This window comes from Eumetopias jubatus, unplaced genomic scaffold (genome assembly GCF_037043125.1).
Source record: "Eumetopias jubatus isolate StellerSeaLion01/CBP00866 unplaced genomic scaffold, mEumJub1_p1.0 scaffold_12, whole genome shotgun sequence".
Lineage (NCBI taxonomy): Eukaryota > Metazoa > Chordata > Mammalia > Carnivora > Otariidae > Eumetopias > Eumetopias jubatus.
In genome coordinates this window covers 93233029-93344255 of record NW_028274818.1, presented here as the reverse complement: position 1 = coordinate 93344255, position 111227 = coordinate 93233029, and the positions used below count along the sequence as shown (strand labels likewise).

The 111227-nt window shown below is 53.8% G+C and overlaps 4 protein-coding genes and 1 long non-coding RNA gene across 11 annotated transcripts; 4 read left to right on the top strand and 1 right to left on the bottom strand.

Moving 5' to 3' along the window:
• The first annotated feature begins 6789 nt into the window (after positions 1–6789).
• NFATC2IP (nuclear factor of activated T cells 2 interacting protein) lies at positions 6790–17050 on the top strand. Its single transcript, XM_028109963.2, has 8 exons — positions 6790–7192; positions 7839–7911; positions 10290–10407; positions 11141–11221; positions 11312–11483; positions 12567–12711; positions 12843–12952; positions 14889–17050. Exons 1-8 carry the CDS (start codon positions 6806–6808, stop codon positions 15045–15047), a joined length of 1245 nt encoding a protein of 414 aa, XP_027965764.1. The 5' UTR covers positions 6790–6805; the 3' UTR covers positions 15048–17050.
• Positions 17051–21308: 4258 nt separating this feature from the next.
• Positions 21309–29030, top strand: SPNS1 (SPNS lysolipid transporter 1, lysophospholipid). Of its 4 annotated transcripts, none has more exons than XM_028109965.2 (13): positions 21309–21390; positions 21610–21893; positions 21991–22056; positions 23677–23813; positions 24954–25105; positions 25229–25295; positions 26100–26245; positions 26562–26717; positions 27014–27203; positions 27582–27647; positions 27884–27982; positions 28321–28492; positions 28781–29030. In XM_028109965.2, the coding sequence occupies exons 2-13, from the start codon at positions 21653–21655 to the stop codon at positions 28873–28875; spliced, it is 1587 nt and encodes a 528-aa protein (XP_027965766.1). In that variant the 5' UTR covers positions 21309–21390; positions 21610–21652; the 3' UTR covers positions 28876–29030. The 4 variants fall into 4 exon arrangements, with proteins under 4 accessions (XP_027965766.1, XP_027965765.1, XP_027965769.1 ...); XM_028109964.2 differs by having other exon boundaries at positions 21311–21390; positions 21626–21893; XM_028109968.2 differs by having other exon boundaries at positions 21317–21390; positions 21689–21893.
• Positions 29031–29697: 667 nt separating this feature from the next.
• On the top strand, positions 29698–33751 carry LAT (linker for activation of T cells). 2 transcript variants are annotated; one of them, XM_028110000.2, is made up of 12 exons: positions 29699–30161; positions 30337–30364; positions 30458–30492; positions 30733–30820; positions 30967–31019; positions 31114–31143; positions 31228–31285; positions 31390–31484; positions 32878–32940; positions 33072–33134; positions 33270–33365; positions 33494–33751. In XM_028110000.2, exons 1-11 carry the CDS (start codon positions 30068–30070, stop codon positions 33344–33346), a joined length of 684 nt encoding a protein of 227 aa, XP_027965801.2. In that variant the 5' UTR covers positions 29699–30067; the 3' UTR covers positions 33347–33365; positions 33494–33751. The 2 variants fall into 2 exon arrangements, with proteins under 2 accessions (XP_027965800.2, XP_027965801.2); XM_028109999.2 differs by having other exon boundaries at positions 29698–30161; positions 31114–31285.
• A 3414-nt stretch (positions 33752–37165) lies between these two features.
• LOC114214381 (uncharacterized) lies at positions 37166–41397 on the top strand. Its single transcript, XR_015769547.1, has 4 exons — positions 37166–37886; positions 38017–38668; positions 38997–39075; positions 40765–41397. It is a non-coding gene; the product is annotated as an uncharacterized LOC114214381 (long non-coding RNA).
• A 23298-nt stretch (positions 41398–64695) lies between these two features.
• On the bottom strand, positions 64696–86381 carry SBK1 (SH3 domain binding kinase 1). Of its 3 annotated transcripts, XM_028110094.2 has the most exons (5): positions 85589–86381; positions 73120–73277; positions 67710–67942; positions 66155–66357; positions 64696–65604 (listed from the first exon to the last, which is right to left on the bottom strand). In XM_028110094.2, the coding sequence occupies exons 3-5, from the start codon at positions 67933–67935 to the stop codon at positions 64783–64785; spliced, it is 1251 nt and encodes a 416-aa protein (XP_027965895.1). In that variant the 5' UTR covers positions 67936–67942; positions 73120–73277; positions 85589–86381; the 3' UTR covers positions 64696–64782. The 3 variants fall into 3 exon arrangements, with proteins under 3 accessions (XP_027965895.1, XP_087885186.1, XP_027965894.1); XM_088029060.1 differs by lacking the exon at positions 73120–73277 and having other exon boundaries at positions 85574–86381; XM_028110093.2 differs by lacking the exon at positions 73120–73277.
• Positions 86382–111227: the final 24846 nt, after the last annotated feature.

The following is a 111227-nucleotide window of genomic DNA, read 5'->3' as shown; positions in this document are numbered from 1 at the left end:
CCCTGAGATCGTGAGCTGACCTGAAATCAAGAGTCACTTAACTGACTGAACTACCCAGGCGCCTCTCCAGAATTCCTTTTCTTAATGCACCAGTTCCTTCTTCATAATGTCCCATTTTTTAGAGCTTCTATTCCTTTTTTATCTCTGAATCTTTAGAACTTAACTTTCTCTGTATTAACACTATTATTATGTGCCAGGCATCGTTCTAATAAGTGCTTTACATTTTATCTTTGCAACAATCCTATGAAGGAGGGACGCTAAAATTATTCTCATTTTACAGCTGAGAAGACTGAGTCACAGAGAAATCAAATACTTCGATTGCTAACTGACCTTAGGTAACTTGCTTAAGCTCAATGACCCTCAGTTGCCCCAATTATAAAACAGCATTAGGGAGGGGGCGTGGTGTGGTTACTATTATCTGTACAACGGGTTGGATTTTCCTGAGGTGGTGTCATCGTGGAAGGTTTTTTGACCTCTCTTGTGTTTCTCCTGCCTACAGGAGTCCCCTGGGCCCCACTGCCATCCCTGGGGGCCAGCTTGCCACAGTCTTACAGGCAACACAGGTTTCTTACCATTTTATTCATGAGTGAGTATCTCAGAGCAGGTGTTCGTACCAGAGGTTTGGTCGGAATCCAAGCCCATACTTTGGTGAACCTTGGGGTTCTGATTTCCTGCAGTGACTTTTCCCATCCACTCCCTGTTGGGAGGCTTGCTTCCATACTGCATCCCAAGGCCTGTGGATGGATTTTTTTTCTCTGTCTCCTGCACCCAGAACAGACAGCCCATTCTCAGCTCCTAGCTTTGTGCAGGGTGTGTGGTTTCAGTTCTGTGCTGTTCCTGGGGCCTCAGTTTGACTTCTGTCCCCATGTGGGGCTTAAAACCCCAATTCTCAGGGTGGGAGTTCCTGGGTGGCTCAGTCGTTAAGCATCTGCCTTCGGCTCAGGTCCTGATCACAGGGTCCTGGGATCGAGCCCTGCGTTTGGCTCTCTGCTTGGCTGGGAGCCTGCTTCTCCCCCTCCCTGCCACTCCCCTGCTTGTGCTCTCTCGCTCTCTCTCTCTCTCTTAAGTAAATAAATAAAAATTTTTTTTCTTTTGCTTTCTTTCTTTTTTTTTAAGGGAGAAGCAGGCTCCCTGCTGAGCAGAGTCCGATGCAGAGCTAGATCCCAGGACCCTGGGATCATGACCTGAGCTGAAGGCAGACGCTTTTTTTTTTTTTTTTAAGATTTTATTTGTTTATTTGACACACAGAGAGAGAAAGCACAAGTGGGGGAGCGGCAGGCAGAGGGAGAGGGAGAAGCAGGCTCCCCACTGAGCAGGGAGCCTGATGTGGGGCTTGATTCCAGGACCCTGAGATCATGACCTGAGCCGAAGGCAGATGCTTACTGACTGAGCTACTCAGGCACCCCCAGAAGGCAGATCTTAACCAGCTGATCCACCCAGGCACCCCATAAATAAAATCTTAACAACTGAGCCACCCAGGTGCCCCCCCATAAATAAAATCTTTAAAAAAATCTTTAAAAAAAAAGAAGAAAAAGCAATACCTACTAAATATTGCGTAGAGTATGTTTGGAGTTTGGGAGGTGGGATACCAACCTTCAGCGTTATCTTGGGCTTCCATTTTGGACCCAGTCCCTGTGGCAAAGAAAAACAAATTAGTATAAATCCAGATCTAGCTCAGCATTCAAACTCCCACCTTACCCTTCGGCCAAAATAAGCTTTTCCTATTGCCACAATCCCCGCCATTCCCTATTACCCTTCAACCACCTGCTTTATTCCATTTAACTTTCCTGCCTGGGCCTGAAGCATCTGAGCATGTGACTCTGGGTGAAAACATCCTGCCTTCTTGGGGGTGAATCCATGTCGGCGTCTTCTCTGTGCCCCTGGTACCCAGCCAGGTGGTGGCAGAGATCAGGAGCTCCAGAAATGAGTGGGGAAGGAGGGAAGGACCGACTTGGAAAGCCCTGAGAGGCAGAGTGCAGAGGATGGAGCCTCTCCTGGCCGCCCCGGAGAGGTCTGGGAGGGGGGAGCTGAGAAGCAGAGGTGTGGCAGTTCCAGCCCAGTGCTCTGGGATCAGACTGTCTTGGTTTGAATCCCAGCTCCCCCCTCTCTAGGTGTGTGCCTCAAGCTTTCTGCGCTGCAGACAGACATCTGTAAAATAGGGATAATAATTGTACCTCCCTTAATAAGTCTTAAATGAGATGTAAAGCTTGGGCGCCTGGGTGGCTCAGTTGGTTGGGTGGCTGCCTTCGGCTCAGGTCGTGATCCTGGAGTTCCGGGATCGAGTCCCACGTCAGGCTCCCCGCTCAGCGGGGAGTCTCCTTCTCTCTCTGACCCTCCCCCTCTCATGTTCTCTCTCTCTCAAATAAATAAATAAAATCTTTTTTTAAAAAAAATGAGACGTAAGGCTCATGACACTGCCATGGTAAGCACTCAGACAGGAGCCAGTATTATGACTTGGCATTTACTAAGGGCCTGCTGTGTGCCAGGAGCCAGGCGGCATCAAGATCATTTGGATGATCCCTCCAGTGCAGAGACTTGTCCAGGAGGAAGTCACACTCCAAAGCTTCTCCTCATCCACATGACCTGATTTTTTGGCAAGGGCTGGACCACTTCTAGCTCTTGAGCAAAGTTCGAGAAGAAGGCTTGAGGGAAATCCCAGGTCCTCGGGGCCACCCCTGCCTCCGTAGTTGGTGGGGCCCAAGGCTGGGAGAAGGGTTTTTGGTGCAGTCTCTCTGCTCTCAGCCTGGCGACAGAGTGGCTGAAGGTTTCCTGGGACCGGGAGGTGCTTGGAGCCCCCTCTACCGGAGCCTGGGGTGCCTTTGTCCCCTGGTGAACAGCACCCCCTGCTGGAGTTCTGCACCTTCAGCTGGGCTGGGTTCCGTCTGCAAAGAGGATGTGAGGTGTGGGCTGAAGAGTCAGGGCGTGTATGTTGGGGATATCAGTCAGGAGGAGGGGGATGGGCTGGGATTGCGTGGTGGTCAGGAGGCTGCACTAGATGGATGTATGAAGTACAAGTTATGTGAACATCACGTGTGTGAGAGGCAGTGCTACTGGGTGTATGCTGTGTGCGTGTTGTGTGCGAAGTGTGGTGTGGGATGCGTGGGCTGAGGTGTCAGGGGTCATAAGTTGGAGGTGATGCGGGAGGTGTGAAGGTTGAAGAAGTGTGTCTGTGCCGCGTTGGGGTGCATGATGAGCAGGAGTTGCAAATAAGGTAGATGTGCAGAGGATATGTAGCTTCTGAGGTACACAGTGTGGTTGGTGGGTGTGTTGGGAAATGTAAAGAAAAAACAAAATCTTCCAACGCTGAAAACCTCCACCAAGGTAGCAGAGACACAAAAACAATTTTGGGGGGGAAGATTTTATTTACTTATTTGCCAGAGAGAGAGAGTGTGTGTGAGAGTACAAGCAGGGGAAGCTGCAGGCAGAGGGAGAGGGAGAAGCAGACTCCCCAGTGAGCAAGGAGCCCGAATCAGGACTTGATCCCAGCACCCTGGGATCATGACCTGAGCTGAAAGCAGACGCTTAACCGACTGAGCCACCCAGGTATCCCCACAAAAACAGTTTTTATTATTGAGAGCATTAAACCAGAATGTGATGCACATAACAGGCATTAACCTGAAGAGTAATACTGTCATGGAGCACCTGGGTGGCTTTTGGTTGAATGTCCGACTCTTGCTTTTGGCTCATGTGGTGCCAGGTCCTGAGACTGGCCCCGCTTTGGGTTCTGCACTAGGCGTGGAGCCTGCTTAAGATTCTCTCTCTCTCCCTTTCTCTGCCCCTCCCTTCCTGCTCACTTGTGCACACAGTCTCTTTCTCTCTAAAAAAAAAAAAAATAATACTGTCAGTTATTTTTCCAGCAAAAATGGGTTTAATCAGGAATAGCAGAGAAACGTTACCCAGGACGTGCAAGCTCTGACAAAATCATAGGAAAGGCTGGAGAGGAACTGCTCTTTTATAGTGGGAAAGGGGGGAGGGGATTTGGAAGGGGTTGTTATAAACAAAGAGTCCACTGGAGTGAACTGGGAGTCCCAAGCATAGTGGCTTCTCATTGGCTGAGTTGTGATGGCCTCAAATAGACTGGGCTGTTGCTGGGTGAAGGGAAAATCTCCTTCTACTGGGTAGGCTTTTTCCTCTTGCAAGTACAAGCTAAGTCTTTCTCTCTCTCTTTTTTTTGAATAAGGTGTTTCTTGTTGGTTCTGGAAAGGTCTGCAAGGAGTGATGGGAAATGAGAGCTCCCCCCTCTGGCCTCCCAACTTTTTTTTTTTTTTTTAAGTAAGCTCTGATGAGGGATAGAAGCAGAGAAATGTTCATCTTTAGCCCAGAAGGCTGATCTAAAGCCTCCGTAGTTCCAACAAGGATCAAATACATGCTGGCTGCTACGTCCTTTTTTTTTTTTTTGGCTACTACATTCTTAAAGGGTCTCATGATTGTCTGTACATGTCACCAATAGTTAATATCGAACTGAATGATAAGCACCAGAGAAATCTCGTGAAGGTAGTTTTACAAGTAGAAATTCGAAGAAGAGGGGCACCCGGGTGGCTCAGTTGGTTGAGTGCCTGACTCTTGATTACCCCTTGAGTCATGATTTCAGGGTCCTGGGATTGAGCCCTGTGTGGGTTCTGAGTGGGGCTCTGTGCTCAGTGAGGAGTCAGCTTGAGATTCTCTCCCTTACCCTGTCCCTCCCCCCCACCACCCCCGCCCTGCGTGCTCTCCTTTCCTCTCTAAAATAACTAAATAAAATCTTAAAAAAAAATTTGAAGAAGACATTGATGATTTAATATTCCCTGCATGTCCCCTCCCCCTCGAACACTAAGCATATAACCACCAGCTTCATACAGCAAAGATGCCGCTCTTTCTGCCCACAGGTCTTGTCCCTGTGCTACAATAAAAGCACCGTTTTGCACTGAAAACATCTCAAGAATTCTTCCTTGACCATCCACTCGTGGCCCCACATCAAGCTCTACGCCCAAGGTGGAGCTTGAACTCAGGACACTGAAATCAAGAATCACATGCTCTACCCACTGAGCCAGCCAGGTGTCCCCCAACCTCATTTTGAATACGATTTTTTTCCTTCAGTTTCACATAAGGAATTCTACAGGTAGCCAAGCAGGTACAACCCCTTATCCTGTTTCCAAGATAAAATTTCAAAACCCATATCTTGTTTCCAAGATAAACAATAACTAGGCCTCCTGTAAGAGGATTTAGCAACACCGTTTGTCCCGCATAGTTCACCCTAACTTTATCATGGCCATTGGCTTTTATCTAGGGGAGAAACAAGCTTCTCACTAATCTATGACCGGAGGTGGTTCAGTGTCTAGCAGCAAGACCCCCACCGAAGTTAGGCTGTTATTCTTCCCTGAACGGGGGAGATCCGGAGCTACCTTCCTAGATGTTTGCATTTCAAAAAGATGACTTCCAGCTCCAGGATTCCCTGAGTTATGAGAATTCCTAGAGGCCGACTTAACCACGGTAGAGATTTACATACATTTGAAAAGGATCAAGAAAGAAATTCTGAAACAGAAGCAGGGAGAGGGGAAGTCACACGCCTTCTTTTCAACCGGGAGAATTAAGCCTCTTAGTTTTCATCTGGATTTGCCCGTCCAGGTGTTGTTTGCGAGGCGTGTTGTGCTTAGGTGTGTGCTGTGGGCGGGTGTCGCGTGGACGCGGGTTGTGTTGATATTGCGCGTGAAGCTGGTCAGTAGGCGTTGGGTGCGAGGGAGGGTATGTGTGACGTGGGAGGTTTTTCAGAGTTGAGTGGGGTTGAAGTGCTGGGCTGGGGTGTGTTCCGTGTGGATTCTGCACATGAGGAGGGGCATGCGCTAGAGGGTGGCGATGAGTGGAATTACTAAGCCCACAACCTGGTTGCGGTGAACAACAACGAGGATACCCCAGAGGGTGTTTTTTTTTTTTTTTTAAGATTTTATTTATTTATTTGAGAGAGAGAGAGAGAATGAGAGATAGAGAGCACGAGAGGGAAGAGGGTCAGAGGGAGAAGCAGACTCCCTGCTGGGCAGAGAGCCCGATGTGGGACTCATCCAGGGACTCCAGGATCATGACCTGAGCCGAAGGCAGTCCCTTAACCAACTGAGCCACCCAGGCGCCCTGCTTGTTTGTTTTTAAGTAGCCTCCACTGTGGAGCCCACCGCCCGGGACCCACCACCCCGAGATCAAGACCCCAAGATCAAGACCTGAGCTGAGGTCTCGAGTCAGAGGCTCAAGGCACTGAGCCACCCAGGGGCTGAGAATTCCGCAGTTTCCTAAAAGCAGTTCTGACGGGAGCCTGGCTGGCTGAGTCGGAAGGGCCGGTGACTCTTGGACTCAGGGTTGCGGGTTGGAGCCCCAATTTGGGTGTAGAAATTACTTTTAAAAAATGATAGTAGATAAATGAATAAAATAAAAGCAATTCGGGAGGCCTCCCTCTTCCACCTTGTAGTTTGAGGGCTTAAGGACTACAATTCCCAGGATGCTCCGTTCCCCCACCAACCGGGAACCCAGATCTCTAATTGGAGGGCCTGGAGTGGGCTGGTCAGGAAGGAGGCAGCCGACCAATGGGTGAGCGGAGACGACTCGAAACCCAGGCTGATTGCGCCGAGGCTGGTTGGAATCTTTGGCGCTTTGGTTTCGGTGGTGGATACTTGATGGGCGGGAGAGGCGACCAATGAGAAGGTGGGGAGGAGGATCCAGAGGGTGGGGGCGGGGAGAGGTGTTGACTAGCAGACGGTTCACCCAATGACGGTCGGAAGTCGCTGGAGGGGGCCGGGCGAGGCGTCTAGAGGCGGGGGACTGCGGTCGGCGGGTGTAAGCTATGGCGGAGCCGGTGAGGAAACGGGGCCGCCGGCCTCGGGGTGGCGGTGTCGGCCGAGGGGCTCGCGGGGCCCGGGGCGGCCGGGGCCGGCGTCCTCGCGTCCCACGGTCTCCAGCCCAGCACACCCTGGACTCGGAGTTTGTGGACTTGGTCAGCGACAGCGATGAGGATATCCTGGAGGTCGCAACGGCGCGCGGCGCTGCGGACTCGGTCGAGGACCCTCTCCCGGAGCCCCCAGTGCCGGCCGCCCCCCGGGACGACAGCGACAGTGACAGCGAAGGAGCGGACGCACCGCCCGCCGGAGCCCCGCGGGCCCCGGTCAGGCGGCGGCGGCGGCTGCTGCTGGATCCGGGGGAGGCACCGGTTGTTCCGGTGTACTCCGGAAAGGTGCAGCCCGGTCCCCGGGAGGACTAGCGCGGAAGGGCTGGGTTTGGGGACTGCTGGAGGTTAGGCTTCTGGGGTTGGTCTTGGGGGACTAAATGGGAGCAGGGATTGGGGCAGAGAGATGCAGGGTTTCTGAAGATTGGAGAGGTGAAGGGGTTTGGAGTGTGTTGGGAGTTTGGGATTCCGGGGAGCTGGAGTGTCGGGAGCAGAGAGAGGCTTAGGGGCTGGGATCCCTGATGCTTCAGAGAGGGGCTGGCTGGACCTGGGACTGGGATTTGGGGCGTGTTGGGTTTTGAGGTTGGGGCCCAATGCTAAGGATCCAGGAAGCTGGGGTCGTGGAAGTTCAGAGAAGACTGGGGACTCCAGGTGGTAGGGTGAGCTAGGGATCTGGGATTTCCCAGGATTCCGAGATAGCGGGGTGGCCCAGAACCTAGTAAGAGGGTAAAAGAAGAACTAAACTTGCATCCTCAGAATGCCTTGGGGAAAGGGGGTGTAGTAGTAAGTAGACTCCACTATTGGATCTTGGGGAAGCTGGGCTTCTAACTCCCCCAGAGAGGGCTTGGACTTGGGAGTTGGAGGAAGGAGAGTCATCTTGTTTTCCCTTTCAGTAGAAGGAGGACTTGGGGCTGATTCAATTTTGTCTTTCCAGGTGAAAAGCAGCCTTCATCTCATCCCAGATCACCAGTCTCTCCTGAAACTCTGTCCCCCAGAGGCTGAGGAAGGTAGGGGCAGGCTTCCAGGGAGAGGTGCCTAGTTTGGGCCTCCCGGAGGAAGCTTCCTGGAGTTTACGTCCCTGCGGTCCATTTTTCCCTGAAAGCTCAGGGGAAGGGCATGGGAGAGGTGACGCCTGCATCCTAGCCAGAAAAACGCTCCAGTCCTGAATTGAGATGGAGCGTTAACCAGGAGGCATAGGAAATGCTGCCAAACCGCCCTTCCCCCCACCTGATAGGCACAAGAGTGTGCTAATCTACAGATTTCTAGGCCATCTCCAGAGATTCTGATTCTGTAATCCTGGGGGCCCGGGAGGAGGAACTGTTGAGAATCTGTAACATCTTGATACATCTGCAACAAGTTCCTTGGGAACATTCTGGAGCCAGCATGGTGTTCTTTGAGTCTTATCAGGGCTGTCAGCCTTGGTCCTCCCCCAGTGATGTGGTTTTCGCACACCACCCAAAGGCAGGGAGTAGGAATCAAGTTTAATAAGGAATTGCTCCAGTGGGCAAATGCAGACCTTGGACCGAGACTTCTACACCATGAGCAAGTGTGGTAGGACGATCAAGAGCTGATTTAGGAACCAGCTGGCCTGGATTTGAATCTCAGCTCTACCCTTTAGTAGCTAGCTGTGTGACCTTGGGCAGGTTCATCTCTCAATGCTTCAGTTTTGTCATCGGGAAAATGGGGATAACTGTGGACCTATGTCAAAGGATTTTGGTGAGGGTTAATTAAAGAGAATACGTAGAGAGCCTTCTCTTGGGCCACATAGATCGTTTAGGACAGTAGCTGGAGCGTACAAGTGGAAAGGTACCTCTGCCCTTGCTGCTCCAAATGTAGGCCCAGTAGTGCTGGGCATCTCCCGGGAGCTTGTCAGAAAGGCAGAATCTCGGGTCTGTAGCAACTGCCACGTTTATCGAGGACAGGGTTTCTCAGCCTCAGCACTACTGACATTTGGACTGAGCAATTCTTTGTGTGGAGATGTCCTGTGCATTGTGGGACGTTCAGCAGCATTCTGACCTGTGCCCACCAGAGGCCAGTATCACACACTCTAACCCCTTCCCGACAACAGAAATTGTCTTGAGACATTGCTGCATGTCCCTTGGGAGGCGAAATTGCCTCTGGTCAAGAACCGCTGATCTAGGATTTATTATCATTGCTTTGTTTCTGCAGTATTTATTTTTATGATTAATGATGATCCTTTGTTGGTGACAAATGGAAAAGAGCCTCTGTATTCTAGAATAAATCTTTAGTTTCCTGTCAAAAGAAATTTTAGTTACAGTGAAGGATCTAAAGAAAGATATTAAATATTACAGAGGTATGGATGGCAAGATGTGATAGTGATGCTCACATGGATGAAATTTGAGAAATACGGGCTCAGAGGGCTCATACTTATCTCTTTACTTCGTTCCCTCCCTGTGCCACGCCACCTCCTACCCCATGCTCCCTAGTCTCTCTCTGCCCATCCAGTCGAGTACAAGAAGGAAATAAGAGAAACTTTTTTTTTCTTTAAGATTTATTTATTTATTTGAGAGAGAGAGCACACAGAGGGGGAGGGAGAAGCAGACTCCTCACTGACCAGGGAGCCCAATGTAGGGCTTGATCGCAGGACCCTGGGATCATGACCTGAGCCGAAGGCAGATGCTTAACTGACTGAGCCACCCAGGCCCCCCAAGAGGAGCATTTTAAAAAAAAAATCCTTTGCCAACATCTGCTTTTGAAGTATGTTTTATCACATACGTAATGGTACATATATGTGCAATAAGGAATACACGTGTATTAGGTAAATACATATTTCCTAGGTTATGTGTATTTTTTATTTGTGGGATGCAGCTGATCAAAAAAGTGAGGAGAGGGGCGCCTGGGTGGCTCAGTCGTTAGGCGTCTGCCTTCAGCTCAGGTCATGGTCCCAGGGTCCTGGGATCGGGCCCCACATCGGGCTCCCTGCTCAGTGGGAAGTCTGCTTCTCCCTCTCCCACAACCCCCTGCTTGTGTTCCCTCTCTCGCTGTGTCTCTCTCTGTCAAATAAATAAAATCTTTTAAAAGAAAAAAAGTGAGGGGAGATTAAGTCAATCATAACTTAGTTGGAGCGGGCCACTTTGTGACTGTCCACACTCAGCATGCCGGCTCATGCCTTAGCACGGGGCTCAGACACTCCTGTTCTGGCAGACCCCAGCTCATCCTTTTCTCTGCAGCAGGCATTTCCCTATGACTTCCAGCACTTCCCCAGCATTATTGCGTGGTTGTGTGTGTTTGCACGTATGCGCATTTTGGGGCTCCTCAGTCTCCTCCTTTCTCGGGACCTTGTGAAGCCCCTGACATGCCTCAGCTTGGTCTCTTGCTGCCCTCCCTTACCTGACCTCTTTCACTTTTCTTCCTCTGTCCCCAGAGACAGAGATGGCAGATTCTAGCAGTCCCCATGCTGAGGATGCCCCGTTTCCAGATTCTCCCTGGAAGAAGAAGCTGAGGAGTAAGGATGCAGAAGAGAAGACAAAGGAGGTGTTTCTGTGAGTGAGGCCGGGGCACTGGGGCCCCCGGAGCAGAAAGGGAGCCGGAGGGGTAGGCTGAGGTGGGCAGGATCCTCGGGTGGCTCCTGAAAGGGTAAGGAGAAGGGATGGAGGGAGTGGAGGGAGTCTCCAGGCTCAGGTGAGGAATAAAGTTCTTGGGAGGAGAGGTGGGCCCTTCAGGGAGTGGAACGTTTCATCTCTGTCTGACAGGGTGTGGCTGTGGGGATGGCCCTTGTGCTTCAAATCCAGCTAGCCATCTCTTTAACTATCTCTGTGGTTCACTTCCCTTTTCTGGAAAATGGGGATAATGATGCCCACCTGTGTCAAAATTTTTGAGTAGGTTAAGAGTTAACACTTGGCATATAGTAAGTACTTGGTGTCCGTTGGATGTTATCAGATATTCACCTGGGAAGTGACTTACCTTAAGCGGTGGGCATTTAAAACAAGTGAATGAATGAATGAATGAATGAGTGAATGAATGAATGAATGAACGAACGAACGAATGTTTGGCATTGGCCTCGCTAATATTTGGGTCATGTAAGTGTAAAAATGATGACTCAGATTTTCCCTGACTTTACCTCCCCCTTTCCACAAGACAATGTCGCTGGGGGGTGCTCCCTTTTGATTGTCCAGCTCCCCGTCTTGGTCCCCAGTGGTCCATAGCTCAAGAGGCGAGGTGTGGGACTGGAGTCTCCTCCTCTTCCTCCACCGCAGCCCTGTCTTCTCTTTGCAGGGTTCAAGATGCCTCTCCTTTGCCTTCACCTTTGTCAAGGACCAAAAGCAGAAAGCATACTCGGGCCCTCCAGAAGTTAAGGTGCCAGGGGCAGGGGGCTCGCTGGGGTAGAGAAGGGCAGTTTAGCGGGTGCCCCACCCTGCCTGACGCAGAGTCCTTTCTGCACCGCAGGGAGGTGAGCAGGCGCCTCCAAGATCTCCGTTCCTGCCTGAGTCCCAAGCAGCGCCAGAGCCGAGAGGACGAGGTGGTCCTGGTGGAGGGCCCCACCCTTCCAGAGAGCCCCCGACTCTTCCCGCTGAAAATCCGGTGCCGGGCTGATGTGGTCAGACTGCCTGTCAGAATGGCAAGTGCCTGAGGGGCCTGTGGGAGAAGGGTCCCTGGAGCTGCCTGTGGAGCGAGCACGATGTGTGGGCAGAAGGCATGGTGTCCTGCTTTGCCCATCCTGCCGGTGCACCTCCAAGCCCCCCGAGCCTTGAGTTCGCGCTTCCCTCTGTGCTGGTGGTCTTTTCCTCACTCTCCCTTCTCTGGCAAACTGCCCACCCTCCGTTCAGCGCTCCACGGAAGCATCCCAAGAGGCTTGGCTTGGTAGCCCCCTCCCTCCTTCCTTCCCTCAGACCCTGTGCTTCCCATGAGTGCTTGCTTTGACGGTGTTCCACACACAGGTGTCACTCAGGCGTTCGGAGCTCCCCCAGCTTCCTGGTGAAAAGGACCGTTTTTGTAGGGATGTGCCCGATGCCAAAACAAGCGTGATAACAGAAATGACCATTTGTTGAGCTGCGTCAGGGAAGCAACTGAGCCAGACGTTGCAAACACGCAGCCCATGGCTTTAGCAAGTGCCATCTTCCTTCTTTCGCCCTTTCATTTATTTATTTTCTAAAAAGGATTTAATTTATTTATTTGTGAGAGAGAGGGAGAGAGAGCACACGCACACACACGAGCCAGGGGAGGGGCAGAGGGAGAAGCCGATTGCCTGCTGAGCTCGATCCCAGGACCCCGGGATCATGACCCGAGCCGAAGGCAGAGGCCTAACTGACTGAGCCACCCAGGCGCCCGTGTAGAATGCTTTTAAAACACAGGGGCTCGTTGCCAACCCTTGCAATGAGTGATTTCCTAAGAAGGACCAGACGCCTGGCCTCTCCTACATGGGGAGACACAGCTGCACCTGTCCTCGAGAGCCGGGGACAGCTGGCCTGTCTCAGGGGGCACAAGTCCACTTGGCTGCGGTCCCCACCATTGCCCTTTTTCCTCCTGATCCACGGCTGCTTCAGTTCTTTGTGTTACTGCCCTGAACCCCATATTGACATGACTTTATTCTGTACTTTGCCGGGGATAAATCTATGGAGCTCATGGCTGAGGAGCTCAGAAGGTGGTGGGCGGGATGGGGCACGTCAGGAGGTGGTCTCTTTGGTTCTTGTCCCCTCCCCAGTCGGAGCCCCTACAGCGTGTGGTGGACCACATGGCCACCCATCTTGGGGTGTCCCCAAGCAGGATCCTGTTGCTCTTCGGAGAGACAGAGCTGTCCCCTACCGCCACTCCCAGGACCCTAAAGCTCGGAGTGGCCGACATCATCGGTGAGGGGAAGGCAGGGAGGTGGAGCCTTGAGGAGGCCTTTGCCACAGGGAAGGGATAAAGGGAAGGGCCCAGAGGTTGGCTGGGCTTCAGGCCCTGCTTAGGCCCGGCTTCCCGATCTTCCTTCCCACAGACTGCGTGGTGCTAGCAAGTTCGCCCGAGGCCTCGGAGATGTCCCACCTGCTCCAGCTGCGGGTGCAGGGAAAGGAGAAACACCAGACGCTGGAAGTCTCGCTGTCTCCGGTGAGTTGAGTGGGATGCGTGGCCATCCACGCCCCTCACCCTTTACTCTGCCATCCTGTCTCTCCCGTCAGTTAACCGAGGGGGGCTTCCTACTGGTCCTCAGTGGTTCAGGTTCCCTCCCATCCTAGAGAGTGGCAGAAGCCCATCGTTCAACTTCCCTCCCCTTCGGGCCGGGAGCCTCTGCTCTAGTCACCTGACTCCTCCTTCTGGGTAAAATGGAAAGGCCCCTTGTTTTTTTGTTTTTAAAGATTTTATTCATTTATTTGACAGAGAGAGACACAGCGAGAGAGGGAACACAAGTAGGGGGAGTGGGAGAGGGAGAAGCAGGCTTCCCATGGAGCGGGGAGCCCGATGCGGGGCTTGATCCCAGGACCCTGGGATCACGACCTGAGCCGAGGGCAGACGCTTAACGACTGAGCCACCCAGGCGCCCCATGGAAAGGCCCCTTGTGACAGTGAAACCCGTCGGAGTAACAGCACCAAGCTTCCAAGTGACAGTGCCCGTGCTAGAGAGAATTCATAGTCAGGGGCTTGGCGAGTTTCCCAGCCAAGTTAGATGGAAACTGCTCTTGTTACCCTCATTTAACTAATAGGGATGTGGGTCTAGAGAAGGGGGGTAGTTTGCAGTCTTGGTCTCCTTGGGCTTGCTGTAACCAAATGCCACAAACCGGCTGGCTTGAAACAAATGTATTCCCTCCCAGGCCTGGAGACCTGGAGTTGGAAACCAAGGGGTCAGCAGGGCCATGCTCCCTCTGAGACCCCGGGTGGAATCCTTCCTGGCTTCTGGGGGTTGGCCACCAGTCTGCAGCGCTCTCCGTGGCCTGCCGCTGCATCACCCCGGTCTCTGCCTCTGTGCTCACATGGGGTGGTCCCTGTGTGTTTCTGCGTGTGCGTCTTCTTGCAAGGACACCAGTCATTGGGACCCACCGTCATCGAGTGTGTGCTCTCCTCTTAACCCGATTACATCTACAAAGGCCCCATTTCCAAATAAGGTCCCACTCGCACTCATCAGGATGCTCGGGACCACAAAGGATCCGTAACACTTGCCCAAGGTCGAGCATCAGTTGAGCGGGAGAGCTTGGCCTCCAGCTCAGGTCATCCTCACTCCACTCTAGGGTCTGGGCTGTCTGCATCCTGGTGACAGATGCCTGCACTGGGACGTGAGGAACTGGGGGCTTGCAGAACCTGCCTGACCCAGAGCCTACCTCCTGAGCCTTGGGCTGTGGCCCAGTCACCTAGAGAGGAGCCCGGCTGTGCTGGCTTCTTTGTCCATGCGCCTTCCCCTCGTGGGCTCTGACGTGCTTGTGCTTCCTTGTCCTCTCCGTCCCGAGTCCCCTGTCTTATCTCTACAAATTATCAGCCCTTCCTTTCAAATTCTTTTTTTTTTAAGTAACATTTTATTGTATTTAAAAAACATTTTTTTTTAAAGATTTTATTTATTTATTTGAGAAAGAGAGGGGCAGGAAGGATAGAGGGACAGAGCCAAGCCGACTTCATGCCTGAGATCATGACCTGACCCGAAACCCAAGAGTCAGACACTTAACCGACTGACCCACCCAGGCGCCCCTTAAGATTTGTTTTTAAGTGGGGCGCCTGGGTGGCTCAGTCGTTAAGCGTCTGCCTTCGGCTCAGGTCATGATCCCGGGGTCCTGGGGTCGAGCCCCGCATCGGGCTCCCTGCTCTGCAGGAAGCCTGCTTCTCCCTCTCCCTCTCCCCCTGCTTGTGTTCCCTCTCTCGCTGTGTCTCCCAATGTCAAATAAATAAGTACAAATCTTAAAAAAAAAAAAAAGGTTAGTTTTTAAGTAATCTCTACACCCAGTATGGGGCTCAAACTCCCACAACCCGAGATCAAGAGTTGCACGCTCTTCTGACTGAGCCAGCCAGGCGCCCCCGCCCCCCTTCAAATTCTTACCTTCATTTTTTTCCTCTCTGTCCAGGATTCTCCTCTCAAGACCCTCATGTCCCGCTACGAGGAGGCCATGGGGCTCTCAGGCCACAAGCTCTCCTTCTTCTTTGATGGGACAAAGCTTTCAGGCAAGGAGCTGCCTGCTGATCTGGGCATGGAGTCCGGAGACCTCATCGAGGTCTGGAGCTGAAACTCCCCCTCCCTGTTTGGAGGCCCAGTCTGGACTTGGGGAGAACAGCTGCCCCTTTTGGCCCTATATGGACTTATCCTTAAGCTGATGCAAAATCGAGCAGTGACCTTTGACCCCCCCTCGTTGACCCGTTTCAAGTTGTTAGTTTCCTGGTTAGTTGTGTGCTGGTTGTTGCCGCCCTGGGTGGACTGTGGCTCCATCCACGTGGTATGCTGCATTTGCAGCCCCCCTGGGACACAGAGAAGGTATCCCTCACCCCCCCCCCCGCCTTTCCTTCCTCGAAGTGTCTGTTATATGGAACCACTCCTATTTAGAGCAAGTGGGAGTACATGGGGGGGGGGGTGGGTGTGGATTCCAGGCCTGGGATTTCTGCCGTGCATAAGACCAGCACTGGCCCTGGGAGGGTATCGGATACAGTTTGCTCAAGGCACACACGTGGGTGTGGTTCCCCAAACGAGCCAGCTCACACACACCCTCACTTGAGCAGGGCACACGGTGGGTTACCCTTTTGTAGGACAGAGTGGATTCTCAGTCTTGCGTGTCTTCCTCACCCCAGCACCCTTTAGAGCCAACCTTCCTGATGCACATACGTTGTTTAAGGCATAATCGAACACATCCAAGCTTTTTTGTTTGGATCTCAGGATGCTAGTCCACGAAAGGCTTCTCTGGTCTTACGGCTTTCTCTTCCCTCTTTTCTTCCTGCCATTCCGAGTGCCCGTTTTACTGTGTGGATTACATGTCTCTGAACATGAATGTATCCTTGTCAGATGCACTGTTGTGTGTGGGAATATACTTTTGCGACATGTGGTATTACTGTGCTGCAGACCTTGGGCTGTTCTCTCCCTCAACAAGTGTTGCTTCTCCGTTCGATTCGAGGCTGGGACCGCTCTGCGGTGTTTCTTGGCGGGCCCCAGCTGTGTCCCACGCTTTCACTAAGTGCTGGACAGCTGGGTGCCTTCAGCTCCTGGCCCGTGAATAAGGCCACGATGGACATCTTCTGTGGCTCCCCTTCCGTGCTTGTGTGGAAGCTTCTCCGGCATAGGTACCTGGGATGGGATGACGGGTCAGACTGGTTAACTTCCTATGGTTCTACCAAATTTTTCTTTCAATTGGTCATTGAGCCTCCTGGTTGGGGGGCGGGGGGCGGCGCCCATTTCTCCTTATCCTCACCAGCACTTGTTGCTGCCCTGTTTTCTCATTTTTTTTTTGCCAGTTTGTTGGATAGAAAGTGGGGGCGGGTTTCATTGTCCATTTATCTGATCGCCAGTAATTGGGGGGATTTCTTCATACACCCACAGCCTTCTGTGCACTGCCCTGATGGTTGCAAACAGCTCTCAGGATGGCCCTTGTGTTTGGTTATTTAGTGGTGCCCTTCACCAAACAGAAATTCTCAATTTTCATGTAGATGCTTGAACTGTTTTGTCATATCATTTGTTGCTTTTTGTTTTCTTATTTAAAAGTAGTTTAGATGGCTTACATTTCCTGCTGTTAATTTGTCAGTTTGTCCTTTCACATTTAGACCACTAACTAGGGCTGAAGTCCAGCCAGCTCACGTTGTATGCACGTTGGCTGGCTTCTCTTCTGTGTGATGAAACATTGGTTCTCCTTGGTTGATTCTGGGCTGCACTGGCTGCTAAATACTGAGTAGTACTTTTAAACCATTTGAAATCACCTTTGCATATGAGATCCAAGTTTTATATTCACCCCAGAATGAGCCAGTCTTCTCAAGTACTGTCTACTAATAAAGCCATTAATTGTCCACTGTTACATGGTATAATTTTGGCAAAAGTATGTCACCTTCTAAAACCTTCTTTTGTTGGAATATGGCATTCCTTTGACCTTGTAATGTGAGAAAAACAGAAAGAAGCCTCTATAACATTTAAATAATCCACAATAGGGTATAACTCTCATTTTTTCCCCCAGATCTTTTATGTCCATTAATAAGTTTGGACACATTAAAAATGTGTATTCGGTCTCAACAAAATAAATGGGAGTACATTCAACTTGCGTCTACTTGAGGATTTCTGTCTTTGTGGCCCTTGCGGGACCCCTGCTATGGCCCCTTGCATCCATTCTTCCCCCCTCCAGGGTAACGGGACCCCTGGTTTTAGCAAAGTGCAGAGACTTGAGTGAGGACAGCACTTGGAAGCCTCTGTTGTAGCCGGGTGCCAAATGAGCCTTGTGGGTGGAAGGGGGAGAGGGATGCGCCCTGAGGGATGTTTCCAAAAGCACGCGTGAGCCCCTCTCCTTCACTTTCTTCCTGCTGCTGACACGAGATGACCTTAGGAAAGGAAGCCACATGGGACAGGACAAGGAGAGAAGGAGCCCGGGTCCCACCAACCCTGCACTGCTGACCTCCAGGCTCTCACAGGAAGGGGAGCTTCCATCGTGTTTAAAATCCCTGCTCTCTGAGGATTTCTTTCTCTTTTTTTTTTTTTTAAGATTTTATTTATTCATTTGAGACACAGAGATACAGAGAGAGAGAGAGCATGAGCAGGGGGAGAGGCAGAGGGAGAGGGAGAAGCAGGCTCCCCACTGAGTCAGGAGCCCAACGCGGGACTCGATCCCAGGACCCTGAGATCATGACCTGAGCCGAAGGCAGACACTTAACCGACTGAGCCACCCAGGCGCCCCTAGAGACTACTATTTTCAAAGAATTTGCGTGTCTTCTATGATGAGAGAATTATCCTTTTGATCAAAGGATCACTTGGCAAGTGGTCTTTTTATTTTGTTTTTTATTTTTATTTTTTGGCAATCTCTACACCCAACATGGGGCTCAAATTCATGACCTTGAGATCAAGAGTCACATGTGACTCCACTGACTGAGCCAGCCAGGCGCCCCTCCAAAGATTTTAGTTTTAAGTCATCCCTTTACATGCAATGTGGGGCTTGAACTCACAACCCCAAGATCAAGAGTCGCATGCCCCACTGACTGAGCCAGCCAGGTGCCTCATAGGGGGGTCTTTTTAAACTCTCCTTAAAAAAACCAAACACAAAACAGAGCAAACAAACAAAAACTCTCCTAATTAAAAACCTTCAAAACTAGGGGCGCCTGGGTGGTTCAGTTGGTTAAGCGACTGCCTTCGGCTCAGGTCATGATCCTGGAGTCCCGGGATCGAGGCCCGCATCGGGCTCCCTGCTCAGCAGGGAGTCTGCTTCTCTCTCTGACCCCCTTCCCTCTCGTGCTCTCTATCTCTCATTCTCTCTCTCTCAAATAAATAAATAAAATCTTTAAAAAAAAGAAAAACCTTCAAAACTAGAGTGGCTCCTTACTGGGTGCCACATACCAACCTCGGTACTTTTCATGATCTCATTCATCCTTAGAGCACCTACGAGGTAGGTGGTGGTATTATCCCCATTCCCCAGAAGAGAAACGGGAGTTTGGGGTAGTGAACTTGCCCCAGACCTCATTGCCACCGAATGCAGAGCCAGGCGGAAGACGGTGCGCCTGACTTATGACGAGACCAGCGCTTCGCACACTCGAACACACGTGAGCCCGGGAGCTCATGAAAATGCACACATGGGACCAGTGTTAAGCTGTGGGGCCCGAGATGCTGCATTTCCAACGAGCTCCTGGGTGTTGCGATGAGGGCGCTGACCACACTTGGAGGAGCAAGATGTGGTTCTTTTTCCGATAGTCTCACAGCTTCCCGTCTCCCAACCCTTGTCATCCCTTCCGTAAGGCTCCCCCATGGCACTGGCCATGTCCTCTTGTGTGCATCCCAGCTCAGCCCGGGATAGGGGCCTGGCTCAGCACACTCTTCCACCCATTGGTCTCTGTTTCCCCTACTAGACTGTAAGCTCCTTAGAAACAAATACTGTATCTTGTTCTTCTCAAGGATCCCTAGCTCGGTGTCCAATGCCTCTTAATCCCCATATCCACTCCATCACCCACCCAACTCAGATGCCCCAGATGGCTCTGAAAGGGGTTCACTTCCCTTTCTGTATCCCACCCCGGGGCAAGCCGCTGCTGCTGCCTGCAGCCTGGTCCAGGGCCACAGCCCCCTGGGGCCCCTCAACCCAAGTACAGTGCAGCCAGAGGGATCTTCTCAAACGCAAATTGGAGTTTATTTTTATTTTTTTTCAGATTTATTTATTTGAGAGAGAGAGTGCACACGCACAGGGCAGGGATGGGCAGAGGGAGAGTGGGAGTGGGAGAGAGAGAGAGAGAGAGAGACTCTCAAGCAGACTACCTGCTAGCACAGAGCCTGACATGAGGCTCGATCCCATGACCCTGAGATCACAACCTGAGCCTAAATCAAGAGTCAGACGCTTAACTGACTGAGCCACCCAGGCGCCCCGCAAGTCAGATTTTAAAATGAAGGAAGCCCCTAACGTGCTAGGCCTGGGCCCAGGCTGGCCCCTGCCTGCTGCTGGGCTGGCGTCCCTCCCCTCGCTCTTCTCCACACTGCCCTCCTTTCAGATTCTCGTGCTCATTATGTTTCCTTCTGTGGCAGGGCCTTTGCACAGGCCGTCCACTGCCTCCCGGGAAGTCAGTGGTTGCCCCTCCCCCACATCTGAGCTCAAGGACCACTTCCTCAGTGAGATTCTCAACCTCCCTGACCTAGTCCAGTGGCCCTGTTATCAGTCCTTGTCATACCCGTAAGTCAGATGTGTTTTTTTGTGGCACTGGTCATAGGTGAACTATTCTTTTCCCTAAGAAATTCCACATATCCTTTTGTGTCATAAACCACAGCAAGTAGAACAAAAGTTGGGCTCCAGTTTAAACCAACAGACCTGTACAGACATATTTATTTATCTGATCTTAAAGGAATTTTATTCAAGAGATCCATCAGACTGAAAAAAACACCTGTCCCCAGAGAAGACCTAAATATTTTTCCCATCTGGCAAAACCAATTAGCGTCAAAATATTTGCCTTTATTTCTTTTTTAAAAGATTTTATTTATTGGGTACCTGGGTGGCTTAGTTGGTTAAGCGTCTGCCTTCAGTTCAGGTCACGGTCCCAGGGTCCTGGGATCCAGCCCCGCTCAGGCTCCCTGCTCAGTGGAGAGCCTGCTTCTCCCTCTCCCTATGCCCCCGCCCCCTGCTCGTGCTCTCTCTCTTTCACTCTCGCTGTCTCTCAAACAAATGAATAACAGATGTTATTTATTTATTAGAGAGAGAGCGAGAGGGAGAGAGCACAGGCGGGGGGGGGCAGCAGAGGGAGAGGGAGAAACAGGCTCCCTGCTGGGCAGGGAGCCTGATGCGGGGCTCGATCCCAGCATTCTGGGATCATGACCCGAGCTGAAAGCAGACGCTTAACCAACTGAGCCACCCAGGTGCCCCGGAAGTATATTAATTTTATTTCGAGTGTACGGTTATTATTGTAGCTTGGAGATTGGAGCGGGGGGCACTGAAGAACCACTCCAAGCTATCCTTTGGTGCCAAGGCTCTGTGGTCTCGGAGTCCAGTCCCGCAACTAGGAGAATCCCAGAGGAGACCACTAGAGGGCGCAAGGGCTTCAGTCTCCGTCGGAGGGGAGGAAAACCAGGTCCAGACGGGGCGTGTGGGGTCTGGGACCCTCCCTGCAGTGTCCAGGGGAAAGCCCAGAAGTTGACAGGCAGCTGGCTTGGGGAATCCGAATCATAGGGACGGGGCCGTTCCAGAGGCCGCTGTTCAACATCCATTCATTCAACGCTTCCTGAGCGTGTTTGAACCCCAAACCCGACACCGAGGAAGGGTAATCGCCGAGAGCGAGAACTGATCGTTGGCATTTCTGGAGATAAACTACTTCCAGAACCTTTTACGATTCCATTATCTCGTTTGATCTCGTTTGATAAGAAGTGTGCCCAGTGGGTGGCTCAGTCGTTAAGCAACTGCCTTCGGCTCAGGTCATGATCCCTGCGTCCTGGGATCGAGCCCCACGTCGGGCTCCCTGCTCTGCGGGAAGCCTGCTTCTCCCTCTCCCACTCCCCCTGCTTGTGTTCCCTCTCTCGCTGTGTCTCTCTCTGTCAAATAAATAAAATGTTAAAAAAAAAAAAGTGTGCCCAGTGGGAGCTGCAGATAATAAAGCGGAGATTCGGAGGGCTTGGCGACTGCACCGGCTTACCGCGACTCCCTGCGGGAACGCAGGCGGAGCAGGAGCAGGTGTGGGACCTTCCCCGGTTGCCCTGGCGACCGGCCGCAGTCACGTGACGGGGGAGCGGGGCGGGGGGGGGCCCGCCGCGCCTCCGTGCCTCAGTGCCTCCGTAGTCGGGCGGCTGTCACGTGTCGAGGGCTTGCCGGAAGTGGTGTCGGCCCCCGGGGCTCCAGCGTCACATGACCGGCTCCGGGACAACATGGCGGCGGCCGTGGTGCGGCTGCGGGGCTGAGCGACCGTGGTTGCAGCGGGCTCCTACCAGGGGTGAGGGGAGGCCTCAGCCTGGGAAGGGGGGGGTCGGCCCTCCCCACCCCGCTCCTGTCCCCGGCGTCCCTCGCCGCGCGCTGTGTCTGCAGGGACGGGGAGGCATGACAGGCAGGGCCCGGGTTCCATACCAGCCGTGCTCCGTGCTTCCGGGCAAGCGCCTGCGGGTGTCTGGGCGCACCTCCCTCGCCTGGGTTCCCTCCATCCTCCTTTCTCCAGCCTCCTCCCCTCGCAGGTGGGATCGTCGGTAGGACCGGGGACCATGTCCGGGTCCGACACCGCGCCCTTCCTCAGCCAGGCGGATGACACGGACGACAGGCCATTGCCCGGCACCCCGGGGTTACCGGGGTCCCTGGGGAACTCGAAGTCCGAGGATCCCGAGGTCCCGGACGGGGAGGGGCTGCAGCGCATCACCGGCTTGTCTGCGGGCCGTTCGGCTCTCATAGTGGCGGTGCTGTGCTACATCAACCTCCTCAACTACATGGACCGCTTCACGGTGGCTGGTACTGACTGCTGGGAGGGACGTCAGACTAGGGGAAGGGAGGAGGGGTCCCGGAGGTGGGGCTGCCTCGCCGAGCCCATCCCGAGTCTTCTTCCCAGGCGTTCTTCCAGACATTGAGCAGTTCTTCGACATCGGAGACAGCAGCTCTGGCCTCATCCAGACCGGTGAGTGGAGGTCCCTTTCGGGCACAGTAACTTTTCTTCCTTTTCCGCCCCAAATGGGGTTACATGCCGGCATGCCTGGGGCCTCGTTAATAGAGGTTGGGTGGCCAGACTTAGTGGAGCGGGGAGATGGCCCTTATTCTGCTCTGGGCTGTCCTGTTCAGTTAGGATACCACATTTTAAAAGGCAGTCAGTTTAGTGTAATGGTTCAGACAGACCTGGGTTTAAATCTCAGCTTTCCACTTACTCAGTGTGATGTTAGGCGAGGCCCTCAATCTCTCTAAGCCTCACTTTCCTTGTCAGTGAGATGGAACTAGTAGTAACCCAGAGCACCTCAGAGGGCTGATGTGAGGATTATATGCAAATTAATTAATGCCTGTAAAGTGTATGGTACTGTGTCAGGAGCATGGTAGACACCCGATAAATAATGGCAGTAGGGGGTGTCTGGAATGGGGAGAGTTGAATTTTACTTGTTCGAAACCTTGGGATTTATGGGAGAGGCAAAGCCAAGACCAAATCCTCTTTTCCTTCCTTTACTTCTTGAACATTTCTGAGCACTTACTCTGTGCCAGGCCCTGGAGGAAGAGGTGATAACATGCACAGAACTTGGCCAAGACCTCTTACGCCCATCTAATCCTTCCATCAGCCAAAGAGTTGGTGGTGGTATTATTTTATAGAAAAAATAGTACTGTCTCCATTTTTATAGAGAAACTGAGGCTTAGAGAAGAGTTCAGGCTTGCCCGGAGTCACACAAGTGAGAGGAGAGGAGTTTGAGATAAGATCTCGAAGGGTTCTTTGCTCTGCCCCAGACCAGAAAAAGGACCTCAAGGTATTTAAGATAAAGTCTAGAGGAACGAGAATGGGATCGTAGATCAAGGTCTGCAAAGCTTTAAGAAGTTGTTGAGTTAGAGGAGAAGTAAGTCTTTGGCAGTGCCATTCGCTTTTTCATTCAACACATGTTTACCGAGCAACTGTTTTGTGCGATGCCGTGTGTTCAGTGATGGAAACACAGCCGTGACCAATACAGGCTAGGCCCTTGTCTTCATGGAGCTGACATTCTGCCGGGAATGACAGGGCACCAGTCCTTAAAAACCTAAACTAATAATGAGATTATTTTTTGGTGGGAGTATTTTGTAAAAGAAAACAGTAATTGTGATAAAGAGAGATTGAGTACGTGGGGGTTGGGAAGGTATCTGAGCTGGAACCTGAAGGTTCTTTGACACTCAGGCGAGAGGAGAAATGTTCCAGGCGGGAGGACAGTGGGTGCCAAAAGTCTGAAGATGGTATTGGGCTTGGCAGTGGGGCCACTGGGATGCAGAGAAGGGGGAGTGGGTGAGCACAAGATTGGAGAGGTAGGAAGGGGCTAGATCAGGTAGTGCCTCACGGGCCATGGTCCGGAGTTTGGATTTTGTTCTTGGCTGGGTGGGAGGAAGTGACGGGTCAGCCATTCATTCCACGATGGAAGGTTTGAAAGATGCCAAAGATGGGGCTGGACTTCTCTGGCTGGAAGCTCTGATAGTTTCAGGGTTGGGAGTTAATCCTGGCCCCCTTGCCCTCCTTGAGCTGGGGTCAGGGTGGGCCAGGGGTCCTGGGGCTGGACTGTGACTCTCTGCTTCCCCTCAGTGTTCATCTCCAGTTACATGGTGTTGGCACCTGTGTTTGGCTACCTGGGTGACAGGTACAATCGGAAGTATCTCATGTGCGGGGGCATTGCCTTCTGGTCCTTGGTGACACTGGGGTCGTCCTTCATCCCCAGAGAGGTGAGGCCCCATGCTGGCTCCTGCTTCCGCCCCCCCCCCCACTACCCATCAGTCTTTGCTGCTGCTCTTTGGAGTCATTGCAGACTGGGCCTGGGGAACTTCTGTACCTCCCTGGGTCCGTGCCACCCTATATCCCCTGCTTGCCTGAGTTAATCTGTCTACCCCATCCTCTCCCCTGTTCTTCTAGAACATTCTTTTGTCCCTCACCCCCCTTTCCCCCGACCATTGACTCCTTCCACAGCACACCTCAACACTCACAGTTCTGTACCACGGAAAAGACCTTACCTGGATTGTCTCTTCTCCCTCTTCTCCTTCCTCGTCAGACTTCCCACAAGACGCCCCCTGACCCAGCTCCAGTCTGGGTGAAGGAGCAGCCAGGGAGAGGCTCTCACTTTGCTTGCACTTCCTCTCCTCCCACTCACCCCGGAGCACTGCCGGCCAACCTGCCCCCACCACTCCATTGCCAAAGTCAACAGCGATCTTTTGGTTGCTAAATGTAGCTCCTACTTTCTAATCCTGCTCTTGCTAGATCTCCTAGGAGCCTCTGGCTCTATTGACCCACTTCTTCCTTCTGGAAACTCTCTTCTGACTTCAGTGATGCCGCGTATGCCACTCTTCTGGTTTTCCTCCTGCCTCCCCGGCTATTGCTTCTTTGCGCCCTCCTCTGTCTGTTCCTACTCTCTGCCCTGGAAGTCTGTCCCTAGCTGCAGGCACTACACACATACTCTCCTTGGGTGATCCTACCCTGTCCTTAGCCTCAGGCGTCTTTGGTAGCCAAATAAACCTCTGCCTAAGATCCTTATTCACCACTGGGGTGGCCTGCGTGATAGAAGTTAAGATTTATTTTGCACCTGCTGGGTGCAGCGTATTGAATAGAACTTGTAATGTCCAATCCTGGCGATAGTTATGTGAGCAAGTTATTATTTTCCCCCTTTTGCAGATGAGGAATCAGGCTCAGAGAGGTTAAGTTGCTTTCCCAAAGTCACAGCTAGTAAGTAGTGGAGCCAGGATTCAGGCTCAGGTCTGTCAAGCTCAGGCCTCCCCCACCATCCCTGCCGCCTCTCCAGAGCTGGCTGGCAAGGGAAGCTGGGAGGCTGGCTGCAGGGTGGGGTGCCACCTCCCCCATGTTTCGTTTCCCAGCGATTCTGGCTGCTCCTCCTGACCCGGGGCCTGGTGGGGGTTGGGGAGGCCAGTTACTCCACCATCGCACCCACCCTCATCGCTGACCTCTTCGTGGCAGACCAGCGGAGCCGGATGCTCAGTGTGTTCTACTTTGCTATCCCGGTGGGCAGGTGAGTGGGCCTTGGGCCTAGCGGGGGGTGGGGGGCGGAGGGCGGGGCACGGGAGGCAGAAGGACCTGGCGTGGGGCAGGACTGACCGGCTGTCCCCTCTCCTCTCCCATCCCCTCTCCCCAGTGGTCTGGGTTACATTGCAGGCTCCAAAGTCAAGGATGTGGCCGGGGACTGGCACTGGGCTCTGCGGGTGAGTGTGGACACAGCCTGGGGGAAGGTCAGCAATGTTCTCACTGATTCTCCCTTTCTTACCTTCAGACACCCCCCCTTTTTAAGGCAGTGTTCACTCTGCCAAGCCTGTGTAGGAAGCCTGGCTGCCCTCACCATGAAGCCATGTGCTAGACAGAACTCTTGGTTGTGGGAGACAGGTGCCCCGTAAAACTGTAAGCCCCCAAATGGGACTCTGATGGCTCTTGTAATGGAGTCCCAGGGTGAGCTTCAGGTAAAGCTGGATCCAGGACTCCCACTTCGTCACGGGAATTCAATCATCCTTTTTCTCAGCTCCACTTTCCTCTGTATTAATTTCATTCTCAAGCAAGTGAAATCTCCATGTGTTTACCTTCCCGTTTAGAAACTTCGGCACCCTGGATCCTTGAGCAATAGTCCTGGATGGTATCTGATTAGATGAACGTGGGTCACATGCCCGCCATTGAATCAATCACGGAGGCCAGGGAGGTTAACATGACTCGTTGGCCAAGTCTGGCCTACAAGCCCCGCCCTGTTTGAACTACATGGATTAAGAGAAGTGGGAGGAGTAGTTTCCCAAAAGGAAATTAGGGTGCTGTTACCAAAGAGGGAGCAGTTAGGCTTGCAGAAACAGGGGCCTTTGGTGGCATTTGCCCCTCCCTCGGAATGCAGGCTCAGTGCCCGTGAGCAGACAGCTGCCGGGGATTTGTGGCCTTGGGGCCCGAGTTATACACCGTCACTTTCTCCCAGCCCCAGGGGTTCAGTGTGTCACTGTCTGTGCCTGTCCTGAAGCCCACTCTTTCCCCAGGTGACTCCAGGTCTAGGGGTGGTGGCTGTTCTACTGCTGTTCCTGGTAGTACGGGAGCCACCAAGGGGAGCGGTGGAGCGCCACTTGGACTCCCCACCCCTCAGCCCCACCTCCTGGTGGGCAGATCTGAGGGCTCTGGCAAGAAAGTGAGTTTAGTTCCATTCTAGCCCAACATCTGAGGTCCCCTGGGGGGAGGCCCTGCTTTTGGGTTTGAGGTTTACAGGAGAGTGGTTGGTCTCTGTTTTCTGTCTGCTGATGGGCCCCCCAAGGCCAGGCATTCAGTCACCACTGCCCCCTTGTGGCAGCTGCTTGAATTACAGGCCCAGATCCGGGGGAGCCAAGATGGCTTCCATACCCAGGGTCCTGACCTTACTAAAATAAGCCAGGGAGGGAGAAGAGAGGTCCCCTACCCTGACACCTCAGGAGTGTCAGTCTGACTTCCTCTCTCCCAACTGTCTGCAGTCCTAGTTTCATCCTCTCTTCCCTTGGCTTCACGGCTGTGGCCTTTGTCACGGGCTCGCTGGCTCTTTGGGCTCCTGCGTTCTTGCTGCGTTCTCGTGTGGTCTTGGGGGAGACCCCACCCTGCCTTCCTGGAGACTCCTGCTCTTCCTCTGACAGGTACCAGATGGGGGTGAGGCTAGGTGGCCTGCAGGTGGCAGGGGATGGAGTGGAGAGAGTCGTTGATTCAGACTCAGGCTACTTCCTCTCCCAATGTCAGTTTCCTGGGCTGGGAAATAGGTGATGGATGGGCTGATTTCTTCTCCTCGGAGCTCTATGACCCATGGGATCCTTGAATAGACCTGAGTTGTGCGGGTGGCTGGGATGGACCATCTTCTTCTCCAGGCTGTGGGGGTGAGGCGAGGGGGCTTTGCAGGCAGAGGGACTGGCCCCCATGCCCCTCCCCCTGCCCCCAGCCTCATCTTTGGGCTCATCACCTGCCTGACCGGGGTCCTGGGTGTGGGCCTGGGCGTGGAGATCAGTCGCCGCCTCCGCCGTTCCAACCCCCGGGCTGACCCACTGGTCTGTGCTGCTGGCCTCTTGGGCTCCGCGCCCTTCCTCTTCCTGTCCCTTGCCTGTGCCCGTGGTAGCATCGTGGCCACCTATGTGAGTAGCCAGCAGCTGTCAAAGGGGGTGTTCTGGGTCTGGCGTGCACTGGGGTAGGACTGGGGTGCACTGGGGCAAGACTGGGGGTCAACCAGGGTAGTGGTTTGGAGACAACTTGAACCAGAATGCCTGGTTTTGAATCTTAGCTCTGGCTCTTCCCAGCTGTGTGACATTGGGCAGCAAGTTAACCTCTCTGTGCGCAGTTTCATCATCGGTCAAATAGGAATAATAGCTTTGTCTCACAGGGGTGTTCTGAGAATTAAATTAAATGAGTGAATAGTTGGGCCTAGTACACAGTATACCCTCCATGTGTTCGCTCTTCTTGTGATGAGACAACCCCCCTCCCCCCCACCCCGGTCTTCTCCTCCAACCCCCCAGATTTTCATCTTTATTGGAGAGACACTGCTGTCCATGAACTGGGCCATTGTAGCTGACATCCTGTTGGTGAGTACGTGGGTCACTGCAGGGTTAGCCCAAAGGCTGACGGGAGCAAGAAGTGGGGGCAGGAGGCCTCGCTTGCCTTCATTGTAGCCTTTACCCCTTTTTCCAAAACCCAAACCCAGACTGACTTCAGAGTCAGCCCCAGATGGGCCTGTAGTCTGGGCCTTCACCCCATTCACACCCCTGAGCTGGGGTTCCCTCTGGCCCCGTCCTTGCGCTCTGCCCCCTCCTCTCCCCAGTACGTGGTGATCCCCACACGACGTTCCACTGCCGAGGCCTTCCAGATCGTGCTGTCCCACCTGTTGGGCGATGCTGGGAGCCCCTACCTCATTGGCCTGGTGAGCACTACCCCTCGGGTGGGCCTGGGGTGGGGATCGGGGGACCCTGCATTCCTGGCACCGGCCCCCGGCCTGAGCTGGGGCTGCCTTAGCAGGAAGGACTGACCCCAGTGAGGTGTCTGTGCTTTGTGCCAGGCCCCACTCCCCCCTCACCTTGGGCCGTCAGCCAGGCAGGCCGCGTTTTGTCTTTGCATGTTCCACAGTGAGGCCGTGGGGCTTTCCCTGGTCCTCCAGACCACCCCTCTCTGTTGGTCCCTGACTTCTTTGTTCTTCTGGAGCTCGGGGGCTCCCTCGCCGTGACTCATGCTCCTGACTTTCCTTTTCTCGTCTCCCTGCAGATCTCCGACCGCCTCCGCCGGAGCTGGCCGCCCTCCTTCTTGTCCGAGTTCCGGGCCCTGCAGTTCTCACTCATGCTCTGCGCCTTCATCGGGGCTCTGGGCGGGGCCGCCTTCCTGGGCACCGCCATCTTCATCGAGGGGGACCGCCGGCGGGCCCAGCTGCATGTGCAGGGTCAGTGGGGCTTTCCCTTTGTCCACCCGTGGCTCCCCACCCGACTTCACGATACAACTGGCTTGTCCGTCTGTCTGTCTGTCCCGGCCTGTGTCCCCGGCCTCTCTCAGCCCACAGCCCTTATTCCAGTCAGCTTTGGGTCTGCCTGTCCACCGAGCTGACGTCCCACCATGCCCCCAATTCTGGTGGCTCTGCTGCCCCATCCACTTTCCACTGCCTCTCGGTCCCCTCCCTGGCTTTGTGTCTCTCTGTCCATCCAGCCCTGGCTCTGACCTCTCCCCTGGGCAGGTCTGCTGCGTGAGGCAGGGCCCACAGACGACCGAATCGTGGTGCCCCAGCGAGGCCGCTCCACCCGGGTCCCCGTGTCCAGTGTGCTCATCTGAGGGGCCGTCGCTTGCCAGCCTGCATACCTACCACGGCTGGCCCTGGGCCCACCTGGAAGGAGCCCAGGCCCAAACCCTTGGCCTGGCCCAGCTTCTAGGAGTGGCCTTGGGCCACGTTCCAGCTCCCACACTACACAGACAGCAGCCAAGGGCGGGGGGGGCGGGGGGGGGCGGTGGGTCCGGGAGAGGGGTTCCCCTCCCCTGGAGCAGCCCCAGGGGCTTGGTGCTATTTGTAACTGAATAAAATTTGTAGCCAGAGTCTGAGTGCCTGCCTGAGTCTCTCTGGGTGTTACTGACCTCTGACTGGTAGACTGCTGGGGATGCCCCCTCCCTAGCCCCAGGACTCCCGGGGCTGTGAGGTTGCTCCTGTGGGACCTTGGGCAAATCCCTGTCCTCCTGGGCCGGGCGAACAAGAGTGTGGAGGGAGCTGGCTCAGTATGACTGTGAGTCACGCCCGTGTTCCCCTGGAGCCCGCCCCTCTTGGCAGGCCAGCTAGGGTAAGGTGGGGTGGGCACTGCCCTGCATCGCACCCCCCCCCCCCCCCCGCCGCCAAGGATTCCCAGAGGCAGGGCCTCCCTCCTGGCTGCCGCCTGGAGCTGTGGCTGTGGAGGCTGTGGCTGTTGGCTGGCCTCTAAGTGTCTTGCCCTCCTTCTCCTGGTGGGAGTTGCTCCTTGTCCTGGAGGGCAGCAGACCCCTCATGAGGGCCTTGGGGGTGGCTCCTCAGGCCTCTTCCTCCCCCTCCCCACTGGCTGGGTGGGGGTGGGAAGGGGGCGGGCGCAGCCGGCGAGCCCGATGATTTCCTGCCCTCGCCCGGGCTCACCACAGTTTCCTGCCGCAGGCGGGCAGGCGCTGGGGAACAGCAGGCGCCTAGCCGAGGGGCAGGTAGGGCTGGGGCGCAGGGGCTGCGCAGGGGCTGCGCAGGGGTGACCGGTGGCCCAGAGCCTGGCCGGACTGCCCTGGGATCCCCGGTCTTCCCCAGCCAGCGCTGACCACCCTCCCCCCGCCCCCGGTGCCGTCCAGCAAGGGGAGGGGGCCCAGGGAGGGCCCAAGGAGGGCGTAGCTGCCCCCCATCGCCGACTTCCAGGCTGGTGCCCACTGGGCTTCTGCGCCCCTGCTGGCCCAGCCCTCTCCGTGCGCGTGCGGCGGCTCGGCCCTTGAGGGCAGGCGGCGTGGCCGAGCTCTCCCCCCGCAGATGGAGGCCGTCGTCCTCATCCCCTGCGTGCTGGGCCTCCTGCTGCTGCCTCTGCTGGCCGGAGCGCTGTGTGTCCGCTGCCGGGAGCTGCCCGGTGAGTGGGGGGGGCTGCCCGCGGTGCACCTGCAGGGGTCTCCGGCCCTCCTCAACCCCTCGCTCCCTCTTAGCCGTCCCTAACTCTACCCTGCGCGTCTGGGACCCGAGGGCCCTGCACTCCCGCCCTCTCCCCTGTCACCTCTCGTCCTGCCTCACCGGCTTCTCTTCCCCAGGCTCTTATGACACGGCGGCCTCTGATAGGTGAGTGGCCCGTGGGCCCTGTGTGGCCCCGGGGATGGGGACGGGAGCGGGGGGCATCTCTGGGCTCTGACCAAGCTGTGTCTCTCCTTCCAGCCTGACCCCAAGCAGCATCGTGCTCAAACGGCCTCGTGAGTACCTGGAGGGTCCCCTGGTGTGTGAGAGAACGTGTGCCTTTGTTCAGGGTCCCCCCGCCCCAGTGGCTGCCCACATGGCCTCGACCTGAGCTGGGGACGGGGAGGGAGATGGGTGTCCTCGGGCCTGTCCAGGGCATGGGACGGTTCATGGGGTTAGTCTGTCCATCGAGGCCTCCGTGAGGACAGGCGCGACATGTCTGGACCCATTCCTTGAGCCTGGTCCTGTGTCCTCAGCCACAGTCGTGCCCTGGCCATCAGCCACCTCCTACGCTCCTGTCACCTCCTACCCATCCCTGAGCCAGCCGGACCTGCTCCCTATCCCGTAAGTAGCATCCCCCCTTCCAAATCCCCCCCTCCTTCCCCCCTCACCTCTGTAGATTGGCCGGGCGGGGGTGTCTTTTTTCCCGGTTGCCACCCCTCTTGCCCCAGAGCCCCACCCGGGCATGACCTCTGACCTTTGACTGCCAGGAGGTCCCCCCAGCCCCACCACATGCCGTCTTCCCGGCAGGACTCAGAGGGTGGTAAGTGCGGAGCCAGGGCTCAGGGGGCTGGGGCTGGGCAGAGGATGGATCCCACCCGAGCTGACTCAGCTTCCCTCTCGCTCGCTCTCCGAAGCCAACAGTGTGGCAAGCTATGAGAACGAGGGTACGTCGGGGGCCCCGGGGGCCCTGCTTGCGGGGAGGCTGGGGCCTGGCCCGGGCCCTGTTGATCACCGTGTCGCTACCCCAGAGCCCGTCTGTGAGGACGAGGAGGAGGAAGAGGAGGACTATCACAACGAGGGCTACCTGTGAGTGGCCAGGCCCCAGGAGGTGGGGGAGGGGGTCGGGGGGGGCTGGAGGCCGTGGCCCAGGGCCCTCGCTGACCCGCCCCCCCCCCCCGGCTGCCCCTCAGGGAGGTGCTTCCCGATAGCACGCCAGCCCCCAGCAGCGCTGTCCCACCGGCTTCTGTGCCCAGCAACCCCGGCCTCCGAGACAGCGCCTTCTCCAGTGAGCTGGCCGTTCCCGAGTCTGGGCGCGACCCCTCTGTGCTTCCCTGCCCCGTGGTTCCCCTGACACCTGCCGCCCCCCCACCGTCTCTCCTCTCTCTCTCTCTCTCTCTCTCTCCAACACCTATCCCTCAGGGTTGACTTCTGCTCAACTCCTCTGAGTTCCTCCCTTTTTCCGTCCCCTTTCCATGTCTTTCCCTTTCACTGCCTGCGCGCTTTCTTGGACTTCACTCTTCTCTTGGACTCTCTTGTCTTGTCTCTCCCACCGGAAGCTCTTTCTCGGTCTCTGGGGTTCCTTTCTCAGAGCCTCCTGTCTGGTTTCACGGACGCCGCTGCAGCTTGTCGCTCTCCGAGGATATTGATTATAGCCGGTCTTCTGCGCGCGGCGGGGTCGGGCTGGGGGGTTGGGAAGTTTTCTTCTGCTTCCGGCATCATTTCGGTTTCCTTTGAGCGGCTTTTCTCCCTTCGTGTTGGTCTCACGCTGCCCGTTAGAGGCTGCCTTCCATGTCTGGTTTTCCGTCCCTCTCCTCGTTCCCCGTACCCTCTGCCCGCTCGGGCACCCACTGCCATCTGTGCTAGTGCTTCTTTCCATTCATGGATTCATCGTCCCTCCCTCCAGCTCAGGAGGCGGCATCAGGGTAAGAGCTAATGTTGTCGGGGGCCGACCACCTGCCCTCCTGAGAGCGCTTCGTGTGTTAACTTATTAAGCCCCGCGACGCCCGGGTGCTGTTGAGCCCATCCCTCCCCCTCCTGCGCCTTGGTTGTCCCGACTGTACGACAGGAGGGATTATTTATTTAACAGACACTCAGCGGCACTTACCGTAGGACAGGCCCCGTTTCGATACTCTCTGCGTTAGTTCTCACAACAGCCCTGGGAGGCGGGGGCCGTCGCCCACCCTCTCTTCCTGATGAGAACACCGAGGCCCAGAGGCGTTAGGTATCTCGTGTAAGGTTACACGACTGCGAGCGCCGGAGCTGGACTTGAACCTGGGCCCTCTGGCTCCAAAGCCTGCCTCGTCCACAGCCTCCCTCGTGGAGAAACAAGTGCGCATTAAAGGCCAAGATGGCGCCCGCGGCGACAGGTGCTGACAGGGCCAGGGGGCAACAGCACCTGGGACTCGCGGTGCCACCCCGAGCCTCGGCACCGAGCCGCTCTCCTGGGGGACACGCCGGGGCCTGCCATCCGCCCCCTCCCACGGTCTCACTCCCTCTCATCAGCTCTGGCCAGGTTGCCCTACTTCGCGCTGTCACCAAGGCCTCTGTGGGCCCCCCTGGGGCTGGCTGTGGGGCGGCCTCTGGGATCTGGGGGGGGGGGTCTGGGGCTGGGACGCCGTGGGGGTCTGTGCTTAGGCGGGCCCTGGGTGACGGTGCTGGGGGCCCTGCTTCTCCTGCAGTGGAGTCGGGAGAGGATTATGTGAACGTCCTAGAGAGCGAGGAGAGTGCAGACGTGTCTCTGGGTGAGTGGCTGGTGCCCGCTGGGGTCCCCCCCTACCCTCCCTCACCCTGCCGTGGCCCTCTTCCTGAGCGTCCTGCTCTCTCACCCTCCACGTGGCTGCCCCCCCCCCCCTTTCTGCTCTGCCCCCTGCAGATGGGAGCCGGGAGTATGTGAACGTGTCCCAGGAGCTGCCGCCCATGGCTAAGACCGAGCCTGGTGTGTGCTGGGCTGGGAGAGGGGATGGGGGGGCGGGGGCGGCGGAATCTCTGGGAGCCTGCGGGGTGAGGGCCGTCGGGGAAGGGGGGACAGGGACGGTCTGTGAGCTGAAGACCTCCCTCCCTCCCCTCCCAGCCATCCTGAGCTCCCAGAAGGTGGAGGATGAAGACGACGAAGAGGAAGAGGGAGCTCCAGATTATGAGAATCTGTAGAGGCTTAACTGAGGGTCCGGTGAGAGGCCCTGCCCGCCCCACCCTGCCCCCCCTCAGCCCTATCCTCCAACTCCTTCGGGGAGCCCTCTGAGCCCCGCTGACCTCCTGACTTCACAACCCCTCCCTTCCCCTGCCCTCTCATTTCAGCGCGAAGCCATGCCTGTCCTGGAACCAACCTCGCCTGGGAGCCCCGAGTTGGGTAGCCGGCAGGACTCTGGGGGGGTCCCAGTGGCCCCCGCCCTGACTCCAGCCTGACATCCGTCTGAGACTCTCCCCCCTAACTTATTGTCACTTTGGGGTCCAGCCTGTGTGCCCCCAACACTGCACCTTCTGACGCAGCTGAGAATGAACTACCCCGGCCCCAGCCCTATTCTGCAGTAGAATAAAGGCTGACGTGGTCTGTAACGCTCTTGCTTTTGCGGGGCCTGGTGGGTGGGAGTCCGTGTGAGGGGGGGGCTGTGCCCGAGCGCCCGTGTGGGAGTGTGTGTGTGTGTGTGTGTGTGCGCACGAGCCTGTGTGTGTGTCTAGGGGTCTCCATCCCCCACCCCGGGGCCGCTGCGCTCTGGAAGGTCCTGACCAGGTACTGGGAGTGGCCTAACGGTGGCAGGGACACAGCTCTGGCACTCCGGCGTGAGGCAAGTCCGACCTAAGCTGCCACTTCTGGGCTTCGGTGCATCCCCCCATGAGACAGTCCATGGACACGGCTGGGATGATGGGAGGGCAGGGCCGGGGGGAGCCCCGGGTGCCAGGTGGATGCCTAGAACAAGACTGCTTCCCCCTGCCCCGCCCTGCCCTCAGTTTTTCCATCTTTAAAACAAGGGGATGGACTGGACCCCAGGCAACTGAAAGGTAATGTGCAGTGCAGCCTTTCCTGACCCTGGTGTGCAGATGATTCCCTTGGAGGTCTGGCTAAAATGCAGATTCCGAATGAGTAGGTCTGGGATGGGGCCTGAGAGCCTGCGTTTCAAAAGAGCTACAGAGGCTTCTGACAGCTCTGTTACGAGAACCACACTTTGAGCAGCTTCTGGTGGATGCCTCGGTCACTGTGACTGGCTCTGCTCTGGGCATGTAACCTAACCCGGGCCCCTGAGGACCGGCCCTGGGATTTGGGCAGGAAATGTCTGGAAGGCGAAGCTCTTCTTGTTCATGGCAGTTGGTAAGCTGGAAGAATATATTCCTAGAGCCCCTACTTGGAGAGCCTGCCCGAGAATGAAGGCGATGTGGAGGAAAGAATGGTCCAGAGGTGGACAGGGCCAGCTTCCTGTTGGAGTCCAAATTCCTGGATCCAGGCACACCTGAAGCGAGACACCCCCTCCAGCTTCCCAGTTACGTGGGCCAATAAATTCCCAGTTGTCTTCAACCGGCTTGACTTGGGGTTCTGTTGCATACAACAAAGTAGCCCAGAGTAATGCACAGAGTTGTCGGCGTCCTCTGTGGGCTTCAAAGGCAATAGTAACAACTTATCTTCAAGCATCCGCCATGTTTCCATGCTTATCTCATTTAATCACTGCCATTCCCCTCTGAGCAGTTTACTGGGGGTATCCCCATTCACAGGTGGGGAAACGGGCCCAGAGAGAAGCGATTTGCTCAAAGGTACACAGCCAGAGTGGTAAATCCGGGATTCCATCCGCAGCTGTTGGCCTCTGGAGTCCCTGCTGCCTACGTCCTTGCTCTGGCTGGTCGTCCAAAGTGCCGGCTGCTCTCCAAGGGAGGCTTGCAAAGGCCCAATTGGAGAAGTAGGGGAGGGAGGCCTGGGGAGAGGGCTGGACAGGCTGGACGTCAGCAGGCAGAGATTATTTGGAAGAAACAGACAAGGGAAGAGGCACCTTTGTGCTTGGGCACAGAAGGAACAGAAAGTTTATCAAAAGGTATGTTCGTACAAGCACCTTGGAGAACAATCTAGCAGCATCAGTAAGGCTGGAGATGGTGGGTCCCTTTACCTAGCAAATTCCTGGGTATAAACCCTGAGTGAATAGCCCACGGGCTGAGGGGGCGGGTCCCAGAGGCTGGGGCGGCCTTGGCCTTGGCGATGGCGATGGGCAAGGGCGGACAGAGGCCATCACTGGGAGACTGGGTGGAGCACTTATAGCCCAGTCACACTGTGGGTGGAGGCGCCCCAGCAAGTAAAAGTGAGCGCGCCGGGGGAGCACCTGTCAGCGCAGATAAACATCACCAAGGGAATATGGAGTGAGAAAAGGAAAACAACTTGTTTTATTTATATGAAGTTGAAAGCCTGAAAACGGGTATTATCTGGTTCAAGGATACACACGTACGCGAGATAGGCAAAGCGACGAGGAATACCAAGTCCAGGGGAGAGGCAACCATGCGGCAGAGTATGCGGAATGGCTGGGGAGGCATTCAGGAAGGCCTCGGCGCTATGTGTACTGTCTTAATCTTAAGCAGGGTTGGGTTTGCAAGTGTCTGAAATATTATTCTCTTAAGTGTTTGCATATCTGAGCGATTTCATAATAGAGGCCAAGGCTCAAGGAGGGCATGGGTGGGGGCAGGGGTTAGGGTCGTTTTAAGAGACTGTAAGCAGGCTGAGAGTCACGGATCTGTCTGGGCCAAGTGGGTGAGTTGCATATGATGTTCCAGCCTCAGGAGCAGCATGTGCGAAGGCCCTGAGGTGGGAGCAGAGAGAAGGCTGTTGGGAATATGTACAGGAAAGGTGGTGGTAGGCTGGCTAAAGAAGGAGGGACAATGGAGAGAGGTGGTAGAATGAGATGCTCGAGAGGCCGAAGCAAGAGGCGTGGTGACAGCCCTGCATTGTGAGGCAAGGGGAAGTCCAAGGTGACTCCGGTCCATTTCTTGGTGGACTGGGGATAGGGGCATTCCCTGAGGCACGAAGCACCTTCCCATTTTTGCTTCTTGGACCAGCAAGAACATGTGGCTTTCCTTCCACCAGTCGATGAGCCAGGCAGGACAGACAGTCAATGCAATGTCTATGGGGCCGGGGCTGGGGTATCTGGGCCCACCGGGGTGGCCAGTGGAAAGAATCTCCTGGAAGCTGGGGAGCAGAAATAAATTTTTTTTTCTTGAAGTCTGTTGTCGGAGGAAAGATCGATGTAGTGATAAGAGAGAGTGTTCTCTGGAATCGCTGGGGGAGACATCTGGGTGCTTCTAGAAGCCATCGCTAGGCAACAGCTCTCCTGATTTGGGTTCTCTCGGAGGCAGTCCTTGAGGTGAGAGTCCTAGTGCAAGTGGTTTATTTGGGAGGTGATCCCAAAACACTAGCAGAGGCGTAGGGGAGTGAGACAGGAAGAAGAAGGCGTCCAACAAGGGTGCATTATAAAGCCAGTTACTATTGGGCCCTGGGGCACGGTCCTGTGACAGCACGGTGGGAGCCAGCCAGAGCATGTGGGTGATACCAGAGCACGTGGGTGTAGGCCAGGCCGTCCTGGGGAGGGAGAGGGGGTACTTCCACATCTCTGCCCAGGAGTCCCCACACCTAATTCTCCAGAACTTTTGCCTTCCGGTGGCCAAAGCAATCCTTGAGCCAACGAAGGTAGGTGTCGGCAGCAGCCGCTCAGGCCAGGACTCACTGACAGTGACGGCTTGGGCTCTTTGTGCTGTTCGGTGTTGTTTTTCCCCAAACGCATCTTGTGGCCTCTGAATCCTGGGGGAAGCTTCTCAAGAAAGAATTCCGTGGTCGGGAGCGCCGGGGAAAAGCAGCGTTCTCTCATTCTCCCTTGCAGAGACGAAACGCACGGTAGGAAGTTCATGGCTGGGGAGAGATCCTGGGATAAAATAATCTGTTTCTCTTCGCCTAATCTGGTATTTCCCAAACTTCTTTGACTTCGGGGGGGGGGGGGAGTTATTATTAGCAATCTGCAGACCATCTTATAACCTCCAAAGAGGGAATTTTTTGTTTTCGCCTTCCTAGCAACCATTCCTTCTTCCAATGCCGCGCCGCCATCGGATTTGTTCCCACGGCTTCGCTTGGATGCTTGGGATTGGATGCGCACGAGACCCAAGATGGCCAACCGTTATCTCCCACCCCCTGGCCCAGTAATTGGTTGATATTGGAACACGTGGCCCAATTCAGGCCAATGAGACACGTTCCTAAGACTTTGGGTGGAACTCCTGGCAAAGGGAAGCTCTTCAGGCCCTGGGCGTGCGGCCGGGGGTGGGGCAGGTCTCTGCTTGCAGGGTTTGCAGGCTTCCGTTGTGCAAACCTGTGCGTCAAGGCACCACAGAGGCAAGCAGAGGACAGAAATGGAAATAGAAAAGTGGAATTCTGGTCGCCCCCCTAAACACCCAGATCAGTGTTCCTGAAGCCATTACTTCTTGAAGAGCCAATCGACTTTTTTATGTGTGTGCTTAGGCTAATTTGAGCCAGGCTGTCTGTCACTTGCAGAAGAAAGAGTTCTAACATCACCATGGCTGCTGTCATGTCCACCAAATCGTGACCACCATTAGGCCACCCTGGTCTAATGATGAGCACCTAGTAACCCATGTGAGAAAACTCCAGACTCACCTGTTCCCTCACCCTCCACCTCTTCTAACTGCTTCTCAGAGACACCCCGGAGGAGACTCTAAGGCAGGTGGCCCATCTGTCCCAGGCACCCCTCCCTCTTGCGTGCCCCGCAACCCATTCCCCCGCTTTGATCCCTTCAGGAAAATCTCTCCAGGTTTTCCTTACTTCTGCTTCGTTTACTTGGTATTCTTAGTCTCGGAGCTGATAAGCAATGATTCCAGAAAGAGGACCACGTTTGGTGATAAGCGCACAGGAATACAAGTGAGGAGACTTCGTTTTAGTCCCGACTCCGCCACTAGATTTCTGAACTTTGGGAACCTTTGAGGATGTTGGACCTCAGTTGTAAAACCTTCTCATTCTGAGGTCCATAGCCCCAAAAGGCGTCCCCAGAAATAGAAGGAGGGGATCCCTGGTTGCTGAGAAGGTAGGAAACGATCAGGGGTGGCTGGAGTCAGAGGCCTGAATATTATCACCACCTTCTAGCTTCTCTTCAGCCCTCCTTTCTCTAACGCCTCCATTTGTAGGCTCCCGTTGTGTGGTCACATGACAGCTCTAGCAGCTCCAGAGACCAGGTGCTTCTGGGTTCCCAGCCTGGGGAGCGTGCTGTCTGAGCATCTCCAGCAAAAGCCCTACACTACTCTAACTGCCCTAGCTTGGGGCACGTGACTCCCTGAACCAGGTGCTGGCCGGGACAATGCCGTGTGCTGGCTGACTTCGGCCTGTGTCATATGCTGCACCCCCAATTCTGAGGCACTGGAGGTGGGAAGGCTCCCAAACTTCGGGGCTGTTGCTGATAGAAAGGAGGACGGCTGTTGAGACGCACTTGTGTCACACTCATCATTTCAGTGAGTCTCACTACACTCCTGTCTGTGTAAGGTATGAGGAGCCCTCCTTGCAGAAAAGAAAACAGGTTCAGGGAGGTTAAGTGATTTGCTTAAGGTCCCACAGCACATTCCACAGTTATTTATGGAAGCACAGCCTACTTTGGGGTGGGGGAAGGGAGGCTATGTTCTGGTTAAAAGTGAGACTTTTACCAAAAGGAGAAAACAAAGAGTCAAACCAAAAGAGAAATTTCACAGAGTAAATTGTGCTCTGCACAGGGACTTTTGCGAGAACTCTGGGAAATAAGGCTCTCTCTGTCTGTCTGTCTGTCTGTCTGTCTTCTGGGACCAGTCAACAGGGAGGACATGAGCCTGGAGCTGCCAGAGACCACCATGGGAAGGGCACCCAAGAGAGAGAAGGCAGCATAGAGGTGAGCAGTGCCATGTCGGCGAGACAGGTTCTTGGGAATGTGGGTTGAGGTCCTGGATCCATTTGTGCCTGAAACTGGATCCACCCAAGAACTGTTCAGTTATTTGAGTTTATTAACATGCTTCCTTCACTTGGCTCAGCTCCATCCAGCTGGGTTTCTGTCATTTGCAAATGAAAGGGCCCTGACTCATCTAGACAGGATGCTGTGGAGCATCGACTTCAACAGGCCCACCTTCAGGCACCTATGTATGCCACGCCATGCCACACACTTCACATATGTTTGACCCTCACCGTGACCCTGCATACGTTCTTCTCATGACCACCCTTGGACAAATGAGGAAGCTGAGGCTCACAGAGGGCAGGTGGCCAGACCAAGCAGGGTGTTGGCGCTCCCTACCTGAGCAGCCAGGCTACCCCTACTCCCAAGTGCCTCCTCTGTCCCTGAGCAGGGTGGGCAGCTGAGTCCACTCAGAGCACACCAGCTGGACATCTCCAGGGGTTGCTGGCTCTGGGGCTGCAGGGGCTGGGCCTGAACACAGTCCCTTTTCTCGAGGACACAGGGCTTCATGAGCCCAGTGGGTGCACGCGTGCAGCATCTGTGGCCCCGTGGGGGCTCCAAGAAAGAGGGGGAAGTGGGGCTTCTGGTCTCCTTCCCCTGGGCCCCTCTGGGGGCGTGTCTGGGTCCCTGTCCCCAGCTGCCTCCCTGTGCACCTGAGCGGGCCTCTGAGCTTTCCTCACCCTCTCCCACCTGGCTCCCACACTCACCAGTTTCCTTTCTGTTTCCGGATGCCCCCAACACCTCGTGCCTCCCACCCGACACCGACTGACTCCCTCTCCCACTTGCCACTTTCAGTTTTGCCTCAGCCTCAGAATCTTGGCCTCCGCTCACGTCTCCCTGCGGGTCTGTGTCTCTGCGGCACCCCTCCCCTTTCTGGCTCTCTCTCTCCACCAGTGTCTCCCCATCTCTGCCTGTCTCCCTCTGTTGCTCATCTGTCTCAGGAGCGCTGTCTCTCATCTGTCTCTCTGTCTCTGATCGTCTCTGTCCTCTCGGTGTCTCTGTCTCTCTCATCTCTCTGTGGCCTTCTGTCTCTCTCTGTGATCTCTCTCTCATTCTCTGTCTCCCTCCTCCTCTCCCTGCCCCTCCCTCCCCACATCCTGAGTTGTCTTTGGGGAACCGGAAATTTGGGGGATTAGAGAGATACTGGGAGGCTCAGCTGCTGCGGCCTAGAGATAATGCGTGGGGGGGGGGCTGGGGCTGGATGGGGGTGGGGGAGCCCAGAATCCCCTGCGTCTTCCTCCTACCCTCTGTGTGGTGCACACAGAGACAGAGGAATCATGTCCCCTTTTTGGGCCTCAGTGCCCCCTTCTGTGGACTGGGCCTGATGAGCGAGCTCCCTCACAGGGTTGGTGCGAGAAGTCAATCAAGCAGCCTGGCCAGAGCAGGGAGGGGCTCAGGGGGCTTGGGGATGAGGGACAGGAGGGAGGGCACATGCAGGGGAGCCTGAGGGTGAGGCTGGCTGGGGCTGTGAGGGACTGAGAGCAGGGGGGCTCCCAGGTGCTCCTGAGCCGTCCATTCCTCTCCCTTTACCTCATTCTCTTCCATCTCTGCCCTGGGGTGGCGGGGGGGAGCTTCTGTGTTTAACTGCTTTAATCCTGTGAGGTGGGTACTGTTACCAACTTTATTTTACAGATGGGGAAAGTGGGCACAGAGAGGTTGAGTGACCCGCCCAAGGTCACACAGCTAGGAATCCTCCACGTGCCAGGACTCTGAAGGAGACGGGTGGTCGCCACAGTCCGGATGTGCCATAGATGTGCCACTTCGTGCAGAGGCAGCATGAACTCGCCTTAAATCCCCTGGGGAGACAAAGTCGTTTTCTTCTCAATGATTCTGGTTACAGACAGAGGCTCTTTTGGGTGCTGCCCTTTGACACCGTGAAACCCTCGCTGCTCTGCCTTCCCCCCCCACAGAGGGAGAAAACCTCAAGCTCGGCGCCCCGAGCAGGCAGCTCTATGGAATATAATTTGATTTGGTTTGGCTGGGTTTGTTTTAACTTAGGGCAAGCAACACTGGTTTTCCATTTCTTTGTCTTGGAAATGAATTTCAGTTTAAAAAGAAAGTCATTTTGGGGCGCCTGGGTGGCTCAGTCGGTTAAACGTCTGCCTTTGGCTCAGGTCATGATCCTGGGTTCTGGGGATCGAGCCCCGCATCGGGCTCCCTGCTCCGCGGGGAGTTTGCTTCTCTCTCTGCCTCTGCCTCTCCCCCAGCTCATGCTCTCTCTCGCTCTCTCTTGCTTTCTCTCAAATAAAAATAAAATCTTAAAAAATAAAAAATAAATAAAATAAAAAGGAAGTCATTTTAAAGAGCACTAATAAGAAAATCGGCTCGGGCAGCTATGGCTGTGGTAGGAAGTCCTACATGTGGATCCAGGATGGAGTCTTAGGAAACCCAGAGAAACTGAGGACCCTTTAGTGGCTCTGCCGTGTCCTTCCCAGCCAGGCTCACGGCCTGCCCCAGACCACACGGCCTGTCGGTGGCCGGGCTGGGACCCTAGCAGCCACCGCACAGGCTGTGGGAGGATTGCCGTGGCACTGGAGCCTGAGAACCCGTCCAGCTCCTCCGGAGTTCCTGGGAGCAAGCATTAGACACCAACGGGGGCTGTCTGATGCAGAGATTCCCTGGCGGGGGAGCCAGGCCCGGAGGATCATGGGAGAGGGCTAAGGGGGCTTGGACGCCCAGCAGCAAGTGAGGGGATGGTCCTCTGAGCAGGAGGCTACTGCTGCCAGGGTGCCCAGACACCCCCGGCCCAGCCAGCAAGGCACTGGCTTGACCCCCAGCTGTCCCTCCCAGGCCCCACACCCATGTCCAGACTGCCCAAAGGTTGGGGAGCAGGTTCTCCCCATAGAGGAAGCAGGGCCCAGAGTCGTCCCATGCCCCAGTAAGACCCCTGACCTGGGAGTCAGGCACCCCTCACCTCCATACCCAACTCCTGCTCAGCCCTGGGCTTGCTTGGAGCTCCTTCCCTGCTCTGGGCCTCAGTACACCCATCTGCCAAGTGGGGGACGGGGCCCAGGCAGATCAGTGTTTTTTAAATCATGCCAAGGAGCTAATTCAGAGATTCAGCAGCTATTGGATGTGTGGAGGCAAATACAAGAGTTTGAGGGGTGTCTGTTGACTCTAGGAAGATACAGTTTATTGTTCTAATTTTTTTTTTTTTTGGTCATAAAAGAGAATGATACATTTGAATTCACAAAGCAAATTTATGCCAATAGGAGACTGGGCTTTATCTGTTTCTTGCACATAGGGCTGCTGAGAACATTTGAGCCATCCTCCCGCCAGAAGCTCCCGAGTCAGGCCTGCCTGCCCCTGCCCACTGCACACCCGCCAGGCCTGCCTCTGCCTCCAGGTCCCTACCCTCCCTCTCCCTCCACCTGGAGCTCTCGCACATGCTTACAGGCCCCCAGGCTTCTGTCACTGGGATCTCAGATGAAGTTCCCCTTCTCAGAGCCCTTCCGGTCCGTTCCCTGTAATCTCGCGCCCTCCCAGTCACCCTGTGTCCTGTAACCCCATTGAATTGGTATCGTCAAAGCCGATCTTTTCATGCATTCAGCTTCTGTCCTTGTCGCCCCCAGACTGGGAGCTCCCCACTCATCTCCGTCGCTCCAGGGCCTGGAGCTTGGCTCGCCTGGTAAGTGTTGTCGAATGAACGAAGTAAAAGAGAGCTTAAGACAAGCCTGTCATGACAAGTTCCCCCACGGTCCTTGTTGTCCAAGCAAGTGGTGCGTGCCCGGCCCCTGGGGGGGTGGGTGGGGGGAAGCACTGTCTACAGGAGAGATTGCAAACCGGTGGCCTGCCACAGCGTTTAATTTTTCTTTTTATTGTGGTAAAAAACACACACACACATAACAGAAAATTCAACCATCTAGCCATTTCTCAGGGTGCAGCTGAATCATGTTAAGAAGTATATTCACATCGTTGTGCAACAGATCTCCAGAATGTTTTCTTCTTGCAAAACGAAAACTCAGTATGCATTAAACAACACCTTCCCGTGCCCCCTCCCCCAGCCCCTGGCAGCCACCCTTCTACTTTCTGTTTCTATGCGTTTGACAACTTTAGGGACCTCATATAATTGGAATCGTGTACTATTTGTCTTTTTGGGGCTTGTTTATTTCGCTTAGCATGTCCCCGAGATTCATCCATGTTGTAGCAGGTGACACGGTTTCCTTCCTTGCTAAGGCTGAATCCTATTCCAGTGTGTACGTATACACCACATTTTGTGTATCCATTCATCCTTTGGTGGACTCTTAGGGTTGCTTTCTACCCCTCGGCTATTGTGAATAATGCTGTTATAAACATGGGTGTGCAAATATCCCTTCCAGACTCTGCTTTCAATTCTTTTGGGTAGGTACACAAAGTGGCATTGCTAGATCACTATGGTAATGCTGTTTTTCTTTTTCTTTTTCTTTTTTTTTTTTAGGAAGGGCATACTATTTTCCATAGTGGCTGCACCATTTTACATTCCTACCCACAGGGCAGAAGGGTTCCAATTCCTCTGCATCCGTGCCAACTCTTGTTATTTTCTACTTCTTTATGGTAGTCATTGTATATGTGGTGATATCTCTTTGTGGTTTTAATTTGCATTTGCCTAATGAATGATGTTGAGCATCTTTTCCTTTTGAAAAAATATTTTATTTATTTATTTATTTATTTATTTATTTATTTATTTAGAGTGCAAGTGATTAGGTAAGGGCCAGATGGAAAGGGAGAGAAAGAATGTCAAGCAGACTCCATGCTGAGCATGGAGCCCATTGTGGGGCTTGATCTCATGACCCTGAGATCATGACCTGAGCCAAAATCAAGAGCCAGATGCTCAACTGACTGAGCCATCCAGGTGCCCCTGAACACCTTTTTATGTGCATTTTGCCATTTGTGTATTGTCTTTGGAGAAATGTCTATTCAAATTCTTTGCCCATTTTTATTTTTATTTTTTTTAAAGATTTATTTATTTATTTGAGAGAGAGAATGAGATAGAGAGAGAGAACATGAGAGGGGGGAGGGTCAGAAGGAGAAGCAGACTCCCCGCTGAGCAGGGAGCCCGATGCGGGACTCGATCCCGGGACTCCAGGACCATGACCTGAGCCGAAGGCAGTCGCTTAACCAACTGAGCCACCCAGGTGCCCTTTTTGCCCATTTTTAAAATCTAGTTTTTTGGGTTTTTTGTTGTTGACTTGTAGGAGCTCTTCACATATATTTTGGATATTAACGCCTTTTCAGATATAAGATCTGCAGATATTTTCTACTATTTTTTAAAAAAGATTTTTATTTATTTGAGACAGAGAGAGAGCACAAGTGGGAGAGGGGGAGAGGGAGAGGGAGAAGCAGGCTACCCTCTGAGCAGGGAGCCCGACATGGGGCTCGATCCCAGGACCCCGGCGTCACGACCAGAGCCCAAGGCAGACCCTTAACCATCTGAGCCACCCAGGCGCCCCGATCTTAATCCATTTTTTAAAAGTTTTTATTGTTATGTTAATCACCATCCATTACATCATTAGTTTTTGATGTAGTGTTCCATGATTCACTGCCTGTTCACAACACCCAGTGCTCCACGCAGAACGTGCCCTCTTTATTTTTTTTTAAATTTTTTTATTGTTATGTTAATCACCATACATTACATCATTAGTTCTTGATGTAGTGTTCCATGATTCATTGTTTGTGCATAACACCCAGTGCTCCACGCAGAACGTGCCCTCTTTAATACCCATACCCAGGCTAACCCATCCCCCCACCCCCCTCCCCTCTAGAACCCTCAGTTTGTTTTTCAGAGTCCATCGTCTCTCATGGTTCATCTCCCCCTCCGACTTACTCCCCTTCATTCTTCCCCTCCTGCTATCTTCTTCTTTTTCTTAACATATGTTGCATTATTTGTTTCAGAAGTACAGATCTGTGATTCAACAGTCTTGCACAATTCACAGCGCTCACCATAGCACATACCCTCCCCAATGCCTATCACCCAGCCACCCCATCCCTCCCACCCCCACCACTCCAGCAACCCTCAGTTTGTTTCCTGAGATTAAGAATTCCTCATATCAGTGAGGTCATATGATACATGTCTTTCTCCGATTGACTTATTTCACTCAGCATAACACCCTCCAGTTCCATCCACGTCGTTGCAAATGGCAAGATCTCATTCCTTTTGATGGCTGCATAATATTCCATTGTGTATATATATACCACATCTTCTTTATCCATTTATCTGTCGTTGGACATCTTGGCTCTTTCCACAGTTTGGCTATTGTGGACATTGCTGCTATAAACATTGGGGTGCACGTACTCCTTCGGATCCCTACATTTGTATCTTTGTGGTAAATACCCAGTAGTGCAATTGCTGGATCATATGGTAGCTCTATTTTCTACTGTTTGAGGAACCTCCATACTGTTTTCCAGAGTGGTTAGAACGTGCCCTCTTTAATACCCATCACCAGGCTAACCCATCCTCCCAGCCCCCTCCCCTCTAGAACCCTCAGTTTGCTTCTCAGAGTCCATCGTCTTTAATGGATCTTAATCCATTTTAAGTTCAATTTCATATATGGTGTTAAGTAAAGGTCCAACTCTTTTTTTTTATGTGGATATCCAGTTTTCCCAGCAACATTTGTTGAAAAGACTGTCCTTTCCCCATTGAGTGGTCTTGGCACCCTTGGTGGGGATCATGTGACCATGTATGCGATGGTTTATTTCCGGACTCTCTATTCTATTCCTTTGGTCTATATGTCTGTCTTTATGCCACTACCACACTGTTTTGATTACTGTAGCTTTGTAATAAGTTTTGAAATCAGGAAGTGTGAGACCTCTAACTTTCTTCTTCTTTTTCAAGATTATTTTGGCTATTTGGGATCCCTTGAGATTCCATATGAATTTAAGATGAATTTTTTCCAATTTAAATTTTTTTTTTTTAAGAGAGAAAGTGTGAGGGGCATCTGCGTGACTCAGCTGGTTAAGCGTCTGCCTTCGGCTCAGGTCATGATCCCGGTGTCCTGGGATCGAGCCCCGCATTGGGCTCTCTGCTCAGTGGGGAGTCTGCTTCTCCCTCTGCCTGCCACTCCCCCTGCTTGTATTCTCTCTCTCTCTCTCTGACAAATAAATAAATGAAATCTTTTAAAAGAATAAAATCTTAAAAAAAGAAAGACAGAGAGCGTGAGTGGGGTGGGAGGCAGAGGGAGAGAGAATCTTAAGCAGGCTCTATGCTCCCTGTGGAGCCTGACTCAGAGCTCCATCTCATGACCCTGAGATCATGACCTGAGCCAAAATCAAGAGTTGGATGCTTAACTGACTGAACCACCCAGATGACCCTCTATTTAAATTTTTTTTTTTAAAACTTAGTTGCTCTATCAGTTAGAATTAAATTTGACTGTAAGTAACAGAGACCTGACTATAGTAGCTCAGGCAAAATAATAGTCTAATTCTCTTGGGTGTTAAAAAAATTTAAAAAAAAGATTGGAGGGAGGTGTCTGGCTGGCTCAGTCGGTGGAGTATGCAACTCTTGATCTCAGGGGTGGGAGTTTGAGCCCCACGATGGGTGTAGAGATTACTTAAAAAAAAAAAAAAAGACGAGAGAGCCTTCTGGGTCTTTGTACAAATTAGAAAAAGATGCTCTATTTCCCAGAGACTTGATTTCCACTTGTTGGAAAACTGTGTTGTCGTATGTTGATTTTGTTGAAATAAGAATAAGTATATTCCAGAAAATGGTCACAATATACAGATAGATCTGCAGCATCCACCATGTAAGCAGAGTACCTGTGGATGTAGTGGCCTTGTGAGGTGAGCGGTCCAGGGAGACATGCCAGCTTCACAGCATCACCGGGGACCTATTCCTTTTTATAGCAACATAGTTTGCCATTATATGGATGTGCCTTCACTAATTCTCCAGGGATGGACATTTGATTGATTGATTGATTTTTAATTTTATTTTTAAAAATTTATTTAAATCAATTAATTAACATATAGTGTATTATTAGTTCCAGAGGTAGAGTTCAGTGGTTCATCAGTCTTTTTATTTTTTAAAAAGATTTATTTATTTGAGAGCGAGAGAGCGAGAGCTTGAGTAGGGGGGAGGGGCAGAGGGAGAAGCAGGCTTCCCGCAGAGCAGGGAGCCCGATGCAGGGCTCTATCCCAGGACCCTGAGATCATGACCTGAGCCGAAGGCAGACGCCTAACGACTGAGCCACCCAGGCGCCCTCATCAGTCTTAAATAACACGCAGTGCTCATTCCATCCCGTGTCCCCCTTAATGTCCATCACCCAGTTACCCCAACCCTCCACGCCCACCCCGGGGATGGACATTTTAGATGGTTTCCAATAATTTACCAAAAAAAAAAAAACCAAAAAAAGTCACAGTGAACAACTTCATACATAAGGCATTTATCATACGTGGGAGTATCTCTGTATAACGAATCCCTAGAAGTGGAGTCATTGGGTCAAAGTGAACAAGCATGTGTGATTTTGATAGATATTGCCAAATTCCCCTTCGGGGGAGGGGGCCGGCTGACACCCCCACAAGCAATATCCGACAGCGCCTGTCTCCCCACATCCTTGCCAACTCAGAGTGCTATTGAACTCTTTAACTTTTTGCCAAACTGTCAGGCATCTAGCTGCAGTTTTAATTTGCATTTCTCTTTTCACAAAGAAAAGATGAGCATCTCTTTATGTGTTTAAAAGTCATCTGTATATTCTTTTCTGTGACCCATTCGTATACATTGTCATTTTTTCGAGTAGTTTTTTCTTATTTCTAGAAACACTTTACATATTAGGAAAATTAACTCTTTGTTACTTGAGGGAGCCAATATATTTTCTCAGTTTGTCACGTTCCCAGTTTGGCCCTTTTTATAAAAACAAACCAACCAGAACAAACACAAAGACCTCTGAAGTATAACATACACAGCAAAGTATCATATCAGAAGTGCGCAGCTTGATGAATCTTCACAAAGCAAGCCCGCCTGTATTACCTCTCTATGGCTGTTTATATCACTGGGGCTTTTGTTAGGAGTTTTTTTTTTTTTAATTTTTATGTAGTGGTTCATTGTTTCCATTTAAATCTTTAATGTAATTTATCCTTGGTGTAAGGTGTGAGGTATGGAGCAGTCTTTTATTTATTTATTTTTTTCAGACGGCAAAACCTTGTCCCAATGCCACTAGAGAATAATCCGTATTTTCTTTACTCATCTGAAATGGTGCTGCATCCTCAAAATTCCCCTGGCCCTTTTTTGGATTTTCTGCTCTGTTCCATGACATCTGTTTCTTCAGGGGTCATTTCAGTTGGTGATGTCTGATTTGGAGGAATACTTCTGGGCTGTTTAACACGGAAGCTGTCGTCATTAACAGCTTGGACCCTTGAGCCTTCAGTTCGAATTACTGACTCCAGCAGCAAGTGACTTCAACTCTCTGCCCCAGTTTCTTCATCTGTAAGGTGGGGATAATAATAGTACCTACCTCCTAGGGTGGTTGAGAGGATTAAGTAATTTAATGTATTATGTAAAGTGCCTAGAACAGTGTCTGCTATATAATACGTTCTAAGTGCTAACCATTAATTTTTATTATTTAAAGCCATTTTTAAAAATATTTTTTATTTCACTTTTCTTTTTTGGGGGGCGCGGAGATGGGGCAGAGGGAGAGAGAGAATCTTAAGCAGACTCTACGCCCAGTGCAGGGCTTGAGCCCGGAGATCATGACTTGAGCCAAAATCAGGAGTCAGGTGCTTAACTGACTGAGCCACCCAGGCGCCCCTTATTTTATTTTATTTTTTTTTAAGTGAACTCTATGCCCAACATTGGGCTTGCACTCACAGCCCTGAGATCAAGAGTCGCAGACTCCACTGACTGAGTCAGCCAGGAGCTCCGAAGGCCATTTTGCATCCTTCCATCAGCTCTGTGATGTAAAATACCGTTGACCCCATTTTTGGATGAAGAAATGGAGACTTGAAGCCGAAAAATGACTTGCCCAGCTGCACTGGTTCTGAAAGAGGTCTTCCCATTCCTGAGCCCCACATGTTCAGGGCTGGCCACCTCGAGCAGTCAGACCTCGGGTTATGGGTGTGAGGGGCCTCCTCTTCCCCCTCTCCCCCAGCCCAGCACGGCTGTGGCTGATCCTCAGAGAGGAAATGTCACAGAGGCCCAGCTGCAGAGGGGGGTGGGATGAGGCGTCACCAGGCGGCTTCAGCACCAGGTCCCGTGTGAAAAGGCCTAGGGGACCCGGGGGGACCTGGGGTTTCAACAGCTCAGCCCCTTCCTCCAAGGTCTGCCCAGCTGCTGCAGGGAAGCCAGGTCTCCAAGGAGGCAGGGGCCCACTCTGGGCATCCCTGGGGCCCTTGAAAGAGACCCCTAGTCTTCCGCTCACCAGCTGTGTGACCTGGGGGGAGGGCTCAACCTCTCTGGGCCTCAATGTTCTTATCTGTGAAATGGGCAGGTTGTAATGGGCTTCAGAGCAGAGGACGTGTGTGCCGCGGATTGGCTTGGAGAGTTGATTTGTGGTGGCTGTTTTCTACCACCCCCCCTCCACCCACAAAAGCAGCTGGGAATGGAGACACAGAGCCCAAACTGCCAGTTCAAAGCATTGTGCCAGGTGTGAACAGAGGGGCCTGGGGAGGGGAGGCCGAGTGTGAGGAGAGGAACTGTAGCGAGCTGGCAAGGGGATGCCGAGAGAACATTTGAGTTGGTGGAGGTTTTCCTCCCTACTTGTCCTTGGGGCCAGTTGGAAGGTGGGGAGTGGTGGGGGGAGGGAGGGCAGAGGGAAGAGAAGGAAGTGCAGAGAAAGGGTCCCCAAGGAGTCTGGTGCCTCTGAGGGAAAGGGGGACCAGCACCCTTCTCCATAGCTGGATTCGCTAGGCCCCCAAGTTACACTGCCAGATTTGGCAAATAAAAATTCCAGATCAAATATTTGGGACATACTTATGCCGAAACATTATTCGTCGGTTGTCCGAAATTCCAATTTAACCAGTGTCCTGTGGCTTATCTGACAAGCCCACCCACAGACATGAAGGGGACAAGGGCAGAGAGGGCAAACGGGAGGGCATTTGGGGGGAAGGGGGCTGGGGTATCCCACATCCTTTGCATAGTGAAGAGGCCGTCCAGAAGTGTTTGCAGGCTCTGATGGGGACGCAGAAGGAAGCTGGGAGGAATGGCTGGCTGGTGCTTGCCACCAGGGAGGCTCACTCTTCTCAGGGGTGACCTGACCTTGGAGCTGTGAGCTGGCGCCCAACTGGGCTTCAAGCAGGAGGCCTGAAGAGCCGCAGCAGAGCGAGCATGAAGAAGCGTCGAAGCTGCAGGGGAAACCACAGCACTCCTGTCACCCTGCCACTGGGGCAGGTGGGGGGGTGGGGGATGGGACTGAAGCGGCAACCAGCCTCAGCTCAGTCCCAGCCGCCCCCACCCTGCCACCACCAACCTGTCTCGTCACTCTAGCGGGCTCCTACTCACCCCTTAGCGGCCCTGTGGGCCTGGGGTCCACAGGCGAGCCCAGAGGCAAGCCTCGTGTGACACCATCTCCTCCAATCTGCAACTCAGCCTTCCATGTGACTGAAACATCACCGGTTTGGACTGCATTTCTCCAAACCTGTCTTAATTACATTGTCGGGGGCAGTGGGGAGTCAGAATCAAGAAAACTGGGTTGGGCCGGATGACAAGGTTCCACCGTCTTCTTCTGCTCTTGGATTCTGTGGACCATCCTCCTGGCTCCATACACAGAGCCCCTGGCCCCAGACGCTAGAACCACCAGCCGCAGCTGTGAGCGGGGCCTTGGGGACAACGGGAACCGCCAGGCCGCCAGGCCAGGGCATGAAGGAGGAGGCACTTGGAGAGGGGCTCCTCGGGACCCCGACCCCAAGGTCCCCAGGGCGGGAAGTGAGAGCTGGCCAAGTGTTTACAGAACAGGCTGGAAGGTGCAGGGGAGGCAGCTGCTCATTTCAACAACACTCCTACAGCACCCACTGCAGGCCGGCTCAGCCTCAGTGCTTTCTAAGCACCAGTCCAGTTAATGCCCCTGAAAGCCTTTGGAGGCAAGACTGCTGTCATGCCCACTTGGCCGTCAAGGGCAAGGAGTTGCAGAGAGCTTAATTTAAATGATTTTCCCGGAGCACCCGGGTGGCTCAGCCGGCTCAGGTCATGATGGGAGTCCCGGGATCGTTCCCCACATCAGGCTCGCTGCTCAGCAGGGAGTCTGCTTCCCCCTCTGCCTCTGCCCCTCCCCGCCCCCAGCTCAGGCTTTCTCTCCCTCTCAAATAAATACATAAATAAATAAAACTTAAAAAAGAAAATAAATGATTTGCCCGAGGTCACACATCCAGGAAGGGGCAGCTCCCGGTCCAGGCCAAGCCCGGTCTGACTGCTCAGTGAGCGCTGGGCCCCAGGGTCGCAAGCAGGAAGCTGGGCCCTGGGCCGTTCACCCAGTAAATAGGATATGTGTTGAGATGTCCCGCCGGGCGGGCCATGCATGTGCTGGGATCTGGGACAAGCTCGGAAACAGGACACCATTTCTGCTCTTGCAGAACACTTGGTCCAGAGGGAGGGGCAGATGCAAACGGTTACAACCTAGTGTACACAAATCAGTGCTAGAAGATGAGCCCGTGGAGTGTGGAGTGAGCATCTACTGTGGGCCCCGCCCTGTTATCAGCCAGGCTTCTCTCTTCATCCTTGCAAAAACCCCTCGAGCTATCATTGGCCCCATTTTGTTGATGAGTAAAGTGAGGTTTAGAGAGACTCAGTAATTTGCCTAAGGTCACAGCAAGCAAGTGGCAGATTTGGGACGTCCTAGGGGAAGTGTAGGGTTCTGGGGGGCTGCATCCCAGGGGGCTTCCTAGAGGAGGTGCCGCCGCCTTGAGTTGTACGGGAGAGGGGACTGGTCCATGGAGAGGCGGAGGAGGGTGTTCCAAGGAAAGGCCCGGAGGCTGACCAGCCTGGCAACCTGGAGAGGCTGCACGTGGCCTGGCCCAGAGTTCACCCAGGCCGAGTAGAGCTGGTGCCTTTCCCCGTAGGGTTGGCCCCTGCTCTCCCTTTCCCGGGGCTCTGGCTGCGCTGGGCTCAAGGTGCAGGACCAGGCCCAGGGCAGGGACTCAGCCTTGCTGGGCCCTTGGGACAGCGTCGGTGCGGGAATGCCCATCATGGAGGCAGTCCAGCTGCCTGAGTGGGACTCCCTGCTCTGTCCTTTGCTGGCTCTGTGACCTCGGGCAAACTGCTTCCCTCTCTGAGCCTTGATTGCTTCAGCTATAAAACAGGGACACCAGGGCCTCATGGGCTTGTAGGAGGATTACATGTCTTAATAGACGCAAAGGGCTCCAAGCAGGGCCTGGCTGAAGTCAGTGCTCTAGAAATGCTGGCTGTTAATGGTAGTGCGACTGTCCACCTGACAAGTTCACGGCTTTCACTTAGGTTAAAGGGAAGCCAACGGTGGTTATGGGGCCTACTGCCCCCCAGTCGCCCTGCCTGCATCTCAGGATTCGGCCTCGCCAGCCCCACCACCAAAGCCTCACCACGGTCGGGGCCTGAGCCCGATGGGGTGGCATGGGTGGCTGGGGACTTGGAGGCCCCTGGCAGCTGGGGGGAGGGGTGGGAACCAAAAGAAGTGGTGACTAAGACGGGAACCCGAAATGCACTCACACAGAGAACTCCCCCAGGAGGTGGGTTCTTTCACTCTGGCTCCGGGGAGTGACTCATGCGGGGGTAGGTACGGAAGGTGCTAGGGCGCCAGGGGAGATGCTCATCCCTCCCAAGAAGCTGGTTGCACAGTGGGCTATGGAGGGCTGGGGGTGCCTCCCAGATTCTCGGATTGGGGAATGGATAGGCCCTGTGACAGAGAGGCCTGGAGTCAGAAAGACGTGGGTTCAGATTCCAGCACGGTTACTTTGTAGCTGTGTGATCTTGGGCAAGGAACTTCCCCTCTCTGTGACTCAGTTTCCTCTCCTGTAACATCAGGCTAATTAAATCCACCTCCTGGCGCTAAACCTTTCCTATTGTGCTTTATTGGATCTTGGTGACTCCCCACCTTAAGGACCTGTCATGACTCCCCTTTGCCCACACAACCAAATGCAGCCTTCTTCTGTCAGGAGTCGGGTGGTGGGGTGGGTGGGGGTAGGTAAAGAGGAGACACGATTGTGGAATATCTGCAGACTCTGTGCAACCTTTATTTTATTGAAACCTCACACAAATCTGTTTTACAGCCAAGAAACCAGCCCTACACAGGTGTCCAAGTTGCCCAGGGCAGGGGTGGGTTTCAAACCTTCATGGGTCCTTCTCTCCCCAGAATCCGACTCTCTGTTGGCTACATAGCCTCGGCCTGTTAATAAAATGGCGGGAGTTTAAATGCGGGCACATTGTTATTACAGAGAAGAACGGAAGGAAGGAGGGAAAACCAGGAATCACACTGCAGGGTCTCACCACCTCCCAAGTAACTTCCCAGCCAGTCTGGCCGGCTGCAGCCTTGCCACTAGGAAAACACAGTGGGTACCCCCCACCCCCTTTTAGCCAAGCTAAACCTTGGTGACCCAGACAAGTAATAACTTACATTTCTGTTAATAGCGGTTTTTTTTTTGTCACATACTTTTTTTGTATGCATAAGCTTATTTGTAAAGCACCAGGCCTTGATGATTTCAGAGGAATTTAGTTGATCTTCCGATAATTTAGATTGATAAAAGCAAAGGTAATTCCAATGCTACTTAAACCACTCTAGGTCATAGAAAAAGATAGAAACTCTCCACTTTATTTTATTTTTATTTTTTAAAGAGTATTTATTTATTTGAGGGGCACCTGGGTGGCTGGGTTGGTTAAGCATCTGCCTTCTTCAGCTCAGGTCATGATCCCAGGGTCCTGGGATCAAGCTCAGCATTGGGCTCCCTGCTCAGCGGGAGCAAGCTTCTTCTCCCTCTTCCTGCCGCTCCCTTAGCTCGTGCTCTCTCTCTCTCTCAAATAAATAAATAAAATCTTAAAGAGAGTATTTATTTGAGAGAGAGAGAGCTAGCTAGATAGAGAAAAGCAGAGTCCCCACTGAGCAGAGAGCCCGATGCAGGGCTTGATCCCAGGGCCCCAAGATCATGGCCTGAGCTAAAGGCAGACGCTTAACCGACTGAGCCACCCAGGTGCCCCAGAAACTCTCCACTTTATTTTATGAAGGCAGCATGACCTTAACATAAAAACTTGATAAACAAATAAACCAACCAACAAAATATAACAAGAACAGAAACAACAAAAACCAGTAAATCGTAGACCAATCTCTCCCCGATTTCGAAGCAAACATTCTAAATCAAATGCTAGCAAATAAAATGCAGTTGTATTTTATCAAGGTCAAAAGAATAACATACTTTGAGCAACTAGAGCTTCTTTCAGGAATGCAAGACAGGTTCCATATCAAGTAATTCATCAACATAATTCTTTACATCATCATGAAAGAGAGTAGCAATGTGATCATATCAATTGATGTTGAAAAAATCCAATTTCTTTTTCTTAAGAAAAACTGTTTAAAAAGAAAGAAGAAGAAGAAGGAGAAACTACTTAAGTATGATAAAGGTTCTTTGCCCAAACTAACAGCAAACATCATTCTAGATACTAAAGCCATTTTTCTTAGAATCAAAACAAAACTGTTTTCGGAGGTTCAATCAAAGACACCAGGATAAAAAACAATGAAATGCTCACTACTGAGAAAGAAGAGATAAGGCAACTCGATACTGTAAGAAATCGTTGGCTAGAAATAGAAAAAGGAAAAGATTTCATCCACATTTATATTACTGGGGAATACATCTAACAGAGAAGGGGTAGGAGCTCCATGAAGAAAAATGTGTTGAAGGATAAAGAACTAACATCAGAACACGGGACAAGTTAAAAACATCAGAAAAACATGAATTTCCCCACATGTAATTCCAATCAAAATACCAGTGGGGCCTTTAAAAAATCAGATAACACCTACATTATGTTGCACACGGAAAATGCCCCAAATCTGCACCATGGCAACTAAACAAACAACCCAGAAATGGAACCCATTACCTTATGGGAGTTGAAATCATGACAAAAGTGGAAATCCAATTCAGTCAGAAGAGGCCAGCTTACTTACAAACAGCCGGCACAACTGGCTGTCCATTGGAAGAAATAAGCAAATAAAATTGGATAAATAGCGGCAAAAGTATATTAGAGATGAATTAACGCTTCGTAAAAGTCTTAGGAGAACACTTAGGGAACTACACTTAAAATCTAGGGACTGCGGACAATTTTCAAACCCAGAAAAGAAGCCCAGAGGACACCAAAAATCTTTCAGATGAATCTATGTTAAACTTAGGAGGGAAGATTATGGGGAGATGCCCAAGCTAAGTCAAAGGATGATTTCCATTTGCAAATCTGGCAGATGAACGAAACAGTCCATATAGATGGACGGCAAAAGACCCAACAGCCGCAAAGTAAAATGGCAAAGGGTATGGAACGACTGTTCGAAGAGGAGCAAATCCAAATGGCAAATTAAAGCACTGATGAGTTAGCACTTTATACTGAGATGTAGGCAACAACGAATGGCTGCTGGGGTTTTAAGGGAAGCACACTGTCATTTTTGCTGACGGAGAGGCAAACTCTTAAGAGCTCTTTTTTTTTTATTTTTTATTTTTATTTCTTTATTTAAAGATTTTATGTATTTGACAGAGAGAGCACAAGCAGAGGGAGAGAGAGGGAGAAGCAGGTTCCCTGCTGAGCAAGGAGCCCGATGTGGGCCTTGATCCCAGGACCCTGGGATCATGACCTGAGCCGAAGGCAGATGTTTAACCAACTGAGCCACCCAGGTGTCCCTTAAGAGCTCTTTTAGAAAGAAATCCGGCAATATCCCATATTTGTTTGGAAGATCTTAAAAAATTTACTTCTTATTCCTTAACTATACTTATTCCTTAAACTATAGGAAAATGTGCTCCACCAAAACGAGAGAGTAAATCAAGTATGAGAAACGTAATTCAATACAGGAATAGAAGCTCCAACATAGAAAAGAGGGAGAGGGACTCCTTGGGGAAATGATGAGAGGAGACAGACCCCAGTACGATCCTGCAACAGGTCCAGAGAGCGGCCAGTGCATCCTGGAGCAGGGCAGGGGGCTCTAGCCGCTTTCTACAAGGTTAAACTTGGAAACCACTTAATCAAACAGAACCTCTAGAGAAACTATGTAAACAACTGATGGAGAGATTGGGGGTGAATTAACAGTAAGTATATAGATTATTCTACACAAATAAAAAAAGAAAATTACCAACACCTAGAAGATAAAAGGTCGTGCAGAAAGGAAAAGTGATCATAATTTACTACATGGCTCGGCTAATAGAATAATAAATAGCGAATAATAATGTTCAGTAAGATTCTTGGATGGACAGATTCATGTTTTCCATCAAATTTAGGAAGTTTTCAGGGGCGCCTGGGTAGCTCAGACTGTTAAGCAGCCAACTCTTGATTTTGGCTCAAGTCATGATCTTGGGGTCCTGGGATTGAGCTCCACATGGGGCTCCCTGCTCAGCGGGGAGCCTTTCTCCCTCCCCCTCTGCACCTCCCACTGCTCATTCTCTCTCCCTCTCAAATAAATAAAATCCTTAAAAAATTTAGGAAGTTTTCAGCCATTACTCTTCATAATTTTTCTCCTGTCCCCATAAGTTTTTTAAAAGGATGATTATGTGGCTGATTTCCAGCAGAAACAAAGTGAATGTCCACCCAACTGACGGCTGAAGGAGATACACTAATATCACACGGCAAAATAACATGGCAGAGGACATGGGTACACGGAGGCGGGCAGAGTTGGGGCCAAATGATACGTCTACTCCCCCACCCCCTCCCACTTGCACTCCCACCACCCCACCCCCTCCCACCTCCACTTCCACCTCCACTCCCAATCCCTGCCCCTCTACCCCCCTCTACTCCCCCCATCCCTCACCCCCCACCTCACCCCCCACCCCATTATCCGTGGGAAAATACCCCGTTCTTAGTCAATTACTTTGGGTGGGGCTTCAGTCCCTGCTGGGGGGGGGGGGTCGCATGTGACAAGGCTTGGCCAATCAGAGAACCGCATTGCCCAGGCTATGTGATTGGATCAGCGATGGGGACGGGACCCAATCAGAACCAAGCAAGCAGAGGGAACCCACCAACCGGGATAGGCCGCCTGGGAGCCAGCCTCAGCTCTTTCCTGTTGGGCGTCGCTCTTGACAGGATGGAAGGTGTGGTGGCTGGCAGCCCTCCTACGCCATGAGGAGAGAGGGAGAAGCCCAGGAATAAGTCTTCCCTGAAGAAATAGAGCAGTTGGAGAGAGAAACCTATCCTGGTGTTAAAGTTGAAGCCTTCGCATTAAGCTACACCTGAAGTTCGTTCTATTTAGGAACTCTTTTTTTTTTTTTTATTTCTGCACAATCAGCCACTTTGAGTTGGGTTACCTGTCGCTTGGGACCAAATGAGCCCTGGCGAATACCCTGGTAGTCTCAGCTTCAGAAGTGAGCCTCCAGCCTCAGAAAGGCTCAGTGGCTTCTCTTGATCAAGGTCACTTGTTGGTCAGGAGATGCTGTAAGTCAGGGCCCCAGAGATACGGGTGGCTTCAGGGGTCTTAGGGATTCGGTTTCTCTGGACATTAGTCAGAACTTCTTTATTTGCAGGCTACCAGACTCAAATGGATTTATGAGCACATATTGGCTCATGTGACTGGAAAACCTATTTATATCTAATTTCAGTCTTGGATCCTAGTGTTCAAATAATGTCATCAGATTCCTTTTCCCTTAATCTCTTGGCCCTGCTCAGTCACTCTGTGTGGTTTTCATGCTTGGACGGAATCTACCTGTGTGGTGGCCAAGATGGCCACCAGCAGGTCCAGGCTTACATCACACAAACTTAGCAAATCTAATGAAAAGAGAACACTTTACCCCTAATAAGTGTAGAGAAAGGCCAGGAGCTGCCTCACTTGGGTTATATGTCCATGTCTGAGCCAATTGCTGTGGCTCAGGGGATGGAACGTGCTGGTTGACCAGACCTGGTCATGTGGCCACGCCATGGAACCAACGGCGGGGTGTCAGCACCACCTGAACCACATGGATCAAGAAATGGAAGGGAAACTTGGGGTGTTATCAACTAAAAGGGGGGGTGAATAGGTGCAAAACAGGCAGAAATAGCGGATGTCTACTACCTCTTACACTGTTTTTAGCATCCCATGATCCTTATCACATCTGTAATTAAATATAACCCCAAATCCTCTGCCTTCTGCAGGCCCCCTCTGTTTTCCTCTAACATCAAAATAGAATGACTTGAGCCCCTTTGCCACATATTAAGGACAAACAGGCCCCTCCAGGATCTCTCCGAGGATTTCCAAACTGGGGATCACGGTCTCCTGGGTCAGGCCATGACCAACCTCTTTTTCTTCTTCTTGTTTTACTGAGGTATAATTGACAAGTAAAAACTGTATATGCTTAAGGTGTACAACTTGATGTTTTGAAATATGTGTACTCTGTGAAATGGTCACCACAAGCTAATATATGTATCACCTCACATAGTTAGGGTTTGAGAGAGAGAGAGAGAGTGTGTGTGTGTGTGTGTGTGTGGCGAGAACACCTAAGATAATGCTCTCTTAGCAAATTTCAAGTGTACAATACACGATTGTGGATTACACAGCCTACTTCTTTGGCTGTCCCTGTGCACTCTTGGCCTCTGGAGCCGCCATACTCTTCTGCCCTTCTTTGACTCCAAATGAAAGCCCCTGAATTTCTCCATTGGCCTTTTTTTTTTTAAAGATTTTATTTATTTATTTATTTGAGAGAGAGAATGAGAGAGAGAGAGAGAGCACATGAGAGGAGGGAGGGTCAGAGGGAGAAGCAGACTCCCTGCTGAGCAGGGAGCCCGATGCAGGACTTCATCCCGTGACTCCAGGATCATGACCTGAGCTGAAGGCCGTCGCTTAACCAACTGAGCCACCCAGGCGCCCTTCTCCATTGACCTTAAAGCAAGGCTGGGTTGATGAACATTCTCCTCCCCTCAACTGCCAGTAAATAACTTGAAATTACTTTTCTTACACCCACATTTCCACCCTGAACCAGGCACTAGATGGGGGCGGGGGGTAAGGCTCTACATTTTTTAGAGAGAAATGCTGTTTGGGGACTCTCTCCCTCAGTGATGTAAGTAAGTTGAGTTGGCATCTCCTGCCCTGCGTGAAGGGTAGAATGGGACCCTGAGGCTGCCCCCCCTTTTAAAAAGTATTTTATTTATTTGAGAGAGAGCGTGCATGTGAGAGAGAGCCTAGGTGAGGGGGTTTAGAGGCAGAGGGAGAAGCCGGCTCCCCGCTGAGCACAGAGCCTGACTGGGGTTCGATCTCAGGACACTGGAATCATGACCTGAGCCGAAGGCAGTCGCTTCCATTTCAATACGCCTTGTCTTGGCATGCTTAGCCGTCACTGGCAAGTAGCTGGGAAGGCTTGTGGAAGACTCAAGGAGCATGTTGGGAAAAAAGGGAGAATACAAAGAATACAATCCCTTCCCTTCTGAAGTTCACTGTTACTGGAACTTCTTTGATAGACTAAGTCTATCTATCAAAGCCTGAAGACTATGGGCAGGAGAAGACACCAAGTTCCTTTGAGAAGGCACTTGCCACAAGCAAGGGCAGGTGACCCAGGCTAAATGGAAGGACCTAAGGGTTGCAGGGGTTGCTCTGGCTCCGATATAGTATGTGGGAGGGGCTGGAAACCCTTCTGGTCAAGTCCCTGGGGCCTGACCGAGCAAGGCGACAGGGGAGTTACACAGTGATGCTAAGCCCCAGACAAAAGCAACAGCGGCGGAAAACCAAGGCCCCCTAGTGGCAAGTCCTGGTATTATCTGACACATTGGCAGTTCCAAGGTGATATTTGTACACCAAGGGGGGGAACCAGAGATACTGTTTGCATTTGTGGATTTCCCCTCCACCCCTTAATAATCCATTAAAGTGTTCTGTGAAGCCCCTGGGTGTCCAGTCTTATTATTGAAGAGAAGTGGCAGATGGTTTGAAATGACAGTTTTTCTTTAACGTATCCTAGATAAAATTCTTGGGGACGAGTACTTTCCCCTCTGATCTAGTTTGGGTGGATTTGTTTTTCTCTTATTTTTTTTTTAAATAACTTTTTTTTTAAGATTTTATTTATTTATTCGAGAGAGAGAGAGAGACAGAGAGTGCAAGCAGGAGAAGAGGGAGAAGCAGGCTTCCCGCGGAGCAGGGAGCCCGATGCGGGGCTCGATCCCAGGACCCTGGGATCATGACCTGAGCCCAAGGCAGACGCTTAATGACTGAGCCACCCAGGCGCCCCTGTTTTTCTCTTATTTTTTCCTATTTTTTTTTACCCCCACCCGCATTTCATAGATAATTATGTAATCTAATTAATGTCTATTTTCCTCTTCAGCAAGTAAGCTTCAGGGGCTAGGGATTGTTTGTCTTGTTTGTTGCTGTATCCTTGCCGCCTAAAATAGTATTGGGCATTCATTCATTTTTTTTTAAAGATTTGTTATTTATTTATTTGAGAGAGAGAGAATGAGAGATAGAGAGCATGAGAGGGAAGAGGGTCAGAGGGAGAAGCAGACTCGCCTCTGAGCAGGGAGCCTGATGCGGGATTCGATCCCGGGACTCCAGGATCATGACCTGAGCCGAAGGCAGTCCCTTAACCAACTGAGCCACCCAGGCACCCTGGGCATTCATTCATTAAGCTGACAAACCGTTAGGGAGTGTCTGTTCTGTGCCAGGCCCTCTCCTAGGCCCTGGGGGTGTTGAGGGGATAGCAGTTTGCCAAACACTGACTGGTCTTACGGAACTGCCGTGCTAGCGTACAGAGATGGAGGACAAACAAGAACATGGGATGGGAGTGGTGATGAGCGCTCAGGGTAAGGGGCTTCTGCTCCAGGAAGTTTTCTCTGATCACTTGATATTTGAGCAGTGACTTGAAGGACGGGAGGAAGGCAGGAGGGAGGTGGGAGATTTGGGAGAGTTCCAGGGAAAGGTACAGGCCCTGAGGGGAGAGCATGTTGGGTGGTCCTAGGGGCCAGGGGAGAGGAGGTGGGGATGGGGGTGGGACCTTGGAGGCCACCCTAAGGACTTCAGCCTTGATTGGGTGGTATAAGGAGCTATCGAAGGGTCTGAAACAGAGGGAAAGATCTTATCTATGAGACGGTAATAAATTCTTGCTGAATGAATGTGGAATCGTGAAACTCCTTACAGCCCCCCCCCAGCCCCCCCACCTTCAGCACTCCATTTTGCCTTTAACTCTGCCCATTCAGCTTCTTCCCACCCAGCCATGCCCCGCTGCCCAGAGAACTCTGAATCCTCTGGTTTTCTGTCTTTGGTGAGCTCCTGACACCCCCAAACTTGATGAGCTTCCCAGTTATGTACTTTCCCAGCACCCAGCCTTAAATGTGGGTTATGTCTGTCTCCATCATTCCATTGCTAGCTGCCTGAGGACAGGGACACCATCTGGCCTGCTCACTGCTGTATCCCGGGTGGGACGGAGAATGTGCTCGGTAAATATTTGCTGGGTGACGACTGGTTAAATCAGCCTACTCTGTTCCTCTGGGCATTGGCTTCTATTTTCTGCCCAGTCTGAGGGCTCCAAGCTGAAGCTGGACATCGGGCCAGGGACAAGTCGCTGCCCCTTCCCTCCCAGAACCTGGTCCTTGTTCCTGTGGCCTTCAAGCCTCCTCTAGGTCTGAAGTAACTGCTCTTAGACTCCGCAGACCCCACTTTAGAACATCTGTCAAGCTTTCAGCTCAAGAATAATTGTGTGCCCCACTCCCTACTCTGTCTGTATTCTGAGACAAGACAGCCACTCAATGGTAATTTTTCTAGACTTTATTTTATAGCAATTGTCATGATTAGAGAAGTAAATAACACATTTAAAAACCTTCTTGGGGCCAAAGGATGCCAGAGTATTTACAAACACATGGTGGGGGGGGCAGTGGCAAGACATGAGGGGTTGGGGCTCGGGAGCTGGGGTTCTGCCCAGGCCCTGAGCCAGGCTTGGATGCTGATGCTAGTCACCACGACTGTCCCACCAGCCACGGCACAGGCTCAGGGAGTGTTGGCAGCCTTGGGCCTCTCTCAGTGGGCCTGATGGGAGGCCCTCTAGATAACCTGTGGCCCTGCCTCCCGCCCAGGGGGCTCCCCACACCCCGCAGGCCAGCTCAGAGGGGCCTCTGGGAAGCACCGAAGGACAGGGGCAGTGTGGGGGGCACAGGGGCTGGGACAGAGATCGGGGATGACCCAGCCTGCCCAGGGTGGGACAGAGAGAGAGAAAGAGAGAGACACACACACACACGCACACACATACACACAGCTTCACAGAAGAATTGAAAGAGGAAGATTTTTTTGAGTGTTGTCTGCTAAGTCTTCGTGTCTACGGTGTTATTTTTTGCTATTTGTTTCTTCGACAGTGACATAAACTGAGGTAAACATCAGTGACCAACACCTCTCCTAAGAGGCAAAGGGTCCCAACCCAAGAAGCAGAGGTGGCGGTGACAGCGCAGCAGGTCCCCGACGGCGAGGGAGCGGGCCTGGCCAGGTTCCGCTCCGGTGTCAAGCGGTCGCTGCCCCTCCCTGTGCCTCTGAACACCGGGGCTGGGCTACAGAACTACAGTCCCCTTTCCAGCTCTAACATTCTAGATACTACGACGAGGGAGAAACTCCCAAATAGGATCTTAACAGAGAAAGAGAGAGAGAGGGCGCACGGCGAGGGACATCTACTTGGAATCTTGCGTCCGTGTTATTGCAGGAGAGACAGGATGTCGAGAGGCCTAAGGCAAAAGGAGAAGTCGCGGCTGGGAGAGAGAGGTGGCCCGGATGGGCTCCAGGTGGGCCGGGGGCAGTGATGGGGGGGCCCTTCTCTGAAATGTGGCCCTTGGTGGGAGGAGGGATTGCTACTTACCTGGCGCGTGGAGGGCCCCAGGGCCCAGGGCAGAGGAGGGCCTCCGGAGGGACGGGCACACCGAGGAGGGCGGGGCCAGGCCCTGGGGCAAACCGCACGCTGTTTGTAAACTGGACCCAGGCAGGGCAGGGGGACCTATAGCCCTTTTGCGCGGTGGGAATGAGGGATGAGCGGAGAGAGGTGGGGGCTCCAGGCCAGAGGGTGGTTGGGCCCTCTATGGTCAGCCGGGCTCCTCGGAGAGCCCCCTCCAATGGCCTGGAGCCCCGGTAGGACCCTGGCAGGTGTGGCCCGGGATGGCCGAGGGGCCCCTGCCAGGCAGAAGGAGCGGCCTCACCCATGTCGAGGTTATTGCGGGGTCCCGGGCCTCCACAGCGAGCGCAGGGGTCATGAGGGAACACTGGGTGAGGTTGGGTTCCTGTTTTGCTGCCTCGGGGCCTGAACCCATATGCGGGTGCCTCCCGGCCAGATTCCCTGAGGGGCGCGTGGTGAAGCACGGGCCTGGACACCCGCTGGCAACTGCCTGAGGAGGACCCTGGGGCCGGGCGGAGTTTCGGAGGCGTCTGGATGCCATCGCTGAACACAGGAGACTACACGCAAACGTGGGCACTCGACTCACACTCACGCCGCACACACACACCTATTCACACTCACCCCCCTCGCGTTTCCATGGACCCCCACCCTCATTCCCACAGCATCCTCACACCCAGAGCGGCCCACTCCAGTACCAGGAAGCTGGGAGACGTGGGGTTGGGGGCAGCCCAGAGCTGACATGCCGGTCCCCAGCAGAAACCCAGGGAAATTCCTGGCACAGATCACCTCTGTGTCTGGGCTCCGGGAGCCAGGATCGGGGGGATCTGAGGTTCCCCGGTTGGGGAAGGTGCAGCCAGCTGGGGAGCTGGGCCGGCCCTGGGCTTTGCACTCACACCCGTCGCCCTGGGGATGCCGGGGCGCGACCCTGGCAGCCCTTCCCTTGGCGAGTTTTCGGGACAATTCATGGGGAGGCGGGGAAGGGTTTCTAGAGCTCCACCTCTCAGGGTCCCTGCAGCTCAGGGCAAGTTGTGCTCTTTCGGGGCTCAGTGTCCTCATCTTGGGGGAATGGGTTGTGGGGGTTACTAGATTCTTCGGGCTTGTACCTGCGTGGGCACACACACACACACACACACACACACACACACACATTTTGCCACATCCAGACATTTGCTACATTTTGCAGAGGGCTTGTCCTCTCCCCTATAGCCTCCCAGGAAAGGGACAGGGCGCAGCTGAGCAACACCCCTGCCCTCAGCTCGTCGCCCTCCCCCTAGCCAGCATCCGAGGGCCCTAAGTAGCCCCTTCTCTGCCCCAACACTTCCGTCCCCTTCTGTGCCCGGGTGTGGGGGGGGGCGGGGGGGCGGCCAGGAGGGAGGACCAGGGTGGGGCTGCGGGATGATCGGCCAGGGGGTGCAAAGGGCTAGGAGCAACTAGTCAGGGTTCCAGGGTTAGGGGAGGTGTGTGTGTGTGTGTTTTGGGGAGGGGAGTCTGCCCGCAAGCTCCCTCGCTCCGGGTGTCAGGGGTGCATCTGAATCCTCTGGTCTGCGGGGCTCGGCTCCTGTGACCCAAGCCCCCGCCCCACAGGCGGGGCAAGAGGTCTTTTGGTGGCTATCTCCGCAGCCCGCCGCGAACCGGGCGCCCGGGCCCGCAACCCCGCCCAGCCTAGCGCTACTCCCCCCGCCGCCGCGGGGGTGGGGGGCGGGGGGCGGGGGGCGGTCGGATTCGCATCCCCCCCATCCGCCCCGGCTCAGCGCGGGCCCGGCCTGGTGCGAGCACGGCGGGGGCGGCTCAGACGCAGATCTCGATGGCCGTGGCCAGCACCACCTGCCCTTTGCTCTTGTCCGGGCGGCCGTCGGTCCTGCCGGGGGGCCCCGGGGGCGCCAGGCCGGCCTCGGGCACGGGCATGGGCGCGGGCGCGGGCGCGGGCCCAACGGCAGGGGGCGCGGGCCGGGAGCCGCTGCCGCTCTCGGTCAGCACCGTCCGCTTGAGCGGCCCGGGCGCCTCGAGGCGCAGCGGCCCGGCGGCGGGCGGGCGGTCCCCGGCGGGCTTGCGTGTGCGGTGCGAGGGCCGGCGCCGCAGCTCGGACGTGAGCTCGTGCTTGAGGAAGCGGAAGACCTCCTTGGCCGGCCCGCGGCGCTCGGGCTCCAGGGCCAGCAGGCGCTGGAACATGCGCAGCGCGGGCTCGGTGAAGCGGCGCCACTGCGACGGCAGCCCCGGCAGGCGGCCCCGCTGCCAGCGCACGAACTCCTCGAAGAAGGCGTCGGCGCCCGACGCCGCCTCCCACGGGAAGTTGCCGGTGAGCACGCAGAAGATGAGCACGCCGAAGGCCCACACGTCCACGCCCGTGTCCACCGCGAAGCCGTCGGCGCGGCCCGCCTGGCACACCTCGGGCGCCGTGTACGGGATGGTGCCGCTGACCCGCTTCACGCGGCAGCCCACGCGGCGCGTCATGCCGAAGTCGGCCAGCTTCACGCGGCGGCACTCGCGGTCGAACAGCAGCACGTTCTCGGGCTTGATGTCGCGGTGCACCAGCTGCCTCCCGTGCATGAAGTCCAGCGCCAGCCCCAGCTGCTGCACGCAGCGCTTCACCGTGTCCTCGGGGAGCCCCACCTGCCGGCCGGGGGAGGGGAGCGGGGGGTAGAGGGGGGAGTCGCGCTCAGGGACGGCCGCCACCCTCCCCCACGGCGGTCCCCCCTCCCCCCCGCCTCTCAGTCCCCACTGCTGCCAGTCCCCTCTGGCTGTGGCCCTCCCTGCTGCCTCCCCCCATCCCACGGGGTGGGGGGGTATGCCTGCTTCCTCCCTGGCCCGCTAGTTTTCACCCCGCACCCTCCTCCCCGGTCACTGCCCTGAGCGCTGGTGGCCGCCATTGCGCCACTTCCCTTATAGGGACGCAAGGCTCTGAGAGGCCTTGCCACTCGCCCAGTGGGCGCCGGCGCAGACTCCCCCACCCCCGGCGCCGCCAAACACAGAGCCGGGAGCCGGGAGCCTAGAGTCCTCCTGGCATTCTCCCCCCACTCCAGAGCACCTCCTCCGGGAAGCCCCTGGTGGCCCCGCTGCCTCGTCTCCCCTCTTGGGTCTCCACTGTTCCTATGTAGCTGCTGTCTGCGTCTGTCCTGGGGCCGGAGGACCCTCCCCGTCCCTGTGCCACCACACCAAGTACCTGAGGGGGAATGATGTCGAACAGGTCCCCTGCAGGCGCATACTCTTGGGCGAACACGTAGCAGTCCTCCGTCTCAAAAACCACGTCAAAGACCTTGATGATGAAGGGGCTGGAGGAGAGGCTGTTGGTGATGCTCACCTCCCGCAGGAAGTTCTTCAGCTTGGTCTTGCTCTTGTTCACAAACTTCAGCGCCATTTTCGTGCCTGATGGGGCAGCAGCCGCAGTGGTGAAGGCCCCTGACCCAGCGCTCCTGCACCCGCCATCCCCAGGCCTGCCTGTCCAGGCTGCGAGGCCGCAGGGGTCTGTCCTCATCCTACTGGTAGGAAACTGAGGCCCGGCGGGGGGGAAAGGACTTGCCAGAGGCCATGCAGCGACTCAGGGGTCAGCCTGGGTCTCCTGCACCTGCCTGCAGCCCTTGGTGAGGACGGCCTGCTCCTTTCTCCACACTCTTCTGCCTGACATACAACATACTGATTTCATCTGGTGGCTCTCCGCCCCCCCCCGGCCCCCAGCCCCCACTTGGACGTAGCCCCCTGAGCACAGGAATCTTTGTCTCGCTCACTGCTGTATCCCCAGTGCCTACAACAGGGCGGTGCCTCGTAGCTGCTCAACGAAGGTGTGCTGAATGGGTGGATAAGAAGGAATTAGACACTGAGAGGTGAGGGGCTACAAGGCCTATGTCCCCAACTTTGTGCTTGGGTGGCCGTCTGTACCCCCCCGGGGGAAGCACATGTGTCCACAGAGCATTTACACATCACAGGCCCTCCCCTCAGCACTCCCCATTCACAACCTGCTCCTCCTAATGACCCTAGGAGGTGGGCCAGCCTGAATTGCTACCCTATTTTACAGAGGAGGAACCTAGGCACAGAGAGGTTAAGCCACTTGCCCAAGGTCACACACAGAGCAAATGGCAAAGCTCAGGCAATCCCTTGTCCAGGGTTCCTCCTGCAGCTGTCAGTTGGCACAGAGCCCCCTGCCCCAGGTGAGTGCAGCTGTGGGAGCTCATGCAGTCCCTGTCCCTGACTGGCCGAGTGGGCGCTGCTGTGAGCCTATGGTGTGGGGAAGGCATTGTGCTCCTGGTTAAGCGAGAAGATTCTGGAGCTGATTCAGTAATCAGCTCGTCCTGGCTCGAACCCTCTCTAGCTGCACGACCTTAGCTGAATGACTGGATCTCTGGGTCTCACTGTCTTCATCTGAGCAACGGAGATGGCCATTCTGACCTCCCAGGGGCATCTCCCACCTCTCCTTAAGCATAGTGCCCTGTTTCCAAGGACCCACCCTCAGCCCTGTCCACTTCCGTGGGGTCAGCCCTGACTTCTCTCCTGAGCTCCAGATGTCCCAGGGTCAGCCCCTCAGCTGTCCCCAAGCAGCCCACCCTCCAGCCTGGGCCCTATATCCCCTCTCAGGTCTCCCTGGGCCGCTCAGGCAGCATCTCTCCACCTGGGCCACGAACTCTGTCTCCCTGCTGACCTCTTGGCTCCTGAAGTGAGCACCTGAGAGCCCCAGACAAGTCCCCACCCCTGCCTTCAAAACCGGCCGCCCTGCAGAGGCTCACCTGTGCCCTTGTAGGCCACGAGGTCGACCTTCCCATAGGTGCCCTTGCCTAGCTCCCGGACGAGTTCGTAGTGCTTGGTGACATCACTGGCAGCCAGGGTGCGGAGCGTCAGTGCCTGCATGTCTTCAGTGAGGAGGGGCACCCCTGCACCCAGCCCAGGGGCAGTCCCCGGCCCACAGCAAGGCAGGGAGCGGGGTGGCTCAGGCTCTGGACAGCCCACGCTCATCTTCTCCCTGTTACGGGGGATGTGGCATGAAATGTGACGTGAAGCCAGGGCCCCCTTGTCCACCCACCTCCTCCTTCCCCAGTACCTAGGGTCCCAGGATGCCGGGCTCAAGATGACCACAAGGGGGCGACAAGCATCTTTGCTGCATCCCAGTTCCCCAAAGCTTCAGGGCCAGGCCTGAGCCAGCACTCTCAGCAGACACCCGCAGTCCCCACTTGGGTGCCACTGGCCTGTCTCAGGCTGTCATTCAGATGCAGCATCAGACAAGGCACACGTGTTTATGTCACACAAAGACACTCCATATACCAAGTTCACATGGGGGCTCCTATTCATAGATATTGATCCACAGCTGCTGTTTACCAGGGGCTTGCTGTTCACAGCTGTGGGGACACGACACTAAACAGATAAGAATCTCACCCTCAGGGCGCCTGGGTGGCTCAGTCGGTTAAGCGTCTGCCTTTGGCTCAGGTTGATCTCTGGGTGCTGGGATCGAGCCCCTCATTGGGCTCCCTGCTCAGCGGGGGTCTGCTTTTCCTTCTCCCTCTGCCCCTCCCTTCCCTGTGCTCTCTCTCTCTCTCTCAAATGAATAAATAAAATCTTTTACATATAAAAAAAAAAGAATCTCACCCTCATGGGACTTATGTTCCGAGGGGGGGGGCGATGGACAATAAATAGTGAATACATGAATTATATATGCTCATAAAAGGTGATCTAGGCTTTTGAGAATGGAAGGCAGGGGGTGAGGAACGTGAGGTCTGAGGGCAGGGATCACAGTATCAAATTCCTCAGCCAAGTAGCGTCAGACAAAACTCTGGCAGGATGGTGCAGATATGGCCACACACCCACCGTGGCCTTCCATCCCTGCCCCTCCACAGACAACACCCCCCCAACTCAGGCCCACACAGCTACAGGTGCAGGCCCAGGGCCCTGCCCAGCTTCCCCCCACCCCGGACATAAGGCAGGGCGCCCGTCCCACAAAGCCCCAACCCTCCCCATTCACAGTGACTGACCCCTTTGGAGTCCACACAAACTGCACGCACCCGTCAGAGGTACCGAGTCTGTCCCCAGATGGTGTTGGGGGGCAGAGAGCTGCGGCGGGGAGAGCCCGGGGCAGGGTGACAGCGAATGCCCATCTGGGGCCCGCATTTCTTGTCTGTCAAGCGGGAGGGGGGTTGGGCCGGGGAGCCGGGCTTCCAGAGCAGGTGTGCTCCTGTTTGTGCGTGTATCGGCAGGAGAGGCCGGCACTGAATCCTCTGGAAGCCGAGCCCCAGGAGCCTGCCTCCTGGCGCACCTCTTCTGCCCTCACCTCACTCCCTCCTACCTCCAATCCCAGGTGACTCAGCCCATGCTCCCCCAGCCCCCACCCCTGCAAGACAGCCCAGGGCTCTGGGAGAGAAAGCAGACTTGGAGCCGGCTGGCCTGGCTTTGGGTCCAGCTCTGTCACCTGCTAGCTGGATGGCCTTGGGCAAGTACCTTCATCTTCCCTTGCCTTAGTTTTCCATCTATAAAAAGGATAGAATAGTGCCTTCTCCCTACGGGCTTGTGACTTATTAAAGGCCTTAGCCGTGGAGTGCTTGGTGCTCAGTACACAGTAAGTGCTCTGTAAGGGCCAGGTGCCTGTGCTCTCTCAGTAGTGGGATCTGGTTCCCTCTAGCCGGGCCCGCGGAGGCTATGAGCAGGGGTGGGCTCTCCGGGAGCCCTGCATGCTCACCCTGGCCCAGCAGCAACCCTTCCAGGCCCAAACCCTCTTCTCCTCCTCTGCCTTCCCCTTCCCTCTTGGCACGACCCAGCCTCCCACTTCACACAAAGAGGAGGAACATCAGGAGGGAACTTCCTGGCCTCCCACCCAGCCCCAAACGGAGCTCCATCTGCACGTCCCTCCGGCTGGCTGGGGGAGCAGGGGGCCCTCCTCCCCTCCTCCGATTTGGCTCCTGCCCCTTCTGCTGCCTCAGGATCCTGCCCCCCCTCTCAGCCCCCTTCCCCTCCATTCATGAGCAAGTCCTGTTCTATAGAACCTTCCCCGCCACAGCCACTGCCTTGCTTTTACTAATTCCTTCAGTCTGTCGGAAACGCCACACGAATGCCCTCAGAGGGGCCCGTCTGTAGCCTGGACTAGCTCATTGTCTAGACCCCCGCCAGGGGGAGGGATGGTGCCAGGCCCACAGAGACGGGGTCCTGCTCCCCTACCTCAGCCACCCAGCTGGGCCGTGGCACCTGTCACCAAGTCTCTATGCAGTCCCAGCTCTGGCCGGACAGCACTGGGTCGCTCTTACTGCAGCCACCAACTAGGCTAAAGTGAGCGGCCCCTCCCCACGATGGTCCTTCCTTGCTTTCAGCGCTGGAAGGGGTCACCCGTCCCAACCTCTGTCAAATGCCCACACACTACCCTGGCTGGGGGCGGGGGGGGGGGGAGGCTTAGAATTCGGAGCGAGGAACCGCAGGCCATCTGCTCTGATGCAGCAGGGAGATGGACAGCGAGTTCTGGGGAGAATGCTGGCCTCTCCCCCAGGGGTTCCGAGGAGTACACACCCTCTTTGCCTTGAGCTCTCCCCCGACCGGCCTGCCAGTGAGAGACTGCTGGGCTGCTCGGCTGACCTACTTCTCCTGACGTGTGCGGCCTCCCCGAGGGCTGCTACGCGGGGCAGGGCATGGGTGTGCACGTCCATGCACACACACGTGTGTGATGCTCCCACTTCGGGCTGTGGCCCTGCCAGTCATTTTGGGCTGTCTCTGCGTCCTCTGGGAGACTGACTGGTGGCTGCAAGTTGCTAGAAGCTCTTCTTCCCTCTCTTCCCTCCTCCCTCATGCAGGGGCTGTTGGGTGCGTGGCTCATCCCTGCTGCTTTGGCCTCAGGGTTGCACTGTGTAGGCACCAGTCTGGGTCAGGGGCCCAGCCACAGCGGGGTGGGTTTCGGTCCCACATTTGCCCCCTGCACTCCAGGTTCAGCCCGCGCTGTGATCACCACCCTGCACTGCCTCTCTCGCGTCTCCTCTGCCGGTCCTGCTGCCCGCCTTGACCTTCCCCTGCCCCATCCACATTCCTCAGGTCCCATTCCTCTAGGAAGCCTTCCCTGCTGCCCTGGGTGCCGATTCCTGCCTCTGCTGAGCCCCAGGATTCACACAGGGTCTGTGTGTCTCTCTCTGAGGGTTCCTGTTGAAATGTCTTGGGGTGATCTCAACTCTGTCCCCTGTCTGTCCCCATCAACAGGCCAAGAGGCCTCCGGGGGGGTAGGGGCTACATCTGATCCAACTTGCCCTCATCCCTTCCTTTCGTTCCTAGGGCCAGTTTTGGGGGTCTTCACTATTGACCCCTCCCTCCTTCACAACCTCTCTCTCCCTTCCGGCCTGTTCTCTGTAAGGTGTCAGCAGGTGACAAGGAATTAATCCACACAGCCATCCCCTGTTGCTGTGTCATGGCCCAGGTACACAGTGCCTCTGACCCAGTTACCACGCATGTGACTTAAGAGGCACAGTGGGGAGCGACAGAAACAGCACGGACCTCGGGGCTCAGCAGGCTTGCCCTTGATCCTGCCGTGCGCCACTTTTTAGCTGGGTGACCTTGAGTGAGTCCCTTGTCTGGGCCTTGGTGACCACACCTTCACGACAGGGAGAATCACAATGACAAGAGCAGCAGCTAACACGGAAGCAGGGCCCTGCTCTAAGGATGAGCTCATCTTCACGATTCAGTGGGTAGGTGTTCTCATGACCCCCATTTTCAGGAGGAGGAGAATGAGGCAGAGAGCCCAGACAGCTTGCCCAAGGTCAGACGGCTCACATTGGGATTGGTTCCAAAGCTGGCGCTCTTAACCACTGTTTTCCTGAGTCAGAATGTTGGGAGTGTCCCATCCGGATCCCTGGGTATCCAAGTGGGGAAACTGAGGCCCAGGAGAGCGCAAAGCCTGAGCCAAAGCTGCCCATTCATTCACTCGGCTCCTGCGGAGAGCCGACTGGGTGTCAGGCGCTGTCCAGGTGCTTCCCGTGTATTAATTCACTTAATCCCCACAGCAGTGAGGACAGAGCAACTTCTTTCAGGCGGGGACTCAAGGCCAGAGAGTAAAGTAAGGTACACCTGCCTACCCGGGTGCTTGAGGGCATATACGCCTGGCATCAGTGGGAACTTGATCTAAAACTATTTTACCTTCATCACCCCTGCCTCCCCTTGAAGGAGCAGCCGTGCACTTGGGTGGCTGTGAACTTTTCAGCAGCGGGTGGTGGAGGCCCCTGGCTGCTCCCCTCCCCTCTCCATCCTGTGTGGTTGATACTACCATCCACACTCAAGCTGACCGTGCTGTTCCGGGGCACCCCACATGCCTCGCACCTCAAGTGTGTGTCCTCACTGGCCCCGGGGGAGGCCCCTGGTTTCCCCTCTGTTGCTGAAGGCAGAGGGGTGTCACCCGGCCTTCCTGGCAGCACTTGTGGCTCTGGCCCTGTGGGCTGGGTCTTCCGCCACACGCTGGGGGGGGGGGGGGCTTCCCAAGCAAGAAGCAAGACTGAACTGCTTACCACTTCCTGTTGGCAGGTGGCTTGAGCTGGGCGCCTCTCTTATGAGAACTACACCCAATGCATAACCCAACTCAGGCCTGCTTTGGAACTGCCCTTCCCTACCATACACACACACACACACACACACACACACACACATACAGAGTACCAGCCTGGCAAAATTTCACTGAGTCCTCATAAGTACCTGAGAAGAAGGGCAAGAGGTCTCCTGCTTTTTAAACAAACAGCTTAACTTAGTACACACCACAAAATTTACCCACAGTAGGGCGTACAATTCAAGGATTTTAGTAAATGTCCATTGCCACGATCAAGTGATATTCTATTTTATGGATGAAGCAGAGGCCCAGGAGGTTGGTGACTTACCATGGTTTTGGTAAAGATAGCCAACTGTCCATCAAAACTTTGGGTTTCCTCTTTTATTTTATTTTTTTTACTTTAGATTTTATTTATTTATTTGACAGACACAGCAAGAGAGGGAACACAAGCAGGGGGAGTGGGAGAGGGAGAAGCAGGCTCCACGCCGAGCAGGGAGCCGGATGTAGGGCTCCCAGGACCCTGGGATCATGACCTGAGCTGAAGGCAGACACTTAACCGAAGAGCCACCAGGTGCCCCTGGTTTCCTCTTTTATAATACAGAGCTGTTGCTGGAGGGCAGCTGTCAGCAGGGGAGTACATTTCCTACCCGCCTGGCAGCCACGTGTGGCCAGGTGTGACCAGTTTCTCCAATGGAATGTGAGCAGAAATGATGGAAGTCACTGCTGGGCGGGTCCTCTTAAGAGTGGGCGGGGTTTCTCTATTTTCTCTCCTTTAAGCGGGCCTGATACGGAGGCCTCCTGGGTCCTAAAAGACAGTGGAGGGGCACCTGGGTGGCTCAGTCGGTTAAGGCTGTGCCTTCAGCTCACGTCATGATCCCAGGATCCTGGGATCGAGCCCCACATCGGGTTCCCTGCTTCTCCCTCTCCCTCTGTCTGCCACTCCCCCTGCTCGGGCTCTCTCTCTCTCTCAAATAAAGAAGTTAAATAAATCTTAAAAAAAAAAAAGAAAAGACAGTGGAGCTAGGAGCAGCCTGAGTGCCTGGCTGTGGGCAGTCTCCTGCTGTTGAAGGTTGCCCACTTGACATTTTATGGAAGCCAAAGTAAATGTCTGTTGTGTTAGGCTGCTGAGATATCGGGGCTTATTTGTTATAGCAGCTTTAGCACTATTAGTCTAATCCAAGGATCATGTAGCAAGGAGGCCAAAGAGCTAGGATTTGAACCTCTGTATGTCCAACTGCCTGGAGGGTGACCAGTCTGTAAAGAGAGGGGGGCCTGCTCTTATCCTGTCTCATGGGAGAATAAGAATGCTGGCAAATATTTATTGAGTGTTTCTATATGCCAGGAGCTGGGCTAATAACCATGGTGGATTAAATTATTTAACAATCACAAGTCTGGGCGGTGGGTGCTACTATGATCACCCCATCTTACAGAAAGGGATATGGATGAGCTAACTAATTTGGATTTGAACTCAGGCTGTCAGGCTTCAGGTCCCATGCTCTTGTGCACAGTGTCCTCTGAGGCTCCTGAAGGTAAACCCAAGCAGAGAGCAACTCAAAATGAGACAGTTCTCATGTCACAACAGGGAGGAAATGGGTTCTCAATCGCTGGGGGTAGAGAAGCGGAGAACTGGATGCCCATCTGTTGGGGAATCGGCAGCGGGGGTTGAGGTTGGACCAAGAGACATCAGCCAGGCCTTTCTTACTCTCACTCTGGGAGTCTAAGATTCTCTGTCCCCATGCCCAGGTCCCCTCACTCAGGTCACTGCACCCATGCTGTGCTCTTAGCCCAGGCAAACCCCAAGGGTATCCTTAACCAAGCCCTGGCCTGGAAGGATTCCATCGAACACATGATCATTGCTGCCTCGGTGGGTCACCGCTCTGGGTCCGTCTTATTATGAAAAGCCATGTCACAAAAGCAGCCATAAGACAAATGCATTATTTCAGGTACTGAGTGGGGACGAGGGGCCTGCTCCACTTTGATTCTTTGTAGAGGGAGGGGCTGGAGCCTCATGCCCCTAGTCTACATGGCTGAGCCGGCATCAGGTACCGCCCAACCCCCTTTTCCCACCTCCAGGCTTCTCCCTCCGAGGCCTTCTTATCCACATCTTAAGACCACATCTGACCCACACCTTGCCTTGCTCAGGCATTTTCAGTGGCTTCTTGAGTCAGCCTGTGGTGCTTTTTCCTGCTCAGCATGAATTTTGCTTTCCTCAGGGAATGGCCCTTCTCTCAGGCCACATGGTTCAGTAGAATGTCTCCACCCAGCCTTTAGGGGCAGGCTGGACCCAGGCCTGGCTGGCCAGCAGGTCCATCCCGTCCGCCAGATCACTATGACTGGTTCAGAGATGAACCTGTGACCAAAGGTGACCCACTGGGATCTAGACCTAGGACTTGGGCTGCAGGTATTGAGAAAGAGATGCCTCCTGACTCTTGGGATGCAAAGCCGGAGGACAAGGTCTGGAGCTGCGGGGGGCCGGCTTTGTCACCATGCGGGGAGAGCCTGCCCGAGAATGAAGCATCAGAGAAGAAAAGCAGAGCTGTAAGGTGGAGGGATTTCTGATGACTCTGGGCACCTGGATCCAGGCATGACTAAAGCCAATTATACTCCTGACCATTTGTTTCATGCATCGATACATTTCTTTTTTTGGCTTAAGCCACTTTGAGTTGAGTTTATGTTACTTGCAACCTAAAGATTCCAGACAAGTATATCTACTTGGGCTTGGGCACTGGCATGGGGCGAGTAGGCTAGAGCAATGCATCAGGTAGAAGATATGAACCTACGGATTAGGAAGGCAGACAAAATAAGGACTCAGATAACTAGAAGGCCAGAAAGGCAATGTCAGTGCTCCAGCATTTTCAAGGAGGGCATGGCAGTGGGGATCATGGTGGCTTCCTGGAGGAGGTGACACACAAATGGGCTCTGAAGGGGATTGACAATCCAGCAAGAAACCCAAGAGCTCCTTGACAGCAAGCTCCATGCCTTAATCACCTCGGTATCCCTAGCACTTAGCCAGGGTGTGACAAATGCTAGGTGAATAATTCTTTGTGTTCAGCAAGTTGTAACTTTTCACGTCTTGGCTTTCTTGAACATGACCCTGTAGGCATATAGTTATTTTCCCAGGGGCTTGTGTGAGGTATCATTAGCCCCATTTTAATGATGCAGAGACCGATGGCCAGAAGAAAACAGTGATTTGCTCAAAATCACAGAAAGTCAGTGGCAGGGTTGGGCTAGAGGTCAGGGCCTCTGCACGGTGGGGTGTGCTCTCCCTCTCACAGCCCAGCTCCAACACAGCGGCGGGGGGGCATGGCTGGGAGTGACACTGGGGGGGGGGACAGAGAGGCTAGAGGTACTGTGAGAGAGGAAAGTGACATAACTGCTAACACTAAGGATCCCAGAGGTGTGCCAAGAGCCTTGGAGAAATTAACTTATCTAAGCCTCACAACACCCTATGACACGGGGACTGTTATTTACCCCAACTTACAGATGAGAAAACTGAGGCCCAGAGCAGTCATGTCACTTGATCAAGATCATCCAATAAATGTCAGAGCTGGGATTCAAACCCAGGCATTATCACTCCAGTGTCCAAAAGCCTAACCACTCTGTTTCATTGTTCCTAAATTGACATTGTACAAACTATCACTCATTTTCTCAATATGCCAATGCTTCACATTGGGGGTGTCATCTTCATGGCACCCCCGTGTTACAGATAAGGACGCTGAGGCCTAGAGGGGTTAAGCAGCCTGCCCCAGGCCACTCAGCCGGTAAAGGGCAGAGACAAGGACTGAACCCTGAACTTCCCTGCTCATCTCTTCTCCGCTCTTGGTCTCTGGCCCCACTGTCTTCAGCACCACAGGCGAGGACAGCACCCCGGCAGGCCTCGCAGGACACCGTGCACCGTGCAAGGTTAGAGGAAGCGGGCGGAGGGGAGGCAGCGCGGAGGGGGATGGAGGGGCTGCTGCAGAACTGGAACCCAGGCCCCCCTCCCAGGGGGCTGGAAAGGTATGAGTGGATATACTGCCATTTATTTAACCAAATCCCTACTGGGTCGTGTCCAACTTTTTCCTACTGTAAACTGCGAGTTGCCTTGTACATAAGTCATTTTGCAATGTGCAGATGAGTCTGTATGCTCAGTTCTAGAAATGGGTGCCCAGGTTAAAGGGTGAATGCGTTTGGGATTTCTGTAGAATGTTCGGTGTCCCCCAGAGGGCACTGCCACCGGCCCTCCCCCAGCCATGTAGGAGAGAGCTGCTTCTTGGTGGAGCAAGCAGCTGTCACCAGCTCCCTCGCCCTCTCTGCACCTCCGGCTCACTTTGTTTAGTATGCTACTTTGAACCGGGGGTTGGGGGTGGGGGGAGATACGGATAGGTTTCTCACTTGTGTGTATTTGCATAAAGTAACTCTGGAATCAACACCAGACATTAATAAACGTACTGGACCTCCCTCAGCACCCACTCCCACTGGTCTGAGCCATCCTGGTCCCTCGGGTGCGGCAGTAGCTTCCTAACTGGTGTCCCCACCCAGCACAGCCCACTCGGATCCAATTGTTCCCCAGCTCAACACCCACCATCAACTCCCATTTCATTCCAAAATCCTTACAAGGGCCCTCAGTTTACCCTTTTGCTCTGTCTCCTCCCTCCTCCTGTTCCAGACACGCTGCTCTCCCTGCTGTTCCCCAAACACACCAGCTCCCGGTCTGGGGGCTGTTCTCTCTGCCTTTAGATGGCCACATGGCCCCTCTCCTCCAAGTTCTGCTCAACTGACACCATCTCAACTAGGGCTACTCTGCCGCACTCCCCTTATCCTGCTCTAGTGTCCCTAGGTAGAGGGCATCACTCTAACGTACTATATAATTTACTACCTGGCAAGATCTATCGTGACCCTCTCTTCCCCACTGGAACTTCAGCGCTAGGAGGGCAGGGATGTTGTCGGGCTGGTTTCGTTCACAAGGATCCCCCAGCAGTTAGTGCAGTGCCTGCACATTGTAGGCACTTCATCAGTATTTGGCGAATGAATGGATGCATGAATGCATGAACGCATCTCTGGGGAGAGCAGTGGGAACTGCGTGAACACAGGCAGGGCAGGAATGAAACTTTTCACTGCGTATGATCCTTTTAGGTCTAGGCAGTAAAAGGAACTAGGCACGGCTGGTGGTCCAGACAAAGCCAAAGGAAAATGCAAGGACAGATCATGCCCATCTACCCAGGCTCCACAGCCCAGGGCTGGGATCCCCCGAGAAGGTCCTGAGGAGGAGTGGCCCGGCTTGGTTGCCCTGGATTCCCACAGTGGACCAGCCCATGCTCGGGAAGGTGGGGGCCCTTGGGAGCCCCCTTGGCACCCCACCTTGAGCAGAGCCCTCTTTATGTCCCTAAGGCAGGTGCCCCAGTCTGGCTCTCTACTGTTGGCCACCTTCCCTAGAGGGGGTCTTTGACCCTCATTTGTTTACCCCAGTGCAGAAATGTGTTCACATGGGGGTCCTCCTATCTGCTGCCAGGGAGTGGGGGCACCCAGAGCCTGGCCCTTTGGCCCCAGAAAGAGGCCTGCGAGGTGCTTGGCAGAGCACTGACCCCTTCTGCTGGTCCCAGGGAGCTCTGGGCAGCCCCCTACCTTCCATTCTCTTCAGTTTTCCAATCTATGAAATGAGCTATTTAGTGATGAGCTATTCTCTTCATGGGTCACCGAAGGCTCAGTACCCTCTCCTCTGAAAAAGCTCCCAGTCACCCCATGCACACTTTTACACGCAACACTGGGGGGGGGGGTCAGGTCCCCAGGGAGCCCTCACGAGGTTCCAGATAAGGCCTCTCCCTCCCCTTGGTCCTTCAACACAAACAGAGACTCCAGCAAACATCCTTTTCTGTTCAAAAGGAAGAGAAGGATATTCTCCAATCACTTCCTTGTTTCCCCTCCTGGTGCCAATTCCAGCTCCGCCCCTTCTTGCTGTGTGACCTTGGGCAGGCTGTGCCACTTGCCGAAGCCTCAGTTTGCCCATCAGTAAAAGGGGACTGACAATGCCCATCTAATGTGGGCCTCTGTAAGAATTAAGCCGGCATTGGCTGGACGGAGGGGTCTGGGACCATGGTTCTGTCGTGGATTGGCAGTGACACTGTACCGTCTTGGGTAAGGCTGCACTCTGACTGCACCTTGGTTTTCTACGCTGGAAATGGCGGCTGTCTGGGCTCGGCTAAATCTCACCCCCTGAACATGCTTGAGCCAGAAGGGACTTTGGAGACCATCTGACCCAGTTCCCACATTTCCCAGGTGGGAAGACTGAGAGGAAGAGCTGAAGCTTTCCCAAGATCAAGCAGCCGAAACTGCAAACGACCTTCTCGCCGCTGCCCCACTAGGGGCAGCCTGGGGTTCCCCTTGCTGCGAGGCTCTGCCTCAGCCTCCCCTCCAGCTGGCGCAGTCTGCCCCTTCCCTGGGGCACATCCTTGGTGGTTATTAATAGCCTGTGACGCTATTCGCCTGCAGCTGGTGCCCAGAGCTGGAACGGGCTCTCTGCCTCTTTTCGCCCTCCCCAGCCAGACCCTGTGGGGGAAGTAGCAGTCCCGGGTCTCACCCCTCCCCAGCTGCCTGAGGGCCCAGCCCCTGTGGCAGCCCCTGTGGGTGTGGGAGGAGGCAGGAGCCTTGTTGCCTGGGTGAGGCGGGCGGCCCGGCACCCAGGCCGCTCAACAGGAGTGGAGGGCTGAGAGCACAGAGGTGGCCTGCCACTCGCTGACTGGCCCATGGGTGGTGGCTTGGTGTCCACCAGTGGACAGGTGGCGACCACTGGAGAGACAGAGGCTCCCTGAAGAAATGAGCCCTTCCCTAGCTACAGCCCTCATCTCTTCCCGAGCCCCTACAGATGGGGGGGAAGGAGGATGGAGCCCACATTAAGGCATTCCTGGCTAATTTCTAGCCATGAAGCTCTGGGTAAGTCACTTACTCTCTCTGTGCCTCCATTCCATCAGTAAAATGGGGATAATACGCAGGTTAAAAAGTTATTAATAATAGTTAACATTTATGAACCACGTAAAGTACAGAGTTCTTTATGTATATATAGAGACTCATTTAAACCTCATGACACTCTTGGGAGAAGCTATTATTATTCCCATTATGTCCCTTAAAGCTCAGGAAACGGAAACTCAGAGAACGAAAGATTAGCTGACATGCTTGGTGTCACACAGCTAAGAAGTGGCTTAGAGCTATCTGTCTGGCTCCAGAACGTTCAGTAAATATTTGTTGAGCCTCTACTACGTGCTTGGCACTATTCTTGTATCTGGAATACATTCATGAACCAAACAAACGGACCTGCCCTCAAGGAGCTTCTATCCTAGTTTGGAGGCCGATAATCGTGAAGGCAGCTAAGAGATGCAGGTCAGAGAGTATGAAGTCCTAGAGGGGAAAACAAAGCAGGGAAAGATGAGGAAATGTTAGGGATGAGGGGTGAGATCATAGACGGGTGGGTGGTCAGGAAAGGCCCCATGGAGAAGGCTCCAGGCATGTGGATATGGTGGTGGAAGAGCTTTCGTGGCAGAGGCTCCGGGAACAGTGAGGAGGCCACAGCAAGGACCTGGCTTTCATTCGGTGACACGCACACCAAACCCCCAACCTGAGCATACCCTTCCTGAAGCCAACATGTGTGCCAGGCTCTGGGAGGTGAAGAGACAGCACGAACCTGACCTAGCTTACCCTTAAGAGATTTGGAGTGCAGCCCCCCACAGCAATTCCACCACTGCCCTAGGCATGTGGCTGTGGAGGAAGGGGGTGAGGGAAGCCTTAGAAGCTTCTGGAAATGTTCCGTGGGCCTGCACTGCAGATTCCTCTGTGTTGCAGGGCTCGCCTGTCACGGCCCCATGTGAGCAGAGGTGTGGGAGCAGGAAAGCTGGGTGATATGTCCAGAATTGCAGCCAGAGCCCAGGTTAGGTTCTGTTGGGTCCTTCTGGCCGGCGTTGCCCTGTGAACTGTGTGTGAATGGTGGGAAAGTGGGCAGAATGTTCTCTGAATCCCAGATATGGAAGCTCGAGTAAAGACCTTCACCTCTGAGTCTCTCTCTCTCTTTTTTTTTAGCCTGGAAAAGTGGGACTCCCATTCCCTTTCTGCTCAGGGCTTGTGGGGACTAACATTAACAGCAAAACTTTAGTGGGGTACTCAGTGCCATTCACAGCACTTCACAAATATTCATTCATTTAATCCTCAGAATGACTCCATAAGGCAGGTACTAGCACCATCCTTTTTTGTAGATGAGAGATCCGAGGCACAAAGAGGTTAAGCACCTTGCCCAAAGTCACACAGCAGGGTCTAGAGGTCAAGCTTTTTGCCACTAAAATATGTTAACTGGGGGCCTCGCTGCCCCTCCTGGAGACAAGTTGGGGTCAGGGCCGGCAGACGGGAAGATCACCCTCCAGGGCAGTGGGCCCTGGCTAGGGAAAGGGAAGTCTTCCTGCTATGATGGGGGCTGAGGTGGAGGGGTGCCAGGGTGGGATTTGTGCAGCCTCTCTGGGGCCTGACCAGGAGGAGGAGGAGGAGGCTCGGTCCTGTCCAGCCTCCACCCGGTCCCTCAGGGCCATCCTAACAACCAGAGGCAGTTGGAACATTCTGTGGCTAGAGTCGCAGGGGAGGAGAGCTGGTGCAGCGGGGAATCACTGTGGCTTCCTCCCGCCCAGACCAGCTCATTTGCATACCCAACCAGCTCATTTGCATACCCCGCAGGGTGTGGCAGAAGTGACAGAGCAAACACTAAAGTAGCAGGCACTGCTGAAGTGCTTCACTTGTAACAGTCCTCGCCATAACTCTAGACGGTAGGGGCTATTATCACCCCCATAACTGCATCAGAAGAAACTGAGGCACAGGACAACTGCCTCGTCCAAGGTCACATAGCTAGGGACCGACCGGTACAGGTGGGATCCGAACCCAGGGAGTTCAATGCCGGTTTCACTTTGGTGGCTCACAGCGGTGGGCAGTCAGAATCCTCCCTCTGGGTTAATGTAGTGTTGTTCTCAGCACTAAATGAGAAAGCAGTGCCCAGTGTCCGGCACGGAGCACTTGACATTGAAAAATGTTCCACTGCTTCCTCCCAACCCTGATATTCCGTGGCTCCCCAAGTAGGGGCTGAGCTGGGCATCTGGACCTGTTCTCTCTCCAGACTGAAGCGGAACTATGGCAGGGAGAGAGGAGGGGCTCTAACTGGACCCTTCAGGCCTACTGCTGTTGCTTTCTGTGGCCAGAAAGGGGGCTGAGGGGAGCAGGGGAGGGAGTGGGTGGTTTGGGTAAGACTCGGGATCTGTTGGAGTTGCTGCTCCTGGCTCTGGCCTGATGCCCAACCGCCTGGGGAACTCACTCAGCAGACACAGGCAGGTGCCTCACCTAGAAAGCAGAGGTGGGAAGGAGGGCCTCAGCTACAGAACTCTGGCTAAGCTGCCCTGGATCCCACCCCGAGACCCACAGCACCAGGTTCTGGAAGGGCCTTCTCAGGCTCTAACCCCACCCCACCCCACCCATAGCAGGGTCACACTTCACGCTCTTAAGCACCACACAGTACGGGCTCTCCCAACACTCTCTTCCCCTTTCATGGGGACAGCAGAAGCCCTGTGGTCTCCCCAGACTGGCTATGGGGAAACTGAGGTGGCGTTACCACCAAGGCTTAGTGGCCTGCTTGCCAATGCCCCTTTTAGTAAGAGCCAATAGTTAATTGAGCACTTTTTATGTGCCAGACTCTTTCCTAAGCCCTATTCATGCTTTAGCTCACTGAATCCCCCGATGACCTTGAGGTAGGTATTATCTTTGTTTTCCACAGAAGTAAACTGAAGCACATCGAGGATAAGTAACTTACTCGAGGTCACACGGCAGCTAAGTGGGAAACCCTGGCAGAGTCCAGAGCCTGGGATCTCAAGCATGGTGCTCTGCTATGTCCTTTGACCTCGGGCTGCTATAGATATTCATCCAGGAGGATGGTACATTCCCTTCCAGGGCCATGCCCAGTGGCTGGGGCCCAGTGCTGGCCCCTGGCCCCCGGCCCAGCCACTTGGCAACACCCATTGGTTTCATTAATGTTTAGGGAATGTCAATAGTTTTGAGTGACTCCTGCATCTAGGCTCCTACCTCTCCTGCCTGACCAAAACCTAGAGCGCCTTGAACTCAGTCCTAGAAAGTTAGAGCAAGGAGGAAGCTTATAGCAGAGAGAAACTCAAGTCCAATTCCTCTCTGGACACATGGGTAAACTGAGGTCCAGGCAGCAGCCCTCCCCCCAAGAGTCCTCAGCAGTGCCTGGGCCTAGGGCCTTGGACTTTTGCTCCTGAGCAAACAGAAAATTAAAAAGGTTTTTGTAGCTGAATCCTTCTAGCACAATGAGGGGTCACAGGCCGGAGCCCAGAGTAAAGGTGGGGCCAGGCTGGGATGTTCTGGCCACAGGGATTCGGGTTTACTTCCCCACTTAGCCCCGGAGGGATACTGCTCTGTGCCTGTCCTAACTTGGCCATGGTGGAGGCAAGGAACACCCACGTGTGCAAAACACATACAGACGAAGGTCACCTGCTGAGCAAACATTTTCTGGCCTCCACCCTGGGCTTGCAAAGCCAGATGCCTGCAGGAGGGGCCAGCAGGTCACGTAAATGAGTGAGCAGGCCAGAGGAAGCCCCAGGTGGGCTGGAGGGCAAGTGCCCTTAAAGGAGGTGATTCTTCGGCTTTGGCCTAGGGATGCCACGTCATCTGATTCAAGAAGATCCAAAAATCAGAACTCGTCTATGAAATCGTATGTTGTTTTCAACACTGGCAACAAATGCAAACACAAGAAAACGCTATTTGGATCACCAGAATGCGTCTGGAAGCTGTATTTTACCACAGGTGCTGTACAATGGGCTGGCCTCTAGGACGGACAAAGCCACCGCAGCGTGGACAAGACAGACCTGGGGTTCCGTGTCCTGGAGCCTAGGGTCTAGATGCGGAGACAAGGTCTCCCAGCACATGAGGACATGTGCTACTATCTCCAAGCCGCCAACCATCAGCCAGTCCAACTCAGCTCTGCACTCTGGGTCAGGCCAGTTCAGGTCAAAAGGGAAGTTGGAGGCAGAAGGCTGCTCCTGAGCCATCCTATGGCCGGGCTTCTCAGGTTGAGGGACCAGCCCCAAAGGAGGGAGGGAGTCAGAGGGCACAGAGGAGAGGAGCCCAAAGTAGAAGATGGTGAGTGAGGAGCGAGCTGATGGCTGAGAGGCCCAGGTTAGGGCCACGCCACAGAGGGTTTGGACTTGTGCTTTATTCCAGACTTAGTGGGGAGCCACTGCAGGTTAATGAGGAGGGGAGATCTTACTTCCGGTCCGCCTCTGGTCTTCTGATGGTTTTCCCTAGTCACAGTGACTCAAATCTCTGGATTTGGCCTCTCACTCCACTCCCTTGCCTGTGGGTCATATGATAAGGCCCTGGGCTCCTGGGAACCCAATGGAAATGAACTCCTTCAGAGAGGGAGAGGACACACCTGGGTGCTCCTCGTGGCCCAACTGTGATCTACATACTGCAGAGTGAGTGGCTCACTCTCTGTCATTTTCTCTGGGAGATGCCACATGCTTGTCCAAGGTCACCCAGTCTTCAGAGCAGCGGGGCTGAGGGTGGCTGCCTCAGCCGTCCTTGGATTTGCAGGAGGGGCTGCCAGAGGTCTGGCCGGAAGCACCCCCAACCTCTTCTCCTTGGTCACATCCTCTCCCATGGGTCAATGCCAGCAGAAGGTGGGGTGGGGGCACCTGGTATTGGGAATGCGGGAGTAGAGGGATCAGCCACCCAGGCTCGGGGCCCCCAAGTCTAGAGCAAGAGGAGGACCAGGTGCTTCAGGTGTGGGGTCAGGACTGGTCAGCTGGACCTGACCAGGCCTACCTCCACTGGCCCAACCGCGAGTGGCCTGGGCAAACTGAGAGCAGCCCAGCGTCTTCCGACCCGGAGAGATCAAGAAAGGGGATCTGGATGATGTGGGGAAAAAAAGCCCTTGACTCCAGTGCCTGGCACATCACAGACACTAACTAAAGGTTTGTTAAATAAACGAACAAAGGAACTCCCAGTGGGGCTACCTGTACCAAGTCCTGCCTTCCTCAGCATCACTGCTTGCCTGCAGAGGGCTCAGAGAGAAGAGACTGGGGGAACCCCAGCACCCCAGAGTGTTCCCTCAGCACAGTCCAGCCCCTTCTAGGGATCTCTGATCCAGAACTTCAGGGTACAACATCCCCTGGGTGCTCGTCTTCCCATGAGCTGCGGGGCCTGGGGTTCGGGACCTCACTGAGGGCCGGCCTGGGTCACTGCTGTGTAGAGCCTGGAAAGCTAAAGCAAGGACCTAGAATGGTCCCTTGGTTGTCCAGGACACACGGATCCAACCTGAGGTTTGGCCCTGGGTATTATGGAGATCAGGAGGAGAAGGGAAGGTCTTGGGACTGCTGGCCCCAGGGCACATGGGGACAGAAAGGTGCCCTGACCTGAAATGGCTTCTTTGTCCAGACTACCTCTCCTCCCCAGAAATCACTGCCTCACTTTGAAAAGAGCTTGCCGCCTCCTGCAAAACATACGAAGTATGACTTGGGGGAAGCCCCTCCCTGTGGCCTGGGGTGGGGGGGGCAATGGAATCGCAGAGAAAATATAGGATTCCCACCCATTCTCTCAAACACACCCCTTCCCTGCCCTCTCACAGACAAAGACACACACCCAAAACCTCAGCCATCACCCTAGGGCCACATGCCACAGACCCCCTAACCTGTGGACATCCCCAAATCTTCCCTTCCCAGGGGGGACTTCACTTGAGAACTCAGCCTGGCCTGGGGGGGAGGGGTAAATATACTCCAAGGACTGAGAGTCCAACAGCTCCGGGCTCAGTTTTTGGAGGGACAGGGGGAGGCTCTCCACCCTCCTCCCCCCTCTCTATGGCACAAGGGGCTCTACCACTACTCCCCCGTGGGGCCCGGGAGCAGCGCCCAAACCCCAGGGCTAGGGTGTGGGGTGGGGGAAGGGAGAGGAGGAGGGGGCGGCTCCTCCGAGCGAGACACAAAGAGACGTCCTTCAGCCTCGGCTCCATGGCGACGCTGGGGAGGGGGCAGTGTGCACCCAATACTTCCTTCTCCACCTGCAGGGTTAGGGACCTCGGTGGCCACTCACCTGGGCCCGGCTTACCTGGGCTGGGGCCGCGGGGACGCCGCGGCAGGGGGCCTGGGCGCCGTCTCGGTTTCCGTCAGCCCGGCCCGGGGGGGGGCTCAGGGCGCCACAAACATAGGCTGGGATGCGAAGGGCGCCGCGAGGGGCTCAGTCGCCCGGGTCCTGGAGCTTTGAGGGGGGCCCCGAGGCTTCTTGCTGGTGAGGGATAGCTCTCGCGCTGTCCTCAGTTCCCTAGATTTGGGGTTCCTGTGTACCGGAATTAGGGGGTCTAGGAACCCCCTGATCTAGGGGCGTTCTGAGCTGGGTCTTCGTGTCTTGAGGTGTGGAGTTGTAATGACCAGGTTCTTGACGGGGGGGTGTCCCAGCAATCCCGGACGGGGGGGTCACTGCGTTCTAGGTCTTGGGGGGGCCCAGATTGAAGAGGGGGAGTCTTAGCCGTACCGTAGGGAGGTCACTGTCTTCTGAATACGGAGGAAGTCTCCGCTTTCCCCAGCAGGGGAGTCGCTCTCTGTTGGATCTGGAGGGGTCTCCCGCTTTCTTGGGGGTCTCTGGGTCCTGGATGTGGTGGGGGGATCCCCGCGCTCCCAGGCTGCGGGGGCTTGCTGAGTCCCGGCCACCGGCAGGAACTGGGAGGAAGCCCCTCAGCCGCTGGGGGGCTCCGTTGCCGCCGCTACGAGCAGCCCGGCCCTGCGGTCCCGGACCCCGGCCTGGTCCGGGCTCTGGCTGCGGCTCCGGCTCCGGCTCGCGATCCGCCCGGTGCTCGGGCCCCGGCCCCGGCGCCCGCCCGGGCAGCGCTCCATCGCTGCATCGCGGCTCCGCCCTCTGGCCCGCGCGCACCTGCCCGCCTGGCCCGCGGCTCCGCCCTCCGGCTCGCGCGCCGCCGCCCGCCCCTTTGTCCGCCCCGCTTGGCGCGCGCTCTCGCGCACGCGCACTCACCTCGGCGCGCGCTCGCCCTCCCGCCGCGCCCTCTCGCCGCGCGCCGTGGGGCGCAGATTCTCCCCGCGCCGAAGGAGCGGCGCGCGGCGCCCCCACCCCGCCTTCCGGCCGCGCTGGGTCCTAGCGCCCGTGGGCTCCCTTCCATCTTCCCACCCCCGTCTTTTCTAGGTCAGAGCCCACGAGGAGGCGAGAACGAGGTTAGAGAGGACTCGGGGGAGTCTGAGAGGGTCACCTGGTCCAGCCTCCTGGCCCCTGCGGGATCAGACTGCCCCAGACTGTCCCAGTCTGTTCTTGTGGGGTGGAGCATGTGTCTGTTTCAAGGAGGGAAACAGCCAAGCTCTGTTCTGCAATCCCGTTTGCATTCATTCATCCGTCAGTCTGTCCTGTCTGTCCGCTCATCCATCCATCCAGAGCGAGACTTCGGAGAACTACCGGTCTACTCAGGGAAGAGGTCGTGAACTGGGGCCTTGGGGGCCGCGCGCGACCAGACTAGGTCGTTTTTTCGTGACCCCCGCTGTGAACAGTGACTAGTCGTGGGATGCAGCTGATCTGCACAGTGCTCACCAGAGAGAAGAGAAGAAAGGGGATTCCGACCAGAGAGAGCAGCGTGTGCAAAGGCACGACCTGGGTGTTAGAAAGGAGCATTGTCGGATGCTGATGTTTGGCGGCCTGGAAGGAAGCGGGGGACATGAGGGTGGAGATGAGATGGAGACCACCCATCCTCCCAGGCCCTATTCCCCCTCTTTCTCAGACTCCTCCATGCAGCCCCAGCCACACTGTTTCATTAAAGAAAAAGCCCCCAACACACCCGACACCGTCCCTATTTCTTCTTTGTTCAGGCTGTTTTCTCCACCTAGCATACCCTTCCCCACCACTCTGACTGTGTCTAGATCATTTTGAACAAGGGATGGCAGACTCATGTATCTATAGATCACACAAATTAGTGACTAGGGTCAGGCCTCAGGTGACAGGAAGTGGTGAGATGAGGCAAACTGGAGCATCATGGGCCTGTCCCGATGATCTTTGAAAGATGATCTTTCAAGAGAAGCAGGAAATCCATATTCTAACAGAGCGTCTTCCAATTTTTCCATATTTGAAACCAATCCCCAAGTTCGGAAATAGTGAATGGACCAAATGAAATGTGCTTTGGGCCAAATCTAGACCATAGGCGATTATTTTGGGAACTCTGCTTCTGAGAATGTTGCCTAAGTTCCCAGCTTTTCTCCCTCCTGCTTCTGTCTAGACGGTTTTGTTCTAGAATCCAAGTATTGTGGGACCATCAGCTCTGTGAAGCACTAAGTGGATTCGGTTGCTCCTCTGCATAACATTGCCGAGGACGCCCTGTTACCTCCAGGGCCAGAAATCTAACTTCCCTATCCTGGTGTTCAGACCCCGTAGCCTTTGGGGCCTCTACCCTTCCCTAGTGAGGTCCCCTCTGCTCCATTAAGCCTTGACCTTAGCCAGCGTTCCTAGAATATGTGCTTTCTCAGACCTCCATGCCTTCTACACTTGGTTTCCTTTGGGTAGAACACCTTTCCCCTCTTCTTTGTTCTCCATACAAGTTATCCCCGCCCCTCCCCACTCCAGGTTCTCTTCTTTGTCTGCCTTTCCTCTCTCCCCCCTCCATGTCCTGCTGATGGTCCAGAGTTTCAAATTTCACCCTTTGTTCTATACCTCTCCCAGTAAGGCCTTATTGCCCCAAACAGACTAATGGAGGGGTTTAAGTTATGGGGCAGGCAGAAGCAGGAGCTGGAGAGGGAGAAAGAGGGAAGGAAATGTCTTCCTGTGTCTCGTAACCGAGTCCCAGAACATTCGAATTTAGAGTGCGTTGTCCTCTTGTTACAGACGAGAAAACTGAGGCCTAGAGAGGGACAGGAGCAGAAGCTGGCCTTGAAATGCTCCCAGCCATGGTGATCAAAGGTTATCAAGGCCACCTTCTGCAGAAGTCTTCCCTCATTCCTGGCCTGGGGATTTGATTACCCACAACGCAATTAGAAAATGTTTGCCAAAATGAATTGTGGGTATTCAAGTCTGCCCCTCTGCAGGGTGAGATGTCCTGGTCCCCAAAGGGGGCACACTCTTCTCAGGGGACACATCCAGGGACCCCTTAATGTTTAAGCTGTGGCTGCTGCCAGGGCACTTTGGGCTCCGTGTGTTTGGAACCAGCAGGCAAGAAGAGGAGTCACTTCCTGGCAGTAATAATTGACCCTAATCCGTTACTAGAAGTTACTAGAGAAGTACCCTATGATTAGTTACTAGAAGAAGGCAGGGCTGCTTTTACAAAGTGGGAGCAGGAAGAAATACAGGTGGAAGTCAGTAATCCATTGGAGTGATCCATCGGTTATGATAACCAAGAGTTTAGACCCCTCAGGACTGAAGGGTTGGGTCACACCCCTGGGTGATCCATGGAGACCCGCCAAGTTGAGAGTGTGGATAATTAAGAATGGGTAGTGAAGGGGGAAAGGACCGGTACCAGTCCTGGCCCTGAGATCAAGTACAACGAGGGGGAGGGGCTGTAGTTCATTTCACCAACCACCCCCTTCACAGTTTCCATTTAGAAAGAGAGACTCCTGCGGAGCTGTGTGGCCCGAGGGGTGGGATGTGGCAGTCATGAAAACGCACCATCTAGATCTCTGACCGCCCAGGGCAGCAGCAGTGGAGGCTCTCCAGAGCTCACAGAGAAGGCTGGCTCCACTTTGCTTCCTTCTAGCTGATCCCAGTCAGTGACTGAGTGCCTCGAAGACACTAAAGCGCCCAGTTCCTTAGAGACACAGAGCTTCCCTGATGGGCAGCTGGGGATCAAGGACTTCCCATTGGCTTCATCAAAACTTTCCTAACATTCTTTTTTTTTTTTTAAAGATTTTATTTATTTATTTGAGAGAGAGAGAGAATGAGAGAGAAAGCACATGAGAGGGGGGAGGGTCAGAGGGAGAAGCAGACTCCCTGCCGAGCAGGGAGCCCGATGCGGGACTCGATCCAGGCACTCCAGGATCATGACCTGAGCCGAAGGCAGTTGCTTAACCAACTGAGCCACCCAGGTGCCCCACTTTCTTAACATTCTTATCCCACCTTCCTTCCTTTGTTTCCTCTTCCAAGCATTGGATCTATTGAGGCTGATGGTTTGCCCGGCCTCCCCTGGCTCCCTTCTGATTTTCCTGCCCAAGCGTTTTCCCCAGTAAGATAGCTGCTTGCAGCGTCTGACCCCATCCTTGGCCCACTTCTTGGAGGAGTGAACCTTCACAATATATCTGAAGAGAGGAACTAAAACAGCTATTCATAACGCTGCACTCCTTTTTCCTTGACACCTGGGGATAATCCACTCTTGATAGCTCAAACTTTTGTATCCAAAGCAATGCTGCCCTTCCAGAGAGGGTCTTAATGGGTGTGATCTGGATAGCAGAACACAAAGATAAAACGTAGCTCTGATTTCCATAACAACACAGAAGAAACATCAGAAAACAGATGTCCATTTAGGTTTCCTCAGCCTGGGACCCACAGCCTCTCTGATGCTGGTGTGGACTCACACTTGCAGGCAGTCAGTTTGCCACTCCGTGCTCAAGGAAGCTTGTGGGGCCAGGAATCCATTCCAGGACCTCCCTTTGGCTGCATCTTGTGTTCACTAATGTGTCAGAAGTTTCTGCTACTGTTGTGGGGGTTGGGGAAGGAATCAAAACAGAGTCCCTGTCCTCTAGAATATATACATCACGTTTCAAACTATATGAGTTTGGGTGACTACTAGTTGTACCGAAATTGAGGTGTCGGCCATATTGGTAGTCCCTATGCTGGGGAAAAATGATGGCATTTGTGGGGATTTCCCCAGTGTGGTCTATGTTCTGTGATGCTCCTTATTGCTCACATTCCCAGTCATGACAAAGAGAAGGCATTCCTGGCTTGTTGGTCCGCATTACGGTAGTGCAGGAAGCACCCTCTGCCCAGATGGCCACCATCATGCCCGGGCCATCAGCATGGCCAGAGATCCTGGTGGCATTGGTGACTGAGTAGTTCAGAGAGCAGATCAGGTTTAGGAAGTTGAAGACCATGACGACATTCTGAGCAAAGGTTATGGAAGCTCTTCACAGCCAGGAACAGGAGCATCCAGTGACCCTGGGAGACACAGGTCAAGCTATTGCCAATAACAAAAACCAACAGTTCCACCAGAACGCAAGATGGATCAGAAGGAAGACGGCAGGACAGCCCAGGATGGACAGCAGCTGGAGGTGATGGATCTTTAAATCTCTCATTACCTTTATGGAGAATATATTCTGAAGTGAGAAACACAGTGTTCCAGCAAGAGTCCTGATGAGTCCCCACCTCCCGTGTCAAAATACAACACTGCGACCGCAACCAGCAGGATGCCACTGATGATGGGAAGTACAGTATAATGGCAGTGCAGAGAGGAAAGAACCCGCTTCTTTATGACATTGCTGAACTGCTGAGTTGTACTTGGAGCGGCTTTGAAGGGAATTCTGCTCCTTGTAGCTGAAAGCTTGCCAACGGATAGGAGAAGAATATCTCTAAAATCATGAGAGTGGTTGCTCCTGGAGATGGAATCTAGGAAATGGGCCCGGGGTCAGGGTAGATAATGGGAATTCATTTTTCTGTGTCATGTTTTTTTTTTCTTTTTCTTTTTTATTAAAAACATCTGATACGGGGGGCGCCTGGGTGGCCCAGTCGGTCGAGCATCCGACTCCTGGTTTCGGCTCAGGTCATGATATCATGGGTCGTGGGATTGAGTCCAGCTTTGGGCTCTGTGCTCAGCGGGGAGTCAGCTTGAAGATTCTCTCCCTCTGCCCCTCCCCCCACTTGCATGTGCTCTCTCTCCAATGAATAAATACATCTTTTAAAAAAATATCTGACACAAATATGACAAAATGGTAACATTGATTCTAGCTGTAGATACGCACAGGCTTACACTTTTCTGTATTTTCTTTTACAATTTTCAAAATAACAATTATTCAGTGGAAGCCTTTTTATTTTTTCAATTTTATTTATTTTTTAAAGATTTTTATCTATTCGAGAGAGATCGAGAGAGAGAAGGAGAACACTCCCTCTCCCACTCCCCCTGCTCGTGCTCTCTCTCGCTGTGTCTCTCTCCGTCAAATAAATAAATAAAATCTTAAAAAAAAAAAGAAAAAGAAACAATCAGGGTGACCAGGGGGCTGGTAGACACTGATCGGTGGGCGCTGGGTCATGAGCCGACTCCTAGAGCCCAACAAGTGAGCCCCTCCTCCCCTCCCCGAGAACCCCCTAATGCATAGGGAAGGATATGTCAAGGAATATGGGTCCCCAAGGGAAAATTGGGGTAATGTTGCTAAAAGATGGGGGGAGAGTTGATGCTGGTTAAGACAGTTGTACTCTACTTGGACTATGTGAGCGTCATGCCAACCCCAGGGCCCCGTGGTAAGTGGCTAGTCTTGGTGGCAGACACTGTCAGTCCCACACCCGGTCTTCCTGGGCCCCTCCCCCACTCCTACTTGCCAGCATCCTCATCACTTTTCCTGTGGGCCTTGTCTGATCCCGCCTGCTCTGCTCACATCCACAGCAGTACCTGCAGTAACTTGCTTGGCATTGCCTTCCTGGCCCGCTTCTCCACTCCCCTCCCTGAGATCACCTGCCAAATAAACGACTTACTTTCCAATCCCTGTCTCAGGGTCTGTTTCTGGGAAACCCAAACTAGGGCATCAGGAGATCCAGACCCCTGGGGATGTGTACTAGACAGCACTTGTTTCCTTCCAAATGCCTACGTTCCTGGAGATAGCTTTGGTGCTCCATCCCCGAGGAAAGAGCTGGGACTGAACCAGCTCTGGGTAGTCCTGAGTCTGTTGAGGATTCCAGAGGATGCTTCTTGCTCCCCTGCAATAAGCTTGGGGGTGGGGAGGTGAGGACCTATCAGATCCTCCCTCCACAACTTTGCAGAGAAACAGCCACATCCAGCCCCTAAGGAGAGCAGCAGGTATGAGTGCAGGGGGGTCAGGGAGCCGAACTACAGCCCAGTCCTGTGTCTCTCAGAGAGTACGAGGTGAGGTCATTTTAGATAATGCCTGGATCTGGCTTTAGAAAACACAGAATCACATACTGCAAAAGCTATTCTTTTTTCTTTTTTTTAAGATTTTATTTATTTAATTGAGAGAGAGAGAGAGCAAGCAGGGGGAGTGGGAGAGAGAGAAGCAGGCTTCCCACTGAGCAGGGAGCCTGATGTGGGGCTCGATCCCAGGACCCTGGGATCACGACCTGAGCTGGAGGCAGCTTAACCGACTGAGCCACCCAGGCCGCCCCACCCTGATTGTTTCTGAGATAGGTCTGTACCCCAAGCCAGGCCAATAGGAAATAACTCTCTTTCCACTGAACCAAAAGATACAGAGATATACCTCTGGAGTTAGTACTACCAGGGGGACCCTCTCAGAGGTTGAAGCCAAAACAGCAGACTGCAGAACCAAGAGATGATGAGTCAAAATCCTCATGCCATCATTTGAGCCCCTGGATCCCGCCATACCTGAAGACTCTGGACTTTTCGGGTATGTAACCCCCTAAAGTTTCTTTTGTGCTTGTCAGCTAGACTTGAGTCTCTGCCACTTACAACCCCAAGTTCTTTATACTATGTACAAATGTGGGTTTCTGAAGTGTTTAAAAATGCAGGGGTAAATGAACGATTCTGCCGTCTGTCCCCATACTCACTACTTCCTCAGCATCCCAGGTTGTGAAAGGGAATTCTCAGAGGGAGCTCAGACTGCCCAGGAGCAGGGGTTTCAGATCCTCGGAGTCTAGTTCCTGCTCCCCAAGGGCACTTGTTCTTGGGATCACTTAAGGAGCTGGGTGGATTCATAGCTGAGCACGCAGGTGGGTTCCTGGGCTGCCACATGGGGTCCCTTTCCTTTTAAGCTTCAGGAACCTCTGGGTTCTAAGCCAAGGCATTCATTCATTCATTCATTCATTCATTCTCGATAATGGGCGCCTACCGGAAGGGGGCACCAGGATAAATAGTTGAGCTACACAGACGTCCTTGCCTTCAGGAGCTTCCAGCCTCGTGGGGGAGACACTGTTCTAATCACGCCAATAAATGTCAAATTCTGACCAAGATCAGACTACAAAGGAGAGACAAATGTCAGGGCTTTCTGGAGGAAGTGATGGCTGCACTGGTTTGGCAAGGGGTGAGCAGGGGCGGGTGAGCAGGGGCTATGCAGGGAAAGGGCCGTCTGGGCATTCAGCCTCCTTCTCCCCGCTTCCTGCTCACTCTTGGGTATCAACCCCCATCTCTCCCCTAGAGCCTGCTCAGCAACTCGGACACACTTCCTTCCTCCCACCTTGCAGAGCTTGTACCCCTCAACTCCAGGAAGTTCTGCTTTCTGTCTGACCTGCGTCCTGCCAGCACAGCACACCTCTTTGCTTTGGCCCCAGGGGAGGCGAAGCACAGCTGAGCACCTGCCCCCCAAACCGTTTATTAGGCATCGAGGGTATGCCAGGTACTTCCACAAGGCTTGGCCTTCCCCCAGATGAGGAAACTGAGGCATGGGCTGTAGAGGTCCTGAACTAACAAGGCCAGCCTCTTCCATCCTTGGAGTGGGAACGGACACTGTGTTCTTATCCCTTTAGCCTCTCCCAGGCCAAGGGCTCTGCCCAGTAGGCGGCCTCCGTCCATTACTGGCCCTCCCAGAACCTGCCTGGGGAAGGGGTGTCCTTGACCCCTAGGCACGGGACCCTCTGGCCGCCCCATCCCTTCCTCCAGCCCCCAGCCCTCAGGGAACCTCTGTTCATCCCTGCCCGCTTATTTCACAAGCACAGATTTGTGCCAGGCCAAGTCCCAAGTATCGTACGCATATTAACTCATTCAAACCTCACGACAACCCCATGGGGAGGCTGCTCTCATCATGTCTCCGAGACACAGAAAGGGGAGGTGTTTGCTGCAGTTCACACCCCTAGCTGGGACTCGAACCCAGGCAGGCTCCAGAGTCCAGGCCCCGAGCCACCGTGCGGCCCAGCCCATCCGTCTCAACCAAGCCATCCTCACCTCCTCCGGTCATCCCATGCCATTCTGCCCCATTTCCATCTCTCTCCCCCTGCCCCTCCCTATCACAATTTTCCGATTTCTATATATTTCTGCCTATGAGCTGCTGCCCTGCCGGGGAGGAACCCTCTCCTGGTGTCCTGGGACTATGGTGGGGTTGGGGTGGGGGGAGTGGGGAGGGACACAGGGTGGAGGTCTGCGTGCTAGAAGGGCCCCGGGCACATCCAACCCATTCCCACCCTGGTGGAGGCTCGGCTGAGCAAGGGCCTGGAGGAGGTGGGCAGGGTGGGAGGAGGGGGCTGGGTGCAGCCAGGTCTGCAAGCCCTAATTAAGTCAGTTAATTAGGTGGGGAGGAGAAGCCTGTGGGAGTTAATGAGCTTGGCTAATTAAGTGGATCCTGGAGAATGGCTCAAATTCTAATGGCTGGGGAGGGATGGGCGCTTAGGCAGGGTGGGGATGAGATGCCTGGTGCCTCCCAGTTGTCACTAGGGTCTGTCTGCGGCCACCATGGGGGTCTGAGGCCACTACCAAGACCTGCAGTGATCATCAGGGGGTGCGGCCACCCCCAGGGGCTGGTCTGAACTTACCATCAAGGTCTGACACCCTCACCAAGCTCGTATATACGATCGACACCTGGGCCTGAAGTCATCATTGAGGGCTGGTCCCCTGTCACCCATCCCTTGGGGGTTAAAACCAGGTTCCCTTTGAACTTTTTGGGGGACAGGGACAGAGATTGAGCCCTGACCTGGGAACCCTTCAGAGCAACCTGATAAGCCCCGTGGTGGGCCGGGAACCATGACTGTCATGCACACATCCCACCGCATGTAAGTCTGCAAAGCTTACCAACTGTCACTGTCAGAAGGATGTGTAGGCCTCTTGTTCCAGCTCACAGATGTGGCAATTGAGGCCAGGGAGGAAGGAGCTTGCCCTGGCTCATCCTCAGCCTCCTGCTCACTGTGCAGACAGGGCAGGGCCTTCAGGAGGTCAAGGGAATGTTCTCTTCCAGGCCAGTTACCTGTTCCAGGAGCCCTGGGGGCTTTCTCTTGCTTGAGCCTCATTTCTCTCTAATTGTGGGGTCCTGAACAACCATCACCATCACCACCCCAGCTCCGGCAAGAAGAGCACTTAGTACTGGGGAGGTGTGAGCACTTGATACCAGGGCCAGCTACAGAATGTGGGCCCCTTGTTCAGAAAGCGGAGCAGAAGCCTGCCCTTCTACCCAGCTCTCTCTCTCAGCCCGTCATGGAGGGTTTTTAGTTACTGTTCAGTGTCATGCTCCCTTGGGCACAGGGATACGTGTTGGGTCAGTGCAGCCCCTCACAGGTGCCCGGGGCCACCCCACTGCACGCTCAGCCTGGACCCTGCCTGCACCCAGGCCCCTGCCACACGAAGGACAGCAGGGGTGACCGCATGGGGCCAGGAGCCGGTAGCTGAGAACCCATGCAGGGGACGCGGGTGGGTGGGATGTCCCATCAGACTTCACTTACAAATTCAAAGATGAAGTTAGTATGATTGCAAGATGCTAACGATAGAGCAGTGAGCCCCAGGTTCGGGGCCCTGCGTGACACACACCATCTGGTAGTCCTGACAGCCCTTCAGCACACTTGCTATTATAATGGCCCTCATTTCCCCCATTTATCCTTTCACTCATTCAATTGCCAAATATTTGTTGGGTGCCTCCTCTATGCAATGAACGAAACAGAAAAAAAGTCTCTGCCCTCACCCATTCTCGTGAGGGGGAAGACAACAAACAGGGCGCTTCAGTCAACAGTTCTGCTTTAAGGGATTCGTGCGAGGGGGGAAACAAAGTGGAGAGGGGACAGGGAGGACAGAGAAGTCCTCATAGAGAAGGTTACACTTGAGCAGAAACTTGATGAAGGTGAGGGAGGGAGCCATGCGGATACGGCGGTGGGGGAGGGGGCAGAGAACAATAGGCCAGCCAGGGCAACAGCCAGTGCAAAGGCCCTGGGGCCAGAGTGTGCTTGGGATGTCAAGAACAATGAGGAGGCTGGTAAAGCATGAGAGGAGATGAGAGGTAATGGGGACAGTTCATTCAGGGCCACCATAAGCCTTAGGCTTTAACTCTGAGTGAGGTGGGAGTCATTGGAGGGAATGAGCCATGTCGTGAGCTTTCATAGGCTCCCTCTGGCTGCTGTGGGGCAGACAGCCTTTGGGGGGCAAGAGAAGAAATGAGGAGCCTCCTGCACCCAGCTGGGTGAGAGAAGACAGCAACTTGGACTGGGGCAGTAGGAGGAAAATGTGGGGAGAAGGGGTGTTCTGCTGATGGATTGGACGATGAGGGTGGTGTGTGTGTGTGTGTGTGTGTGTGTGTGTGTGTGTGTGTGTGTGTGTGTGTTGTTTACCGTGGGCACCTGGACCATGAATTTCTATGAACAGGTGAGGACACTAAGCAGCTCTCTGGTCCCCAGGATTCCTTGCCCTTGAGGGTCTGCTGTCATTTGGGGGGAACCCCGATCCTCTACCTCTTCATTTCAGCCTGCCTCGGGCAAGCGGCGGCACCGTGGAAGGGTTCACCCGAACTCTCCGGCACAGGCTCACAGACAGATGTTCACAGCGGCCGGGGAGGGACCGTGGCTGGGGGACACGGCCTGGGCGGGGACAGTGGTAAACCAGAGAGGCCTGGCTCACCGGCACGGTGGCCTCCTCTCCCCTGGGGACTACTGGTGCTACGTGGGAATGTAAGCTCAGGCTCTCAGAGCCTCCAAGTTTTCCAGAGAAGTTGGAAATCCAGATCTTAGGTTGTAATGCCCTGCTTTTAACAATACTGGCAAATTGGTGTTTAATGTCAGGGCAGGCTGTCCCCCTGTGTGGGCTGCTTCTGTGGGCCTTCTTCCCAGAGCAACCTCTGCACCTGGGGTGTCTGCAGATCTGGAAACGCGGGTCCCCCTAGGGTGCGGCTTGATAGGTCAGCTCTTGGCTGGTGTGGGCAGGAGCCGGGGAGGGGGGCAGTTAGGAGAATGGCTGGGAAGGAGCACCCCCTCCGAGCCCCTTGGGTACCAGGCAGTGGCGTTGCTCCAGGGATGATGTGGTTGCCAGGCTAGGGTAGTTGCTCGTCCCTTGGGCTCCCCAGAGGAGGGAAGAAGGTACAGTGGCCAGAAGGGTGAGACCACAGCCGGGAATGAGCCATAGGATGAGAAATGCTCCAAGATAAGAGAACCAGCACGACTGAGCAGGAAGGAAGGTGACTGGGCTTCTCCTTGTCCCTGCCCCTAGGGACCACCTGCCCCACCCCAGGCTCTGTTCTCCCCCAAACCCAGAAAGCCCATCTCCATGTCCCTGGACCTGGGCTGGGCTGAGGGCTGCAGGAGAAGCAGAGAGAGACAGAGGCGACAGCAAAACCTCCTCCACCATCACGTCGGGTTAACATCCCCCAGTGTGGCACTGTACGTCCCAGGCATGACCTCATTCGTGCTGCCAACAATCTCAGAAGGTTGGAACCACGGCCGTGCCCATTTTACTGCGGACGAAACTGGGTCACAGAGCACTTGGGTAACCTGGCCAAAGTCATGGGGCCTTGGAAGTAGTGGGGACTGCAGTTAAACCCAGGGCTGTGTGGCTACAAAATCTGCAACACGAACATGGAAGTTGTCCCATCAAGAGGCCAGAGCCTCACCGCCGGGCACCCGCGGGACCGGTCCCTGCATGCGTGAGCGCAGCGCTCCCTCTAGTGGCTGGTCTGACACAATGCAGGGCAGACTGGGGGACTGTCTGCCTGTCTGTCTCACACACACACTCTCACACAACCCTGCTTACACTCTGGTCCTGCAGAGGAAGACCGCCCCATCTCCATCTTCCACTCACCTACAACGCAGGACATGTGCTGCTGCCCAGCTGGTTCACCCGAGGCCCCTTTTCCTGGTCAGACTTCCCTGGGCTATGTCCACTCAGGGTACCTTCTTGTCCCCCTGCTTGTCCCTTTCTCTCTGTCAATGCCTGGGTCTCTTTGTCTACACCTGTGGGTCTCTCAAACTCTGCTGCGCGTTACAATCTCCTGGAAAGCTTTCAAAAATCATGATGCACAGACCACACCCGAGAGCAAATCAATCCATTTCCTCTCGCCATCTTTAGATTTGTGGGAGCAAACTTCCGGGGGGAGGGGAGGAGGATAGAGGAACTTTCAGGCAGCCTACAGCAGGCCTCTCAGTTTCCCAACCTCTTCTGCTTCCAAGCTTACACCTCAGATCTCATAATGACCCCACACCTCACCCCCCCTCCGAGATCTCAGTGTCTCCCCCTTCCAACCTCTTGGTCACCTGCTCTGGTACCCGCATGCAACATTGACCTCATTGACCTCCTCGAGGCCACCAGTCCGCTGCCCATCAGCCCCTTGTGCCACCACCATCCCTCTCGTCCTGTTTAGGCTCCACACACCATCACCATAGCTGCTGCCTGGACCCCTCACTCCTGTTCCTCCCTCTGCTGTCGCGGCCCTGCCTGGCAGGATGGCAACCATCACCTGCTCTCTGCCTGCACTGAGCAAGCCAGCTCTGCACGAGCATGCCGCACTGGGCTGGCAGCTTCCCTCCTAGTTCACAGTCTTGAAAGGGCACTCATTGCTGCCCCACACCACCCGCTATGCCTGCCAGCTTCTTTCCCCCCTTTCTGGGATGGGAAACTTCCATTTGCCTGTGAGTCTCCTAGGGACCTTGGTGGAACTGAGGATCCTGCCTGTCCCCAGCCCCCAGCTCGTGCCAATGCTTCTGGTCTGTCCACCCCACTCTGAGCAGCAAGGTCCTGGATGACTCCTTCCCACCTTCTCCTTTCTCCTCTAACCGTGGCTCCCACTTCACTGAGAAAACAGATGGATCAGATTGCCTCCCGCCACGAAAGCACAAACCCACCCAGCTGCTCACTTCTCGCTTCTTCCCATCTGCTTGGGTTGGGGGAAGTCCTCCTCCGTGTGAGGCCAAGCCTCCCTTAGGACCTTGTTTCTTCAGGACTCCCCTGCCTCCCTGTTCCACCAACCTTGTTCTTGTCCCAGGATCGTGACCACGGGCACGCAGGCTCGGGCATCTCCTCCTTTACCCTGCACGGTGCGCAAAGCTTCCAGACAGAGCTGGCTTCTTGTCGCTGCCCTGCCACCTCCACGTCTCTCCTTTGTTCTTACTGTTCTTTCCACTTTCCTTTTGCAAATATGGCTTGGGTTTTTATTCCAGTTAAACGTGCCCACAGCTTAGAATCAAGAAACACGAGCAGCCCCACTTCCATTGCCCACTGCTTGAGGACAATCCTTTCAACTCTTGCAGGAATTTTTACTCCTGGGTTTGCTACCTAGCACCTTCCCATTGCTTCTCTCCAGTTTTAGGTTTTCCCTGCCAACTCTGCACTTCGGAAAATGAGGATTTAGCTCCCTTACACTCCCTTACATCCGTCCCCCACACACTTCCTATTCCCGCCCTCCTAATACAGTCTCATCGGAACATTGCTGGTACCTACATATTGTGGAAACATTACGGACAGCTTCATGTGGAATACTACGCTTTCTCCACACCCTCTTTTCCTTTTTTAGAATAGATTTTGTTTTTTTAAAGTAATCTCTCTGCCCAATATTGGGCTCGGACTCATGACCCTGAGATCAAGAGCGGCGTGTTCTACTGACTGAGACAGCCAGGTGCCCCCAAGACTTTATTTTGTAGAGCAGTCTCAGGCTTAAAGAATTGTGCAGAAAGGACATAGACCTCCCCCCTCTCCCACGCCCCCAGTTTCCCTTATTATTAACATCTTGCCTTAGGGCGGTACATTTGTTACAATGGATGAACCAATAGATACATTATTATTAACTAAAGTCCATAGTTGGGGCTGAGGGCTCGCTCTGTGTTGTACAGTCTATGGGTTCTGATAAATGCATGGTGTCGTGGACCCATTGCACTATCGTACAGAATAATTTCATTGTCCTAAAAATCCCGTGCTCCACCTAGTCATCCCCCTGCTCCCTCCCCACAAGCCCCCTGGCAACCACTGATCTTTTTACTGCTATTGCGGATTTGGTTTTTTCAGAATACCAGGTAGTTGGAATCCTGTAGTGCGTACCCTTTCCAGAATTGCTTCTTAGCAATCTGCATTTAAGGTTCTTTTTGTGGACTGAGAGTTAATCTCTTTTTATTGCTGAATAATATTCCATTATATGAATGGACCACAGTTTGTGTATCCATTCACCTATAGAAGGACGTTTTGGTTGCTTCCAAGTTTGGCAATTATAAATAAAGCTGCTATTCATGTGCAAGTTTTTGTGTGGACATAAGTTTGCAACTCATTTGGGTAAATACCAAGGAAGGCTATTGCTGGATCCTACAGTAAGCTTATGTTTAGCTTTATAAGAAACTGTCAGTCTGTCTTCCAAAGTGGCTGTACCATTTTGCATCCCCATCAACAATGAGCGGGAGTTCCCATTGCTCCACATCCTCACCAGCATTTGGTGTTGTCAGTGTTTTGAATTTTAGCCATTCTAATAAGAGTGTAGTGGTATCTCACATTGTCTTAATGTGAGACATATGACATATGATGTTGAACATCTCTTATATGCTTATTTACCATCTCTATATCGTCTTTGGTGAGGTATCTGTTCAAATCTTTTGCCCATTTTAAAATTGAGCTGTTGATTTTCTTTTCTTTCTTTTTTTTAAAGATTTTATTTATTTATTTGAGAGAGAGAGAGAATGAGAGATAGAGAGCACGAGAGGGAAGAGGGTCAGAGGGAGAAGCAGACTCCCCGCTGAGCAGGGAGCCCGATGTGGGACTCGATCCCGGGACTCCAGGATCATGACCTGAGCCGAAGGCAGTCGCTTAACCAACTGAGCCACCCAGGCGCCCTGATTTTCTTTTCTTTAAAGAATTCCTTGTATACTTTGGATAACAGTCCTTTATTGGATAAAGAGTTCTCTATCAGATCAATTGTCTTTTGCAAATCTTTTTCTCCTGTTCTATGGCTTGTCTTCTCATCCTCTAAATGGTGTCTTTCACAGAGTGGAAGTTTTAAATTTTAAGTTTCTTTCCCTTTTTTGCACAAAAGTTTTTTTCTATGTGTTCATGTCTAATGTGACCCACATTCTCTCCCACTTGTGTAAATCTCTCAAAAGTTAAAATACTTAGATATTCTATCACTTTCATCTCCTTAAAGAAATCTTTCCTAGAACCTTCTGACTTATTTCACAATTTTTTTTAAGTAGGCTCCATGTCCAATGTGGGGCTTGAACTCACCATCTTGAGATCGAGTCTCATGTTCTACTGACTGAGTCAGCTAGGCACCCCCCTTCTGACTTATTTCAGTGTGAAATGCCTGCCCACTAGGCCTGCTGCCCGAGACACTGCCCCAGGGATCTCCCTTCACCATCATTTGGGAGATGCCCCTCATCTCTCTCTCTTGTGTTGGTTCCCTTGTTTCCTGGATCCCAGGTCCTTCTCTTGTGTGGCTTACCTCCTGGTTTTAGTGAAACACATCCTTCAGGAGCTTTCTTAAGAAAGGTGCATGGGACCACAATAGCCAAAATATGGAAAGAGTCCAGATGTCCTTTGACAGATGAATGGATAAAGAAGATGTGAGATATGTGTGTGTGTGTATATACATATATACCTCCCATTATTCCATTATATATACATTGGAATATATATATATATTCTCTATATATAATGGAATATTACTCAGCATCAAAAAGAATGAAATCTTGCCATTTGCAGTGATGTGGATGGAACTGGAGGATATTATGCTAAGTGAAATAAGTCAGTCAGAGAAAGACAAAGACAAATTCACTCATATGTAGAATTTAAGAAACAAAAGAGATGAACTTAGGGGAAGGGAAGGAAAAATAAAATAAGATGAAAACAGAGAGCAAGGGAAATCGTAAGAGACCCTTAACTCCAGGAAATAAACAGAGTTGCTGGAGGGGAGGTGGATGGGGGGATGGGGTAACTGGGTGATGGGCATTAAGGAGGGCACTTGATGGAATGAGCACTGGATGTGATATGCAACTGATGAATCACTGAATTCTACCTCTGAAACTAATAATACAGTATATGTTAATTAAATTGAATTTAAATACAAAATTAAAAGAAAGAAAGGTGGGGCGCCTGGGTGGCTCAGATGGTTAAGCGTCTGCCTTTGGCTCAGGTCATGATCCCAGGGTCCTGGGATCGAGTCCCGCATCAGGCTCCCTGCTAGGCAGGGAGCCTGCTTCTCCCTCTGCCTCTGCCTCTCTCTCTCTCTCTCTCTCTGACTCTCATGAATAAATAAAACATTAAAAAAAAAAAGGTGCACAGGAGGTAAAATTTTTGAGCACTTATAAATCCGAAACAATCTTTTTCCTCCCCTCACTTTGTGAATGGTTTGGGTAGGTATAGAATTCTAGGTTGACAATCATTTTCTTTCATACTTTTAGAAACAGCTCCATTGTCTTCTGGTTTTCAGGATTGCTGTTGAGACGTCTGATGATATTACAATTCTTGATCCTTTGTAGAATCTTGTAGAATGTTCTTCTTGTCCTTGTGTTTTAAAATTTACTGGTGACTGGCCTTGGTGTGGGTCTATTTTTATCCTTTGGTTGGACACACAGTGGGCACTTCTGATCTAGAAACTCAGGTCTTTCCATTTTGAGAAATATTTGAAATATTTCATTGATTATTTCCTCTCTTTCTTTCTGGAACTCTTTTGTTCAGGTGTGGGATTCTTGTGCTGGTCCTCTCATTTTCTTACTCTTTCTTTCCTACTTTCCACAAAGTGGCAGCCCTGGAGGTACCCTGCTGGGTTCTACCTTCTCGAAGAAATTGTCACTCAGCCATGAGAGGTGCAGGTGGCTGACAGCCTCCAACTAAAGGGCCTTTGAGATCTGCCACAGCCTTTGAGTCAGGGCCAAGGTCTTCTTGGGAAGCCCCAACCAGCGACTGAGCTCAGAAGAGACACCAGGGCCTGGCCATTTCTGCCCAATATGGGGCTCCTTGGATGGACGGTCTTTGCTCCGGGAGCCCCTCCTGTTTGGTCGAGATTTTGTTTGATCTGCCTCTAGGTCAGGTGCCCTTTGCTTAGATCGGTTTCCTTCCAGCATCCATTTCACAGGTGTTGGCTCTCCGTCGCAGTCTGAAGACTTTCTCTGTCCAGTCGTGCTTCCTCTTCCTTTATTTTCATGAGCATCAGCCCCCAGGACTTCTTGCATTCCTAACTCTGTATCATAGCATCTGTTGACTGGAGGATCCAAATCTACACATGTACCTTTACCTTTTTGTTCTACTTTTTGAAAAATTTCTTTATCTTCTTATCCAGGGGTCAATTTTTTTTTTTATTCAGGGCCCACTGGGAAATATTTGAGGCTTATGGGCCATATGGTCTCTGCTTATGTGAAAGCAGCCATAGTACACAGGACATAGTTAAAAAAAAAAAGGGTGTGTGTGTGTGTGTGTATGTGGCTGTCTTCCAATAAAACTTTATTTAAAAGAAAAACAGGTGACAGGTTGGGTTTGGGCTGCATGCCATAGTTTGCTGACCCCTGTTCTAACTCTTTTAAATATGTTTTTCATTTCCAGACGATATTCTTAATTTCTAAGAATTTTTTTGTTTTGTTTATTTTCAGAGTGTTTTTGTCTTTCAAAATAGCATCTAGTGTTTGTTTCATAGTTGCAATGTATTTTCTAAATTTCAGAATATAGTCATAATCGTTTTGTTTTTAGGTTTTCTTTCCCTTGTGGATTCTGTTTCCTCCAAATTTTGTTTTTCTGTTTGTTTTTTTTTTAATTTTTATTATTTATTTGAGAGAGAGAGAGAGAGACAGTGAGAGAGGGAACACAAGCAGGGGGAGTGGGAGAGGGAGTAGCAGGCTTCCCGCGGAGCAGGGAGCCCGATGCGGGGCTCTATCCTAGGGATCATGACCTGAGCTGAAGGCAGCCGCTTAACGACTGAGCCACCCAGGCACCCCTTTCTGTTTGTTTTCGTTCTGCTTCTTATATTACAGGTTTTTCTCCAATGTTGGCAGTCCCTGGCTCATGCTTAAAAGATTTAAAGAGCTGATAGAAGCGTGGTTGCCTGTGTGTGTGTGTGTTGGGGCAGGTATAGGATCCAGGCGTGAAGAGACTTGCAAATGTGTTACCTTACATGGCAATGTTCTAGATCTTGATTGAGGTGTGGGTTACAGGTGTATACATTTGTTAAAACTCATTAAACCAACCACTTAAGACCTTTGCATTCCACTCTAATGATGCCTTGATTAAAGAATATAAAAATACAATTTATAAAAGCAAGCTGATGAGTAGCCTTGTGTTGGGTTGGGGGCTGGCTAGCTCCGGGGGTTTCAATCTAGAGAATTCTTGCTGGGCTGTTTCACTGGGAAATCCCTGATGCCAGCCTACATAGGTATTCTTTTCTTGGCCCATCAGACTCCAAGATATGTTTGGAGACCCTGTGTTTTATTCTCTCTGGAGAATAAACCTTCAGCCTTTGTCAGGGCGGGGGAGGGGCGGCCGCCCAGCTGTGGGAAGAAGGAAATCTGAGGATTAAAGCCCTTCTTACACCAATCCTCCTGTTTTGGGCCCCAGCTCTACTCCCATTTCCAGGAGTACTTAGCCCACTAAAGCTGGAGCCTTTGGGGGTTTTGTGCGGTTAACTGTGGAGCTCCTTGTTTTTCTCACTCCCAGTTTGGGGCTGGCTTCAGGTGCATCGTCATCCGGCTGGGAAATCACTTACCACACACTCATCTGCCATCCAGATTCAAAATTTTGTTGCTGTTGTCTGCTGTGTAATGTAGCAATTCTTGCAGATTCATACTGTCCTGGGCAGAATAACGCTCCCTGCCCCCGAGTGTCTGTGTCCTAATGCCCAGAACCTGTGAGTATGTTACCTTACCTGGCACAAAGGGACTTTGCCGATGTGATTAAGGTTAAGGACCTTGACGTGGGGAGAGGATCCTGGATTATTCAGGTGAGCCCAATCTAAGCACATGAAGCATAAAAAGCAGAAAACGTTTCTTTCCCAGCTGTGATCTGAGTGATGCTACCATGCTACCTGCTGGTGGGAGGGAGGGAGAGAAGGAGCCACAAGCCAAGGAGTACAGGTGCCCTCTGGAAAAGGGCACCTCAGAAAAGACTAGGAAAGGGATTCTCTTCTAGAACTTCCAGAAAGTTCTTCCAGAAAGAGCTTCCTCGGGCAGCCTTGTCGACACCTTGATTTGAACCCAGTTCAAATCCAAAGTCCCAGTTGGACTTCTGACATACAGTCTGTAAGATAATACATTTGTCTGGTCTTAAGCAACCAAGTTTGCGGTAATTTGTTATGGCAGCAAACCCAGGACTCAAATGCATACCTTAAAGCATTCACTCGCTTCTTTCCTTTCGATGGGGTTTCAGAGAAGTTAAATGTGTTGTATTCATTCTGCATCCTAACCAGCCGGCTCCACTCACACCTGCTTCTGTCTCCAACCCTTCATGAAACGTCTCTTCTCCAAGTCACTTTTGACCTCCGTGTTGCCAAATTCGTTCTCTCTTCCCTTGATTGTTTGGCATCTTTGAGGCCAGTTGTCCACTCTCCCTTCTCCTGGAGACACTCTTCTCTTGGCTGCTGGAACCAATGCCTACCTTTCTGCTGATGTCTCTGCCAGTCTATCACCAGCCAAGGGTCTCCGCCTTTGAGCCCCAGACCTTCAGGATCAAGCCCTCACTTGACGTCATAGTTTCTTGGCCAGCTCAAGTGCTTCTCCGTGGCAGTTGAAAACAGCCGTGGCAGAATTCTTGAGTTTCTCACCGCACCTTCCCTCCCCTGAGCCTTCCCATCATCCATGTGTCTCTCCCACCCAGAAACCTCAGATTCATCCTCCATTCCCTTCTTCCTTTAGCTCATCAGCAAATTCTATCTCCTAAATATACCTAGGAGACATCTGCTTCCCCATCTCTAAGGCCCGCCTCGGTCCAGGCCACCGCCCTGGCCCTTCTATCTTCACCATGACCTCCACACTGGTACCCTGTGTCCACTCTGTAAATTAGCCTGTCCCTCACCTCATGCCACTCTCCCCACTATGTGTTCTGTGCGAGCCATGCTGGCCAAACTCTCATCTGCCCCTGGGCCTTTGCACGTCTGTTTTTCAGGCCTGGGATGCTCTTACCCCCACTCTGTCCAGCTCCTTCTCATTCTTTAGCTCTCAGACGAAATATCCCTACCTCCCCTAGTCACCTTATGCAAAGGTGGTGTCTTCCCCACCATCCCTCTGGTTATTTCCTTAACAGTGGGTTTTGATCATATTTATTTGTTTACTTATGTTTTCTTTGGCTCCCACATTGGCTATAAGCCCCACATGCACACAGGTGGTGTTTTCACCTTCCAGTCTCAAGTGAACTTTGTGGAATGAATGAATGAATGGACAGACGGACGGACACACTGGGCACCTGTTATGTGTCAGGTGTTTTCACATATTTCAAATATTTCATTTTTACAGCCCTAGGAGCTTGTCACAGTTGAACTACATTTCCCAGGGTTTTTGTTTTGTTTTGTTTTGTCTTGTTTCAGTGAGCTGTTCTGGCCAATAAGTATGGACGAGGTAAAGTAGGCCACTTCCAGCTTTGGATTGTAAAACCTCACGTGCAATTCCTGTGCTCTTTCTTCTTTGTCTACCAGTGGTTGCAGAGAATCCAGCAGCAGATCCTGAAGCCCCGGGTGACAACTGCATCACAAGATGGGAGGAGCCTGGGTCTCCGAAAGACCGAGCAGGGTAACGTCTCCCCGACACCACATCCCCCTAGAACTTTGCAGAGGCAAGACATAGGCTCTCCTGTGTCAAACCACAGTGATTCCCAGGCTTATTTGTTATGACAGCTGGTGTCGCCTTAATTAATACACCAAAGTGTCAGAGGTAGGTGGCTGGGAAGCAATACTGTGGGTGACAAGTCTTCATCCAATGCAGATGTCTTGCATCATCCCCACGAGAAGCCCCGGGCTCTCCATGCTCACACCTCTATTATAGCACGTCGCCTGCATGCAGTTGGTCCAGTGTGTGCCTCCTTGTCCTCACTGAGTATGGCAGTGGCTACTGGGAGTGAATCTTCCAGGGGCTTGAGGAGGGCTGAGAGGAGTGTGGGTGGGGGACACTTTCTCTCAGCCCCTAAGGGGATCCTACCAGACATCACTGCTCACTTGCCCCTCCTACAGTAGGAAAGAAAGATTCCAGAGCCTTCCCTCCCACCCGCGCCAGCCTGCAGCCTGAGTGTCCACATCACTCAGTATTTTTAGCTTCACCACCTGGCACCTGTGGTCACTGTTGGCCAGCCTGGTGGTGTCCCCTCTCTGGGCCTTAAAGGGCCAGCACCCACCAGCTGGAAAGGAGACTTTCAGGCCATTGTATCCCCGGGGCAGGAGGCAGAGGGGCATCCTCCATGGCAGGGGGAGGAGGAGAGGGGCAGAGGGAAAGGGAGAAGTAGGCTGCCCGCTGAGCAGGGAGCTGGACTCTGGACTGGATCCCAGGACCCTGGGATCACAACCTGAGCTGAAGGCAGATGCTTAACCAACCGAGCCACCCAGGTGTCCCAGGAGCATGTATTTTTTGACAATCCACTCAGATGATTCTGGTATCCTATGTCCCCATGCCATCTTCATTCATGCAACAAGCATTTTAAGCCCCTACTATGAGAATAATGCTTCTCTTAGGAGCCCATTGCTTTGGAATGCATGGATAGTCGCACTCAATCTCCTGCTTTGGCCCTCACCATTGCTCACTCCACCGCTGAGGGATTAAGTCCTTCGCTCGGCAGTCAAGGCCCCTTGTGACCTGGCCCCTCTGGACCCCACCAGCCTCATCTCCCCCCATCCTCCTACAATTTCTTTCTCATACCACCGGGCCTTTGCTCCTGCCATCCCCACTTCCTGTGATGCTTCTTCAACATCACTCACCACCTGGGGGAGGACCCGGACAGTAAGACAGACATGGCAGGCCTCCTAGGGCCCCTGCAGGCACAAGTGGTCCATCTTCCCATCTGACTCCCTGAGCGCAGTGCACCCATGCCTGTCTGGGTGCCCATCACTCTGCCAAACTCATCTGTTTGCTTGTCTGTCTCTCCTGGCAGGCTGTGACCCTGTAAAGGTAAGGGCCCCAGTGCTCTGGCGGGGGCGGGGGGGCTCAGTCACTGCTGAGTGATGAACTGACAACCACGGCAGGGGCTTTCTCCCCATTCCACAGATGAGGAGACAGAGGCTCACAGAGGGAAATTTACAGACTGGAGGTCCAACAGAGAAATTCAGGGAGGAACTCGGTCCAGGCTGCAGGAACCCCCACCCCCCCACCCTCCTGAAAGGGGCCCGGAAGTGGCACCCAGGTCAGCCCTCAGCCTGCCTTTCTCCCCACCCGGGGTAGTGCTGACTCAGGCAGTGATGGAGACGTGGGCGGGCTGGGCTGGAGCAGAGGTGACCCCTGTGTCCCCTGCAGACTTGCCATCCATTCCCGGAGCCTGTGGTCACAGCTTGGGTAATGTGCTTGGCTGGAGCCTGGGTTTCCCTGCAGGTGGGGGTGGGGAGAGCTGGCAAAAGGGACAATGGCCCCTGGGGCATGAACCCTCACCTACATAGGTACGTAGGACTTGCACCCACTCCCACAAATATGTATGCACATTCACAATCACCCCCCCAATGCTCAATCACACAGCCACACAAACCTTCCTTCCTACCCTGTCACTGTTCTCTCCCTTTTACACACACACACACACACACACACACACACACACACACACTCTCAAGCATACACACACACACACACACTCAAGCATATATACACGCAGACATTTTCCACTGAGTATTTCAACAAAGACTGAACATGATTAGGTGTCAGTGCTGCGCAGGGAAGAAAGGTGGCTCTCAGCTCAGAGTGGGGCGGGGGCTTCCTGGAGGGCTTCCTGGAGGAGGAGACATTGCCACTGAGCCTGGATGGATGGGAACCAGGGAAAGGGAAGTCTGGGCAGTTTCACTGGGGGTGAATATAGGGGAGCAGAGCACAGTGAGGTGGGTGGGGTCAGCCCAATCACGCAGGCCTTGAACGCCCAGCCAAGTGCCAACTTCATCCCGGGGGAATGGAGGGCCGTGGAGGGCTCTGAGCAGGGTGGGCGTGAGCAGCACAACAGGAGAGGACGGGAAAGGCCCCGTGGGACCAGAATGGGAGAGCCAGGCAGGAAGCTGCGGTGCGGGCCAGGTGTCTGAGAGTCTGACTCGCGGAGGTGGCTGTGAGTGGTAAGCAGAGGACGGACAGAGAAGGGCCCTGGGTCTGAGCCCTGTGCCCTCGGCCCGCCCAACCCCCACCCTCCCCACCCCCTTCCCCAGGCCACTGACCTCTGTGGTGGGACCTCTTTCAGCATCTCCTCCTCCTCCTCCCTGTGGAAGCACACGAAGCAGAAGGCTGGCCCATCTTCTGCTCCACAGCCCAGAGGCCAGGCTGGAGGGAGTTCCAGGACCGGGCAGGGGTGGCTGCTGGGGGCCTCGGCCGCATCGTCCCCAGCCTGGGCAGGGGTGCCCGAGCCAGAGCGCTCCAGGGTCAGCAGCCGGTTGGCCTCGGGGCCCCGCGCCTGTCCACCTGCCGCCTGTGCCTTTTCACTCAGGTTCCCCGTGGCCTCGGTGGGGAGAAGAGCCTGTGGCTCTGTCTGATGGGGACTCCTGTCCTGGCCCACGGGGCTGGGCCCTGGGACACGGCTTCCAGGGAGCCACCCGCCCTCAGAGGTCACTGGCTGGTAGACCAAGGTCCAGCAGGGCCCCTGGCTGCCCCTGGCGGAGACCTAGGCCCCCTGGCTGCCCGCTCTGCAGCGGCCCTTCAGAGTGGGGACTGGGAGGGCAGGCTCGCAGGCGCGCTGTCCATCTGCTCATCTGTCCGTCCGGACGTCTGCTCCTCCCTGTCCGGCCAGCACGGCGGGCGGCAGAGGTGGTTTCCCCTAAGAAAGTTTGTTCTGCCCTCCTGGGGTGGCTGGCGTGGGTGGCCTCCAGGAGAGAGGGTCAGGACCTGAAGCTCAAAGGTGGGTGAAGCTGGCACCGTGCCCACGCCGTCCCCCAAGAAAAGTTCGGGCCCTCGGAGTCCTGGCTCTGGCTCCGCGGAGCTTGCTCCCCCGGCTGCCTGCTCCCCGGGCTGCCTGATCCCTGGACTCCGGTGGCTGGTCTCGGTGGCTGCTCTGGCAGACCGCTTGGCTGTGGGTATTAATAGCTCTACATTCACGCTGAGAAGCCTGGAGCTTAACTCCTTCCCTGCCAGAGCTGGGAAGGCCGGCGGGGCCGGCAGCGGCCGCAGGGAGCGGAGGGAAGGGCGGCGCCTCGGGTCCGGCCCCAGCTCCGCGGGACCCTGAGATGCCACCGCCCGCCCAGCCGGCTCCGCACGGCACTGGGCGTCGGGATCGCGGTCAGAGTGCCTGGGCCACCTCAACCCTCCATAGGCACCTCCAGGGAGCCAGGTAGGACTGGGGGTCTCGGGCCGGCACCCCTGCGACGGTCGGGGCTCTGAGCTCCAGGGAGCATCTGCTGGACGCCTCCACTCACACGTCCACGCCTCAAGCCACTGGATCCTCCCACCGCATTCCCTGAACAGTCACTGTCGCTGACTCCGGGTCCGGTTCCCTGGCTGGCTTCCTTTAGGACGCCCCCCCACCCCCCGTGGGACCCAGAGATCGGTTACATGCAGCCAGCCATACATCCTATTGAGGAGTGTGGGAGTCGGGTGGGAGTAAGGGAATCAGGGTGTCCCAAGCCTCCAGGTTCCCCATGCCCCCTCC

What these genes read in the sequence shown, in the direction of transcription:
- SBK1 (XM_088029060.1), bottom strand. Translation starts at nt 67,935, where the DNA reads ATGAGCGTGGGCTGTCCAGAGCCTGAGCCACCCCGCTCCCTGCCTTGC. An exon ending in CGTGGCCTACAAGGGCACAG is followed by an intron (nt 66,358 to 67,709) that starts GTGAGCCTCTGC and finishes CTGCCCCATCAG; the next exon opens with GCACGAAAATGGCGCTGAAG. An exon ending in TCGACATCATTCCCCCTCAG is followed by an intron (nt 65,605 to 66,154) that starts GTACTTGGTGTG and finishes CCCGGCCGGCAG; the next exon opens with GTGGGGCTCCCCGAGGACAC.
- SPNS1 (XM_088029061.1), top strand. Translation starts at nt 21,495, where the DNA reads ATGACAGGCAGGGCCCGGGTTCCATACCAGCCGTGCTCCGTGCTTCCG. An exon ending in CTGAGGGCTCTGGCAAGAAA is followed by an intron (nt 26,246 to 26,561) that starts GTGAGTTTAGTT and finishes AACTGTCTGCAG; the next exon opens with TCCTAGTTTCATCCTCTCTT. An exon ending in TTGTAGCTGACATCCTGTTG is followed by an intron (nt 27,648 to 27,883) that starts GTGAGTACGTGG and finishes TCCTCTCCCCAG; the next exon opens with TACGTGGTGATCCCCACACG.
- LAT (XM_028109999.2), top strand. Translation starts at nt 30,068, where the DNA reads ATGGAGGCCGTCGTCCTCATCCCCTGCGTGCTGGGCCTCCTGCTGCTG. An exon ending in GACACGGCGGCCTCTGATAG is followed by an intron (nt 30,365 to 30,457) that starts GTGAGTGGCCCG and finishes CTCTCCTTCCAG; the next exon opens with CCTGACCCCAAGCAGCATCG. An exon ending in CCGGCAGGACTCAGAGGGTG is followed by an intron (nt 31,020 to 31,113) that starts GTAAGTGCGGAG and finishes CGCTCTCCGAAG; the next exon opens with CCAACAGTGTGGCAAGCTAT.
- NFATC2IP (XM_028109963.2), top strand. Translation starts at nt 6,806, where the DNA reads ATGGCGGAGCCGGTGAGGAAACGGGGCCGCCGGCCTCGGGGTGGCGGT. An exon ending in TTCCGGTGTACTCCGGAAAG is followed by an intron (nt 7,193 to 7,838) that starts GTGCAGCCCGGT and finishes TTGTCTTTCCAG; the next exon opens with GTGAAAAGCAGCCTTCATCT. An exon ending in TCAGACTGCCTGTCAGAATG is followed by an intron (nt 11,484 to 12,566) that starts GCAAGTGCCTGA and finishes TCCCCTCCCCAG; the next exon opens with TCGGAGCCCCTACAGCGTGT.